The 121,896-nt window shown below is 43.0% G+C and overlaps 2 protein-coding genes and 2 long non-coding RNA genes across 8 annotated transcripts in view; 2 read left to right on the top strand and 2 right to left on the bottom strand.

Annotated features, from left to right (window-relative positions):
- Positions 1-446: 446 nt before the first annotated feature.
- On the bottom strand, positions 447-88,564 carry palmdb (palmdelphin b). 5 transcript variants are annotated; one of them, XM_063484531.1, is made up of 8 exons: positions 88,457-88,564; positions 55,177-55,224; positions 44,122-44,202; positions 42,440-42,570; positions 37,911-38,025; positions 7,699-10,081; positions 7,520-7,611; positions 447-1,835 (listed from the first exon to the last, which is right to left on the bottom strand). In XM_063484531.1, the coding sequence occupies exons 2-8, from the start codon at positions 55,219-55,221 to the stop codon at positions 1,752-1,754; spliced, it is 2,931 nt and encodes a 976-aa protein (XP_063340601.1). In that variant the 5' UTR covers positions 55,222-55,224; positions 88,457-88,564; the 3' UTR covers positions 447-1,751. The 5 variants fall into 5 exon arrangements, with proteins under 5 accessions (XP_063340601.1, XP_063340597.1, XP_063340599.1 ...); XM_063484527.1 differs by lacking the exon at positions 447-1,835 and adding an exon at positions 1,842-3,634; XM_063484529.1 differs by lacking the exon at positions 447-1,835 and adding an exon at positions 1,842-3,634 and having other exon boundaries at positions 7,699-10,078.
- On the top strand, positions 58,754-59,942 carry LOC134635025 (uncharacterized). Its single transcript, XR_010094927.1, has 3 exons — positions 58,754-58,776; positions 59,672-59,755; positions 59,879-59,942. It is a non-coding gene; the product is annotated as an uncharacterized LOC134635025 (long non-coding RNA).
- A 3,174-nt stretch (positions 88,565-91,738) lies between the features above and the next one.
- LOC134634854 (uncharacterized) lies at positions 91,739-94,234 on the top strand. The gene is made up of 3 exons (XR_010094898.1): positions 91,739-92,180; positions 92,998-93,170; positions 93,493-94,234. It is a non-coding gene; the product is annotated as an uncharacterized LOC134634854 (long non-coding RNA).
- A 26,680-nt stretch (positions 94,235-120,914) lies between these two features.
- The window catches only part of tgfbr1b (transforming growth factor, beta receptor 1 b), a 40,155-nt gene continuing 39,173 nt past the window's right edge, over positions 120,915-121,896 (bottom strand). The window contains exon 9 of the mRNA XM_063484539.1: positions 120,915-121,896. This exon is cut by the window's right edge and continues 7,116 nt beyond it. The gene's annotated coding sequence lies outside the window, so the exon portion shown is untranslated.

Raw genomic sequence — 121,896 nt, 5'->3', positions numbered from 1 at the left:
ACCCACTCTAACAATAAATAAATAAGTTGTTAATTATTAGAGTAACCTTTAATTACCCTGTGTAATTTAGAGCTAGGCCATGGCTTCATTGACCCCCCACAAGGAGGGTTGAAAAGGAATTATAAATTTATATGTAGTCTCATAAAAATCTTGACATTAATAATATGATTGTCTGAGTGATGTCTATGTTGTTTCAGTTGAATGCATGTTCATCCAGCTTAAAATATCAGTTGCAACTAACAGCATAATATGAAAATACAGTTAATATACACCGACCAATGTCACATTTTTATTATCAAGACATACAATAACATCAAAAATCTGATTGACATGTATAATGTCTCAAAGGTTAGCAAAAAGTGGACAGTATTATACATTTGTCAGGGGCGTCTCAGAAAGAACAAACGCTTCACTGTCAGCAAACCTGTTTATGAAGGATTGGTTCAGATTGTGTCATCGTTCTCAGAGAGCCCTTGTTGTGCTTCCAGGTTTTATGATTTAGTTTTTCGTTTCATCCTTTGACACTAACAGTTTTTTTGTGTCTAATTTCATAATTTTTTTAAAGGCAGACGAGTCTATTCATCATATAAAACTGAGGCAAAGCTGTCTGTGTATGTACACCTTCTGGTTTTTGCCACACAACATTGCTGTTCTGATGATTTCAGCAGCGAGAAAGAAAATGGCATTAAAGGGACTGCTGCTGGTTTTAACTAGTCTCTTGTTTTTCATGCATGTTCCTGTGTCTAACAACAGAAACAGAAACATATTGGAGCCTTTTTGGAGAATTCAGTTGTGTTAAAGCAGAAAAGCACATCAACTGCAACGACAGAACAATAGAAAAGCAAACAGATGGTAACTATAGCCATGTGAAGCATTCACCATACCGTGAGTTCCTCTTGTTGTTGGGACAGAGTAATCCACAGGGCCTTAAGATCCTGAGAGCCTGGGACTATATGAAGCCTGCTGTGTTCATTCTCACTACCAACAACAGAACAATTGATGCGCTTTTCTCCCAGCAGAGACATTTTAGGGTCACATTCTTTGAGTGGTTAATAAAGGTACAGAGCTCTATAAATGCAGTCCATTTACAGTTTTACACTCATATTATTGGAGGTTTAATACTGACTAACTCCAATCAGTCATCTGACATGGCACAAACAATGAAATGATCCTTTATCCAATCTATTCCCACAGAAGGAAATCTTCAGCAAAAGACCAGGATCCACGAAACACTGTAGTGCATTAACAGGACATGCACTCAATGCCATATCAAACTGCTGAGGTCTGTTCTTATTTTACTGCACTGTTTGTCAGTTTTAGGACCTTCTGTGCTTCTTCACAAGCCAAAAAATAAGAAGAAAAATAGTTGTTTAGGGTTTAAATACAAAGTATGTTGGCACTGCTTTTAGTTGTCTAAGAAACATCACTTTACTAAAACAATTACAGATTTTGTAGCTTATTAAGACTTTAAAACAGCAGCAAATGTGAGTATTTATTCACAAGTAATGAACAAATGTCAAATGCATATGGGCATTCACAAACATAATATGCACCTCTTGGCCAGAACTGAGCGTTATCAGATCAGCCATCAGCGCTCAATAAACTTTGTTCAGACTAACGTAAGAATAAACACTCTTTGCCCAAGCATCACATGAAGCAGAATTTATGTCACAACATGAAACAAACCATTTTAACAGTGCATCTGGCTTGAATGAGAATAACACTGCAGTGAACCTTTGACTTGTTCCATTTCATTCATTCTTTGTAAACTCTCCCGCCTCCCAGCGCAAAGCCATGGCACTCTTGCGTCTTCCTCCAGTGTGGATCTCTGGAAACTGGCAAAAGACACTTTATTGGTTTACTGCATTCACATCACTCCCTCCACCTCTTCCACCAGCTCTCTCAGGTTATTAAAATAAAGATGGGATAAGCAAGTTTTGCAATGACAGTCGAGCTTCTAAACCACTACCTTTTCTTTCTGTTATTCTATTGTGACTTAAACTATTGTCAGTTAAGACAGGATGTGACTGCTTTCTTTTCGAGGTACAACCCTGTCATGCCAGTTGCTGCTATATTTGACGCACATACTTTTTACAGACGTACAAATCATCATCGAAACTATAATGCAAGATAACTGCCTTCAGAGTGAGACTGATTTAACATGGCTTCCATTACTTAAATATAAATATTTGTCTTAAAGAGACATGTCTTTACTGTGCATGGCATACTAACTTTTACTAAATTCATGGTGAAAATTGGACATCAAATATGATACAGCCGGGTGCATGAAGTTGAGTTTATTTTGTAAAGCTTGTAGTTTTGGCTACTACAAATAACAAGCATACTGTTTAAATTGTTTGGAGGGCGAAATGTCATAGTAAAAGTATTTCACCACAAAGGAAAAGAAAAAGGATGTAAAAGGTTTCCTGAATAAGCAAGTCTGTTTTTTCTGCCTAAAATAAACACTATTGTAACAAACAAAGCCATAAAATATACACCTGTGATCAGGAGTTCCATACACTCACTGTGGATATGAATGTCACAGTAATATTTTCACAACAGAAACAACACACAAATAATGCACATAGAGATACAGAACAAAGAAAAATGTATTGGCAGGTACAAACATTCCCATTCGAGGTTTCCAGAATACTGACATGTAAGAGGAACAGAGCCTTCAGTTCTTTATCTAATAAAATTAGGACAGAGAAGAAAAAATACTAAAAATATAAGAGAGAATGAAAATATAAACCAGAACATCTGGTGTCAATTTTGTGGAAAAGAAAAGAAAAACAAACTCTAGTGTGGGACAAGGCTTCATAGGTGCTGTTGTCTCTGAGGAGTGTAGAACTCTTAGTGTAATAATCTGCTGAGTTTAGAATAACAGTGCACCTCCCCTTTTTGGCTACAAATATGGTGTTTTTATTATATTGTGAGGTTAGACGGAGGAATTCTTGCACCTTGGCTCATGTGATGAGGCACATGATGTCAAGGTCCGTGTGAACGGCCAGTGTTTTTCCATCTCCTCCTGTGTTTTCCCGGATTCACCCCTGGGCAGGACCTTGGACACTCTCACTCACCTGTTTCATTCCGTGACGATCAGCGTGGCTGCATTTAAGCCCAGTGAGGTCATCTCTTCTTTTCCAGTCCATCAGCGACTCATGGTGACAACATGGCTCTATTTCCTTGTGATTTTGCTGTTGATTGTTGCATACTTACCTTGTCTCCTTGTGCCTATAGCTTTCTTTGCAACCCTTCTCAAGAAGCGTCATGGAATTTGTGATCAATTTGCACACCACGCCAGCTGAGGCAGGCTGACCCGATCGCGCCCTTCAGGGTATTTTCCTTCAGGGCCTGAATGATCAGATGTGGGACAACTTAGCCTCCCAAGATGCCTGAGTCCTTCGAGGATCTGGTCTCTCTCTCTCTTAGGATTGAAAATGGCCTGCGGGAGAGAGGGCTGAAAGGAGTCTCAAGTCTCAGCCCACCTATTTTCATTAGTCTCCGATCCCGGTCCCTGCGCCGCCTCCTCTGGTCCCAGCTTCCATTCTGTTCTATATTCTGGATTCACTGGCAGCCGTCCCATCATCTGCTTGAACCCATCCACGGTGCCACCATCTTCACAAAACTGGACCTGAAAAACACCTACCATTTAGTCCACATCAGATATGGGAATGAATGGAAGAGAGCCTTTAATTCACCACTGGGTCACTTTGAATACCAAGTCATGCCTTTCAGTCTTACAAATGCATCAGCACTTTTTCAGGCACTAGTGAATAACATTCTCAGAGATTTCCTAAACCTTTTCCTGTTTGTCCACCTCAATGACATTCTGATTTTTTCCAAGGATCTCCCAGATAATTGAATCCACTTTCACATGGTGTTTCAGCGGCTGCTGTATGTAAAGCAGAGAAGTGCGAGTTGCATTCACCATCCGTCATTTTTCTGGACTATTTTCTGGCAGGGGGACAGGTGAAGACGGACCCTGCCAAAATCTGAGCAGTCGCTGAATGACCCACTCCTTCCACTCGCAGGCACCTTCAACAGTTCCTTGGGTTTGCGAACTTGTACAGACGTTTCCCATTTTATCCACAACTACAGTCAGGTAGCAGCACCTGTAACTTATCTCCAAAAGTTGATTCTGTTCATCTGGATGTGGCGTTTTGTGGGAGAAACGTTTCTCACTCATCCAAGTGAATTCTTCAGTCTCAGCTGACTGCAGGTTTCCCCAATCTGTCAGGGTCCTGGGTCGGAGCGACCCACGGTCCCTGAGCAGTTATGAATTATATTATTATATGTATAGGTGATACTGTGCTGCTGTTCTGTGTCCACATTTCTGTATAGGCAGGTATATGTGTGTGTATATATGTGTTTGGCTGTAAGATGGATGTCAAGCACCTGCAGGCCTGGTGGGTGTGGCCCTGCTAGGGGACTGGCCACACCCGAAACTCCTGCCACACACCTGCTGCTGATCAGGGCTCGTCGGGGGAGCTACATAGGAGAGTCTTGGAGCTCCCACCGGCGCGGGATCATTTCGTGAAACTTCCTGTCAGTTCTCCAGCTGGTCTGTTTGTGAGTGTGAGCTTACCAAGTGTACTGAGGGTGCTAACTACTGCCTCTATTTTCCCAGGAGGATTGCTGAGAGGGCAGCAGGCACAGTATACACGGGCACGAGGGAGCGGACACACGGAGCACAAACACTGGGAGAAGACACGGAGTGGAAGTCGGGGACACACGGGAATGTATTGTTGTGTATCAGTTTCGTCACTGTAAATAAACGCACTGTTTACATACAGAGCACCGCGACTGGGTCCTCCTTCATCACTTCCCCACGGTTTGCCCTACCAAACCGTGACAAATCTTATAAACAGTACTTTTGAATAATGACAGAAACCAGCCCACTGAAGGAACAATGGGCTGGGAGGTCAGTTCCTCCATCATAATTATGCAAATTCTCATGACTCAACAACCACTGGCACATCTGTCACCATCTTACAATGCTGTGATTGCAGCTAATCCCCAACTCTCTGTGAGTGGTACTCATGGCCATTGATCAGTGGGTCTTGATCAATGGCCATGATCAATGGTCATTGTTGATCAATGGTCATGAGAATTTGCATGATTATGATGAAGGAACTGACCTCCCAGCCCATTGTTCCTCAGTGGGCTGGTTTCAGTCATTATGCAAATGTACTGTTTATAAGATTGAAACCTGCAGTCAGCTGAGACTGAAGAAGTCACTTACTCACCTGGATGATTGAGCATGTATCAAGACACCTGTAACTTACCTCATGTTCGCAAAAGTTTCGTTCACTTGGTCACCTGAAGCTGAATCAGATCACAAGAACTTAACCTATTTGAGAACAGCCAAGAGACTGAACGCCCGTCAAGGCTCACTGGTCACTATTTTTTGCACGTTTTAACTTTAACTCCTATCGCTCAAGGTCCAGAAATGTCAGACGCTGTCTCCCGCCAGTTCGCCACCAACACTAGTACTGCTGAGCCTGGCTACATCCTCCCTGGTTCCTGCAGGGTGGGTGCAGTAACCTGGAGAATCAAGGACACGATCCAGCAGGCCCTTCAGGAGAAGCCTAACCCAGGTACTGGCCCGCCTGGTTGCCAGTTTGTACCCACCTCTACATGTGCCACAGTACTCCACTGGATCCATACCTTCCATTTTTCCTTTCATCCTGGGATGAGTAGGACCATATCTTTGCTTCGCTGTCACTTTTGGTGGGATTCGGTAGAAAAGGATGTGAGAGAGTAGCTTGCCTGCAATAAACACCATAACCAGTGCTTTTTCGGGTTGCTCCAACCACTAGCCATTCCACAGAGACTCTGTTCCACATAGCCCTGGATGTTGTTACTGGTCTCCCTGCTTCCTTGGGAAAAACTGTAATACTTACCAGTGTGGATAGGTTTTCTAATTCAGCCCACCTTTAGCATTGGACAAACTGCCATCAGCTGTTGAGACAGCTAAACTATTGACAGATCATGTTTTCCGACTCCACGGAATTCCAGTGGAGACCCTGTCTGATCGAGGTCCTCAGTTTACTTCACAGGTGTGGCAGTCCTTCTGTTCTGCATTCGGATGTGTTAGAGTTTAAAATGATTAATTAAAGCTGTTTTTATTATTTTTATATACACAACGCAATGTGCTCATAAACAAGTTGGCGCTCCGTGTTTTGAGGATCTAAAACATTGTTCAGCGGCATGACGGGACTGGACTGGGGTGGCTGTGGCTCGGGAGGTAGAGCAGGTCACTTACTGATCGGAAGGTTGGTGGTTTGATCCCAGGCTCCTCCAGTCTGCATGCCAAGTATCCTTGGGCACGATGCTAACCCCAAGTTTCTCTCCGATGCATCCATCGGAGTGTGATTGTGCAGTTAGACAGCACTAAGTACAGAGAAAGTGCTTGTCACTCCAAATATTGAGAACTGACGGGGAAGCAGAGGGTTTTGCTACATGCTTACACATCACATTAGATAATGGTTAGAAGGATTTTTGCTAGGCCAAAGAGAGTCCGAACAGAATGTACTGATCTAGATAAATAGAAACAGTAGTAGGATATTATTAAAATGATCAAGGCTAGGCAGGGAGGTGTTTTCTTTTCTGTCTTGTCATTCCAGGAAAAGAAGCAGATAACGAGGGTCGTGAGTGAAGAGGAGGCCAAGTGGAGACATCAGGATGGTTCGGGGAAGAAGACAGTTATAATAATAGTGTGTTATTGTTGGGTTATAAAAACGATACGGCCCGATCCAGGGCCGTCCTTTGTGTGAAGACAGATGGCTGTGTTCACATGGAGGTCCAGCGCTGTAACTTGTAATTCCAACTGCCGAAGCAAATTAAATCTTTTTAAATGACATATATTTCTCCTGTACTTCCTTCTGAAGAAATTGAACATGACAGAGCCCGGGTCAGTCTCAGTTCCAGGTATCATCCCCAGACCAACAGCCAAACAGAATGGTTGAATCAGGAGCTGGAGGCTACGCTTCACTGCCTCACTTCCAACAATCCATCAACTTGGTCATCATATCTCGTCTGGGTGGAGTATGTACACGTCTCACACCTCATCCGCACAGTTTTGTCTTCTGTTGAGATCTCCCTAGGATACCAACCCCCTTTATTCCCAGAGACAGAGATTGAACTTGCTGCTCTTTCTGTGCGACATCACTTACAGCGGTGTCAGCATGTCTGGACACAGGCCAGAGACATTACATTTATTTATAAATGTTTATAAGGCAAAAATAGTCCTCACGTTAGATGAGGTCACACAAATTACTAGTAAATGCCGGAATTAACCATGAATTACAATAAAACAATTGTATTTATAAAAACACACAAACAATCACCTCACATCTTATTTACACTATAAATGAGACAATGAGCACTTTATATTTGAGCTTATTTATCAAGTCTCAGGTTTCATAATGACAGTACAAATATGAAATGCAAAGCATGAAATTGCATGTTTTGGTTGATGAAAAAGAAATTCAAAGATGTTTTATCAAGAACTCACTCTGTGATCACACGATAGAGCAGCACGATCCATCCTGTGGGTGGTTTTCATTGGTGAAGACGGAGACGACTTGCATTTCACAGGAACATCAACTAATAAGAAACACCACAATTGATAATTAGCATTAACATACGCAAATGGAGGGAAAAACATGCATGGTGAATATCATGCTAGCATACCTGAGTTATTAAAGGTCAACGTTTCCATGCGATTTGACAATACTCTTTCTGCGCTGAACCTGTCTTTGGCATACAGATTTTCCCTCTCCTTTTTCAGCTCATCCTCCCTCTGCTTTACCATCTTGATCTCTTCATCCACCAAGGATATTGTGCTTCTTGAACGTAGTTTGAAAAATGGGTTGTTCAGGAACATTTTTTCCTGGGGCTGCTCACATGCTTTACTGAGAGAGAACTCAGAGGCACTGCGAATAATCAAATTGGACGTCTCCAGGATGATGACACTGGAGCTGGTCTCTTTGGAGTGCCACTCACTAGACTGAGCTTTCATGTTGTCTTTAACATGCCTGGGACTAGAGGTAAAATCATTGCTAGGGTCCAGAATAATTACATTGTTCGCTGACATTTCATGTTTCAATGGCTCCTTGGTAGGTGAGGAGGTGATGATGAATGATGGCGTCAGTGGAGTGCTTATTGATCTAGGGATACTTCTTGATGGTGCACAATCAGTTGATTTGCCCATCCTGGAAAGGCCCCTCTCCCTTTTGAAATTTTCTTCCCTCTCCAGTGATATGCGAATATCCCTTTCAACTGTTTCTGGATCATCATAAGGGGACCTGTAACTGGAATCATCCAAACCAGAATCCTCTGAGCAGGGGCTAAATTGGGTGTGAGGATACTCCCCAACCAGATCTAAGTTTTCCAGATCATGTGCTTTCTTGTGAGGTCTGTCAATGTTGCGTACTGGAGTGTACATGAAGCTGTGGCTGCCGTGGAAGCTCAGCTGCTTGGTTGTAGGTAAGACTACCTTGTTTTTGGTTTGTTCCTCCATTTCCCGCCACTGTTTACGAGCCAGCTGGAAGTCCACGTGCTCTGTACTAACATTCTCACTCTTGGTTTCCTGTATCACACAGAAGTCTTTAGGTAGCTTCTTGACTGCATCTACGCTGATGTGCGGTTGGTGAGTGATGTGGTTATAATTGGCATCTTTACCATTCTCACTCTCATCTTCAGATATTTTAGACAAGCCTTGAAGGCCTAACGGGTTATATTTAACCTCTTGTGAAGGGCTGGGGAAAGGAATGTTAACCTCGGGCTGTTCCAGAATGTCTTCCACTTGCGGGACCTCAAAACACACTTCATGAAAAGCGTTGCTGTCTTGCTCTTCAGCACCTGTCATCTCAGCTTTTTGTACAAAGAGCTCCTGGGCACTCAACTGAAGACTATCCAAATATGAATCATCATCTTCTTTATTAATAGAAGAGGAGAATATTGTTCTCCATTTTTCATCCATCTCACTATCTGAGGATGCTGCTGCAATCTCAACTCTCAGGCATTCTTCCATTTCATCAGGACCAGGTTCATGGCAGGATTCAGTGGAGACATCTGACATAGCTTCTTCTCTAATGCACTGTGCTAACATAGACTCCTCTGTGACGGATGGTTCAAATATGAGTTCTTGGGCCTCTGGGTCTTTATATATTTCCAGATTTAGATAGCCATCTTGTTCAGAATGCAGATAATTGTCAACAGCCCCAGGCTCTGGCTCAGGATACTGATCTAGCTCAGGGTCTAGCGCTGGTTCAGGGAATTGCGTTGATTCTGGGAATGGCTCTGGTTCAGGGTCTAGCACTGGTTCAGGGAATTGCGTTGATTCTGGGAATGGCTCTGGTTCAGGGTCTAGCACTGGTTCAGGGTATTGCGTTGATTCTGGGAACGGCTCTGGCTCAGGGTATTGCTCTGGTTCAGGACTGCGTTCTGGATCAGGGTATTCCTCCGGTTCAGGGTATTGCTCTAGTTCAAGACTTAGTTCCTCAGGATCTTCACCAGGCTCTGGGCTTTGTACTGGTACAGCATCTTGTTCTAGCTCAGGGGTCTGTTCTTGCTCAGGATCTAGTTCTGGTGTTTTCCTCCTCTTATGTTGGGGGTCATTCTCACACACACTGTCTACACTGGAGAGTGGGTCGGACACAGATGAGGTGACTGATTCATTCCTGCTGAGCTCTTCACAGCCCGGCTCCAAAATCAAAGCTTCTTTTTGATTCTGACAAGCCGTTTCAGTGCAGACATTGGGGTCAGAGCAGTCAAGCTTGTCATTTGCGTCTCTACTGCTTGGCATGTCAGTTAATAAAGTGTCGAGCGTTACCTTTTCCAACGGGGACTCTGGGACTAATGGCGGTGTCGCTGAACAAACAAGCTCATCATCTGCAATAAAATCCTGTTGCTTAGGTGAATCAGCCATACCAACATCCACTTCACAATCCATCTCCAACGCTGATTGTTCTGTTGTTTCCATGGTGATGGACATGGAGTTGTGATCCTCAGCTGTGCTGCAACCTTTATTCAGTTCCTTTCCATCTGCCTCTCTATCCACTGAGGTAGCCTTCTGAGTAAAAAGAGAATAAGAGAAGGAAAGATTTGTTTTTTAGAGCGGAGAATTGCTGTTTGTTTGTTTTAAACACACACACACACACACACACACACACATAGGTGTGTGTGTGTGTTGGAGTTCATTTCTCTGTTTCCTCTGTCATTCAGTGCAGAAAGACAGGCAGCATATAAAAAACAGCTAAATTAGAGAGTATTTTTTGTCTATTATGTCTACCTCTTATGTAAGACTACAGGACTGGGTCTGGGTACCACCACACAAGTAAGCTTTGTAGGGGCTGATTGCTGCTACATCAGCAAATGTGTCTTAAATCTTGTGTTGCAGCTTTATCTGTCAAAAAAATCAAGTCTTGTTTGCAGTGTTTTTGCTAAATAATGTCATAGGAAAATGTAGCATGTTCAGACCATAAGCCCTATATATGCTGTTTAGTTACACCAGTAACCAAATAATAAAGACAAAAGAAGTATAAACAGTGTGAGAGAAATGTACACAATACAAAAGACTTTAAACTCTCCCTGTGTGTTTGTGTGTCTGCGTGCACACGTCTGTCTGTAAATATGTTTGTTAAACAAATAGAAAAAGTGAGTACTGCCATTACAAATGCCAGGATGCTACTTCCTACATACATTAACATTCAAATTTTAATCTTTTGCACAAAAGCCTTTGTTGATAATGGCAGCTTCAAGCTGCCTCCTGTATGGAGAAACTAGTCGCATGCAGTGCTCTGATGTCATTTTGGCCCATTCTGCCACACAGATTTTAAAATCCTTCTCATGGAAAAGAAGGTGTTGAATAATCAGGCCTCATCCTATTTCAATGACCTTACAGTACCATATCATCCTGTGGGTGATACGGTACAATTGAGCCTTTGTATATATTAGTGCTATTTTTTAAATTTGTAAACTCTGTAACATGTTGTACTATTTAATTAGTTTAGTCTGTTACTGTCTGGGAGCAACTGTAACCCACATCATTTCCTTAGAGAATAATAAAGTATGTCTTTGGGAGGAAGCCGGAGTACCCAGGAGGAACCCACGCAAACACAGGGAGAACATGCAAACTCCACACAGAAAGACTCTGGCCTGATGGTGGAGTTGAACTCAGGACCTTCTTGCTGTGCAGCAACAGTGCTAACCACCATGCCACCGGGCTTCCTCCCACAGTCCAAAGACATGCAGTTAGTGGGGATAGGTTAATTGGTTAATCCAAATTGCCCATAGGTGTGAATGCGGGATTGAATGTGAGTGCGAATGGTTGTCTGTCCCTGTGTGTTAGCCCTGTGACAGACTGGCGACCTGTCCAGGTTGTACCCTGCCTCTCGCCCTATGACAGCTGGGATAGGCTCCAGCGCCCCCCGCGACCCTGAAAAGGATAAGCAGAAGCGAATGGATGGATGGAATAATAAACTATTCTGATTCTGATAACCAACAAAACTACTATGGCCACTGTTAGGGCCCTCACCTTGTTAACTCCCTATGTGTTTATACAGCACTCTGTATTTAGTCATTAGTTATCATTAATCTCTGGCTCTCTTCCACAGGGTGTCTTTCTCCTGTTGCAGCACATCCTAAGCCTGGTTTTGCCAGAGGCTTCTTCCTGTTGAAAAGGAGTTTTTTCTTCCCACTGTCACCGAAGTGCTTGCTCAAAGGGGCACAGTATAATTGTTGGGTTTTCTCTGTTTTCTTTGTATTATTGTAGGGTCTTTACCTTACAAAATAAAGCACCGTGAGGCAACTGCAGAAGTATCCACCCTCATTTCGTCTTCATCATCCTGGTAGATAGCAGCAGATTTTTAACAAGACTGTCTCGGTACATTTTTCTAGAGGTTGCAGATGGTTACTCCACTCCTGAATCTATATCCACTCTCAGTGGTGGGCTGGCTTAGAGCAGCAGTCCCCAACCTTTTTGCGCCACGAACCACTTTAATCTCAGACAATATTTTCATGGACCGGCCTTTAAGATGTCGCAGATAAATTCAACAAAATAAAATGATACGATCAAGACAAAAACTGTGGTATTTTGTAAATAAACACAAATTTACTGTGTAACTTTATTAGCAGCGTCCTCCTGAAACGCGCCAACAACATTGAGAGCAACATCCTCCTCTCTGCCCCTTAATGCTCTCTGGTCACTATGGTAACGTGTAAATATTTCTTTCAATATAAGATGCACAACTACAACACAGAAAAAGACCCAGGGAAACCGAGTTAACAATAAAAACCCTGAAAACCATCAATTTCACACCCGAGCCTCAACTCTCACGGCCCATGGCCCGGGTGTTGGGGACTGCTGGCTTAGTGGACTGAGAGTTCCTGATGTTATTACAGTTCTCACAGCAGGGATGTCATCTTCACTGCTCTTCATGCACTTCTTAACAAGTTATGGCATTTTCATAACACAGACTTGCTTGTGCAAAAGCCATGAAAACAATTAAACCTTATTTGACATTTGTCTAAACATGAATAGGAATTCAATCACTTTCAGCACAGTATGAAGACTTTGTTATCAAAATGTTTCGTTTTATTATCGAAGCCTTGCTGACATTGGAAATAGTTCTGTAAAAATGTAGACATAAGCTAGAGAAAAATTGTTCAGACAGAAAAATGAAACGTGAAGGATTTGTTGAAACAAAACTGATAGCACTGAGAGAAGCAAATGATACATGTGGAACTATATGCATGAGACAACAGACAAAGAAAATATATACAGTCTTAAAACAGCAGCAACTCAAAGTGTGTAGGCATGTAGCTACAGTTGAGACAGCTCGCTGAAGTTCAAACCAAGCCTCAACATAAAGAGGAAAGATGATTGTTGATGCAGATGAGCTGCTGTGAGTAATTCAGACACTATTGATGTACAACCATGGGAATGGTCTGAAATGAGAAAATATTCAGTGAGCAGCAGTTCCCCCTGTTGATGTCAGAAGTCAGAGGAGGATGTCCAGACTGCTTTGAGCTGATAAGAAGGCAAGAATAACTCAGTCAGCTACTTGTTTCAAACGAAGCAGGCAGCATGTGTATATAGATATAGAAAATAACGAATCAAACAGAAAAAACAAATTGAGTTTTCCTTTCCTTCTTGCAGGAGACAAAAATGGCTTTTCAAAGAGCAAAAAGTGCAAAAAATATCATCAGCTGCATCTTCCTGGAAGATACTGCCAACCCCGGCCGTAACTTTCCAGAGTGAGAAAATATTTTAACGGATGTTTCACATGCTGGCCAACACCTGTTTGCTCACTGAGGAATCCTACAGGTCCTTAGAAACTTCAACAATAAAACTCATGAACTTTATGGCCTCTCTTTTCCTTCTTTAACTGTGTAAATTTACCGTGTAGTCTTAGTGTGTTGTAAGGTTTAACCTTTCGAGGTGGGGTATGGTTTGGGACCACAGCCCTTTATAGGTTTTAGGTTCTGTTAGCGGTGCTTGTTTACATGTGGCTAAAATGCCTCCCGATCCTACTTTTAATTAGGACCAACAAGGACTAATATTTAATTGTACTTTGGTCACTTTGTAATATTTAGGTCCTCAAAGCTGAGTTCAGTGTTTGTGGAAGATCCTGTCTTTGTGTTTCAGTCTCATCCTACCTTCCTGGACCATGAAACAAATTGTTTTCTATCTGGTTTCATCTGCAGTTGGATAGTCACAGTGGCAAAGACTGCCAGTGGAAGATTTTACACACACACACACACACACACACACACACACACACACACACACACACACACACACTCTCCTGTAACGACACATGAATGCGACAGACTTGGTGCTATGGTAACCACTGAAAGGCCTGGCACTTATACTGCAATGCTCAGCTGTCACCTCCTCCACTTCCACCTCCCCCGCAACAACTCATCAGCAGCCTGTTAAATGTGATTGGAAGCAGTGCTGTACTTAAAGTGGACACGAAACACGACATGTATTAAGTCTAATTTACATCATGGAGCCCTACACTAAAACCTGTCATAGATTTAACACAAGCTGGATCTAAGACAATACACAATATCTGTGGATGGTTACTGCTAATGTTAGGTAACTAGAGACAGAACCTAGACTGTGGTGGAAAACAGGGAAGCTAAAACTAAAAAGCAGTTGAAGGGCGTCACTTTTATTTCATCCCTGGCTGTAGCAATGAGCTTTGTGTTTATAAAAAAAGGCAAGGATATACTGTCCAGTCTGACGGTCACTTTCATCATCTCTTTAAGGAGTAATTAGTTCTTCGTTGTTGGTTTGCTGCACTGGAACAAATCCACCTAGTAGCTGTAATGCTGGGGTTTGTAGAACACTCTACAAAAGTGTTGGAAGCACTCAGAGAATACAAGACAAATAACTATCTGATTATCTGACCACTGGATGCACAGCTTTGTGTATTTTTTTATATTCAGTTGATACAGATGGGTTTGTTTTCTGAAAGCATTCTTCATGTTAGTATAAACAATAAATTCAACAATAGTCACGGATAAGTGTTGGACAGATTTTGTGAAATCCCCAAATTTCCTTTTCCTTTTTTAAAAGGAAGGACTAAAATGTTTGGAATCCAGCTGTGTTGTTCTTTTTCATGTTCTCTCAGATGAATTTCATCAGCACCATATATGTGTTGCATCTATAGAAAGACTGTAATCATTGGGAAAAACCAACACAGCTACCATACACCGCCTTGGCGACAGTGGGAAAGAAAACCCCCCTTTTAACAGGAAGTATGATGTTAGGCCAGAACAGAGTTCACTGCCACTGGCATTCTATAAGTTTGATGGAATTACGGGGTTGTTGGATGATTCTGGAAAAGACATTCCTTCATTCATTGTTTTGCTGATTTAAATTTTATCAAACATTCAGCAAACTGTCCTCCTCTGTATACAGAACACTGTCTATATATGGGATCTCTATAAAGCAGTGGCTTTGTCCTCCTCTCATCCCCAGTCGGTCATGGCTCCGGAGGCTTCTTCCTGATAAAATGGGGGTTTTTCTTTCTCACTGTCGCCAAAGTGCTTGCTCATAGGAAGTCATTTAATTGTTGGGGTTTTCTGTTTTTTTGTGTATTATTTATAATATAAATTCAAATTCAAATTAATTCAATTCAATTTTATTTATACAGCACCAAAACACAACAACAGTCGCCTCAAGGCGCTTTACATTGTAAGGTAGACCCTACAATAATACATACAGAGAAAAACCCAACAATCATATGACCCCCTATGAACAAGCACTTTGGTGACAGTGGGAAGGAAAAACTCCCTTTTAACAGAAAGAAACCTCCAGCAGAACCAGGCTCAGGGAGGGGCGGGGCCATCTGCTGTGATTGGTTGGGGTGAGAGAAAGAAGACAAATGAATTCAGTTTAATTTATATAGCGCCAAATCAGTTACCTCAAGGTGCTTTAGCGTGGATTCAATTGCAGGATTAACTACTGGATTTAGATTCAATACAATGAAATGCTAAAATGTCTAAAATCAAACAAAGAAAAAAGAGCTTTTTGAATTATCATCTTAAATGATCGTCTACTTATCAGAAAACCATTTATTTCCACACTTCTTGAGCAACCTCTCAAACATTTTGTTCTTCTTTAAATGTCACATTTATAATTGTGGGGTTTGACACATGCAAAAACTTCTCCCAAGGATTTTTCCTCCACATTCCCACAAAGGGCTCACCTGTGATTGGTTTAAATCTGGAAGAAAAGAAAGACCTTGAAGTCTTTCAGCAGTGGTGTTCAGCTTATATAACAGCAACAGATTTCTTTCAGGCTTTTAATATTTGGTCATTTTATTTTTTTTTATAAATCACAATAGGATTCACATCAGATGAACCTTTGGAAAAAAACACTGGTGAGAAAAACAGCAGAATCAGGGAAGGCTGGCCAGCTGTGGACTGATGATCCACACTTTTACATGTGACAACAAGAAGCAGGCAGGTGTGCTGCTGAAGTTTAATGTTCATGTTCAATGTTTGGAGGCCGAGCTCAAAGGAATGAGGAATGTAACTGGTCACTTTGATGGACAGTTCGGGTTACTGCATTAAATCAAAGGACAGCTTGGCAACTCAGTTGCAAGAAAACAGATTCTTAGTTTCTTAGTTAACTAAGTAAACTGAACTTTTAAAAATGTGATCAGATATAGGCCGTGCTCATGTTGCCGGTGAGTGTGCTTCACAGTACTAAACATCTGGCTCCAGAGCTCAGCTGTCTGTGGGTTCAGGCTCCAGTGTTTCATCTGGAAACAGGAGAGGACGGTGTGACCGGCTCTCTTTGATGAGGAGCTCATTTGTTTAAACAGGTTTCTGCTGTCATCATGTGTAAATCTGAAGGATAATAGAACAAATTACATGCAATGCTTGTAGCCACTGCGTGCTACTTGTTTTTATGTGTTGTGGTTATCTGTGTGTGACTACACAGCAGATTAACTTCAGTGTGTCTGTGGATCCGTCACTCTGGTGTCCTGCCTTTGACCCACAGTCCACAGGGAAATGCCAACCATCTATCTGCTGTCTGTTGTCACTGCTCAAATATTTCTTATAGTTATTTTAAGTTTGTGTATATGTTTATTTAAAATCTTAATAGTGTTCATAAAGAGACTAACAGGACCATTATTAAAGAGCTGTTTGTGTTAGTGCTTTGATCTGTGGTTATTAGCAATTATTGTTTCCATAAAGAGCCAGAAAACACTTTGATCAAATACTGAAGATAAACTATCCCGAATCTTATATAAAAGTAGTAATAGTATATGTACATTCTGTAAAAAGACATTTTTAGTGAAGCAGAAGTACAAATGTTATTTGTTAAAATATACTTGTTGAGGCATTAAACTGTAAACCACAGCTGGAGCTATTTCACTGTGGGTAAATCACACCACAGTTTATTAGTTAGATAATGTTATATTAATACTACATAACATTATAGTTCTCTATGAAATATCTGCCTTTTATGAAAAAATCCAAAATCATTGTGAAAGATTGATCTGTGCTACTTATCAGTAACTTTGTGTCTTTTTGATGATTTGTTGATGTTTTGAAGGTAAAGTTTGACGACTTTGTTATTTGTGTTGTGCACATGTGGATGTACTGATCACTGGCTTCACTTTCATACTGAAAAACATCTTAAAAACCGTTGAACTCTGTGTTTGCTGCAGACTAAATGTCTGTATTTTGACCAGAGTTTACAATAGCTAGACGTACCTGATCCTCGTTTTGTTTTTTAACATCATGAAAGCTATGTAGTACTGTACAGATGAATGGGACAGCTGTGCAGTAAAAGTCAAACCTGACTCCTCTCTGAGTGCACAGAGCAGACACGCTGGCTTTCTGTGCATATGACTTGTATGCGTGGGTTTTTGAAGTTACAAGCAGTTGCACTCATGAAATGAAAATATTTGCTCCGATTATGTTTTTTTTCTCCACGTGTGACTTACGATAACAAATCACTCCACAGCCATCTGCCATGACAACATGGGGTAAGGGCAGGCAGAGATGAGACGAACACACATGATGTTAATAATAAGCATTCAGCACGTTGGTCTCAGCCAGAACAGACATGATTACATACAGTGCTGTGAAAACACATTTGCCCTTTTCATGACTTCTTAGTTATTTGCAAATTTCTCACACTTACATATTTCAGTTTTAAATCATGATTTCCTTCATCATGCCTGGCAGGATGATCAGAAAGTGCGTTAAGTGTGACAAATCAGCAAAATGCTTTTTCACAGCACTGTGTATCGTATTTATACATACGAAATTCATTCCTATGAGCTGCTGAATTTCTATTCAGAGTTCTTTCACCATTATAAAAATGAGGCAACACAACGTGTTCCCAATCACTGATGTTACTGTGTTACATCACTTTCTGCAGAATAAGAAAAAATCTTTGAATTTGAATTCATACAAATGAATTTAAAACAGCCACTCATCCAACCTCTCTCACACACACTGGGCTCCTTCCTATACCTAGACCAGAATACACTCCATAAGAACAACTGTGAGTACTGAGTGAGTGAGCATATCTCCAAGCACACTCACTTACAAGGCTAAATCAAATCTGTAATTCTGTAGAATTTTACACTTAATGTCAGCACTCAAGTCCAAACGGAGAATACGATTTCTATCAACAACATAAAGAACAAAAGCATCTCTCCACAAGGACAATTTAACCTCACTGCTTACTGACTGGTAAGCAACCCCCCCCCCCCCCCCCCCCCCCCCCCCGCAGCATCACTACATCCACATCAACAAACAGCGTCATTTCCATGTGAGAAGATGAAGTCCATACTGTGGTGTGACTCTGCACTCTAACAAAGGTAAACTTGTGTGTGTGTGTGTGTGTGTGTGTGTGTGTGTGTGTGTGTGTGTGTGTGTGTGTGTGTGTGTGTGTGTGTGTGTGTGTGTGTGTGTGTGAATGGACCTACCTGAGAGAGGGTAGCAGGCTAATGCAGAGGGCTCTGCTCTGTTTCTGAGTGCAGCTTTATACTGGCAGCTCTGCCTGGCTGCGTTTGCCTCTGATTGGACAGCTGGTGAAGGAGGGCTACACTGGAGGCAGCCAATACTTGAGCTTTCTCTGATGAACACAGTCAAGCTGAGAGGAGATCATCTTGTCCTTTTGGACACGTTCTATCCTACACTGGGACTGATTTGAAACACGTGCTTATTTTTTCTCTCTGGGAGGAACGGACATGTAGTGAGATGAATTTAAATTTCACTACTTATCTACTGAAATTAAACCTACATTAAATTCAGTTCAGGTCACTTCAGTTTGGTTTTATTTATATAGCACCGTATGACAACAACAGTTGGCTCAAGACACTTTATACAACAAGCTATAGACCCCACACTAATACAGAGAAAACCCCAACCATCAGACGACCTGCTGTGAGCAAGCACAGGACAGTGATCAACACATGCAAGGTGAAAAGACGAGTGTGAAAAGAAAGGAGTGTGAATGAAGTGTATCATGCTATCATCCTACTGTAGCATAACTAAGGGAGGATTCAGGGTCACCTGATCCAGCCCTAATTATGCTTTATCAAAAATGAAAGTTTGAAGCTTAATCTTAAAGGCAGAGGAAGGCTCTGAAAACTGAAGGCTCTGCCTCCCATTCTACTTTTAAATACTCTAGGAACAACAAGTAAGCCTGCAGTGTGAGAGCGAAGTGCTCTAATAGGGTGATATGGTACTACAAGGTCATTAAGATAAGATGGGGCCTGATTATTTAAGACCTTGTATGTGAGGAGCAGGATTTGATTCTGGGTTTAACAGGGAGCCAATGAAGAGAAGGCAGTATAGGAGAAACCTGCTCTCTTTCAGTACTCTCTGCGGCATTTTGGATCAGCTCTAAAGAGTTTTCAGGGATGTTTTAAGATAATGTGATTAGTAATAAATGCATGAACTAGGTTTTCAGCATAATTCTGAGACAGGACGTTTCTAATTTTAGAGATGATGCACAAATACAAGAAAGCAGTTCTGCATATTTGTTTAATATGTGCATTAAAGGACATATCCTGGCCACATCTCACTGAGGCCAAGGTAGGGACACATAGACTATCTGATAGGACACCATTTCTAAGATTTTCATGGCCAAATACAACAGTATCATACAGTGAACCGAGGTCTACCAGGACGAGCACACAGTCCACTGTCAGAGAAGATCATTTGTAACCTTCACTAAAGCTGTTTCTGTGCAGTGATCAATTTTGAATCTAGAATAAAACTAATAATAAATATTCCTCTACAGATGATCAGATACATATTTCAAGAATTTTTGAGATGAAAAAATTGGCTAAGTCAGCTGGGTCAGTAATGGCTGTTAAATTAACGGTTTAATTATTGCCACCTTAAAGGTCTATGGTGCCTAGTCCACTAATAGAGATTGATTGATCATATTTAAGATCGAAGCATTAATTAATGGTAGGATTTCTTCTTGTCAGAATGGGATCTAATAGATATGTTGATGGTTTAGATCAGCGGTCCCCAACCCCCGGGCCACGGACCGGTAAAGGTCCGTGAGTTGTTTGGTACCGGGCCGCAAGAGTTGAGGCTCAGGTGTGAAATTTATGGTTCTCTGGGTTTTTATCATTTTTTTATCTGTTACGTGCATGTGTTGTTTATGTGTGGTTTCTGGATTTGCATATGTCAATTCACTTGTGCAGGGCTCGGCTGTGATTGGTGGACAGAAGGATGGGCCTGCTGTTACTGGCTCCCTCTGCGGACATAACCAATAAAGGACGATGGAAGAGCCGTAGCGTTTGAGGTGTGGAAAGCGTTCCATGCAGTTTTCCCAGGTCCAGACTGAGCAACCGCAGCCATAGCCATTTAGTTATTCCGGCATGTGTGTGAAGTGCGGAGTGAGTAGGAGTGAGCTCCCAAATATTTTTGGGAAGCCTTGTTTTCTCCTGTGTTGTTAGACCAGGGAGGTCAGACTCTGTCATTTCTTTTGTTGTTTTTCTTGAGGAGGTCAGAGGTGACAGTGCCATTTATGTTAATAATTTATTGTTAAAAGCCAGATGCTGTGCTTGTGTCTGTTTGGGCGTGGGAAGTCGCGTTTATCGTTTTTATCAGTAACTCGGTTTCCCTGGGTCTTTTCCCGTGTGTTATGAATAAATCTTCTTTTTTTTGGTACTGGTTTTATTTTGTTGTATTTATCCACGACACCTTAAAGGCCGGTCCGTGATAATATTGTCAGACATAAACCGGTCCGTGGCACAAACAAGGACCGTGATTTAGATGAAGTAAATATAAACACTGACTGAGAAATCAGAATCAGAATCGTGTTTATTGGCCATGTATATGCACACATACAACCAGGAATTTGGTTCCGGTAGATGGTGACTCTCAAGCACAGCAATGTATATCTCAACAATGTAAGCAACACAATTCAACAACATGACTGAGAGCAGGAAGGCTGCACAGAGGGTCATTAACACCGCCCAAAAAAATCGTTGTCTGCCCTCTGACACCCCTGGAGGCCATCACCAGATCCTCCTGACTCAGGAAAAGCAAAGCCAGCACAGGTGAGCCCTCGCACCCTGCTCAACACCTGTTTGACCCGCTCCCCTCCAGTCAGCACCTCAGGTCAATCAGGTCCCACATCTCCAGACTTACTAACAGCTTCTTCCCCTGGATCATTCAGACTGCCCCCACACCCCACCCCTGCCCACTCACCTCACCAATCTGAGCCATGGTCTGAGTAAATGCCGTCACTGAGGCCACTCACATATGGACTCAATACTCGGACCAAGTCCTTTTGCTCTGCTTCCAAGCACTTTCTTCTCCAAAGTGTTCCTTTGCCTTGTTTTTTATTTATTCCTCATGTCTTACTGTTTATATTTTATTCCTGTACAGTTGGTGTGGAGCACCCATCATTTCTTTGTCCATGTGCAATGACAATGAAGGGCTATTCTTTTCTATTCTGGGTATTCCTAATAATAAGATGGTTATGTGAGTTGGTAATGATTTTTTTTTCTTTAGTGGTTAAAATGTTATTTCTGAAGAAATTCATGAAGTTCTTAAGTTTACACAAATCCTCTGCTCAACAGACTGACTCTTTGTCAACCTGGCCACAGTGCTGAAAAGAAATAAGAGTTTTTCTTATTTGTTCTTATTTATTATTCTTTACTAATTAAAGTTTGGGTTACCAGATCATTTTGCACGAGCTTAAGCCTGATTTTTGTGCTTCTGTACAGCATCTGAAGATTCATTGTCTTTCATATTAAAAACGGTAATTGTTACTTTATTGTTGTGTGGCTTAACATTAGAACTTTAATACTAGCTACTACTGTCTCTTATAATCACTATCATTTACAAATTGACTGCATATTGTTTTAATATGACTTGAAACTAGCACGTGAGACCATAATGTCTTTAGGAAAGTGTTAGCTCTTCCTAGATTTACCCACAGACTTTCAGAGAACTGGAAGTGTTTCCAAGGCCACTGGTTTATGTTAAACTGATTTAAGACACTTTCATGTTTCTGAGATCCCAGAAGCTTCAACATTTTCATTAAGAGATTCTTTTCATAACCAACACCGTTCCTGACATTCATACCCAATAACAGAACTGCAGTAAGCTTCCTGGTGCTTGTGTTTGTGTCTAACCAGATACTTACTCATCTCCTTGGTCTCCAGTAACATTGTGACAAACCAGGCTGTACAGTGGTGTGAAAAAGTGTTTGCCCCCTTCCTGAGTTCCTATATTTTTTGTATGTTTGCTCACACTTAAATGCTTCAGATCATCAAACAAATGTAAATATTAGACAAAGATACCACAAGTAAACACAAAATGCACCTTCTAAATGAAGGTGTTTATGATTAAGGGGAAAAAATCCAAACCCACATGGCCCTGTGGGGAAAAAGTGATTCCACATAAACCTAATAACTGGTTGGGCCAGGCTTAGCAGCAATCTGCTGCAAACTGCAATCAAGCATTTGCAAAACTGACAGTGAGTCTTTTACAGCACGGTGAAGGAATTTTGTCAAGAAATCTTTCAGTCTCTTAACCCAAGCAGCTGTTTTCTGATCTGCTGCTGTGTGAAGATGTTAGGATATGAAAAAGGTCTCTGTGGTATAGCTGTAGTTGGTCGGCAGCACCTGTAGGGGGAGCATTTTTAGCCTTCTTAGGAAAAGTGACCTTATCCAACAGAGCTGTGATGTTAGCTTTCCTTGATAGATCCTAGGAGGTCCCGTGGAATCTAAACCATGGTACACACTCCATCCTGTTACTGTTGATGAAGACTGGAGCATTACCTACACGAAAGTCAGTGGTAACAAGTTTTATGGAGTGATGAATCTAAATTTGACATCTTGATTCAGTTAATTATGGATGTGTATGGTGGAGGTCAGGAGACAGTTAAAAAGGCTGTGTCATGGTTTGGGGCTGCATTTGAGCCAGTGGTTATTGGGGAAGTATAAACATAGAAAAATACAGTAAGATTTGTTTTCCATCGTGCTACGGCTTAATTTTTCAGTTTGACAATGATGCCAGACTGCTAGTGCAGTAAAAACGCACCTAGCACTTTCTGTCAGCTCAGAGATTCAACCTCAACATTAGTGGAGCAGTCCATGATCATCTTAACAGAGGATGGAACATCTGAAGTTAATGAGTATTCACCAGTTGCCCTCACAGCACTTTTGATGAAGTGTGAAGTGTATTTCTTGACCCAGCTAAAACCACAGGTGAAAACACCTATAGAGTTTCTGCAGTTAGCACACACAGCAAATCTGGGACTGGATGCAGCAAAGAGGTTAGTCTTTGGGGGGGTTGCCTTCTTTGATTTTTTTAAACACCATTCAGCCACTGATACTGAGAGAGAAGAAGCTACAGGACATTTTACTAAATTCATCCACCATTTCATGGATCACTGAGTGCCTGACAGACAGGCCACAGTATCTGAGGATGAGCTGTGTCAGTGTAGTACCGTAAAACTGTGTGTGTGATTTGGTGATGTGAAATTCAGAGCTCCACAGGGTACTGTGTTGTCTCCATTCCATTTCACCTCAGACTGTTAGTACAACTCAGGGCCAAAAACTGTGCTGATTCTGCAGTGGCTGCATGTGCTATTGACAGGGAGGAGCAGTGCTTAGAGAAATCACCTGCATCTGAATGTGAACAAGAACAGAGGGCTAATGATCAACTTTAGAAGGAAGAGGCAACTGGTTTGTACTGGGACAGAATGGTAAATGGACTGATTGTTATATAGCACTTTTCTTCTCTCCCGGAGTACTCAAATACATACAACATGCCACATTTACCCAATCACACCCATTCTCACAAGCACTGTCTCTAAACTGAGTGCTTTTCTAACTACATTGACACACATGCATGGATTCATCGGAGAGCAACTTCGGGTTAGTATCGTGCCCAAGGGCACTTGACATGCAGACTGGAGGAGCCAAGGATTGAACCAGCAACCTTCTGATCAGTAGGTGACCTGCTCTACCTCCTGAGCTCTACAGCACAGAATGTTAATGTTGCAGAAAAGTACAGCTACCCAAGTCCCTAATTAGGGGTGGGTTTTTATAATCGATTCATTGATTAAAATTAACTCTGGCTTGGATAATGTGAAATCGATTCATTAAAATCCTGAATTGATTTTTTAATATAAATTTATTTTGCCCGAAAAGCCAGAATCTCAGGTGAAACCTCACAAAATCTCAACAACCACCAAACAGCTAAGACAGTAAATGAGAGCAGGTACACGGATTCTGCATGAAGACGTAAACACACAGCGCGGACCGCGGATCAGAATCAGTGTGATGTCGCCTTATTCACCTGACGACATGGACACGGTCGGGGCTGAAAGCCGACAGCTCGCTGATTCTGATCTGTCGGCAGGTCCGCGCTTTGTGTTTACTCCCTTTTTGCGCTGATTCTAAAGCTGTCAGTTTTATCTCTCTCCAAGCAATACTGACCGAACCAGCAGCAAAAGAAGATCCAAACTACGCTTCACATAAACATCGTCATGAATTCCCTCTGACTTTTACTGTTTTGCTTCCACCACGATAGAATGCACAGCTCTCTCTCTCTCTCTGTACTTCAAGAACAGTGTTTTCTGCATTATTTGCTTGCTTGTTACGCACAAGTCTACCGTTGTTTACAGCGCTGTCGGCCGCTGTTTTTCTTTTTCGTTTTACATACTTCCGAAAAGAAAACCTAATTTCTGCCGTTCAATACTGAACAAATTTAAACTTTTTAAAATTATGCAAAATGCAAAACGCTCAGCCGTGTCTCTAATAAAACCTCTGTAACATCAGAGGTAACGTTCATATGTTGATTAATGGTTTTCTTTCGTTTTTGATGTACTGCAGAATATTTTTATAAAATCCCAGGCCAGGAAAACCACCTTCATGTTTTTCTGTGTTTTATCTTCAGCTACTTTGACACAAAGGCATCTGCTGTGACGCTCACACCTTTGATAAAGTCTTGCGTGTGTCAGCTTCCTTTTTATAGATACAAAATATGTAAATGTACTGATCTGAATTATAATATTTCTGACTGTCAAAATTTCCCAGATTCAAATCGAATTGAATCGAATCGAATTGAATCGAATCGTGGATCGAATCGATTCAGGACCTTGTGAATCGGAAACGAATCGATTCTAGAAATCAGTGGCGATACCCAGCCCTACCCCTAATATATATATCATATTTTTGGACCACATCCACTGGATTATAAGGCGCATTAAGCGAAACAAAACAGGCAGATAAGTCAAACTTTACTCAACTCATTCTTCTTGCTTCCTCCACTTCCGTACCATTGATTCATTAATGTTGAATTCTCTGCAGCTGCTCTATTCCCATGTTGTTGCAGTATATTAATGACTAACCTCATATTGTGGATGGATTATCTCAGTTGTTCTCCTGACTGAAGTTTGGTCTGTTTACAGCATCCTGCCATGTGATTGCATTTGTCCCTAACCATCGGGAACCCTCATGTTAACTTTTATCGAGGGGAAAGAAGTTAGCGTTCATCCTCCAGCTTCACTGTGTTTATGCTATGCTAACATAGCTGTGTAGCTAGCGATCACGTAGCACATCATTATATACCAGCTAGTACAACTTCAGTAACCCTACAAACGTCACTGCTGTTTAGTTTTCTGTCTTCATTTATGTTGGAAGTGATAGCAGAGCTGTACGTTTGAATGTTTCAGAAATCTCTCAGTCAGAACATGCTATATCATGTTTAGGTAACTAGCGAAACTAGCGAGCCAACTTCCGTTAACTTCTAAAGCAGCAACGCTGATCATTTTATTAAAGATGAAAGAATTTAGACAGTTTGTAACTCTCATTGGCGCCACAGTGTTTGTTTGACTTTGGGACCTGAAGCGGACGGAGTTTTGGACCCAGATTACTCTGCGAGGCTCCTGACTACGGTAGTCGTAATGCTCCGACAATCCATCAAGCGGTGCGGCTTCGTAGCTTACCAAAGTCGTACTAAAACTTTTTTTTGATAGATTTTTGAGCGCCGTGTACCACATAAAATCAGTTCGAGGTCAGTAAGCACAACCAGAATTCATACATAAGGCACACCAGATTATAAGGTGCACTGTCGATTTTTGAGAAAATTAAAGGATTTTAAGTGCACCTTATAGTGCAGAAAACATGGTATATGAAGTCCAACACAAAGGCTATTTACAAAAAAGGAGTGAGCAGGTGCAGTCCCAAAGGAAGCTGATATTCCTGATATTCAGAAAAGATTTAAATGAAGTGTAAAATTAGAAATCATCTAATCAAAGTTCAAGCTGACTAAATTATGAGCACGGACATCATAATAAAATGATATATTTAATATTTTTACAACAAAGGTTTTAATATTTTGACATGTTTATGCCCCACCAATATCAGATTCTCCCATTCCAACTCCTAAAGTGCACTAGAGACAAGAAAATTCGGTAGATAACTGCCAACAGAAATTTAAGACATAGACTTGACCAAACAAATGAACTTAGATCAAAGGTAAAAGCACAGGTTGATTCACAGCACAGTACCATTTAATGTAACTCAGTTACAAAGCAACAAACTAACTGAATGATAAAATTTAAATTTAAATTCCAATGGAACAGTTACTAATAAACAAAAAGTCTATCAGGTGTTTCTATCACTCAGGAGAAGTTAAGGTTTCATAATGGCACGAATCACAATTTATTATTATTAAAGATTGGCAGGCTGAGACGTACTACATTGGCTTGGCAGCAGAAAATGCATGCATGAACACATTCACCAGAAAAAAAGACAAACAAAGAATCAAAGAAATGATGGGGAAGAAAAATCACCTAACAAATTCTATTCCCAATTCTTTTCCCAACAATTCAGTTTCTCATTTTCCTGTTTGATTGAGCTTCATCTTCTCCATTTTGATCGCTTCTGTAAATAAGGACTGTGCTTTCCATGCTTGCGGATGAATGTTGGCTTGTGGAGTCCTAAATCCTCCTGGTCTCTTTAGGTATCTTTAATAATGTCTCTGAGCTCTATGACCTTAGCTATATCCACCTTGGGTTGAAATACTTTGCTTCTGTACCCCTGTGGGTGGTATAAAAGATACTCTTCCCTGTTGATTTCATTTTCATCCTCATCATTGTCATTATTATCAGAACTGTTGTCAATAATCACCAACTCAGCTTGAATGTCTTCCTCCTCCTCCTCAGCATTCTCGTAGCCCATGAAGATCATTGATATGGGTTCTAACTTCAGCTCCCCTGGCAGAGTGCTGACAAGGTTCAGAGAGACATTATTTTCTGCACAAGAGGGTAAATCTTTGTTAGAGTCACCTGAGGTGCCTAGCAAGGGATCAGGATCATATTTATGGTGGATGAGTGAAGAACTAGATCTATCTAATGTTCTGTAGACTGGCTCTTTGGGTCCAGGCATTCCTTCAGGCCTGAATTTAACTGAAACAAGAGCTGCTGTGTTTGGACTGCTTGTATCTGTTGTGCTGTTGGCGAATGCTCTTGGACATTTGGTGCTAAAGTGTGACTGGGGTATTAGAAAGGTCTCACACTTGGCCTGCTCTCGAGAGTGCAGTTTGGCCCCTTCTCCAACTCTTTGTACTTTTAAAGTCGAGTCTTGACAGATCGATAGAGGAATTTTGTTTAGGGATTTTTGTTCCTGCAGGCCTTGGCTGCAGTGGTTTTTCTCATTTAGGATTAGAGATCCATTTTTGAATGAGTTTACACTCTGTAAGGGGCTGGGTTTTGAGGTTTTTGTTAGTGATTTAGTTGATTTCCTTGGTGTTGATGGCCTATTCGTCCCTATATAGGGTACAGAATAGACAGGTAGATGGTACTGCACCTCAGTAGGTACATTCTTATCAACGGCTTGATGCAGAAGCTCTTCTACCTCTGTAGGGGTCATCTCTCCAACTGTTTCACTATGGATTTTAGTTGTCCCTGGGTGCAGTGCATACACACACTTACGTCCATCATCATACACCTTTATCCCATTCTTTTGGATGGTTTCTGGGATGATTGTTGAAGCTGACACCACATGACTTTTGCCTGTTTTCTTATCATTTTCCACACTGATCTTCATCGCAAATGTAGCTGGAATGAAAGACATAGATTAACTCTTAGGACATGTACTGGACAATAAATATTTATCAAATAAAGTTCATATTGCTGAATTTTCTTCTAATTCTAGATTTGGAAGAGTTTTCTTTGTATTTAATGACAGAAAACCTCCCTCAGCACCTCATGAAAGCTCCTGCAGTCATCATAGTGACTAAGATGAACAGGCACATGGCTCAATACATGAGCCCAGAAAAGAACTAGCAGAAACCAGCAGGAGAAAAACACCAGCTGCTAGTAGACAGAGCAGGTACTCGAGATTGCAAGATCAGACTGAACAACCTGTGCAACATCTCCATCGACTACAAGAAAACCTGTGACTCAATGCCTGGGATGCTTAGAACTGTACAAGATCAACAAGTCCCTAAGAGCTATCATCAAGAACTCAGTGAGAATGTGGTGAACAACACTACAGGCCAATATGTCTGTGTAGGTTCTCAGTCATTCAGGCCACAGTAGGCTAAGGAGCTTGGAAACAAAGCCTGTGGACTTTTGTGAAATTTTGTGAAAACGTTTCACCTCTCATCTCATCCAAAAGACTTGTTTAGTTCTAAAACCAAATGGTGGAAAGTCCCAGGTATTCAAACACTAGTGGGGGTTGACCCTGAAGAGGGTCACTGACCCACTATCAATCATGTGCGTCATCACAAGAGCCAGGGTATGAAAAAAGGCATGAGTTATTAGCACCAGGGGTTTCACGGGAAACCACTGTGAGACATGTGACATACTAAGGTCAATTGATGGGTTGAGACACCTGGGAAGGGATCTGAGGACTGCATTGTAGGTGCCTGATAGCTAACGGCTATTCAATGACGGCCTCAGTGGACATAGATGGTCTTTATTACTTCTCTTTCAAATCATCTGTCTTCTTCATCCAAAGTGTAAACATTGTCATCCTCAAACGAGTGACCTGTATCCTTACAGTACAGCTATCTCTTGTCCTGTTGAGGTGGCTCTTCTATGTTGTGCAATTTGTTTATGGACTGGCTGTTTAGTTTCTCCAATGCAGAAGTTTTAAGCACTTCTCCCTGCACTGCACAGCATACACTATGCTGCTTAGCTTGTTTGTTTGTGAGTTTTGTCCTTGGGATGACCTGTCATGGTTCTGGTCTTTCTGGTCGGGCTCTTTCTGTGTTTAGAGTTGGGTTTTGAGAAATGGTTTATGTTCCTAAGTTCCATTGATATACTTTGGTTTCTTTTTGTATTTTATGCTTAGTCTTTTGTTTGTGGGTTATCAGCCTAATAAATGGTTTGCCTTTATTAAGATGATTCTGTCTCCGAGCGTTTGGATTTGGGTCCTACACATCACACTTGGTCTGTTAACTCCACAGACCTCGACAGAGCCAGTTTCCATCTAAGGGTGTGCCTGTGTCTGAAGTGCATTGGGATGTTGTGCTCGGAGTTTCTCTGACAGACCTGCTACATAAGGGATGACAGTGTTGTTCCGTTTGTCATTCTGTTTCTCCCCAGTTGATTTCTGACCTTCTTTCCTGTGCGTCTTGAAGACCCAGTTGGAATAACCACATGTTTTAACACCTTTCTTTATGTGTGTGTTCCCTAATGCTGTCCACAAACTTACACTGAATCAGATAAAATCATATTGTTCTTTGATTTGGTTTCATTCTTCAATTGTATCCCTACAACTAAGGCATCAGAACTGGTCAGGAAACGACTACAGTAACAAAAGGTTTTACATACAATATAGAATTTTTGCTGGGGGAATGCATTTGATACGTGCTGCTTCAGTCTGTCTTACTACAAACCATTGAAATGCAAACTGTGCATGCATGTATTAACTTGGTGATATCAAAAACGTATAAATACTGTAACTGATTCTAATCTGCTGCTGAGTCTATGTTACACTGATGAAACTGAAGCTACTAGAACACAGGACACACACCAAGAATACCTGTGGAATTACACATGTTAATTTCACTTTGATCTGTGACAAAGTCACAAACCTTCTTTATCAGGTTGTGGGACAATAAACAGTTTCAGTGCTCTAAAGTACAGCCATCACCTTAGAAATACAAAACAGCACTGATAATTTTCTGGAATTACAATATTTATTTTATGCTCTATTACTAAAATGCTAAATTAAGATTTGCTTCAGCATTAATTGCCTGTGCTTTTTACAACAGATTTATAGACTTTTAATCACCACTTCATAAAATAGGTAGCAGTCATAGGGATCATTTTCTGTGGAAAAATAATGATATAATCTGGGAAATTGAATAATGGAAGCGTCCCCCTGGTATGTTGCTTGAGCTTTGGGGTAGGTCCCAGGCCTCTGGAAGAAGCCCCAGGAAGTATCTTCAACAAACTCAATAACATATTCAACAACAGTTTAACCATAAAGTCTAAGTTGAGTAACACTATGAACAAGTCCAAGTAAGCAAGTCCAATCAACTCTGAGTATGCTCACGCTCAGTTAAGCATGTGTGTGACCAAAGAATGAAAACCATTATCTATGGAGCTCTGGCACCATGATTCACCATGGCAGAGGTAAAAAGTGAAAAAGTGGGAGTGAAGAAAAAGTAGTTTTAATTAGCTTTGGTCAGTCTGTCATAAAAAGTATAACAGTTTGATGTAAAATAAATATTTTTATACTGTCTGTGGTCATCAATTACCCAGCATTATACTGAAAAATACAGGACAGCATGTTTTATCAGGAAAGGCAAACAAAAAAGGACTGAGAGCAGACACGAGTCAGGGTAATCAAACTCAGTGTTGCAATATTGAGACTTTAGATGATTTTCAGTGGAAAATATGTTGAGGTTCTCACTCTGACTTTCAGACACTGTGCCTTTCAAAATGTTTTTTACATCATGTAATCCTGAACTAATTCTCAATTTTTAAACAAATGTAACATAAAATATTGAGAACTTGGATAGGATGCAGCTAAAAGTCCACTTTAAAACACATTTTTTGAGTCTTAAACTCATTTCAACCTCATCCTCTCTCAAATATTCACATCATTGTTACCCAACTGTAACAGACATTTTTTCATTAGTTTGGCTAATTACAAGATAACAAATGACTAAATTATTGATCAGTGTGTTATGTGTCTAAAGTTTTATATAGATAAGTTGTGTAATGTACCCAAAAGGTTGGTTCTGTTCATCTGGACACAGCGTTATCAGTGGGAGAAACGTTTCATCACTCATCCACGTGACTTCTTCAGTCTCAGCTGACTGCAGCAACAGGACCACTCTCAGCACTGACCAAGTGTGTTTGAACTGTGTCTTCTTTCCACATATTTCACATACAAGGGTCAGTTCTACAGGCAGAAACATGGGTGTGCCATGGGTTCCCCAGTTTCACCCATCGTGGCCAATTTGTACATGGAAGAAGTGGAAAAGAGGGCTTTGCTATCCTACCCTGGAACACCACCAAGCCATTGGTTCAGATATGTGGATGACACCTGGGTGAAAATCAAATCTCAGGACGTTCCACAATTCACGGATCACATTAACTCGGTGGACCAACACATCAAATTCACCAGGGAGGATATGAAAAGTGGCAAGTTAGCCTTCTTAGACTGTGAGATTTCCATCAGTAATGGGGGACATCTAAAAGCTGATGTTTACCGGAAACCTACGCATACGGATCAGTATCTAAGGTTTGACTCTCATCATCCACTGGAGCATAAACTGGGTGCCATCAGGACGCTACAACACAGAGCGAACACCATCCCCACTGACACAGCAGCCAGGGAAGCAGAAGAACATCAAGAAGGCCCTGAGTAAATGTGGTTATCCCAGCTGGACTTTTGTCAAAGCTGGAAAGACACCTAAAGAAAGCTCCAGCCAATCCAGGAGAGAAGGACAACCAATGACTAAGTGAAAACCTGTAGTGATCCCATACGTGTCAGGAGTATCGGAACAGTTGAGACTCATTTTTGGCTTTTAAACCCCAAAACACGCTGCGCCAAAAATTGGTCCACCCCAAGGATCGGGTCCCCCGACACAAACAGAGTAACATAGTGTACGCTGTTAAGTGCAGGAGGATTGCCAGGATTTATACATCGGGGAAACCAAACAACCAAAGAGGATGGCACAACACAGAAGAGCTACCTCGTCAGGCCAGGACTCTGCAGTCTATTTACACCTACAGGCCAGTGGACACTCTTTCAATGATGAGGATGTACACATCCTGGACAGGGAGGAACGCTGGTTTGAGCGCGGAGTCAAGGAGGCCATTTACGTGAAAAGGGAAAGACCATCTCTGAATGGAGGAGGGGGCCTAAGGGTACATCTGTCACCATCTTACAATGCTGTGATTGCAGCCATTCCCCAACTCTCTGTGAATGGGACTCATGGCCATTGGTCAGTGGTTGTTAATCAATGGTCATGAGAATTTGCATAATTAAGATTAAGGAACTGACCTCCCAGCCCATTGTTCCTTCAGTGGGCTGGTTTCAGTCATTATGCAAATGTACTGTTTATAAGATTGGGGAAACCTGCAGTCAGCTGAGACTGAAGAATCAACCTTTTAGATTTACTTACCTGGATGATTGAGCATGCATCAAGACTGATGTAAAGTACATTACATTTTTCCAGTGCAAGGAAACTGACAGCTGGCATGAGATGTATGATACGAACAGCATGTACCAGTCACATAACCACTGAAACATGGTAACATTGTTATAGACTAGCATCAATATTATAGGTTTTAATATTGTGGCTGATCAGTGTATTTTTTAGCATCATCCTGAAGGATGATGATCATTGTAATCCATCTGCACCAATGTAATATTTTACAGCCTGTCACAGAAGTATACCTTTCTTTGGTTCATGGCTACCGAGTTCACATACAGGATGGGTTTCTGCTGCTGCCAGTGGAATGAGTGATAGCATATCTGGTAGTGGTGAAGGGACATGATGGGTCACATCTAAGAAGAATATAAGACCAGTGAAATGAAAGCAAACACAACATAAGCCAAGACTAGCTATATTTGGACAAATATATACATATATCACCATTTTTAAGATTTCATTATATTAGTAATATGGCACATTATTCCAGTATGTGACAACAAAGAGACTTATACCAGAAATATCCTTACAGAGCAAAATGAAAACTGATATCCATCTCATGAATGAATTCTCTCAACTGATGCTCAGTTTTATCATGCCATAAGCATTTTATTATGTTTCTAGTAATCTGAGTGGACTCGTGATAACCAAGTATCCCATGATGCAAAAAGTTGCTATTATGCTTTAATGAAGCTCTAATAAGTTTTGTAACCATTTACCAGGAGAAATTACTCACAGCACATCAAAGAGCTAAAAAAGTGCACACCTGGCTGGGACTCTGCGTGTACCTCCTATATGTGGAGACAAAGTAGTTGAGGTTCAAAGTAGTGAAAGAAGCATGAAGTAAACATCACAGCAGTGCTACAGTTCAGCTTGTTTAGTAACGGCAGTTCACAGCTGTCACATTAGTAATTTCACTAGGTTAAATGAAGACAGAAAGCAAAGCAAATCAGGCATATTAGTCCTTGTACTGCATCCTCACAATGTGAGTAATCCATTTATCTGCCACCTGATTCACTCGAAGCAGTCGCTTGTGCAACAAAGCCCACCCACACAGTCTTCAGTGAGAACATCTTATTAGAAACAAGCAGAGCTTACAGATAGCATAACAGTTAGCAGGAAGTCAGGAGAAAACATTATTCCTTTAAAAAGGTGCTAGAATCTTTTCACAAACAATGAAAATTCAAATCACCATCGTCCTCGGTAAAACTGGCATGGATTGCATGAAACAACACCAGCGAAACACATTTAGCTACTCTGCACACTTATAAAATGCAGTAATTGAGTACTTAGTGTTTTTAAAGGTGACCCCAATGGACAATGAACAAGCCTTAGTCTAAGAACTTAACTGATCTAACTGCAGATTAACACTACAGTACACATCTATAGTACACTATGCACAGTGCTTTGTGTGTATATCAGTTTATCATTTTAAAGTCTAACATTATAATTCTCTTTTGTGTGATTATTTTCTTCTTGTAGGCATATATTTCTGCTGGTAGTGGTGTGGCAATGAAAACTATACACTCAAGGCTGATGCTGTTGTCTTCATCGTCAAAATATACTTTTCTCAACTGATTGTAATGAAACAGCTAACACGTAACATTAACTAAAATATTACTTTTAGTAATATTTTACTAATGCTGCTTAGTTACTATTACTAGGGTTAACTGATGGCATGACCATAGCTGGACTGGCCATCTGGGTCGATGGTGATTTTTCGTTTTTATGGGCCGATGATTTTTTTTGTAACGGCATAAACAATGAGAGGTGGTGGATTGGCCAGATGCTGGCAGATGTGTAAAAATAACTCAGTTGTTTGGTGGTGGCTGTGGCGGAGCTTCCACAGAGGCCAGCAGGTGGATGAGGGAAAGGGGAGGCAGGAGGAGGAGAGACCCGAGGCGGCCGCCGGTCCGAGTGTCAGGTGAACTGAACTTCAGGTAAGAAGTCATGACCTGCAGTCTATCTGGGTCAGATATAAACCAAGTTTAGGTGGAGTTTATTTTCGTTGTGCTGACTTTTTACAGTCAGTTACAATAATTTGTACTGCGTACTAGCTAGCATGACGGAGTTTCTATACAGCTGGGTGGGTGCTATGATGTTACTGATAGTGAACTTTATTCGCAGCATCAGCACCACGGAAATACACGGATAAATCCGTAGACTCGAGACAGAATTCACAATGTGTTTTCAGGACTTTCAGGTGTATGGACCAATGTTTTCTTTTCTGATCAAACCAGAAAGCTTTAATGAGCAGCTGGATTTGTCTCGCATTAACTGCCTGGACACAGAGGACATCGAAATGCAGCTGATTGAACTGAAAAGCTCGACTCTGTGGGGGTCAAAGTTTGCAGAACTACAGACGCAGCTGGAATCCACAGCTGTGCGTGTTCATGGAGCTGCATTTTCACCTGCTGGACATCACTACCTGACAAGTTTAACTGTCTTCAGAACATTGCAGAGGCCTTATTGACAGTATTTGGCTCTACATGTCTGTGTGAGCAGATGTTCTCTCACATGAGTGTCCTCAGGTAGCCGTCTGAATGCTGGACACTCGGAGACCTGTGTCCCTGAGTGGGAGACCAGAGATCACATTAACATGTGTATCTCTGTATTAACAGACATGCCATATTGGCCCAGTTTATTTTTCTTATCATTGTTGTGAGGAGACCATAAATAGCATTTGCATTTTCGGTTGTACAGTTCATTTGCTGTTACGGAGTTCTTGTTATGGATAAAAAGTGTCTTTTTTTGTTTCAAAATAGCTGACAACTATTCGCTGATAGCTGCCAACATCTGCAAACAAATATAATTCTATAAAGTTGTTCTATATAGTGTGTAACTGTTAATATAGAGCGTTATTAAATTTATTGCTAATGCAATTATATGGAACATTGACTTCTGATGAAATTTTAGATGCACTCATCATCAGAAAGGTTGCCGACCCCTGGCCTAGGCCATGTGCCCGAGGACTGCCACCAAAACTTCTTGGGGTACTGAATAGGGCCGGAGGATCAGCCAGTCATCTACACCAGGTGGCTGAACAGCTTAGTGGCCAGGTGGCTACAGCCTGGCCACACAAAGGTGGAGGCTCAGCTGCTGGATCTGATGATTCTCGAGCAGTTTGTCGAGGGACTCCTGGCAGGAACAGCGGAGTGGTCTGTGTCACAGGCCAAGAACCACCTGGCAGCGCAGTCAGCTAGTCTGCTAGCCTGCTAGCCTGCCCCAAGGAGGAGGCTTCCCCACTCCACCAAGCAGGAATGTTGGAAGTGTGGGTGGACACCAGCATCATGACTGTCTCCTGACAGAGGGGTATAGTGGTAAGGTGCCAAAGGGGTATACACCAGGCTATTGTAGACTCAGGGTGCACACAGACCTTGGTCCACCAAACTCTGGTTTGGCCCAGGGCATTGCTGAAGGTAGAATGGGTGAAGGTTAAGTGCATGCATGGGGACATACACAAATATCCTACTGTGCTGCCAGAAATTAAGTACAAGGGCAAAAAGCGTAGTGGGAAGGCTGTGGTTAGGTCATGCCTGACACATCCTTTAATTCTGGGGATGGATTGGCCATGGTTTAAAAACCTGTTGGGGCAGTGTGCGGGGATGCATTCATGACCTGTAACAGCATGTAGTGTCTGTGCTGTGTACAGCGGTGATCCGAGGCCATCCAACGCTGACTCTGGGGAGGAGATGGCAGTGATTCACTCCATGGGAGATTTCCCACTAGAGCAGTCTCATGACAAAACTCTATACTCAGCCTTTGACCAAGTGATAAAAATTACTGGTCACATGGTGCGCCCTGACACAGCACTGGCCTACCTGAATTTTGTATTAATCAGACATCGACTGTATTGGGTGAGTTGCAACAGTCGCACAGAAGAAGAACACACCCAGTTGTTGGTGCTTTAAAGCTTTTGGGAAATTCTCTGGTTAGCCTGGCAAAGGAGAGAGATGATTTGTGGTCCGGAGGTGCCAAACTCCACTATTCTCACCTCCCCCCATTGTGATGACCATCTCACACAAGCCCAGAGAATGGGCGTTGCTGCATTGCAACAGTGTTTTGTAGATGTGTTCTCCCCCCTGCCTGGCCATACCACACTCATAGATCACCATTTTGAAATGCGTCCTGGTGAGATGGTGCATTTACAGCCCTACAGGTTACCTCAACATAAAGAAAAAATGTTCAGAAAGAAGTGCTTGGTTTAGCCCCATAGTTCTTGTCTATATGGTTCTGTGGCGACTACCACAAGGTGAAGTGTCACATTTTGATGCATATGCCATGTCCCGGGTCGACAAGCTCCTGGATCGGATAGGCATTGCACTTTTTTCATGACACTGGAGTTAACCAGTGGCTACTGGCAGATCCCCTTATCTCCAGAGTCTAAAGAAAGTCATCCTTCTCCACTCTGTACAGTTTGTACCAATTTGTCACACTTTCGTTCAGCTTGTTCAGGGCCCCAGCGACTTTCCAGTGTCTCATGAGCCTGGTGTATGACATCATCATCCATAGTGACACCTGTGCAGAGCATGTGCAGCAGGTGGCCATAGTCCTAGAGTCTCTGAGGCAGATGGGGCACACAGCCAACCTGAAGAAGTGTGTGAGCAGACAAACGGAAGGTACAGTATCTGGGGAGGTGGGCAAGTGTGCCTGCAGGAGGTGAAAACAACAGCCATCGTATCCTGCCCATGTCCCAAGACTAAAAAGGAGGTGAGGCAGTTCTTGTGGCTGGCTGGTTATTGTCGCCGGTTCATGCCAAACTTCACAGAGCTGGCCAGCCTCTTGACTGCTGTAACCCAAAAGGGTGACCCAGATCTGATCCAGTGGACAGAGCAGTGCCAGACAGCGTTCATACAGGTGAAGAAGGCTCTCTATGGGAAGCCTTGCTCCACATGAAAATCTCCACTGAGTGATCTTGGAAAAAAGCTGCAAATAAAACATAACTAGAGCTCCAACAGTGTGTATGTATGGGCCCTTTGTGTCACACAGCCTTTAATGTGCATCATCTGTTATTGGGAGCTGTGTTGTTTGATCAACATATAAAGACACATCAAAATACAGGCGTGTGTCTTTGATTTGTTTTATTGTTTGCCTTTTTCATTGTCCATTATTCTTAATCGTACTAAGGTGAAAAGCAGATACTAGCATACTAGTAGCACTAATACGCCCAGATGTAATTAATAAGTGACATGCATTAGTGTCACAGCCAAAAAGGCAAGCTGAGTGTTAAAAGGCACTTGATTTTTGCTTACCTTGATAATGTCTTCAGCTGTTCTCTCCACCTCTTTTAACCGCTTCACCACAATTTCTTCATTGGCAGAGATATTGAGTTCTTGTGCTTCCAAGGCCTCTATCTCCTTCTCCATTCTGTACAATTGAATATAATGAACAGTATTAGCAAATAGAAAAAGAAATCACTTGTGCATCCAAAACACTTGGATGTTAGGGACTCTTTGAATAGCTTCAACAAGGTAAGTACAAGACTTTTAATACATGGCATTATGGGTTGTACTGGGTAGCTGTGTATTTTGCATTTTCAAAAGATTTTCAGTAAAATCATAATTCCCGTCGGCAGTAATGACACCCGGTTACGCCAATCGGAGGTCACTAAAATCAATATTGAATCGGTGTGTAACTTTGCCAAAACAATGTGGGACTCTGTAGTTTTCTCTGGTCCCCTCCCCAATCAGACCAGGAGTGACATGTTTAGCCGCATGTTCTCCTTAAATTGCTGGCTGTCTGAGTGGTGTCCCAGAAACGATGTGGGCTTCATAGATAATTGGCAAACCTTCTGGAGGAAACCTGGTCTTGTTAGGAGAGACGGCATCCATCCCACTTTGGATGGAGCAGCTCTCATTTCTAGAAATATGGACAAATTTATTAAACCCCCCAAAATATGACTATCCAGAGTTGGGACCAGGAAGCAGAGTTGCAGTCTTACACGCCTCTCTGCAGCTTCTCTCCTCCTGCTACCCCCCCAAAAAACCATCTCCATAGAGACTGTGTCAGCTCCCACAAAGACAAAAAACAAACCAAAAACCAGCAACAAACAACTTAAACATAAAAAATGACAAAGAAAGAACAATACAGAATCCACATCTGAACCAAAGAGTAAAACAGTGAAATGTGGATTATTAAATATTAGGTCTCTCTCCTCCAAGTTTCTGTTAGTACATGACTTAATAATTGATCAACAAATCGATTTATTCTGCCTTACAGAAACCTGGTTGCAGCAGGATGATTATGTTAGTTTAAATGAATCAACATCCCCGAGTCATTCTAACTACCAGAAACCTCGAAGCACAGGCCGAGGGGGCGGTGTGGCAGCAATTTTTCACACCAGTCTATTAATCAACCAAAGACCCAGACAGACTTTTAATTCATTTGAAAGCCTGATGCTTAGCCTTGTCCACCCCAGCTGTAAAACTCAGAAACCAGTCTTACTTGTTATTATCTATCGTCCACCTGGGCCTTACACAGAGTTTCTCTCTGATTTCTCAGACTTTTTATCTGATTTAGTGCTCAGCTCAGATAAAATAATTAATGTGGGTGATTTTAACATCCATGTAGATCGGGGTGGAAGAACTCCAGGCCTCGAGGGCAGGTGTCCTGCAGGTTTTAGATGTGTCCTTGATCCAACACAGTTGATTTAAATGGCTAATTTACCTCCTCAACATGTCTTGAAGTTCTCCAGAGGCCTGGTAATGAACTAATCATGTGATTCAGGTGTGTTGACCCAGGGTGAGATCTAAAACCTGCAGGACACTGGCCCTTGAGCCCTGGAGTTCCCCAGTGCCACCATAACATTTCCCTCAGGATGAATAAAGTATTATCAATCAATCAATCAATATACAGTGCAAACAAGGCTGGTCCCAAGATAGAGCCTTGAAGTACACCATAATTTAGAGCGAGTCTTTTTTTAGCACTAGGGGTGCTCACATAAAAAATGTTCACATAAAAAAATAAAGATAAGTAGAAACGAAACCACTGAAGAGCAGACCCTTTTAGGCCAGCATATGATTCCAGCCATGATAGGAGGATATAATGGCTGACTGTGTCAAAGGCTGCTGTCAAGTCCAACAACAAGAGGGCAGCAGGGCTGCCAGAATCCAGAGTTAATACCATTAAAAACCCTTAAAAGTGCTGTGCTCAGTGCTGTGTACTGATTTAAAACCAGATTGAAACTTTTCAGACATCTCATTAAGATCAAGGTGCGGCTGTAAATAGACCACTTTCCCAGAACTTTTGAAAGAAAGGGGAGCTTTGAGATTGGCCTGTAATTAGCCAGAATGGTTGGGTCCAGATTGTGTTTTTTAAGAAGAGGCTGAACTATAGCTTGATTAAAACATGATGGGACACAGCCTGTAGTAAGGGAAGTGTCAATTAATCTCTGGATAAAAGGCCCAACAGTATTAAGTATTTTTAAGCAGACTTGGGGGAAGACAATCTGATGGGCAGTGTGATGATTTTAGGTGATGAACTACCACAGACAATTCACTCAGAGAGACAGACTCACTGCTCTAAGACAAAACAAAGGAGGAACACTGGGGTCTGAGGCAGTGGGCGGTGAGACATAAGACCTAACAGATGAAACTTCAAACCCTGGGATAGCACCAAGTATGTGTCCTTTTTAATGAGTGGGGCCACTGTGTCAGGTTAAAAGAGTCAATAGCATTTTTAAACCAGAGGTTTAGACTTACAGCAGACATGAATATTAAAATCACAGAGGATTAAAAAACTGTCAAACTTAAGAACAATTCCGGCCATAAAATCTGAAAACTCTCAGATGAACTCCTTATTAAACGTAGGAGGATATATGAGGACACACAGCAAAGGCACAGTACTGTTCAGGTGTAGCTCAAACAGCTGGAGTTCAAAGCTAGAGAATGATTAATGCTGCAGTGTTTGATGGCAATGAAAACAGGTGTGAATGAGCAATCTGGAGGTAGCTAAGAAAAGGGTGAGTCCCATGAGAAGTGTGGACGTAAGCCCTGACTCTGACCAGCTCGCTTTCCCTGTTTCCTTGGGCACTTGTTCCAGAGTGTGGCATGAGGATGGCTGCACAGGTAACCCAGAACAGATGACTGAAAGGTGGTGGAGGAAGTCCATAACCTTATCCTGTCACAGTTTGTTTGAGAACTAGATCGTAAGATGCTTTGATTTCTAATAGCAACTGGTGATTATACACATGTAGTCCTAGGACATTTTGAGACATTATGAAAAGGAAGAGATCTAACATCAACCAAGACAAAATGGCCAAAGCTGACAGACGCGTCACCGTGCATACTCCATCGTCTGTGAATGTTGTGTGTAGTATATTTAACTATTTGTTTCATTAAGGTGTTTTTTTATTTGTTCATCGTCAGGATTCAGACGGTTCCTACAGTTTCCTGGTTTATTCCGTACATTCATGCTGAGGGCTCAGTGATGTTGATGAAACTTTGATTGCACAATCCCTGGAAAAAATATAGAAATGTATAAAAAATGTCAGCTGCTAATAATTTTCCAATAGCATAGTTGAAAAAAAAATGTACAGACCAGGTTGAACCCTAATAACTTAATTCTCTCCGACCTGTCAGCACATGGAGTTTTTCCATCTATAGCTAAATAAATAAATACTGCACATTGGACATTTACATGTGGAACACATCCCTTGTGTCCCTTTCACATAAAAATCACAAAGGTGATAGACTGAGATTAGCGGCAAACAACTGGAGTAAGCAGGCATGACTGTGATCATTACCACTATGACTGTTAAATTATGTGGAAAACGTAAATCTTAAGAATTACTAATAGTTTTAGGCACAGTGCCAGAGCTTTGTGGTTCACCTTATTAATCATCAGAAATATACAGTGCAAGTCCAAACACATATTTCTGGCAGAAATGCACACAGACTAAATTTGGAATATTAGCAGTTCAGTGAAATAATCGTTTAATGCTTTCATGTTCATCTTAGTAATAATCATAGAATGCAAGCATCACTTCCTGTTTGGCTTGTTCAGTGTGCACAACCTGTATTTTATTTGCTGAAAACCTGTATCAATATTTTATAGAAAGGCTTATTCTGTCATAATTATATATTCTCTGACCAAATTTAAAAGGTATAAGTATATAGAGTATCAAGGGCTTAAATCATTGGTTTCCAACTCCAGGCCTCGAGGGCAGGTGTCCTGCAGGTTTTAGATGTGTCCTTGATCCAACACAGCTGATTTAAATGGCTAAGTGACCTCCTCAACATGTCTTGTAGTTCTCCAGAGGCCTGGTAATGAACTAATCATGTGATTCAGGTGTGTTGACCCAGGGTGAGATCTACAACCTGCAGGACACCGGCCCTCGAGGCCTGGAGTTGGACACCCCTGATGTAAATGAATGCGCCTCCACACTGCCCCCCCTTGGTGAATACACAAGACATTTCCACTAGTTTTCCTAATTCTCACTTAGGGGTGTTATTACTCATGGTTGCATCATCCACATCACAGGTGAGGTGTACCATTATGTCCACCCATCAGCAGGCAATCATGATCTGTATCTGTATATGAGCTTGTTAATCAAGAATAAACATTAATATCTGTAATTATAAATTACATATGAAGGAGTAATGCTTTATAAATGATGAATTAAACACTTAATAATACCTTACTAATGCCTAATATTGTGGCATTATTAGGCAGACAGTGAATATAAAGTGTTACCTTCACCTACTTGATTTGCTCATACTGACCTGTGCCCCATGTGTCCACTTTGGGATGTAGTGTGAGCTTCAGTGCAGGTTTGGATTACCTGATGATGTTGCTCTGCAGGTGATCACTCTGCTGCTGTTCGTCTTGAGCTTGAAGCCTCATGGCCTCCTGCTCCTCCTCCGACTGCTGACTCAGACCGTCCATCAGCCACTGCTCCCTCAAAGCCTTCTTCTGTCAGTCAACCAACACACAGGCCTCTGCTTTAGCCTTAAACTGAGCTCAGTGTTCTTCTCATATTTAAAATATTCAAATCTACGGTGACACCTGCTCTGTTTTCCATTTGACACTCTCTGCTTTCAAAAACTCTTTTCCTATCCTCTTAAGCAAAGAAAAATGTGTAACTGATTTCTCTATCAGATATTTTGAGGAACATTACGTTTGCGCACACTCCTCAGTTTCACAAACAGCATACTAGATCCAACATTATGAAGCAGCAGCTGCAGTGGAGCCAGTCCCTCGCTTCCCATTCAGCTGTTAGTCTCAGTCTGACATATTTAGATTTGCCAGAATGGGAACCAAAGAGCTTCTCAGTGTAGTTGGCATGGACTGTGGGAGTCAAATCTTTAGTGAATTGTAAAACCTAATGTTGTCCAAATAATAATGAGATGGATCTTAGTTTTTAGCATGTACAGTTTGGAAACTCTGACACAAGTTGTAATCATGACTGGAAGAGTAGGGATTTTCTCAAAGCTCTGCTATAAATATGTAGATGTGTGTTAAACAAACTCGTGTCCAACAAAAACCTTTACTATGTTAAAGAGACTGAGATCCTCCAGGTTATCTCTGAGTGGAGTAAAACCTCTTTATGGTTAAAGTCTGTATTCAGAGTGCTATAACATTTTTTTTAAATGCATAATTCTAATCAAACGTAATCAGCTATAAAGCTCCGAAGTAAAATAAACGTAAATATAAAGTCAGAAATAAAAGCTGTACTGATGTTTGTGTGAGTGTGAGATGAAAAGAGGAAGTGCAGTACAGCACTGAATGTAACCAATAGCAGTGGACAGTTCTACGGTGTGGCAACAGGAAAGGAGTCGTGGGGAGTTGAAAACCTTTTCCACTCACGTGAAACAGATGGGGGGGGGGCATTAAAATGCAACAAAAACATTTAAACGTTTTGTTTATTGTTAGATTTATTCATTTTTCCAGCCTGTTCCCGTAGGGAATTTAGATATTTTTTTGTAGTCACTGATATAAGAAGGTGATATCATTACACACCACTACAACACCAGCAGTGACCAGTTTGCCAAAGATGCAGGAAACAGCTCAGTGGCGTGACACAGTTTTAGACAGCCCCCTTGTGGCTAACTGTAACTGGGGTTAACTTGTGCGTAACTGCTTCTTAAGAAAACTTCAGATGTGTGCCTGAAGCACCCAATTTTTCTTAACATGAAAAAAAATATAACTTGGAACGATGGAATGAAAAAAGAAGATTTGACTTTTACAATAATGTATGAAATACCTTCAGTTGTGTTGAAGAGGAATAGCTGTAGCTATAATATGAACAATCATCCTCACATAATGCTACTGCAGTGAGTATATATCTGTGAAATAAAGCTCTGAGACTGCATCAATGAAAATGTGGAGAAATATAACAGTAAATGAAATCATTAAACCTTAATGCGAGAGTTCCTCACATTCCCTGTATACACTGTTACACACACCCACTGACACATTTTCTCCTGGATAATTTTGCTTTTGGGCTGTAAAATAGAGACATACCTTTATGTACTGGAGTTTTAACTTCTCTTCTTCTATCTGTCTCCTCTTCTTGGCAATTTCTTCCTGGATTCTTCTTTTGTCCTGTGAGGGCAGGTCAAACATACATTTGCATCATATGCACAATTACAGCATGGAAACTATTCCACCTGTTGTCTCCTCATGCTGACACTTCAACCTTGAGCTGACAGACGGACAGCAACAGCTATAAATAGACAAAAAGCAGCACGGGCTTCATGACGTGACCTACCTGTTGCTTGAGTGTGTGTGTGTGTGTGTGTGTGTGTGTGTGTGTGTGTGTGTGTGTGTGTGTGTGTGTGTGTGTGTGTGTGTGTCTGTCTGTTCGCTATAATTTCAACAACGTTCTTTGCTAATTAGTACACTATGTAGCAAAGACATCTAGAAATTTGATCAGATACATTGGACAGAATAAATCGTGCAGTTTTTATCCTGGAAAATATCAGGCAAACACGCTGCTTAGTTGCGTTATTTTTAACTAAGCCTCACTGCTCACTAATATTAGCTCCTAGATCCAGGATCAGTGTGGAATTAAGCCTGAGTAAAAGGGGATCTCCCTGTTGATGTCTGCTAGTATTTATGACTCTGTCTCAGTCCAGACAGCATTCTAAGCAGAGAAGCCCAGAATTCTCTTCATACCGTTTCCAACTCATCTGGGAGGACACAGAGTCATTACCAATTCAGCTGAGAGATATAATCTCTCCACCAAGTACTGGGTCTGCCCCAGGGCCTCCTCCCAGTAGATCATTCCTGAAACACATCACCCAGGAGGTATCTAGGAGCTCAGGTGCCTGAAGAACTTCAGCTGCCTCCTCTCGATGTGGAAGAGCGTGGACTCTCCAAGTCCCTCTGGAAGGACCAGTGAAACCCATTTCTGCCACTTGTATCATGACTTCATTGTAACTACTCAGAGCTTATGACTAAAATTTCTTTTCAACTCACTTTAAATTATTCATTTTTATTTTTACAGTGCCAAATCACAACAACAGTTGCCTCAAAGTAACTTGTATTTTAAGTTAACGATGCTACAGTATGAAGTGCCTTGAGACTGTTGCTGACGAGCAGGTGAGGGTTCATTGTCTCCACGGACACCGCCCAGTCCATCTGTAAATCTCACGGGCCACTCTCTTCTCACTAATGAACAAGACTCTGAGATACTGAAACTGCTCAACTAATGGTCGGAACTCACAAGCATGGTTTGGACACTCTACCCTTTTTCCAACTGAGAGCCATATTAAAAGACTTGGAGGTGCTGATTCTCATTCCTGCCACTTCACACTGGGGCACAAGGTCACCACCTGATGAAACTAACAGAACCACACCAACTGCAAAAAGCCAAGATGAAATTCTGAGGGTACCAAAGTGGAGACCACTCCCTCAGGATGTCCCAAGGGATGCGGGAAGGGAATGCCTTCTCCATCTCCGCCTGTAGACTTGTTAGGCAAACTTCCACGCACCCTCAAATATTCTGGTCCAGTGTTCCACAACCAGGATGAAAACCACATTGTTCCCCCTGAACCCAAGGTCCACCTAATGGATGGACTCTCCTGTCTTGTACCCTGGCATAGATTTTCCCGGGGAGGCTGAGGAGCGTGATCCCCCTGTAACTGGTCCTTCTTCTTACAGAGGGGAACTGCCACACCAATCTGCCAGTCCAAAAGCATTAATCCAAGCCTCCATGCAACAATGAAGCCAGGACAGCCCCACAACATCCAGAGCTGTACGGAATGAGTGACTCTTCTTACATGGTTTTGCCATATCCCTCCACACTTAAGTTTTTGTATCAGCCACTGCTTGCCCCAGTAGGGGGTGGCTGTAGCTCAGGAGATATAGCAGGTCACCTACTAATCGAAAGGTTCATGGTTTAAGCCCCGTCTGCTCATCCAAGTGACTTCGTCAGTCACTTGGATGAGCAGACGGGGATCGCTGAAATGTTTCTCCTACTGAAAATACTATGTTCAAATGAATAGAATCAGCTTCTTAGGTGTGAAGAGTATTACTAAGCAGGAAGTTAGGGCAGCTATGAAGACAATAAAGAATGGAAAGGCAGTTGGTCCAGATGACATACTTGGACCAGTTCATCCTATTATGCACCAGTATCGATCTGTCTGACACAGAAAAGGAGCGCGAGTTTTAATGTCATGACTGAAAAAACTAGATTTAATTTTTGGTTCCAAAAGGAGAGAGCAACATATTTAGATAATAATGACCTACCAGGAATATCACCATGTCTTCTATGGGATTCAGGAAAAGTAGTAGTGCAGGGCAAAATATTATCTTACTGTAAAGAATGTGTGCATTAGAACTAGAACAAGAAATGTAATCATTATCTTCTGCCTATGCTACCTCACCACAAGACAATAGAGAAAACAAACAAAAAATAAATAAAATGAAATGAAATAATTAACGAGAAAACAAAATTTCTGATGCTAAGACTTCATTTGGAGAACTTTGAACATGGTAAAAAAATCTGGAAAATTCCTTGTTAACCTTCCTTGTTAAAGCTAAATAAAGAATAACAACAAATATTCTATAAAGGATTCAACTGAAAACAAACTCATGATCCACAACAAATAAATAAATCTTTTAAAGACTTTTATGAAGCTTTATACTCCTCACAGATTAATCCCTCCAGTGCGGACATTGCAGAATTTCTTAACAATCTACTGAAACTAAGTGATGAACAGATTGTGGCTCTGGATTCACCTCTTTCAGCGTCTGAATCCCATGAAGTCTACAGCATCTCCCAAACAATAAAGCCCCAGAGCCAGATGGTTTTCCAGCAGAGTTTTACAAAGAATTTTGGCCTATGCTAGCGCCTTCGTTTTTCAGATTGGTCACTCAAATTCAGAATGATGAGACTCTGTCTCCAATATGAACTCTGCCATCATTAGTCTGCTTCTTAAACCACGCAAGGATCCTCCACTCCCTCCAGCTACCACCCAGTTTCAAAAGACCTTAAAATTAAACGAATTCATAATTTGTTGTGACCAAACAGGTTTAATCAGGTACTAATAAATATAATAGATTATTATATCGATCAAATTAGAAACCACAGTTGTCTCCTTAGATGCAGAGAAAGCTTTTGAGCAGTTAAACTGGAAATGTTTTAATAGCAGTTCTACATAAATGTGTATGTGGTTCATTCTTCATAGACTGTAGGTTGAAGCTTTGTGAAGTAAGATCATTTGTTGTAACACAAGCCTTTGGAGAGCTGTACAGTGTTTTAATCCAGAGGGGCTCCACACAGGGCTGTCCATTTCCCCCTTATTTTTATTGAGCCATTAGCACCAACTGAGATGAGCCTATATTCTGATGACGATGTAGTACTTTTCCTCAGGAACTTAAAAGCTTCACTTTTAAAGACAATCACAGATAAGTTCTCATCCACTGGGAGTAAATCAACAGCTCTCTCTTACTTGTTTTAGATCACTAGATTTCAACATTTGAAATTCTTGTCCCTCAGAGATAAGTCTAAAAGCTCTATTTCTTATTCAGTCGCATGTTTCAAAATGGATTAAACCAAGCTTATTAGACAGGCCTTGGCTGGACCTAGAACATGTATCTATGGAAAAGTAAAAATATCTGCCTTTTATTAGCTCCAGTATTAAGCATCACAAAATATCATCATAGCTTTAAAAGCCTCAACATAAACACTTCTCTAACCGTGCGTTCACACCGAACGCGATAGAGGCGGCCAGAGCGTCAGGTGTACATGTAAAGTCTATGGAAAGAGCGCGATGACACGCGATTGCGCGTCCGGCGAACATGCGGAAGCAGATTTGCGTCGTGAAAACGCGAAAACGCGAAAACGCCTGAAACGCGCGTCAGTGTAGCGCGTGGGGCGCGTTTGACTCGCGAAGAAAACCACGCGTGTCAGATTCTGTGTTGCATTTTGTGCACACGCGCGTATCGCGCCAACTGCTCGAGTTGGAAAATCTGAACTCCGGCGTCAAATCGCGCCGCGACAACCAATCAGGAGCCTGGTGACGTGGCTGTAACTAGGTCAAAGGGGCAGATCCAGCCAAAGCCCTTCATTCGTCATTCAGTATGGAGGAGCAGCTCATCAGTGCCGTGGCTAATCATCCAGAGCTATATGATGCTAGCTGCTACTTCTACCGAGACAGGAATAAAAAGGACCTAGCTTGGAGGCACATAAGTGAGGAGATTGGGCAACCTGGTAAGTTCATTCATTCTTCTTTTTAATTTTCAGACTGACCCGATGAAGCCACGCAAAAGCTAGCAAGCCCGCCTACTGTCCCGTTATTTTCCCACTGATGTACAAATACCTTTCCGCTAACAAGATAATGTGTTTATTCAGAGGACATCTGCAGCAGAACACATCTGGCACAACTTCCTCCCACATTCCTCTCACATTTCCGGTTCACGCGCGTGAAAAGATGCAATTTTGCAGCGCGATGGATTTTTCTTGGACACGCGTTGAGGTGCGAATGTGCACGCGTCAAATTAGGGGCGTTTGGGGCGTTTTCGCTCGCGCCTATCGCGTTCGGTGTGAACGCACGGTAAGAGCCTGGTGGGAATTCTTTACAATTCTTAAAAAGTCTGCACTTATGCCATGTAAACTAAAAAGTTTTTAAAATAAAACTATAAAGAAAAATCATCACTGAATACTGACTACTAGAAAAATACTAACATTTTCATCGTGGCATGAGAATAATAAAAAAAAATCTAAAAAAAATCATACAAGACCCAAAGTTTATTTCATTTGAAGAAATTTGATCAAAATATAAAATCAGCAAAGGTGAATTTCTTGAATATCAGCAACTGAAATCCATCATACAGGAAAATCTGAATCCCTGTCAACTGAATCTAGAAATACCCACTTGGGAAGCATGTTTTTTAAAGAACTATACCCCCAAATGGTCATCAATAATTTATAATCTATTGTTTAAAATCGACTAATCAATTTCCCTCCCAAAGGCTAAGTGGCAGCAAGATCTTTCCACCAGTCCAGATAAAATCATCTGGACACAAATATGCTTAAGCGCCCTCAAAATGACTAAAAGCCCAACTTACAACTTAAACAATACAAAGTTCTGTACAGAACGTACTACACAGGACCTAACACACTCACCAAAATCAGAATCAATATCAGAATATTTTATTAATCCATAAGGAAATTAAGTGGTTATAGTAAGAACAGTAACAGACTGAACTAAATCAATAATACAATAATATATACAATTAACCCAATTACAAATATTCAGAATATTACAGAGATTAAATATATTTGATTGACATTTTAATCTAAAGTGTAAAACTTTATTTGTTATTTTCACTGTGGAGGATGTGCAAAGGGTGTAACTGTTGCAGTGTGTTCTGTGCATTAGATGGAGGAGTTATACAAAGAGATAACAGAGAGATAATACAGATACAGAGGGAATGATTTCCTGAGTCGCTTAATGATGCATTTGGGTAATCTCAGTCTCCCACTGAGCGTGCTCCTGTGATTGGCCAGCACGTCATGGGGTGGGTGGGAGGGAGGTATGGTTCAGTATTGTCCTTATCTTGGACAACATCCGCCTCTCAGACACCACCTTAAGGGAGTCCAGCTCCATCCCCACAACATTACTGGCCTTGTTGGTCAGTTTATTGAGTCTGTTGGCATCTGTGAGCCTCAACCTGCTGCCCCAGCCTGCAACAGCATAGAGGATAGTACTGACCACAACAGACTGATAGAAAATCCTGAGCATTGTCCTACAGACAATGTTTTCTCTTTATGACATCAGAGGGTGAAGAGGAAAGTGAAGAGGACAGTCCCCTGTGGTGCCCCTGTGTTGCCGATCACCTTGTCAGACACACAATGTTGAAGACACACATATTGTGGTCTTCCTGTCAGCTAATCAACAATCCAGGACACCAAAGAAGCATCTACCTGCATCGCTGTTAACTTATCTCCCAGGAGGGCCAGCCTGATGGTGTTGAATGCACTGGAAAAGTCAAAAAACATGACCCTCACAGTGCTCACTGGCTGGTGCAGATGGGTGAAGACTCGATTGAACAGGTAGATGATGGCCTCCTCTGCTCAAAGGCAGGGCTGGTAAAGAAACTGAAGGGGAGCCTGATGTCGCCTGATTATAGGTGGCAGATGGTCATGAAGACCATTCCAGGGTCTTCATGACGTGGAAAGTCAGTGCCACAGGCCTGTAATCCTGGGGGGAACTGGGATGTGGTGTCTTCATACAGGAACGAGGCATGGCGTCTTCACAGCACTGGGACCCTCTGCAGACTCAGACTCAGCATGAACAGTTTATGAAAGACTCCACAAAGCTAGGGGGCACAAGCCTTGAGGACGCGGGGACTCACCGAATGTCTGTCTCTTTAAAAAACAACAATGGATGAATTTGTCTCTCTCTGGTCCTCACTGATAAACTCCATTACTTAGTGGGGGTGGTCGACTCTAGTCTCGTTTCCCTGTATGCCTTTCAGGTGGATAAGGATGCTCTCTGGGACTCCTCGTGTCTGCCAGCCTCGTGGGGGCTGGAGAGCTGCGGTTGCTGTTGGGTGGGTTTTGGTATACGAGTGCTTGTGGTGGCAGGTGCTGGCCCCCAGTGTTCTGGGCAGGGGTAGATGTGGGACCTGGGGCCCAGGTGCCCCGGGTCACCTGGTCTCTGGCTCCCTCCTTGTGCAGGGGTGGTCTGAACCCCAAGTCTTGGGACTCCTCTAAACACTCCAGTCTACTTTTTCTGGTAGGGGTGGTGGCTGCTGCCCTGGACTCGGTGGTGCTCTGGGGCATTGTCATTGCGGGCCCTAGGCCAACTTGTTCCTGCTCTGTGGCGGGATGTTGGGGTGCCTACTGAGTCAGTCGTTTGCTGGCTCTCTCCTTCCAAGGATAGTCCTCTACCTCCCGTTCATACATTATCACCGCTCCCCCCCCTGGATGCTTCTGTCCCTCCCTGGGATGTGGGTGATTGTTGGTTCCGGGGTGCGTGGCTTGATGTTCTGGTGTGCTTGTTGGCCCAGTCCCTTGGTGGCTCAGGGTGGCTTGGATCTTTTCAATGTTGAGGAAGGCTCGGCCAGATCCCGGGTGGTTCTTTGGCGCCTGGTCTTGATTTGTACCAGGGTGGCAGTTTCTGGAGGGGTTGACTGCCTGTTGTCTCTGGTCTTCTGAGACTCTCACCCTTTGACCGTGGGCACCCCATCTGTGGCCTCCCTCCTCCTGCTTGGATGGACACGCGGATGTCACCAAGACGCGTGGCCTCAGGTCATCAGTACTCTTGGGAGCTGAGGATGGCTGTGATTGTTGTCCTAATTGATTGATTGATTGATTATACTTTATTCATCCCGAGTGAAATTGGGTTAAGGCTGCCAGCCGTGCCAGCGCCATCTTACCCTTCTGACCATACATACATTACACAAACATCACATGGGGAAGACAGGTCAGAGAGGTATAACAATGGAAAATACACAACATGAGGAAAGATAAGGAGAAAAAAATAACTCCCCCCAGACTGAGCTCCAACAGGGAGATCAGGTTGAGAACAGAAAAAAACAACTCAGCGCATACAAAAGCACATGACTATCAATACACCATAGAAACACTGACAAGCAACAGGGGTGGGTAAGGGTGAGAGAGAGCCGGTGTAGACAGCGCATCCGGTCCTGCAGCATGTCTGCGCTGGCCCAGTCGACCGCCATCTTCCCCGGGAGGGGACAAGCATCGAAGGTGTTTGGAAAGGGAGGTGGGATGAGTGTGTATCAGTGTATGTGTGTGTGTGTGTGTGTCTCCAGAGTTCAGCTGAGACAGCGTCCTTCGCCCTGCTAGGCTAAGTAAACAGTCTCCCAGCCAGCCCAGGTGGCCTTGCATAGGGGAGGAACAGTCTAAGCACAGTCCGTTATCAGGGTGTTTTTGTTCAGCTCCAGCCTTGAGATCACAGCTGGCGCTGAAGTGGTAGCCGCATGAAGTGATGTTTTTACTTTAGTGCGAACAACTCATGTGAATTTCAAAGCTGTTCTAACAGTCCGACACTGGTCTGTCAATCTCCTGTTGGAGAGCCGTGAGTTTCTCCATGATGTCATCAAACTTACGCTCCGTGATGTTGTCATTCTTGTGGTCAAAGAGCAGATTCTGAGAACTCACGACCGCAGTGAGCTTCTCCATGATGTCATCAATTTTCGCTCAGAGGTCTTATTCTGAGTATTCACGGCAGCCGTAAGCTTCTCCGAGATCTTGTCCGTGCTGCGCTCAATGAGCCCATTTTGAGAACTCACCACTCGTCCCATCGATTCAATCCCAGTGGGCAGCCTTGTGGGGTTTTGAACAGCCGATTCCGCTTTGTTTAATCTTCGATAAGCCAGGGCCAAGCCAGCTCCGATCAGCAAGAACCCTGTTATCATGGTTCCGAATAGGTAGATATCTTCAGCACTCAGGCTCACCCGAGCCCAGACTTCTTGTTGAGAAGGGGTGTCAATTGCATTCAGAGACCAGTTGATCAAATCCATAATTCTCTTTAGGTTTTAGAGAACAGACTGTGAGAGAGTGTTCCAGGGAAAAGCAATACAAAAAACACGAGACTAGACAAGGACACAAGAGGCTAAGCAGGGAAGCTAAGGGAGGAGAGGAGGAGAGGAGAAAAGTGCGATCGCCTTCGCCAAGAGCAAGAGCAGAAAAAAAAAAGAAAAGATTCCGTCTCCGTCTGCCTCTAAGACCTGGGAGGACATTATTGCACCTTCCCACCCTCACTATCAAGTGCATTTGTGACAAAGACGCACACACAGAGACACTCACTCTCTGTCTCTCACATTCATACTCACACTACAAGAAGACTGTTGATTTATGTATCTGTGTATTTTCTCATTTTTGTATGTTGATGCTTTAAAGGTGCAGAAGTTGGTGATACATTTTTCATTTCTATTCCAGCATTAATCCTGTTGGAATTAAAATAATGGAAAAATATCTTTATTATTAATCAATATTACCTTATTATTATGACTTTTGCACCTAAGTCAGAATATAAAAATCCTAATGCACAGATAATGTAAACATTGGTAACAATTTGTAACCTACTATCTGTGAAATTAACGACACTATTACTAATTGGCTTTGCCTCAAGGGCATAGGTTACATTATTGCGATCGGTTTCTGGGCTTAAATTTCAGTGTAACATTACTCAGTTAATTGTTTATTGTTAATTTAATTAATTGGTAATTGTTAATTAACAGTGTTAATATAAGATAATTACTTGGCATTAAATAACATAAAATTGGTTTCCACAGCATTCGCTTCTTGTTTCCAACTTATGGCCCAACTTTAAATATTGAGCTGTAAAAGGCTCCCAGAGATTCATTGATTAAAAAGAGAGTACTTCAGATGACTAGCTATAGTCACATTAAAGTTCATTAAAGTTCCATGAAACATGTTAAGCTGAAACTGATAACATAATAACAAATATAGTAAAACTCTAAGTTAGATATTGTGAAAAGTGGAAGCCCCTGTGGATGAACAATAAAGCCAACACAGAAGTGCCAGAACTACTTCAGTTATACTAGCTGCCAATTAAAGCTGGCTCCAGAAGTCCCCTCGATTGTTTCACTTCAGCCAAGAATTAACATGTTCACAGCCTGGCACTACAAAAGTTTTGGCCTGGACTCCATCTTCTCCTTCATAACAACTGTTTTTATAATTCACCTGAATGTTGGAAGAGCTACAAGTTACCAGGGACACCATCGCTTTGACTGACAGGTGTGCCAACAGAGGCAGCCTCTCACCTGTGCTTGTGCTATTGATGCCATATTTAATAGAATTAACTAAGAAACAATATGGGCTGCTTCGTACATGAAGTCTGTGCTCTAGTTTTAGTGAGTGCTGATAAGTATTCACTGAACCTTATGTCATCATCAGTTAGTGCTTTATGTTAATATCGTTCTGCCTCAGATGAAAGCGATGCAGCCTCTCTGCACATTGACAGGCCAGTTGACTTGCACAGCTACAACTCTTTTCTGGCTGGATTTTCTCTCTACGCCATCTTGCAAATACACACCCACATGTTTTATTTTCAGGCTGTGCTTTGGTAACAACTCTTGTTCCAGTTCTGCATCCTGACATCCTGCTGAAGCAAAATATCACAGCTCTGAATTACAAGAATGCAGAGATTTACACAATGAGAAACATCTACTGATATACAAGTATTTTGCTGACATATATAAGATGGCATCAAAGAGTGTGACTATGAGCTCTTTACCATGATGGCCTGGAGCCTCTACTTGAGGTCGGGGTCACCGGGATTCAACTGACATTTTTAAAACATGCACCTATGGAATGAATGTGAAGTGCCAGGCGACTTCCTTCTTGAGTCATCGCATTCACAAAATGTTCAGAAACCCTCGAACCTTGACCTTGGACATAGACGTGAAGGTAACCGGGATTCAAACTCATCTGAATCTTTTAGTAGATGCACCTATGGCATGAATTTCAAAATCCTACATCGCCTATTTCTCGAGTTGTTCATTTGTGTTTGGTAAGAACCAAAGACAAATTCCATTACAGTCAATCATTGTAAAATATAATTTTCACATTTCAGAAGCTAATATGAACTTTCAGCAGGACAAAAACAAGACAAAACAGTTACTCAGACTCTAAACCTTTTTACACTAAGTGTGATTATAAGCTGTCTATTTTATTACAGTTCCATAAGTGTCTGTTGTATTAAAACGTGAACTTCTGTTATGAAGATGGACCTACTGTTCACACTGTTTCTAGCCTAAAGCTACCAGTGGAATTACTTCCTTGTTTGTTTTACTAAATCATAAAGACACACTCACCTGACGTCACTAACTAACTCATGTGGACACAAATCAGATCATTCTGATGACGGACTTCCAGCTCCACCCCTCTAGATATGATGGTGAAAAACATTCATATTCAAATTTAGCACTATCTTTGCCATCTAAACAAATGGATTAGAACCCATCACCACCAAATTTTTTAAAATTAAGTTTACTTCAAGTCAGTATGTAACACAGACTATTTGGAAAGTGGCTTTCTACTAAAACTACAGAGACTGTAGGACTGCTGTTTACCATGATGGCCTGGAGCCTCTCCTTCAGCAGGTTGGCCTCCTCCATGTCCTACGTGAGAGACAAAGCATGTGACAGTTAATCAGCTGCGACCGTGGAGCCACACAGGAACACAGCAAATTAAAGAAGATAGAAGCCATCACGAATAACTCTGATTACCCACTCTACAACATCTTTATGGAACATCCTCTCTCTCCGTCACGCAACAGAGACATAGAAAATCATTCACACCCATAGACTTTTTAATTCTTATACAAACAGCAGATGAGCTATGTCATGAAGTTCCCTTTGGGATGTTCTTCTTATATGTAACTGCTTATTGTTGAAGGACTCATAATTCTGTGTTCTGTGTTCCCAGTTTTTACTCTTTGATGCTCATTTGTGTAAATAACTACAAGCATACATAATCTGTATGGCACTGTGGTCAGCAAAACCTGTGCTTTAAAAATACATTTTACTGACTTGTATTAGTAAATCTAAATCATTAATACGTCACACAGTATTGTCAAACAGAGTATTCTACCTCTTTATATTGATAATGATTTCTTTTTAGCTTTTATTTAATCATCAATCATCATCATAAACATCAACAATATATTTTGCTAACGTGGGTTTAGCTTTATGTTACTCAATGAGAGTAACGTATTCTGAATACTTTTGATTACTTAATATATTATCATGCTTTTTACAACTACATGAATGTACTATTGCTGTGTGATTTATTACTGTTACTGAAGGTTACTCTCCATACCAATACCAACTAGATTTTAAAATCTTAATATAAATGAGTAACAGTAGGTGGACATTAGGTAAGGCTGCACTTTTTGCAGCGATCTCGTATAGAAAACTATTCCGCGCATATATAAAACAGGTCCGCGGCTCCGAACCGTAGTAAAGGGACCTCTGGCTAATACGTCGGGTTCCGTGTCCATTCTCCCTGCAGCACGGACTACACTGCCCATCAGGCTACATTCTTTAGGGCTATGCCTGTAACACTCTGCCTGTTGCCTTCATATTAAATAATTTTTTGAATAATTTTTAAAAATATTTCGTCATGTCATTATGTGGGCTGCAAGTAGAGGTGACATGGGCCGCGAGATTGAGACACAGGCATTAGAGCCTCTTAACATCCTAGGACCTGGCGTCCACATATGTGGACATCATATTTTGGGTTGTCCAGACCACAATACTAAATTTTGCTCAATAAGTGCCTGATATCTGTTATGAGGACATTATACTGCCACTGTTCTTTCAAAATTTAAAACAAATGTCCTGATATGTGTATATCCAGGCCCTTGTAGAGCAAAATCAGGTAAAAAGATAATTCTTTGTTTTTGCATTCATCAGGTCCCAGTCAGCCCAAAGAGAAATTAAAAATGCATGCCATGAAAGAGTTCGGGTCTCAGGAGGTTAATGCGTGTTTTGTTTGGGTTTCCACCGGCGTGGAATTACCAAAAACAGAGAGGGGACAGCCTAACATATGAAACGGTAAAGACCGCTGTGTAATCCATTTATTTCAACAAAGTAACTGTATTCTGAATATCACCTTTTTAAACAGTAACTGTAACAGAATACAGATACTCATATTTTGTATTTTAAATACGTAATGCCGGTACATGTATTCCATTACTCCCCAACACTGCATTTCACTAGGTACATCTGAGCTTGTAGTTAAATACATGTAAACGTTTCATATTAAACATGACTGCATATTGTTATTCTTATTTGCACTGACAGCGTTACACTACGCTCTGCAATGCACTGGTATGGGACAAAAGAAAACAATGCTACAATTCACATTTAAAACTTTCATTCATTTCATTCATGTAGAAATATTCTGCACTGACCACACAACCCGAAACAGCAGCAAATGTAATCAACTCAGCCCAACTCAGCAGTACCTAATTAGTCGGAAGAAAAAGTTTTTTTTTTTCTCATGTTAGGAAATCTGTTGGAGAGGTAAGTGACGGAAGTGACAGACAAGGTAAGCGACTCATGTTGTAACCGACGTCAGACGCCGGAGATTTTGGCGGAAAATTAAAGCGAATGGTAGCTCAGAATTGAACAAAATTCTTTAAGCTTCAATTTTACCAAATACACTTATCAATTGTCTTATAACGAACAACATTTGTCGCAGCAGGGAATTAAAAGGAACGGACTTCAGCGTAAACGACCAGTTCCCAAAAGAGATCCTGGAACGACGCAGGGTCCTCTTCCCCATCCGACGCGGCTTCATCCAGAAGGGCTCCCGTGCTGTCATCGCTGTGGACCGGCTCTACGTGGATGGACAGCTTTACCGCAACCACGTCATCACCCCGTGGCTGTATTAACCTCACACCAGATAAGAATCCGCTACACCCTTTCCCTATCCACTCACACTAACTTGCATTAACGTCTGTTTAACTTACCAATATCAAATCGCAACTTAAGTGTGATATCATAGCAGAATTAACACCGTCACTCTCCGTCAGTGGTTTAATTGGAATGTTTCTGGGGGTTTTTTCTTCTCGTTTTTTTTCTCTTTTTCCCCTCTTGTTTTTATGCTGCTCACCCTTGTCCTTGGTTTCTTTCTTCTTATTTTCTTTCACTGCTTCGATCACCTGCTTCCAGACTCATCCACAAACAACATCCTTTATTTCGACATTATACGCACAGCACGATCACGCACAATCATGCGCTCAACGGCAGCACATTTACATCAGTCAGACAGCGCACATAGTCGTATAGGATACACACACTTAAGTCAAGCGTACTCATATCAGTAAATATGCACACACATAGTCAGACTCAGGGAGCATCTCGCCACACATATTTTTTTCTCTCCTTCTCTCTATTTACAAACAAGTGATGTATTATCTCCACCTGTCTAAGCGACACACACAGCGCACACCCCTAGTTATACACAGACATCTATGGGTGCACTAAGATTCGTTACATGGAATGTAAATGGAGCTGGCTCCAGAGAAAAGAGGTTAAAAATATTTAACCAACTCAAAAAACTACAGGCAGATGTTGTCCTTTTACAAGAGACCCACAGACCTCTTAGAGGTTCGAATGAACTTAAAACACCTGAGTTTCCTAATGTGTTCTCAGCTTGTTATAATTCTAGACATAGGGGAGTAGCATTTTTAATACATAAAAATATTAATTTCACAGTACTCGATACAGTTATAGATCCAGAGGGCAGATTCTTAAGCTGTGTCCGAATTCAGGGGAAGGATGCTTAAAATGCCATATTTGGATGCAATGACGTCACAGCGACGCGACAAAGGCTGTCCGAATTCAAAGAGCCCTCAAAATGTGGCGACAAATGCGTCCTACCTCTCTGCGAATTTGAGGGTTAGTTGTGTCCGAATTCAGGGGAAGGATGCGCCAATGCCATATTTGGAGGCAATGACATCACGGCGACACGACGAAGGCTTTCCGAATTCAAAGAGTACTCAAATATGGTGACAAATGCGCCCTACTTTGCACCGAATTTTAAGGATGGGTCCGATGTATCCTTCGTGTCCTACTATATCCCAGGATTCATTGCGGGTCATAGAGGAGATTTGTTCCTGATAACGATGGTGGTCGAAGGGGGAGAGGAAAACACTTTCAAATGTAAGTATATGAAAATCTGGTTGTACAAAAGTTAAATTGTTATAGCGGTCGTGTTGTTAAGCTTTGGGCATCTGCATAGACATGTTTCTTTTATTTAAATAACCGTAAACTAGCTTGTATGGCGGGTCCCGCGGTTTTTCATGTATTGCCGCTTACATACAGCTAATTTAGATTTTTTCGAATTGGTGATATGTTATGTGGAACAAAGACCAAACGGCTTAATTTATTAAAACGAGGACAAAACGATCACCTCTTCACTGGGGTGAAGAATTGGGCCGCTACGGCGTGGATGTACAAGAATAAATCAGTTTACACATCATATTCATATGAGTACGGTCCTATTAACCCTCATGCTGTACAGCAGCGGTCCCCAACCTTTTTGCGCTGCAGACCGGTTTATGTCAGACACGGAGCGGCCTTTAAGGTATCGCGGATAAATACAACCACATAAAATGATCCGACCAAGACAAAAACTGTGGTATTTTGTAAATATAATAATAAACGTGAATGTGCTGTGTAATTGTGTAACTTTATTAGCAGCGTCCTCCTGAAAATGCGCCAGCATCGAGAGTAACATCCTCCTCTGTGCCTCTTAATGCTCTCTGGTCGCTATGGTAACGTGTAAATATTTCTTTCAAAATAAGACACAAAACTACAACAAGGGAAGAGACCCAGGGAAACCGAGTTAACTATAAAACCCCTGAAAACCATAAATTTCACAGCGGAGCCTCAACTCTCGTGGCCCGGTACCAAACGACTCACGGACCGCTGCTGTACAGAACCTGTGATGTCCAGACGGTGTTCCTCTGGTGTTCTGCTGTGAAAAATTTTGGGTTTAGGGATTAACATAGTTGCCATGGTTTCCTTTCTTCTCTTATTTGTTGTGTGTGATCAGGACAATTCTGGAGAAGATGGGCCTGCAGGGGAAAGTCACCCCCTTGCAGGCCAGAAGACATGAGATAACTTTAAAGAATACAAAGTACGTATGTGTGTTATCAAGAAGATAATTCTTAGGAACACAAGTTAATAAATGTGCAATTACTAAGAGTTGTTGTGGTGTTTTTATTTGCCTGCTGTCATTTTTGATTTCCTCTGCCTTTAGGATTGCAAGTATCCAGGCTCAGGAGAGGGGGTCAGTGGGAAGCCCACTGCTGCTACTTGGCCCTCATGGATGAGGTAATAGGACAGATGCCTTCCATTAAGCCTCCTGTCCTAATGTCCTCTCTCCCTGAGGACACTCCAGGGCCTATATATAAGATCTCTAGATTCATATATGTCCAAATTCCTTTGGAAAGATAAACCCCCACGTATCAGCTTAAAAACACTACAAAAGACCAAGGATAAAGGAGAATTAGAACTACCTAACTTTCAGCACTACTTCTTAGCCAACAGGCTTCAGTTTATCTCAGGATGGCTAAAACATACCCTCTTAGATGAACCTTGGCTAGATGTAGAACAAGCACTTTGCAATAATCTAGAGATCTCAGACCTACCATTTGTCAGCTCAAACATCCAACGACATGAATGCTTCAAAAGCGTCAACATCAGCTCTTCTCTGACAGCATGGTGGGAGTTTCTAAAATTGACGGAGTCTTCATTAATCCCATGCAAACGTACACCTATCTGGAACAACCCTGACATGTTACAAAACAATAATATGATAAACTTTTCAGATTGGAGTGGTAAAGGAATCAAATACTTAGAACATGTATTAGAAGGAACAGAATTTATTCCATGTGACAGACTAGTTACACAATATGGGATCAACAAGAAAAGATCTTTAGAATATCAACAAATTAAATCCATAGTAAAAAAGAAATTTAAACCGGGTCAAGTTGAACTACAAACACCACCAAGTGTGGTACAATTTCTTACTCTTAAAACCCCAAAATTACTATCCAAAATATACAGAATGCTTTCTAAAATAGATGAATCAATATCACTTCCTATTGCAAAATGAGAAGCGGATTTATCAGTTAACTTAGACCAAAACTTCTGGTCTCAGATTTGCTTAAAAACCTTTCATTTAATTAGAAATCCCAGTATTCAATTAATTCAATACAAAATACTACATAGAGTACACTATACAGGTTATCGGATGTTCAAGATGGGCTTTACGTCTACCAACAACTGCTCACACTGCCAAACCAATTCACCGGACAATTATATCCACGCTCTTTGGTTCTGTCCACCAGTTCAGAAGTTTTGGCGTGAGATATGTGAAGACTTATCAAAGTGTCTGAAATGTAACATTCCAACTTCCCCTTTAGTATGTTTGTTGGGCAGCTTAGATAATGTCACTACGGAAAAGAATATAGCCCATATCGTTTTCACTGCCCTATGCATAGCCAAGAAAACAGTCCTCATGAACTGGAAAAATAAAAATAATCTTAATTCTAACCAATGTAGAAATTATCTATTAGATTACATTAGTCTTGATACAGCCTCTGCCACCACATCAGATCAATTGCTCTGGGCTCCTTTGATCAGCTCCATCACCTAGTGGGGGTGGGGGGTCATAGTTTGGTCCCATCTTTGCTGTTGTGATTGGTGTGGGGGTAGGGACAGGCTTGGGGCGTCGGGGGATTCCCCAGGAGCGTCTTCCTTGGAGGGCTCAACCCGGGGTTGCGGTCATGGCCAATTAAGGGCTCTGTTGGCTCTTAGGTGATGGTTTCCTCGTGGCTGCGTGCAGCGGGGCTAGGGGAAGGTCTGTGCTGACGGACGTGGGTTACTGACCTGGTAGCCTGGCTGCCCCTGGGTGGGTCCAGGGTGGGCGTGAGGTTTCTGGGGGTGCTCCGTCTCTGGGCTAGGGCCCTGGCTGGGCCTTGGGTCCTGGTTGGTGTGTCGCTGGGGTTGTGGACGGGTGGGTGTATGGGGGCTCAGCCCTGGCGCGGGGTGCATCAAGCCACCTGGGGGGCTCTTCAACTGGTGGGGGAGGCTGTTACATCTTGCAGGAAGTCTTCTCTCTCAAGGAACTCACTCTGCAGGTGGGGGAGATACAGGAGAGGTGGAGAAAGATCTCAACCTGGGCGTCTATTGTCTTGTGTAGTCTGGGAGATGAGTGGATGACGGGATGGGTGCAGTTTTCTCTGTGGTGGGGTCGGGCGGGCTGTCCCGGGCTCTGTGGGGCCGGGCGGCGCTGCTGAACTGGGCCCCGGTCCGGATGGGCCTGGGCCCCCTTTCCCTGGTGGGTTGCAGAGTATGGGGGTGCCTACTGGGGTCAGCGGGGGAGCTGGCCCCAGGGAGCGGTCACTTGCCCTTCCCTTCCTTCCCTCCCCATCTCCAGCTGCCTCCCTCTTCCCGCTCCACCACAATCACCCACACATGCAGGGCCTTGGGGTAAAGGTGTGTCACCACGGTGCAGAGGAGGTATCCCCCCCCTCTGTCCCCTTCTGGCTGCCTGTGCCTCAATTTTATCCCACAACTTAGACATTCACATTACTCACACTCTCATAACACATACATATAGGACCTTGGGGGTGGGCACGCTACACAGCATCCAGAAGACCATCAGGGTGTACAACCTCACCCCTGGCGCCGTTGCCCACCTCTCAATTTTAAATACATGTAGACATTGAGGGCTATCAGGAGGGGCTATGCGCTTACCTGCTGCTCTCTGGCAGGTAGCTCCATGCCCTCCTGGGTTTTAAATGCACCTTAGAACACACATACATCAACACTACATATGAGCGGGCTGTGGGAGGTTTGGAGTCTCCACACACCCCCGTTCTCTGCTGCCTGTTGGGGCGGGGGGACTGGGAGGAGGAGATGGCCGTCCGATTGGGGTCTGGAATGTGGGGCCTCCCTGCTGCTGCGGAGTTGAGGCGGTCTGCTTCTCTCCACCCCAGGGAAGAGGGTAACACTACCTGGGTCTGGGTGCAGTTTCCCCCTCCAGGGGCAAGGGTACCTAGACCTGGGGCTTAGAGTACGCTTGGGGAGTGTGATTGTGTGTACAGTGTCTCTTTATGTCTGTCTCCACGTTGGGTGAGTGTGGAGTAATTGCATTTGAGAGCATGAGGGTGGGAATGGATGTTTGTATCTGTGTGTGCCTGTTTGTCTGTGTCTATATGTCAGGTTGGGTATCAGACGCCACCTCTCTAGGGACATCTCAGGCCGTCCAAGGTATGGAGGCCTATCTCCCCCCACCACTCCCCCTGCCAGTGGCAGACGCCCTCAGACATCGGTGCATTGGTGGTTCTTGGTGTCCGGGGATGGGCGTCCAGGTACACACCGGCTCACTCCTGGTAGCTGCTTGTTGGGGCCTGGAGCCTGGGGCTCGCTCGGACCCCTTTGGGGGTGGGGTGCCCTTGGCCTCTCAGCCTGGGGCTCGGTCACTCTGGCACAGCTGGCTGCCGGCGGAGCTCACTGCAACCCCCCCCTGGCTTCTGCTCCGCGGCTGCTGAGCGACCCCTCATCTGGGGCTCTCCTCAGCTCTTTCCGGGACAGTGGCGCGGCTGCCCCTCTGTTGGTCTTCCTTGGACTCTTGTGCTCTGAGGGTTTCTGGATGTCTGGAGCCTGGATCTCCTCCATACCTGCTTCATGCCCTGGAGGACGGGGCTATGGCCCCCCACACCCTCTAGCAGATCATTACATGAAGGAACCTTTTAAATACAAGCGCGCTCATGCTCACAGGTGTACACACGGGTGCTCACAGACAAAGTACACCCTTTTTGGCTCCTACCTCAAAGCACACTGTGCGCTGTCGATCCTACGTCCATTGTTGCCCTGGCTTTATGTTTAGGGTCGTTGTCCTGCTGGAAGGTGAACCTCCGCCCCAGTCTCAAGTCTTTTGCAGACTCCAAGAGGTTTTCTTCCAAGATTGCCCTGTATTTGGCTCCATCCATCTTCCCATCAACTCTGACCAGCTTCCCTGTCCCTGCTGAAGAGAAGCACCCCCAGAGCATGATGCTGCCACCACCATATTTGACAGTGGGGATGGTGTGTTCAGAGTGATGTGCAGTGTTAGTTTTCTGCCACACATAGCGTTTTGCATTTTGGTCTCATCTGACCAGAGCACCTTCTTCCACATGTTTGCTGTGTCCCCCACATGGCTTGTGGCAAACTGCAAACGGGACTTCTTATGGTTTTCTGTTAACAATGGCTTTCTTCTTGCCACTCTTCCATAAAGGCCAACTTTGTGCAGTGCACGACTAATAGTTGTCCTATGGACAGATTCCCCCACCTGAGCTGTAGATCTCTGCAGCTCGTCCAGAGTCACCATGGGCCTCTTGACTGCATTTCTGATCAGCGCTCTCCTTGTTCGGCCTGTGAGTTTAGGTGGACGGCCTTGTCTTGGTAGATTTACAGTTGTGCCATACTCCTTCCATTTCTGAATGATGGCTTGAACAGTGCTCCGTGGGATGTTCAAGGCTTGGGAAATCTTTTTGTAGCCTAAGCCTGCTTTAAATTTCTCAGTAACTTTATCCCTGACCTGTCTGGTGTGTTCTTTGGACTTCATGGTGTTGTTGCTCCCAATATTCTCTCAGACAACCTCTGAGGCCGTCACAGAGCAGCTGTATTTGTACTGACATTAGATTACACACAGGTGCACTCTATTTAGTCATTAGCACTCATCAGGCAATGTCTATGGGCAACTGACTGCACTCAGACCAAAGGGGGCTGAATAATTACGCACACCCCACTTTTCAGTTATTTATTTGTAACAAATGTTTGGAATCATGTCTGATTTTCGTTCCACTTCTCACGTGTACACCACTTTGTGTTGGTCTTTCACGTGGAATTCCAATAACACTGATTCATGTTTGTGGCTGTAATGTGACAAAATGTGGGAAAGTTCAAGGGGGCCGAATACTTTTGCAAGCCACTGTATATATATTTTTTGTCTGTTTGATTTGTTGATTTTTGTTTTTTGCCCTTTATCACCGTTCCTCTACAGTCTCTATCCTAATGAGGACAGAAATACCATCTTTCCACAACAACACAGATGAAAACCAAACCAAAAAAGCTTTAAATTGATTTCCACAGTGGTTCTGCTTTAGAAATATGAGCAGGTAGAACGGATGCTCCAAGCCTGACTGCACTTGTTACCTGTTGAAGATCAGGCTTTGGTTCCTGGGCAGTGGTGGGCATGCACTGGGTGTGTTTGGTGATAACCTCTCATCTTTTATTTTAATTGATGAAGCTATAGTATATGAAAGTACCCTGTGGCTTCACTGTGTCGCTTTACCCCATAAACCCCTCCTATGAAATTAGATCTGGGGCTACACACTTTTTGATGAAAGTGATGATCTTCATCTTCACCTGCTTTCCATGTTCTGTATCACTTCATGCTTGTTTCCTGATGAGAGCAGCTAAGACGTTTTTGTTTTTCTTTGTTGGGCTTTTTTTTGCTACCTTTCCACTGCATTCTTAAACACACTGTAACATATAGATAGGCCTTAGTTTAGTTGAGCTCAAACAAAATACTTACAAACTAGGAGCCTCTTGAATTAATGATGAATTTCAAAACAAAATAAGTATTTGAAATCCAGATAACACACAAACTGTCTCATACCTTCACCATTATATGTACTGATGTGTGTAAAATTCTATATAAATGATTTTCTAATGATTAACATCAGACTTAAACTTGAAAGAATTTATTTATGTCTGTGGGGTAGATATGAGGACAGTCATACAACAGTTAATTTGATATGTCCCGTGATGATAAACTGTTAAACATTGTCCATCTGCAGGGCCAACGACCCCTACACAGGAAGTCTGATAAAAAAGGTCCTAATCTCCGATCCTATCAGTCTCACCCAGTGGGTAATGCAGAATTCATCTGGTGCTGATGTGGGTGAGGGGACTCAACCAGCTGGACTTGATGTCCTGGTGTCTTCCCTGCTTGAGCTGATACAGAGAAACCGGAGCAGCCTTACAGGTCAGATTGTATCAGTCCCAGCTGTTATGTCAGCTCCCCTCTCAGTCGTGGCACTTGTTAATCTGGGTTGGTTTTAGAAGCCTGGACCCAAGCTACTGTTACTTTAAAAGGCTGGAGAAACCTTACCCCTTTGTGAAACCTTTGTCCTCGATTTAGACTTTAATTGTGGGAGACTTTATTAAAGTAAATTTGCAGGAGCAAAGCAAAAGCAGAAATAAAAATAATATTTATCACAAAATAATAGCCATATCCCATCAGTCATCCTTATCTATTTAACCTACTGTGGAGTAGGGAGAAGTTGGAAGGGACACAGGCACATCCAGCAATGAAGATGTGGTCCGACTCATTGCTTTGAGCTACTGGAAACACTCCAACATGGCAGTAATGAGCAAAGATAGAGCCAAGTCCACTTTGCAAGTCTACAGTTTGGACCGTGGTCTGCTCCCTCTCAGCATCTCTGCTGGATTTTCCAAAGGTGGACTTCTGAGATCTGCACTGATCTCACAGGACCAACAGGAACAGGCCCAGAACACCTCCAGACATTCCAGTTTATACTTTGCTCACTTGTCCCACCTCCCTCTCTCTGGGCTCTAGTGTTTACATACAGATCCACCACTCTTTAGCCACAACTTTTCGTTCTCTATTTCTTTCTTTTAAAATGAAAAATTCTATTATATTTAAACATTTGGTTACGTAATAATAAGCTTCATTCAGTTTAGATTTCATTACCATGTTCACTTTAGCATAATCTGTCTTAATCCAAATACTTTTCACCTTAAACTCTGTGTTTGTCAGTCACAGTTTACTCAATACAATCTGCTTTTTTACTAGATCAAACACTTTAAAAGTCAGACATTCACAGATCTATGTCCTGTGTGTGCGCTCTCATTCATACACACACACACACACACACACACACACACACACACACTCATATCTCTCAAGGTCATTACTACACCAGTTTTCAGTGAGGTCTGTCTTTCAAATGATTATTTATTGTCTTACACTAAACTTAAACATATTTATATTTAACTGATCATGTTCTGACCGGTATTTAGTATAATTAACTATCAGGTCCTCAGAAGGGATGGGTACCGGTATCCAGTGCCATTATGGCATTATGCCATGATGGTTCTGACATAAACGGTAGTAACCAGACTGAAAAGCAGCGCACATTTTGGTGATTTATTTCGGTGCTTATATTTCCCTGAGATGTCATACACTTTGGATTCTAGCCAATCATTTTACCTTTGCAAGGATAGTAGGCGGGCCCAGGTACGTACGTTCTTTTAGAGCAGAGCTACAGATTAAAAATGCCCAAGACGAAGCGGTCAAAAGTCTGGTTGTACTTCACAGCAAAAGATGCAAACTCAGCAGCCTGCAACAAGTGCTTTAAGGTGATACTGTGCAAAGGAGGTAACACCTCGAATCTGATGAAACACCTGACGATGCATAGCGTTTTTTTTAAAAGCTGAGAAATGCACCGTATTTGATTGCTTGCTGCGAGACCTCACACCGAGCACATCTACTGCGGGTGTGGTGCCTGTTATCGGACCCGGAGTTAGCAACATCCCCCAAGAACCTGAAGAGGAGAGTCCTGGCCCCTAGCCCTGCCAGTGTAGCAGAAATGATGACGGATGATGATGATGGCAGCAGCAGCTGTTCTTCTCTGCGTGAGTAGCTTAACGTTGTTCGTGTGTAATTTACGTTGAGTAGGTTAACCACGTTATTACATTAATGCATGTAAGGTGAACTAGCAAACACCGTCGTAGTTACATGCGGCTGTCTTGTTGTTTGATGGCACATACTGCCTTCACCCTGGCCAAAAAGGCTAAAATGACCAAAGAAAAAGTGGAAAACAGCTAAACATGAGAGGTTTTTGGACAAAGTTTGTGTTTTTTCTATTGTTTAAGCACTGCTTCCAGCCAAGAGTGATACCATATATGCCCTATAGCTGCAGAAAAGGCTAACATTGTTATCTTTTTACAAAAAAACAGCTAAACATGAGAGGTTTTTGGACAAAGTTTGTGTTCTCCATTCTTTAAGCACCGGTTTGAGCACCGTTTAAGCACCGGCACCGTTTCAAAAGTACCGGTTTGGCACCGGTATCGGATAAAACCTAAACGATACCCATCCCTAGTCCTCAGGCCATCCTCATAAAACGTTTTTTTTACCTGGAACCCCAGCCAAGTTGGTCATAAAAAAGAACCTGGTTGGGGTACTACCACCTAATGACAAACCCTAAAACCCAAGATGAGCCAAGCCAAGTAGGTACTAGTGGAAAAGACAACAACTAAAACTTCTTACACCAGAGATGAGCTCCTGAACATCAGGGCTTCAAGTCCTGAGGACTTGAGGAGGTTTCTGTTTTTACATAAACAGTGGCTGGTGTAATGATGGTGTTATTTAAATAACTATTCAAACTATGCTCCTCATCTGGAATCTTTGGTCATTTACTGCAAACCTTTTTACTCCCTACGTGAGTTTACTTCATTCAGTCTGGTAGGGTGTGTATATTCCACCACAGGCCAACATACAGGAGGCCTGGAAGACAAAGCCAGACACCTTAGTCATTGTCCTTGGTGATTTTAACCAAAGAAACCTCAGTCAGAAGCTCCCCAAATGCATACAGTTTATTCAATGCCCAACCAGACAACTGTATTGTTACACCACAGTAAGCAATGCCTACCATGCAGTCCTTCATGCTGCATTAAGATTCTCATGGTTTACTTGGTAGAAACTAAAACTTTCTAAATGTGTATTGAAGACATGTAGGTAGTGCACTAATGATGCAGGCATGTCCGGCTTGCACTGACTGGGAGGTTTTCAGGACTGCTACCAACAGTTTGGAAGAGTATACAGGTGTTGTGACATCATACATCAGCTTCTGTGAGGACAGCTGCATATAATCACGCACCAGGATGAGCTATATTAATGACAATACCTGGTTCACACCTAAGCTATGGAGGCTTAGCTGTGAGGAGGCTGGAAAAGGAAGAAGTGTTTTGGCGTGGGCACAGAGATTGTTTCAAAGCATCAAAGTACAAGTTTAGCAAGGTGCTAAGAGAGGTTCAACAGCTGTACTCAAACAAACTACAGCAGTACTTTTCAGTTCATGACTCTGCTTCTGTCTGGATACGGCTCAGGCAGTTAACCAACTACAAGCCTAAAGCCCACCACTCCACCAACAATTCCCACCTAGCCAACAGCCTCAACAGCTTTAACTGTCACCTAACAATCAATGGAACAGTCCGGTTTCCTGCACAACCCCCACCCTTGACTTTGAAGACCTGCGGTTCCCAAATCCATCACCTCCACCACTCACAGTACACAGTGGACCACCTACTGCTCACCCCTTCAGAAGTTTCTTGATCTCTCAGGATACTTTTCTCCATACTTGAAAGAGATGGAAACAATGTCTTTAAGAGACAGAACACCTGCAAAGCACCAGGACAATGTCAGTCTCCATCCTAAAGTGCTGTGCTGATCAGTTGTTTCCAGTGTTCACCGACATCTTCAACACCTCACTGCAGACATGTCATGTGCCAGCCTGCTTCAAGGCCTCCGCCATCATTGCTGTTCCAAAAAAACAAAACAAGACAAGCGTTGATGACCACAGACCTGTCGCTCCAACCTCTGTAGTCATGAAGACATGTGAGTGTCTGTCTGGTAATACACCATCTAAATTCTCAGACCCCCTGCAATTTTCCTACAGAGCCAACAGGTCAGTAGGCGATGCTGTTAACATGGCACTGCAGAAGTAATAAATGCATGAACTAGTTTTTCAGCATCACTCAGGGGCAGGCTGTGTCTCATTTTAGAGATATTGAGGAAATGCAAGAAAGCAGTCCTACATTTTCTTTAATATGCACACTATGGCATATCCTGGTCAACAACAACTCCAAGATTCCTCACGGTGTTACTGGAGGCCAAGATAATGCAATCCAGAACAGATATCTAAGCACTTTGAGTGTGCCAGGAGAGTAGAAAAGCACTATATAAGAATCAGTCCATTTACCACTTATCTGGTTAGGGCCGAGCACAATAACCTTAGTTTTATCTGATTTAGAAGCAGTAAATTAGAGGTAATTAGAGGGGTGTTATCTGGCTTCATAGATAGAGTTGGGTGTAATCTGCACAGCAGTGAAAATGTATGCTATGCCTTTTGATGATACTGCCTAAGGGAAGCATGTATAATGTACACAGAATTGGTCCTAGCACTGAACCCTGTGGAACTCCATAATTGACCTCAGCGTGTGAAGAAGACTCTCCATTTACATCTCACGTGTCAAACTCAAGGCCCGCGGGCCACATCCGGCCCGGCGTACATTTATATCCGGCCCGCGAGATCATTTTATAGAGATTTATTATTATTGTTATGCATGGCCTGGCGATATGAGGTGCTAATAGCACACAAACTACAGATCCAATAATGAAGCGCTGCAGCCTCCTTGCCAAATGCTAGGCTACCTGGGAACATTCCCACATCAATCAAGTCAAACTTCTGTTTTTGCCAAGCTAACCCCTCACAATGGCGAAGAGAAAAGTTGATTCCTAAAACAGAGCCTTTCAGCACCCGGTGGGAGGATGAATATATGTTTACATCTATGCGACGTCTTGTCTCCAGACAAAACGCAGATTTTGGCAAATGTGAGCCTGAGCAGAAATACGACTGCTGATCAGGTTTGTGAGGTGGCCACTGATTTAAGAACACAGTTGTGTGAAAGAAGCAAAGACTTTATTGCATACTCTGTTGTTGTGGATGAAAGTACAGTTGAGGCCAAAATTATTAGCCCCCGTTATGAAATTAGAGAACACACTTGATTTAAGTGTGAAAATGACCATTAACAACAAGCCTTTGTTTTGTGTAGTGTATCTGTTTCCAAAATAACAATGTCCACTTAATTAGGATATTTTATTGATACACCAAGTTGAAACAAGAAAGGGCAAAAATGAGACATCCAAAATTATTAGCCCCATGGCCATTAATAGTCAATACTGTACACTTTCTGAGCCACAACTGACAACAATCTCTTAGAATAGCTCTTTACTAGGTTGGCACAGGTCTCCTGAGGGATTCTGGCCCATTCCTCCATTGCAAATTGTTCTAGCTGCTCCAAATTGAATGCTTTCCAAGGATGGACATTCACTTTGAGCACTCGCCACAGATTCTCAATAGGATTGAGGTCTGGGCTCTGTGTGGTCCACTCCGGGATCTTGGTTTTGGTATCCTTGAGGAACTGTTGGACTAATTTTGATGTATGCTTTGGGTCATTGTCTTGTTGGAAGACCCAGCGACGACCTAAGCCTAAACTATGAGCAGATTTCTGCATATTCTCCTTCAAAATGTCAACACAATTTCTTTTTTCATGATGTCATGCAAACCAAACAAGGCTTCCTGTGCCCGAGGCTCCAAAACAGTCTCACAGCATGATGTCCCCAACTGTGTTCCTGCGGTTGAAGGCCTGTGCCTTTCTTCACCAAACATAAGCAACAACTATGTGCTGAAACAGTTCCAGTTTATTCTCATCAGATCAAAGCACAGACTTCTTAAATTCATCTTTACCTTTCAAATGTTCATGGGCAAACCTCATTTGGGCTGTGATGTGCCGCTCTTTGAGTAGAGGGGTTCTTCTGGGACGATGCCCCTGAAGTCCACCACGATGAAGAGCAGTCATAACTGTGTTCCTTGAAACATCAACTCCAGATGTCCTCGGTTCCTTGCTGACATCTGTGACTATTTTCCTCTCCAGAGTTCTTGAAATCTTGTGCTTACGGCCGCGGCCAGGTTTGCTTCTTACAGAATTTTTCTCCTTGTACTTGGCAATGATGCAACATACAGCAGTTCTAGACACTGTGAATTGCTTGGAAATGGCAATGTAGCCTTGTCCCTTACCATGAGCCTCTACTATCTTTTTTCTGAACTCCAGAATTATTTCTTTTGTTTTTGGCAATGGTCAGTAACACTAGTTCCTCTCATGTGTTCATGTGCCCTGTTCCTTACACCCTTTTTATGCAATTGAATGTTGTTAGGAAGTCAATTGACTGCACAGATGTGGTTTCAAAGCTGATTGGTTAATTACTCTCCGTGTTTTGAAAGCAAACATTCACATAGGGCTAATATTTTTGACCACCCCATTTTTTATTATATTTGATATAAAGCAAGCCTAAAAATGTATTTTATATTACAAATGTACCAAAAGCTACTAATAGCACTGGTGAATGTTTGATTATATCAAGTTTCATCAATGCTGTAAACATTGGGCAGAAGTTTAGGAAAATGTTCCAAAATTCCTGGGGGTCTAATAATTTTGGCCTCAACTGTACAGACATGATGGACATTGCACACCTGGCCATCTTTATCCATGGAGTTGACTCCATTTTGCGCATTACAAAGGAAATATTGGACATTAAATTGATGCACAGGACAACGACAGGAAAAGACATTTTTGAAAACGTATGTCAAAGTGTAACTACCCTGGGACAAACTTGTTGGACTTACAACAGATGGAGCGCCGGCAATGTGCAGTGAAAAAGTGCACTAGTCGGCAGGATGTGATTAAAGATGCAGGAGGACTGTACCGGTGAGTTAACAGCATATCACTGCATCATACACCAGGAAACGCTGTGTGGTGAAGTCATAAAATGGAGTATGTAATGACTACCGTAACGCAAACTGTAAACTAAAGGTTTAAATCACCGTCAATTTCAGTCTTTTATGTGGGAAATAGAGTCAGAGTTTGCCGACATTCCTTATCATACAGAGGTCCGTTGGCTGAGTTGGGGAAAAGTTCTCAATAGCGTTTTTGAGCTCAGCAAGGAAATCTGTCAGTTCATGGACATGGCATGTATGATGCGGTGAAGGCATTTCAAGTGAAGCTGCTCTTATGGGAGTCACAAATGCACCAGTGCAACTTGTCTCACTTTCCCTGTTGCCAAGTAATGTTGAACCAAGTCGGCGCAACAGTGTTCCCAAATGCACACTTTGCTGATAAACTGAGCGCACTGCGCACCAAACTTAAACGAACTTGTTGCCAAAAAAAGATGCCAACGATCCAGCTCTGACAAACTGGCATAAGAGCAAAAAAAACTGAATGTTATGATTTGTTGTTATTTTAACTTTTGCTGAAAAGCAGAAATTTTATTTATATTTTTTGGGGGGGCTTTGCATCATGTTCATATTTTGAATTTTGTATCATTTTCACAGGAGATATTTTTATGAAGAGCAAAATATTTTAAGTTTATTTTATTTTTTATAAAATGGCATAATAGCAACAAAATCTCATTGTTTTGATTTGTTATTATTTTAGCGTTTACTTAAAAGCACAATTTTCATTTATTTTTTCTGGGGTTTTTGGCAGCATGTTCATATGTCTAACTTGCATAATTTTGACAGGATATATTTTTATGGAGAGCAAAATATTTAAAGTTAAAGTTTATTTTCTCTAAGTTTATTTATTCTGGAATAATGTTCCTGTCTGTTTTTATTCATATTTATGTTTAAAAAACATTGTTTTAGTGTGTTCATTAGATGTTTATCTTGTTTGGCCCGCGACCTAAAGTGTGTCTTAAGTTTTGGCCCCCTGTGCAATTGAGTTTGACACCACTGATTTACATGAACAAACTGGAGTCTATTAGATAGATATGATACAAACCACTGCAGTGCAGTACCTGTAATACCTACAGCATGTTCTAATCGCTCTAATAGGATATTATGGTCAACAGTATCGAACGCAGCACTGAGGTCTAGCAGGACAAGCACAGAGATGAGTCCACTGTCAGAGGCCATAAGAAGATCATTTGTAACCTTCACTAAAGCTGTTTCTGTGCTGTGATGAGCTCTGAAACCTGACTGAAACTCTTCAAATAAGCCATTCCTCTGCAGATGATCTGTTAGCTGTTTGACAACTACTCTTTCAAGGATGTTTGATATGAAAGGAAGGTTGGAGATTGGCCTATAATTAGCTAAGACAGCTGGGTCTAGAGATGCTTTTTAAGTAAGGGTTTAACTACGGCCAGCTTGAAGGCCTGTGGTACATAGCTGATTATTAGAGATAGATTGATCATATTTAAGGTTGAAGCATTAATTAATGGTAGGAATTAATTAAAGATCAAAAATAAAATATTGTACCTTGTAGAGGCTAAGCCTACACTTGAAGCCACTGAGGCGTTCGTTGACGGGGGTGACGCGATGTCACTGGTATGCATGAATTAAACAGTCCAATAACTCCAGTTGTACTTGTCCTTTAGATGTTTATCCCAACACAATTTTACACAACAGCGCAGCAGTCACAAACTGTTTGCCTTCTTCCGATTAACAACACACCTGATGCTGATTACGTACGTCTTCCTTAAATACCTTCACCATACCAAAAACTCAAAAAATGACATCTAGTGGCATACATAAGGTATCAACCAAAAAATGGCTCCTACACCCCGTATAATCAAAAATCTAGAATCCACTCACAGATTTTACAGTGTAGTCTCAGTGTAGTCAACCTTTTCCTCACCAAAAGCCTGTTCACAGGCTACTGTGTTTCCTGTCACAAGGATAGCATCATCCTAACGTTCACCACTGCTGGTGATAAAGCAGCCTACAGGATGGAGGTGAGGAGACAGGCACCAGGCACTGTTCATTCAGGAGACTGAAGAGCATCAGTGAGAACCTCACTTGGATATTTAACACCATACAGCTAGTTGGGAGGACTCAACAGCAGCTATACTTTCTGAGGAGGCTGAGGAAGTTTGGTATCTTGCCTATGATCCTCAGCAACTTTTTCAGCTGTGTGGTTGAGAGCATGTTGATCAGCTTCATAACAGTGTTGTATGGCAACACTAATGCTATGGACTCCAAAGACCTGCAGAAAGTGGTGAAGACTGCCGAAAAGATTATCAGGACTCCACTGCCCTCTCTGCTGAGCGTCTACCATCACAGAATCCACAGGATAGCTACTTCCCTCCTCAAAGACCCCATCAGCCTCTAAAACAGGGTGTTCATACTTCTACCCTCAGGTAGAGATACAGAAGTGTGAAATCTAGGACCTGTAGGCTAAATAAGTCTTTCTTCCCCGCTGCCATTAGACTCCTAAACACCTGACATGCTTTTAATACACTTTTACATACTCACTGCTTTCTGCACATACTTCTGATGTAGCATTCAATTTGTCCATCCATTCCCTTCCACTTATCCTTATCAGGGTCGCAGGGAGGTGGACCCTATCCCAGCTACCATAGGGCAAAGGGCAGCGTACCCCCTGGACAGGCTGCCAGCCTGATGCTGGGCTAGCACAGAGAGACAGATGACCATTTACACCTATGGGCAAGTTAGAATCAGCATATAACCTAACCCCACTAACTGCATGTCTCTGCACTGTAGGAAGACGGAGAACTCACACAACCTCAGGGATATATTTATAGTACATATATTTATATATTTATTTTATGCTTGTAAACATAAACACAATCCGATAAATGATCCCCTTTCTTTTATGAATTTTTTACATTTTTAATCCTTATCAAATCTTTGTCAAATATGTTTATTTTACATTTATTAAATTAAAATTAAAATCAAAAAAAATTTTTAACCAGTTACATTGTATTAAGTTTATATTCCAGTGCTTTGATCAGTGTCAGACTCCAGGCCCAGTGACATGATTCCAAAACCTCCCTCTCTGTCTGGCCACTCAGTCAAGATCTTCTTGATTTTTTAATCCCTGCTCCTCGTTCCTTAATCTGATCTCTGATGGATTAGCAGTACATAGGCCAACACCATGTGCCTTTACTATCTGTATAAGATAAAGGTCTAATCATCTCTTACTTTACTCAGATTGCACAGAGTGTATATTTGTTAATAATTTGAATTATTTTGGATAAGGATAAGTGTAAGATAATGGGTAATTTCAGTTTTTACTTTATAATTTTGTTTAGTGTAATATTTACAGTTAAATTGTATTTTCTTTCCTTATTTAATTTTTACGTACTGTTCCTTTAATACATGGCAACTGTGCACGGGAAGAGCGTTCGCGACTGGCAGTGTGGAGTAACGGGGCTTTAACTAGCTGTGGAGTCAAACAGTTTTCTTACCGTGTTTGCAGTGTAACTGAACATTCAAACGGATTACTGTGTTTCAAGACTGTGGAAATAAATGTTTGCCTGTTTGTTTTTCAACTACAGGCAGACTTTGTGGATTATGTTCAACTGCACAAGGACACGCATACGGCCCGACTACCAGCTAGTGCTTCCGCGGTAATATTCGTAAGAAAACTGACTCCTCGCGGCCGCAGTCTTTGGATTGGAAATTTAACTGCAACACATGGACATGAAATACGAGGAGAGGATTCACCAGTCAGCCCTTCAGCACAGAAAGTAAGTGCAGTTACTCGTGGATAAGGAGGAGATTGGGGAGTGAAACGTGACATATTGGCAACACAGTGTTATGCTAATTAGCAGCGAACGACCCGCTAACGACTAGCTAACTACATGTGAACAGCTACCCTTTGTGTGTTTCCTGAGGCTATTGGTGCAGTTAGCTGTATTGAGCTCCCAGCTAAGTGGAACAAGCTAATCGGAGAATCATAAGATAAGATAACCTTTATTAGTCCCACACGTGGGAAATTTGTTTTGTCACAGCAGGAAGTGGACAGTGCAAAAGTTATGAAGGACAATTAGAATAAAATAAAATAAGAATAAATACAGTACACAACTGTACAGAATAGAATAAAAATAGAATACTATATACAGTAGAATAAAATAGAATAAAATATACAATAGGATAAAAATAGAATACAAATGCTATATACAACAGAGTGAAAAATACAACGGTGCCAGAAAGATTATTGCACATTTGTGTTATTGCACATTTGTGGATGTGTGTGTATGATCAGTTAAAGTCTTTGTTGTGGAGTCTGACAGCAGTGGGGAGGAAAGACCTGCGAAATCTCTCCGTCCCACACCGTGGGTGCCGCAGTCTCCCACTGAAGGAGCTGCTCAGTGCTGTCACAGTCTCATGCATGGGGTGGGAGATGTTGTCCAGCAGGGATGACAGCTTAGCCACCATTCTCCTGTCACTCACCACCTCCACTGGGTCCAGAGGGCATCCTAGAACAGAGCTGGCCCTGCGGATCAGCCTGTTCAGTCTCTTCCTGTCCCCAGCAGAGATGCTGCCACCCCAGCAGACCACACCATAAAAGATGGCTGAGGCCACCACAGAGTCATAGAAGGTCTTCAGGAGTGGGCCCATGGAAGATGATAAAGATTCAGCAACAGTGGAAAAGCGGCAGGTGAAGCCTACAGCTAAGGCGATGGAGGATGCATTACAAAGGAAAATAGGCTCAAGAAAAGCTAAGTTGGGTCAGCTAACAGAGAAAAAGAATGAGATGCTGCAGTTAATGGAGGATGATGGCAATGTGGAAATAGTTAAAACCAAGTTGGCTACAGAATTTAATCACATCTTTGGAGAGTTTTGTGAACTGAATACAACTGTAAAGGGGCTATTTCAGCAAGCTGCGTCAGGAGAGGACATGGATAATGATCAGCAGCATTGGTTTGAGCCCAAAGCAGATGCAATGAGAAGCTTTGTTGACAATGTGGATGCTTGGATAAAGGAAGTCCATCAACGTACGAAGGAAGCTAAAATGGTTGATGAGAGTGTTCAGCCCACTGACAGCATATCAGTAGCAGCATCTAGGAAGTCTAGAATGTCCAAAAGCAGCACTGGTCAATCTTCAGCATCTTCAGCTCGCTTGAAGGCAGAATTGGAGAAGGCTGCACTCTTGGCACAGGCGGCAGCTTTAAAGGAACGGCGAGCTTTGGAGGAGCAAGAAGCTAAACTTAAGGCTGAGAAGGAAGAGCTTGAATTGCGAACTGCTTTAGCAGCAACTGATGCTAAACTTAAGATTTTGCAGAGGTTTGAGGGATCAGATGTGTCACATAGAGATGAAAAAGTATCTTCCATCCAGATGCAGCCAGCTGGGGTACAGACTGATCATCACAGAGCGACTACTGAGGATTGTGGTGGTGAGCAAAACAGGATGCCCATCATCCAGCCTCAATCAGCTAACACTGTACGGGTAAATCAGCCAGCTATCAGAAAGAACAGCCACTGTTCTTCAGGCAACAGTTCTTCTCACTCAGCGGGCGTAGAAGCTTCACAGACGTTGTTAGCTGTTATGCAACGACAGAACGACATTGCAGAAGTCCTTGCAACGCAACAAAGACTTTCTACTCTACCTCCTCAGAACATTTCCATCTTCAGTGGGGATCCATTGGAATATAGACTGTTTATCAGAGCCTTTGAGCATGGAGTAGAGTGTAAAACAGAAAGCAGAAAGGATCGTCTTTACTTCTTGGAGCAATACACTTCTGGACAGCCCAGGGAGCTAATACGCAATTGTCTGCATATGCATCCAGAAAAGGGCTACTGTGAAGCAAAACGGCTTCTGAAAGAGCACTTTGGCAACGAATACAGGATTTCTGTGGCATACATAAATAAGGCTCTAGGCTGGCCTCCAATAAAGACAGAAGATGGTGAAGCCCTCAGCGCATTGGCACTATTGCTCACCAGTTGTGGCAATGCAATGTCAGACATGGAGTACATGGAGGAGTTGGATAATGTTGCCAACATGCGTGCCATTGTGAATAAGCTACCGTACAAACTCAGGGGAAGGTGGAGGAGTGTTGCCTTTGAAATAGAGGAGACAGAAGCTCGGCGGCATAAGTTTATGGACCTTGTCAAGTTTATTAACACGCAGGCTAAGGTAGCATTACACCCAGTGTTTGGAGATATAAAAGACAGCAATAAGGGACCAACCAAGTCTCCACCAAATGTCACTTTAGGGAGGAAGAGTGGCAAGACCATTTTTACAACAACAGCCACACCTGTGAACCACTCGGGCAGCATCGATGCAGAGGCAAAGGGAGGCAAAAAGGGACTCACTAATCCTACCTCCGCATTCAACAAGCCATGTTTGTTTTGCCACAGTGAACATACCATGGCACAATGCAAGAGACTGAGAAAATCTCTACACAAAGAGAAACTAGAATTTCTTCGAGGGAAGGGACTTTGCTTCAGCTGCTTAAAACAGGGCCATATGAGTAGGTCGTGTGAGGAGAAATTGAACTGTGAGCTCTGTTCACTGACTCATCCAACTGTGTTGCACATCAAGAGCAAGGATAAACCTGCACCAAAGGAGGAGTCACCAGAACATGATGAGAAGCAGTCTGTCAGCAGTGGGTTTGTAGAGACAGCTAATACACTATGCTCTGGTACTGGGGCCGGAGACGCAGATAGCATCCTTGCTATTGTTCCAGTCCAAGTTAAGGCAAAGAAAGGCGACAAGGCGGCTATCACATATGCTTTCTTAGACCCAGGCAGCACTGCAACGTTTTGTACCGAAAGGCTAATGAATGAGCTCAATCTCAGTGGAAAGAAAATGGACATACTGTTGACAACCATGGGGCAACAGAAAACGGTCAGCAGCCATCTTGTTACAGGCCTAGAGGTTAGCAGCCTAGAAAATTGCAACTTCATTGAGCTGCAGGAAGTGTTTTCTCAGAAGGCAATCCCAGCTGATAAAAGGAACATTCCACTGCAGGCAGACGTGGACAAATGGCCTTATCTAAAGCGGGTGCGAATACCCTACATCAATGCAGAAATAGGTCTGCTAATCGGAACTAATGTACCAAAGGCTATGGAGCCAGAGGAAGTCATTCACAGCATAGACGACGGACCCTATGCAGTAAAAACAAGCCTTGGCTGGACAGTGAATGGACCGCTGCGGGATGGCAATCGCAGAGCTGCAAGGAGCAAAACAGTAACTATCAAATCAAATCGAATATCCATGGCCAAACTGGATGACCTGTGGAAACAGCAGCTCAGATATGACTTTCCTGAATGCAACCAGGAAGAGCAACTGGAGATGTCTAGGGAAGATCTCCAATTCATGGACAGTGTAACACTTTCTGCCAGACTGGTTAACGGACATTACTGCATCGGTCTACCTCTTAAGAACAAAGGGATTCAAATGCCCAACAACCGAGTGCTAGCAGAACAGCGTGCCTTAAATTTGAAGAAGAGGCTTCTGAAAAACCCCACATTTCGTGAGGACTATAGTGCCTTCATGAAGGATCTGATGTCCAAGGGCTATGCCGCGAAGGTTCCTGACAAAGACCTCGGGCGCAGTGATGGAAAGGTTTGGTACATCCCACACCATGGAGTGTACCATCCCAAAAAGCACAAAATGCGTGTTGTATTCGACTGTGGAGCTGCCTATCAGGGGTTCACGTTGAATGGGCAACTTCTTCAAGGGCCGAACCTTACCAGTACTCTGACTGGAGTTCTCACAAGATTTCGCCAAGAACCTGTAGCTGTCATGGCCGATGTGGAAGCCATGTTCCACCAGGTAAAGGTTCCACCAGAAGACACAGACCTCTTAAGGTTCTTATGGTGGCCAAATGGAGACCTTAATCAAGCTCTGGTGGCGTACAGAATGGTTGTGCACCTATTTGGCGCAACGTCATCACCAAGCTGTGCCAGCTATGCTCTGAGACGGTGTGCTGAGGACAACAGGGACCAGTTTGACAGTACAGCTATTGAAACTATACTGCAGAACTTTTACGTGGACGACTGCCTGAAGTCAGTTGGCTCTGAGGATGAAGCTGTGTTGCTTTTCCACAATCTGAAAGCAGCCTGTCAAATGGGAGGATTCAGGTTGACGAAATGGATAAGCAACAGCCGTGTGGTGCTGGCATCCATTCCTGATACTGAAAAGGCAAAGGAAGTTAAAGATCTGGACTTGGATCAGGATGTACTGCCCATAGAGAGAGCACTGGGAGTACAGTGGTGTGTCCAGTCTGATAGCTTCAAATTCCGAATTGCCATTCAAGAGAAACAACCCACAAGAAGGAACATTCTCTCTACTGCAAGTTCCATCTACGACCCACTAGGCATCTTGGCGCCAGTGATTCTGCCGGCTAAAAGGATTTTGCAAGAGTGCTGTAGGCTAAAGATTGGCTGGGATAGCGTCATTCCACAACATCTTGCTCAGCAGTGGAATAAATGGCTTAACAATTTGGAGTTACTCCAGGGGTTTGAAGTTACGCGATCTTTCAAGCCAGCACATTTTGGAGGCACTTCATTTGCTCAGCTTCATCATTTCTGTGATGCTAGTGAGGAGGCTTATGGTACTGTAACCTATCTAGTGCAGAAAAGCTGGAATGGTCAAGTCCATTGTTCCTTTGTTATGGGGAAGGCAAGAGTTGCACCACTCAAACACACCACCATTCCACGTCTGGAATTAACAGCAGCAACTATGGCAGGACGAATGGACAGGATGTTAAGGAAAGAGCTACAAATACAGCTTGCAGAGTCGGTGTTTTGGACTGATAGTACAGCGGTGCTAAAGTACATAAACAACGAGACAACAAGGTTCTGCACCTTTGTCGCCAACCGAGTCTCTCAAATCCTAAAGTGTCCGTGGCTTCTCAATGGCGACATATCAACTCACATCTCAATCCGGCTGATTGTGTCTCAAGAGGACAGAACGTAGGCCTTTTCCTACAGAACCATGTCTGGATTTCTGGACCAGACTTTCTCACGGCACCAAACAACTGTTGGCCAAAGAATCTTGATCATCTAGAAGCTCTTAACCCAGCAGACCCGGAGATCAAAAAAAATGTGTCCATCAGCACCTTCGCATTAAATACAGGAACGGATGTACTGCAGCAGTTGATAGAACACTACTCCTCATGGATACGCCTTAAGAAAGCTGTGGCATGGATCCTTAAGGTAAAGAACATCTTGCTGGTTCGAGCCCAAAGAACGACTAGAACAGACTGCTGACACTGCACAAGACATCAGTAAAGCACAGAGACAGCAAAGTCGAAACCTGACAAACCTCAGGTCAAGCCACCGCAAAGAAAACCTCACAGTGGATGACTTAAAAGAAGCTGAACTTGAGATTATAGGCCACTTCCAAAGACAAAAATTTCAAGAAGAAATCACTGCCCTACAAAAGGGTGAGCCTGTTAAAAGGAGCAGCCACATATACAAGCTCAATCCGCTTCTTCAGGATGGGATCTTGAGAGTTGGGGGAAGGCTCAGTCGCTCGGCCTTGCCAGAAGAGTTCAAACACCCTGTCATTCTGGACAAGAGCTTAAGGGTGTCTGAGCTCATTCTACAAGAAATACACAAGGAGGTGGGTCATAGCGGACGCAACCATGTCCTGTCCAAGCTACGGCAAAGGTTCTGGATTCCCGGAGCCAACAGCGCTATCAGGAAAGTTCTTTCCAAATGCACTGTGTGTCGACGATTGCGTGGCATCGTTGGGCAACAACAGATGGCTGACTTGCCACAAAACAGAATTACACCTGATGAACCGCCATTCACGAGGACAGGAGTAGACTATTTTGGGCCCTTTGAGGTCAAGCGTGGAAGAAGCACTGTGAAGAGATATGGTGTAATCTTCACCTGTTTGGCCATTCGAGCTGTACACTTAGAGGTAGCAGCATCTTTGGATACCGACTCTTTCATCAATGCTCTTCGCAGATTTATCGCAAGAAGAGGACAAGTGGTAGAGCTGCGCTCAGATAACGGGACCAATTTTGTCGGTGCAGAACGAGAGCTTACGAAGGCTATTCAAGAGTGGAACACCTGCAAAATAGAAAGCACATTGACGCAAAAGGGCATTAAGTGGATCTTTAACACTCCAGCTGCTTCTCACCATGGAGGGGTATGGGAACGTTTGATTAAATCGGTCAGAAAAATCCTTAGTGCCACCCTTAAAACTCAGAATCTGGATGAGGAGAGCCTTCAGACATTTCTCTGTGAAACCGAAGCAATCCTCAACAGTCGGCCTATTACTACACCCTCCAATGACCCTAATGACTTGGAAGCACTCACTCCAAATCATCTCCTACTGTTGAAAGCAAGGCCATCTCTTCCTCCAGGACTGTTCCAGCAGGAGGACATCTATGCCTGCCGAAGATGGAGGCAAGTTCAATATATGGCAGATCTTTTCTGGAAGCGCTGGGTGAGAGAGTATTTGCCTCAGCTTCAGACACGGCAGAAGTGGACACGGGTGTCTAGGAACTTTGTGCCTGGAGACATCGTTTTGCTCGTGGACGAAACTGCACCGAGAAACTCTTGGCTCATTGGTAGAGTCACTCAACCCATGCCGGATGAACATGGACTTGTTCGCAGGGTTCGTGTGAAGACCAAGACCAGTGAACTGGATAGACCGATCACTAAGGTCTGTCTGCTCCTAGAAGCAGTATGAGTCAGTGGTAAAGACTGCGCTCCTACGGTATGTCATGTACTGGTGACCTCTGACATCAGAAGAAAGAAGAAATTATGTTGTAAGGACTGAATGCCTATGCTGTTGATATTGATCATTGTGCCAAATTGTTAATAATTGTTTATAAGTTTATAGAACAATTAGGGGCCGGGAATGTATAAGATAAAGGTCTAATCATCTCTTACTTTACTCAGATTGCACAGAGTGTATATTTGTTAATAATTTGAATTATTTTGGATAAGGATAAGTGTAAGATAATGGGTAATTTCAGTTTTTACTTTATAATTTTGTTTAGTGTAATATTTACAGTTAAATTGTATTTTCTTTCCTTATTTAATTTTTACGTACTGTTCCTTTAATACATGGCAACTGTGCACGGGAAGAGCGTTCGCGACTGGCAGTGTGGAGTAACGGGGCTTTAACTAGCTGTGGAGTCAAACAGTTTTCTTACCGTGTTTGCAGTGTAACTGAACATTCAAACGGATTACTGTGTTTCAAGACTGTGGAAATAAATGTTTGCCTGTTTGTTTTTCAACAACAAGCAGACTTTGTAAATTATGTTCAACTGCACAAGGACAAGCGTACGGCCCGACTACCAGCTAGTGCTTCCGCGGTAATACTATCATCACCTTGATAAACAGCACTTTATCAAGGTGATATACATTGTTAACATCAATTAATATTTCTCTCCCTCCCTCTTCCATTAGTATCTGGATGGGTTGCAGAGGTCTCTCTGGGTCCACTGACCAATTCCACTCCAATTAGTTGCAGTGGTCGGCTGTACTCTCGTTTCCCTGTTTGACTTGCACATGGATGAAAGTGGTCTCTGGGACTCCAGGGGTCTGGCAGCTCCCAGTGGACTGGATAGCCGAGTTTGCTGTTTTGGAGTGTCTAGGGTACTACCTAGCGTTCTTGGGGTGTGGGACCTGGGGTGCTTGTGGTGGGGGCTCCTGGCCCCCAGCTGGGTGGCTGGCCTCTTCTGGGTGAGTCTGGGTGCAGGCCCTGGGGCCCTGGTGCTCAGGGTTACCTGGTCTCTGGCTGGGTCCCTCCTAGCACGGAGTTGGCTGCCTTGCCCTGTAGGGTGGGTTGACCCATGTTGGGATGGCTGGTCTGGGCCTTGGGGGCTCATGGGTGCCCGCAGGCCCATTGGGTGTGGTGGGGTGTCTGGGTGAGGGAGCAACAGTTGGGTGCAGCTTTTCCCAGACTCAGCCCAGTGTGTCTTGTCCCTTTGCTGTGTGTGTCTGTTGTAATTGAGTGGACAACTGGTTCTGCACAGTCCATGCTACTCTGTGGTGGGGGCGATGGGTGCTACACTTCACTCAACGGTGCTCTGGGACATTGTTGATGACTGTGTTGCTACTATTGATGCTATGGTCTGTGCTAAAGATCTTGCTGTCGCTGCCCTCCTGCTTTCCATGTATGCAGGTCCCAGAGCAGAATTACTATAAATGGAAATATCAATCCTACTTTTTGACACTGGTCTAGAAAACCATCCTATTGGTTTCCTACAGCCCCTGTGGCAGGGTGTAGGAAATGGGGGTGCATACTGTATTCCATATATAATGTAATAACTGAAATAACATGAATAGAAATGAAGAAATAAGCAGAAAAACCCTGAACAAGAGGAGCCTATAGAGAATAAGTAGAACTGATCTCGGAAAGGTTTTGGCACAACAGTGCATTCAGATCATAATTCTGTTTGCAAAAGCTGCCAGACAAGACAGAATTAAGAAAAAAGAAATTGTACAACTGAACAGTTTAAACATGCTAAAACAGTATTTCTCAAAACCAACGAGTGAAATGAAATTGTTTTCTATAAAAAAAGACAGCTGGTGGTGAAAATGTTTATTTCAAACAAATATCTGTACTTTCTACTCCTTATTTTTTCAAAACAGGCTTGTTTCTTTTTGTTTAACGCAGAGCTATTTTTTCACTGCATGTCTTCAGACATCAAACTCATTTAAGCCCAAACAGATGAAGGGCAGTTTGTGTAGTAATCACCAGGGTATGTCACATAAGAAGATATGAAATAGGTAAAACCATGTGCTATAGTCAGGGGTTAAAGTCAGTGGGTGGTTTTGTTTGTTTGTTTGTTTATTTGTTTTGGAGTATTTTCTTTCTCAACACCAGAACAAGTGTCTATAAGTTGCAGTTGCTGTACTTTAGCATCCAGCTAGTGCTACAAAAGAGGAGCGAGAGGAGCATAAAGGGAGTTATGTTTTTTAAGTAGCAAGTAATTACAAATGCAGCGTTATCAGTTCAGCAAACATCAACAAACACAAACTGTCTGTGTCCATCTGAGCACGCAAAGATTATATCAAGCGCTTTATCTGCTCAAATAGAGTAGAAAAGACGTACATAAGAACCAGTCCATTTACTGCTAGCTAAAGGTACAGCTGCTGTATTCCACAGGTAGAGAAAAAAAGAGCTAACTTCACTCTTACTTAGCACTTAGTTCCTCCTACGCCGGGCGGCGCATTGGGCAGCTAGTGATCTCCATCGATGTCAGTCAGCAGCGACTGCTTCAGCTTCGTCCCAGGCAATGTCGACAGTTCTCAGATCGTCCATGAATGTTCGACGCCATGTGGTCTTTGGTCGGCCTTGCTTTCGCTTGCCAGTGCGTGGACGCCATGTAATGGCAATCTTAGCTGGGCGATGAGGGGGTAGGCATAAAATATGGCCCGCAAAGCGGGCGGGTGCCTGCTCTTCATAGGACCTCCTCATTTGTTATTCAACCCCTGTAGGAAATTCTAAGGATTCGCCGCAGGCCACATTGTTGAAGCACGTTCAGGTGTTGAGTAATTGCACTTGTTGAGCGCCAGGTTTCACTAGCGTATAGTGCAGTAGGAATGACGATAGAGTTCAATAGTCTGACCCTAACATTCAGGGAGGTTGAGTTCCAAATAGGTTGGAGACGTTGCAGGACACCGACCGCCTTCCCTACTCTGGCGTCGACATCCCGATCAGAGACCCCGTCATTCGAGATGATGCTGCCAAGATATGTAAAATTCTCCACCTCTTCAGCACGTTGTTGGTTGATCATGACAGGAATGCGGGCACGTGCATAGCCAACTCGGAGTACCTTGGTTTTTTTGGCGCTAATTCTTAATCCAACTTTCGTCGCCTCCCTCTGCAGGGCCGCGGTCAACTTTTGGAGGTCTTCCTGAGTCGAGCCCAGCAAGGCGATGTCATCCGGAAAGTCCAAGTTGGTAAGATTACGCGCTTCGTGCCAGGGGACACCGATGCCAGCTTGGTCAACTGATCGTCGCATGATGAAGTCAATTACAAACAGGCAAGAGGAAAGGGGATAGCACGCATCCTTGTCGGACGCCAGTATTGATCTTGAAGAAATCTGTGCAGCCGTCATCCATCCGGACGCAGCAACAGGAGTTGGAGTAGAGACAACGAAAGGCATCTACAAACTGCTGAGGGACTCCATAGTGGCGTAGGATAGCCCATAGAGTCGGCCGGTGGACGCTGTCAAAAGCCTTCTCGAAGTCAATGAAATTAATAGAAATCTTCCTTTGGTATTCCAATGTTTGTTCAATGATCATGCGGAGGGTGAAGATTTGCTCGACGCATGACCGGCCACTCCGAAACCCAGCCTGCTCTTCTCGCAATCGTTCCTCCACTGCGCATCGTAGCCGATTCAAAAGAGCGAGGCAAAACACTTTCCCGGGTACCGACAGCAACGTGATGCCCCGCCAGTTGTTACAGTCACCCAAATCACCTTTCTTTGGAAGTTTGATGATGGTGCCTTTTGTCCAATCAACTCCGCCGTTGCCGGTCCCAAGCCCGGATGAGAAAGGAGGAGGGTTGGGCGTGGGGCTAGCAACCCCACCCTGTAAAAACTCCAACTGCTACGGAAACAGCAAGTGAATCTAACTTCACTCAGAGATGGAGAAAGATAAGAAAGACAGGACAGGAGAGAGAGCTTAAATTTAAGGGTAAGGACTGCTCAGTGGTGTTTGATAAACTGGAAATGTAAATGTGCTGCAAAACAAACTAGGGAAGACTAACTGTGCTATTTAAAGGTTGTATGAAAATACTCTGCAGCTTACTGCAGGATAAATCGGTTAGCTTGCAATAATGTGATGGATTTGAAATAAAACACTGTGTGTGACTGGTGCACAGTGGTTCTGGTGCTCATGGTCAGAGTTACATCAAGTATAGCAAAGATTTATTTGAAGTTAAGATGATGATGTCTGGATGCATGCTCAATCATCCAGGTAAGTCTTCACTGAAGAAGTCACCTGGATGAGTGACGAAATGTTTCTCCCATTTAAAAAATTCTACGTCCAGATGAAGAGAATCACCCTTTAAGGATTAGGGTGATGATGCTTAGATTCATTCACTGACAGACAGCATAAACAGTGTACTGTCAGTGTAGAGGATGGAACATGTCTGTACTCTTACCCTCTCTAATTATTTGGTAAATGGACTGGTGCTCATTTATGCTCTCACAGCACCCATTGAGACTCACTTTCATGCACTTTAGTGTGACTGTCACATACTCAGTTGCCTCAGGACAATTTAGCGTCAGTCACTTGGCCAAAGACATATTAACATGTGGACGAGAGGAGCAGGGGATCAAACCACTGACCTTCTGATCAGTGGATGACCCTGAGCCATGCTCCCGAGCCCCACTTTGAAAGCCACGGACAAGTCATGCAGATTGTACTGTGGAGTCCTGGCAATCATGTGCATCTTACTTAGGCACATACCACCCATCTAAATACTCACAGAGCAAGCGTATCCTGCCATAGCAACAACACTCCCAACAGCAGCCGGCCTCTTCACTGCAAAAACTGCGCAGAAAACTATCTGCCAAAACAACCAAGCATCCGTACCATTCACCAGAAGAAACTGAACCCTCATTTCAAATTGTGAGAAATTAGTAAAAATGAGCTCTGGTTCATTATTATTTCCTCTCTGCAGCCTTAAACCGGGCTGAATTATAGCTCAAACTGAAATGAGTGGGAAGGAAAAGACACTGGATGACTGCTGTACTGCAGGCAGCCCAAAACAACAGCATGTATGTGGGAGTGCATATATGTGTGTCTTTGTATATACATTCATCACACCCACACACACACTTTCAAATGTCTTCCTTTCTGTTTCTGACAGTGGAATAATGTTCAGAGATGTAATGTAGTGATTCTTCAGCTGCTCTATGTATGTGCCAGTCCATCAGCACACATACTGGTTATTTAAAACCAGACCCCCGCTGAGATGTTGCACACAGCTGACAGCTTAAAGGAATTAAAAGCTTACAGAATCAAGAGACCCTTTTGAGACATTTCAGTTCCACACATACTACATTACATCAAAGTAACTGATGGTACAAAGTAGTTTGTAACACACCGGGGAGCTCTATATGCAGCACTCTGTCTGACAGAAGAGTATCTACCTGTGAAAGCCACATTCCACACAAAGCTTGAAATACATCACATATATTAATGTAGAGACAAACACAAACAGTACAAGGATACAAAGATCTACTCACCAGATTTGTGCTTTGTGTATCCTTGAGCAGCAGAAAGGGTACGGATGGTACGGCTCACTATTGCAGTGTACCGAGCATTACTGAGCCTGAGGTTTTGTCGGGAGATTGTGTAAGCTGAGAGAGATTCAGATTTACTGAGAAGATTCCCTCCCCTTCCTCCCCCCTCCCTCCCTCTCTCTCTCTCTCTCTCTTTCCCTCTCTGCTCTCTATGAGTCTGTCACAAGGCCCAGCCATGCGCCACAAATACCACTTGCCAAATAATTGCTCCACACATGTGAACCCCCCCCCCCCCCCCCCCCCAGCCCCTTGATCCCACCCCAACACACCCACCCACCCACACACACACACACACACAGTGCAATGGAAACCTACTTCTTTTTGTTTTCAGCTCATGTCAGTGTTACGTTGTCTGAACTCCAGCACACTGTTGAACAATTTGCCATGCATTTTGTAGAGAATCCTCAATTAAAAAAAAAATTCTGGCGTTTATTTTTTGATATTGGAGACAATGATTAAACATTCAGGAATGAGTGAAGGTGAATGACATACAGCAAAAAATCGTCATAGGGCTTGTAGGCAAACCCTCGGCTACTGTGTACAAGGCAAAGTGGACCTTTTCTTCTTTAGCAGTCATCACTGTCACACTGAGTATAAAGATCAGTGTATACAAAGCAAATACTCTATTGATCTGTTCAGATGGCTTTTATGTGTTATTAATAGTTTTTGATTGACAACAGGCTGTTATGGATAGGCTAGTAAACTATAGTCATATGAAATAAATTTCATACACAGGGCATCAGAGGTTTTCAGTTTTACTTTGGTCCAGGTTACACTATCATATGAATGTGGAAAATTTTAGTGAATATGAGTTTAGATTTTATAGCCTAAATACAGTGGCTCTGTTACATATGGCTGAAAGGCCTGTTTCATATTTTAGATAAGTAAACCGATAACCAGGTAGAAACTACAGGTATGTAATCATACAATACATCATGTAATCCATGATTGTCACTGTTCAATGGGGGAATCTACCTTAAATGTGTGTCATCTACCATATATTGCAGAGTGAAAATGATTTCGATTTCTACTTTTTTGCCACTTTATACGGCCCCATTCATTCTCTGCAGTAACCAGTCAGTTTAGGTTTTTGCTGAATGCGACCATCCAACTGCTGTTTTTCAAAGGCTCTATCTTTAGATTGGAGCAGCTACAACACTCCACTTCAGATGTTGCTATAGGAACAGGAGTGCCAACCACCATTGCCAGCATTACAGTAGTAATTGTGTGTTGATGAGCTGGGATAATAACGTGATGAGAATGGGTCTGCTAAAAATGACTGAGTGAAACTGGACTACCTGGCTCTATGTGGTGACCATACTTACAAGGAATTCAAAGCTTTCAATTTGATGTAGCACCAAATCACAACAGTCACCCCAAGGTGCTTTATATTGTAAGGTAGACCCTACAATAATACAAAGAAAACAAAGAAAACTCTAACAATCATATCTTTGTGAGATGTGTGTTCCCTAGTATTCCTCGGATTCTGCATTTCTTTCCCTTTCCTTTATTATTTATCTTTTTCTCTTTTTTTTTACTTTTAAGTTATTATAATCAGAACGGAGAGGACTGGGAGATGGGAAAGAAAAAGATGAAGAAAAGAGAAGTTGGGAAGAGACAGAAGGAGAGGGAAAGAAGCAGCAGCAGGGAAGCCCAACAGCCCAAACCCCGACCAGACGGCCTCCTCCTCCTCCTCGCTGATGGCGAACAGAGAACGGGGGTGTGAAGACCCCATACTTCATTATGCTCTCTCATTGTGGTGTTGCTGTGTGACATTCTAAAGTGGATTTAAAAACAGGGGAGGGGCATACCAACAACTCTCTACCAGACAGCAGCTGGTGTCAACACCACCCCTACCGAGAACCTTCAGTGTCTACATGTATTTAAAATTGAGAGGTGGGCACCAGTGCCAGAGCTGAGGCTGAATAAACAGATCCTCCTCTGGGCATGCCCACCCCCAAGGCCCAATATGTATGTGTTATGAGAGTGTGAGTAATGTGAGTGTCTAAGTCGTAGAATAAAATTGAGGCACAGGTGGCCAGGAGGGGCCACCTCAGTGACGCACCTGTACCTCAAGGAGCTGCATGTGTGGTGGTGTGATGGAGTGGGAATTTGAGCCAATTGGGGATGGGGAGGAAAGGATTGGCAGGGTCGGGGGTGGGCAGCACCCCCCACTGACCCCAATAGGCACACCCGTTCCCAGGAATCCATCAAGGGCAGGAGACCCGGGCAGGAGACCCGGGCATGGTCCTGTCACTAATGACAAATGACAAGGCAAGAGCAAATTCAGAGTCTAATCTGGTGGGAGGGAAAAGGTGATTATTATGAACAGGGCTCAAATGGAGAAGATTTTTAAACCCAAAGTTCTTTCGAAATTGAGCCCATATTTTGAGGGTGTTAATAACTATAAGACTGGGGGTGTGCTGCCGTGAGGAAATTGGAAGGCTGGAGGTGACCAAGGCTCTAAGAGAGGTGAAAATGCAAGATGCCGCTTCAATTTAGCACCAATCTTCATCAGGGGTGTGGAACCAATAAATTATTTTTTGAAAATTTGAGGCCCAGTAGTATGGAGGACCACAAGAGCCACGCGCATCGAAATAAAAATTTCTGTGCTTAAATAATGAATTGTAGAATAAATTCTGCAATTGTAAATACATTTTTGAATTCCAATTTAATAAACTGCATTTCAAAATCCTTTTTCCATTTGCACTTTAATAAACTGCATTTCAAAATCCTTTTTCCACTTGCACTTTAATAAACTGCATTTCAAAATCCTTTTTCCACTTGCATTTCAAAAAACATTTTTGAATTCCAATTTAATAAACTGCATTTCAAAATCCTTTTTCCACTTGCATTTCAAAAAACATTTTTGAATTCCAATTTAATAAACTGCATTTCAAAATCCTTTTTCCAATTGCATTTCAAAAAACATTTTTGAATTCCAATTTAATAAACTGCATTTCAAAATCCTTTTTCCACTTGCATTTCAAAAAACATTTTTGAATTCCAATTTAATAAACTGCATTTCAAAATCCTTTTTCCAATTGCAATTTAATAAACTGCAGTTAAAAATCCTTTTTCCATTTGCACTTTAATAAACTGCATTTCAAAATCCTTTTTCCACTTGCACTTTAATAAACTGCAGTTCAAAATCCTTTTTCCACTTGCAATTTAATAAACTGCATTTCAAAATCCTTTTTCCACTTGCAATTTAATAAACTGCAGTTCAAAATCCTTTTTCCACTTGCAATTTAATAAACTGCAGTTCAAAATCCTTTTTCCACTTGCAATTTAATAAACTGCAGTTCAAAATCCATTTCCCTTTCCTGTTCGCTCCGGGATTAGGTGCTGGATTAGCTGCTGGATTAGCTGCTGGATTAGCTCTTCGATTAACAACTTGCTGGAGGCTATTCAAATTAGCCACACCGTGGGATGTAAGGAGCTCTCTGATTGGTTGGACAGACACAGGCTGTCTGCCAGCCTGGATTTTTCTAGCTCATAGCTTCGCCCTGCTAAGAAGCGTGTGTGCTTGTACAAAGGCCGTTCAGCCTCGGGATTTACACTCGGCTCGACACAGATATGTGAAGAATGAAGGGACCCTGCAGCGAAACGGAGAGCCCAACCTCTGACTGAGTGCCTGTTTTCGCAGTCTGACCACCTGTTGAAGGTAACGTGCTAACATGGCTAACGCTAGCATCACTGCACGTAGCCCCGTTATTTTAAGGACATCTTAGTTTATGAAAGTTTTACGTCGCAGCTGTACGAGCTAGCTACGTGTTTTGTAAGCTGCTGTGCTCTTCACAAATAAAGCTGGAAGCAGCTCAGACTGTTAGAACCAGCACTGAGACCTGTTACATTTATACAGTGTTAGAGCAATGGCTGCAACCTACAGCCTTTAAACTAGCGATTAAAATGCTGACAGTAAACTCGTCAGTCCAGATGTTACCACATTACTCTATGGTACTTAGAGTTAAAACAACTGAGACAGGCTGATTAAAATAACAGCTGTCAGTTCTCTCATTCCTTATATCAAGACTGGAGATCACACTACTGATTTCAGTTCATTTAATATGTGAGTGCACAGATTCATTCTCAACTGGACATAAATGATGATCAAAGGTTGTATATATGATGAATTCATCAAATCCCAGCCTCTAACACAGTGCGCTGAATCTTAGCTTTGAATGTCCAGTATATTCTAATCAGTGCAATGTAAGCATTCACTGAACCTACAGTATCTACACCTGTGTGGCAAATGTGTGGTAAAGATACAGATAATGAAATTTAATTATTAATACAATATACATCATGAGAAACTAAAGCTGAAATTGATTCAGTTTAGTACTTTTCTCTGTATGTTCTGTGATTATAAAGGCCTTAAATTCTGTGATATATACTGTAAATGATTTTCACAGAGGTCTTAAAGTAGTTAAATCACTGCTGATAGTCTGGTTGTTTATATTTTCACGTTTTTGTGTCTGTAGGGCTGTTTGATGACGATTTGGACTCCTCTGGGAGATGAGGACACACCCACATCTGTTCCATACTGCAGCTATGGATGGTGTTACGGCTCTGAGTCAGCTTTGGGCCATCAGACGCACACACTGGAAAACCAGCACCTGGACTTCATGCAGGAGAGACGGCCTCAGTGATTTAGGTTCATAAGCGAGTTCAAACATTTCTGGCCTCTTATCACTTAGATTCCTTAATCTTAAAAGTGGATGCATTTAAAGCAGGAACTGCACACCTAGCTGTCAAAAGTTTGGCAGCATGAGTACTGTAAAGTTTTGTAGGGCCCTTGTTAAAAATTCCACAAGCACATTTGTCATATATAGTTCATTTTGTACAGTACATTGTTGAAATTATAAACTATATATTCTAGTTGTCCACTTGTCAGTAATTTTTGAGTAAATGGATAGCACTGATAAATCAGTGGTGATTCACCTGCAAATGTTTTTAACAAACTTTGTTTTTTGTAGAATTCATCAGCAGCTGTGAAGAGATGTATTTGAATATCTTCTGGTTCCACTTTTCTTAACCTGGAAGCTGAGGATGGCTGATTTCTGACAAGGACACACACCTCAGCGCTTATCATGGGTGTTTCATTCTCTGTGCAGCAATTCCAGAGAAAACGAGAGAGCAACGACCACTCATTGAGACCAGACAGAAATCTGTCCCTTTCTGGCAGCTGTGGAAACTTCCAATAAGAAAGTTTGCATTCTTAGAACAATGCTGGGTCATGTGTGATGTGTCATCATATGAGGATATTACATTTTGACTTAATTCTGCTCAATTAAGTGTTTTGATCGTTGATCCAGTATACCAGCTTTGTGTTGTGCAGCAAGTTAAAACCCATTGTCCTCATGAGCACAGCATCTAACAACTCTCCTTAAAAAAACCGAATGACTTTAACTGGACACAATGGTTTCCAGTGGGAGATACATTCATCACTCATCTGTGACACTGGAGAAGTCACCTGAGTGAGTGATAAAACAATTTCCCATGGAAAATCCAGAGGAACTAAACTTTGTTGTTTTTTTTGGGCTCAATTTCAGCCTCAGGAGCATCTCTCAGAAGAAAACTGTTTTGCAAATAATCAGATAGAAAGATTGTTGAACCAGGTGGTATTCTCTGGAGTTTAAGACCAAAACTGAACTCAGTGAATTGACATTAGACTGGAATTCATAAGATGAATCGAAATACTGCTGAAGCTGATATATATATATATATAATATATGTGTGTGTGTGTGTGTTCTTTTTTTTCCTCCAATTCACCAGGTCTGTAAAGTTCAGTATGACTGTGGCACATGATACAAAAGAATAAATACAGAAGAATAAAGACTTTATGTGAATAACTTTACTCTTCTTAAAAATAACTCATAAAACAAGTAAAAGTACAAATGTGTACAAGTTAGAGACTTCCTCAGTACGTTTACACTCTTTTGGAGTGATTTTAATTGTGTGTTAAAGAAGAAAGAGATTAGGAGGTAAAGTAGAGGATGCAGAGTCCATCATCACTGAGGCCGTCTCTCCTGCATGAAGTCCAGGTGCTGGTTTTCCAGTGTGTGCGTCTGATGGCCCAAAGCTGACTCAGAGCTGTAACACCATCCATAGCTGCAGTATGGAACAGATGTGGGTGTGTCCTCATCTCCCAGAGGAGTCCAAATCGTCATCAAACAGCCCTACAGACACAAAAACGTGAAAATATAAACAACCAGACTATCAGCAGTGATTTAACTACTTTAAGACCTCTGTGAAAATCATTTACAGTATATATCACAGAATTTAAGGCCTTTATAATCACAGAGCATACAGAGAAAAGTACTAAACTGAATCAATTTCAGCTTTAGTTTCTCATGATGTATATTGTATTAATAATTAACTTTCATTATCTGTATCTTTACCACACATTTGCCACACAGGTGTAGATACTGTAGGTTCAGTGAATGCTTAAATTGCACTGATTAGAATATACTGGACATTCAAAGCTAAGATTCAGCGCACTGTGTTAGAGGCTGGGATTTGATGAATTCATCATATATACAACCTTTGATCATCATTTATGTCCAGTTGAGAATGAATCTGTGCACTCACATATTAAATGAACTGAAATCAGTAGTGTGATCTCCAGTCTTGATATAAGGAATGAGAGAACTGACAGCTGTTATTTTAATCAGCCTGTCTCAGTTGTTTTAACTCTAAGTACCATAGAGTAATGTGGTAACATCTGGACTGACGAGTTTACTGTCAGCATTTTAATCGCTAGTTTAAAGGCTGTAGGTTGCAGCCATTGCTCTAACACTATATAAATGTAACAGGGCTCAGTGCTGGTTCTAACAGTCTGAGCTGCTTCCAGCTTTATTTGTGAAGAGCACAGCAGTTTACAAAACACGTAGCGAGCTCGTACAGCTGCGACGTAAAACTTTCATTAGCTAAGATGATCTTAAAATAACGGGGCTACGTGCAGTGATGCTAGCGTTAGCCATGTTAGCACGTTACCTTCAACAGGTGGTCAGACTGTGTAGACAGGCACTCAGTCAGAGGTTGGGCTCTCCGTTTCGCTGCAGGCTCCCTTCATTCTTCACATATCCGTGTCGAGCCGAGTGTAAATCCCGAGGCTGAACGGCCTTTGTACAAGCACACACGCTTCTTAGCAGGGAGAAGCTATGAGCTAGAAAAATCCAAGCTGGCAGACAGCCTGTGTCTGTCCAACCAATCAGAGAGCTCCTTACATCCCACGGTGTGGCTAATTTGAATAGCCTCCAGCAAGTTGTTAATCGAAGAGCTAATCCAGGAGCTAATCCAGCAGCTAATCCCGGAGCGAACAGGAAAGGGAAATGGATTTTGAACTGCAGTTTATTAAATTGCAAGTGGAAAAAGGATTTTGAACTGCAGTTTATTAAATTGCAAGTGGAAAAAAGGATTTTGAACTGCAGTTTATTAAATTGCAAGTGGAAAAAGGATTTTGAACTGCAGTTTATTAAATTGCAAGTAGAAAAAGGATTTTGAACTGCAGTTTATTAAAGTGCAATTGGAAAAAGGATTTTGAAATGCAATTGGAAAAAGGATTTTGAACTGCAGTTTATTAAATTGGAATTCAAAAATGAATTTACAATTGCAGAATTTATTCTACAATTCATTATTAAAGCACAGAAATTTTTATTTCGATGCGCGTGGCTCTTGTGGTCCTCCATACAGTAGTAATGGCCGAAATTTGGAAGGGATAAGCCACCTAGGTTTTTAGGCCTCTGTAACAAATCCAGCCGTATTCTAGGATTTTTCCCATCCCATATAAATGAGACCAAAGCTTTATCAATAGATTTAAAAAATGATTTTGGAAGGTAAAGTGGGATACACTGAAATAGATAAAGAAACTTGGGGAGTATAATTATTAAGTGTGCCTATGCCAAGAGGCACACTTATTAGGGATGGGTATCGTTTAGGTTTTATCCGATACTGGTGCCAAACCGGTACTTTTGAAACGGTGCCGGTGCTTAAACGGTGCTCAAACCGGTGCTTAAAGAATGGAGAACACAAAATTGGTCCAGAAACCTCTCATGTTCAGCTGTTTTTTGTAAAAAGATAACAATGTTAGCCTTTTCTGCAGCTATAGGGCATATATGGTATCACTCTTGGCGGGAAGCGGTGCTTAAACAATGGAAAAAAGACAAACTTTGTCCAAAAATCTCGGCGGAGCTGTTTCCCACTTTTTCTTTGGTCATTTTAGTCTTTTTGGCCAGGGTGAAGGGAGTATCTACCATCAAACAAGAAGACAGCCGCATGTAACTACGACGGTGTTTGCTAGTTCACCTTTTAAGTGAAAGGATAAGACAGGTCCATTTCACTATAGATGCCCTCCAGATCAAGATCAGCCAGACTCTGCAGGAACTGGAAACCCTTCTACCCTCTCCAATCCTAGAAGAGGTTTACAAGTTTGTGGACAAGGCTCAGCGGGCCCAACACTCTAAAGGAAAAGAAAGACAACGCAGGAAATTTCACACCTTGCTTTCAAAAACCCACACTCCTCAGTCTGAACCCACACAACTCAGAGAAGAAAACACACCTGAAGACAGTCGGGAGAAATGGGTAAAGAACTTTTCAGACCGGAATCTCACTGAACCTGAAAAGAGGGTTTTAGCCAAAGGACTCAATTTCGCCATTTCTCCGCAACAGTTGCCCATAGTGGACCTCATCACAGTCACAGAAACCGCCATACGGATTAATAAATTATCACAGACAGAAGCGGAGCAAATCAGGATGAAAGTCTCAGCCACCCTCTCCAGTGCGAAAGTCCCTCCGTCTAACCTCACATTACAAGAAAAGAAGGCCGTCGCTTCCCTGAGCAAAGACCACAACATCACTATATTACCAGCGGATAAGGGAAGGTGCACCGTGGTCCTAAACACCACAGATTACCACACAAAGATCACTACTCTCCTCAGTGACAACAACACCTACGAAGCTTTAAAGCGAGACCCCACAAGCAGCTACAAAAAGAAAGTTATAGCTTGCCTTCAAGACCTTGAAAAGGACAAAATCATTGACCGCATTACATATCACCGCCTTTATCCAGGGGATGCCATACCCTGCATTTATGGACTTCCTAAAATCCACAAGGAAGGGGTCCCACTCAGACCCATAGTCAGTAGCATAAACTCAGCCACTTATAACATTGCGAAACACCTTGCTACCATCCTTGCACCTCTCGTGGGGAACACCCCACACCACATCAAGAACTCCACCGACTTCACCGACAAGGTCCAGAAACTTACCCTGGATCCAGATGAAACCATGGTGTCCTTTGATGTAGTCTCCCTCTTCACTTGCATACCCACCACGGAGGCAGTGGAGACGGTCAGAAAACAACTACAAGAAGACAGCTCCTTGGAAGACAGGACCAACTTCACCCCCGATCAGATCTGCACACTGTTAGACCTCTGCCTTACCACAACATACTTCAAATACAACGAAGGCTGCTACAGACAAAAACATGGCTGTGCCATGGGCTCCCCCGTGTCACCTATTGTAGCCAACCTTTACATGGAGGAAATAGAAAGGAAGGCTCTAGGCTCTTTCAAAGGAAGAGTACCCAGCCACTGGTACAGATATGTAGATGACACCCTGGTGAACATCAAGTTCACCAGGGAAGACACAAAGGATAACTGTTTGCCTTTCCTGGACTGCGCTGTGCACATTGAAGAGAATGGCAACCTCAACATCGAAGTTTACCGGAAGCCCACACACACGGACCAGTACCTCCTCTTTGACTCCCATCACCCTCTGGAACACAAACTTGGAGTAATCAGGACCCTACACCACCGGGCAGAACATGTTCCCTCTAAGCCTGAGGGAAAAAAGAAGGAACACACACACGTAAAGGAAGTACTCAAAACATGCGGTTATCCTAATTGGGCGTTCATAAAGTCAGCAAAGAGGCACAAAAAAGAAGATCAGACACCAGCGAGGGAGGATAAGAAAGACAGACGCAACAACGTTGTCATCCCCTATGTAGCCGGTGTATCAGAGAAACTCAGGAGAGTTTTCTCCAAGCACGACATCCCAGTGTACTTCAGACCCAGCAACACACTCAGACAGAAACTGGTTCACCCGAAAGACAAAACTCCTAAACACAAACTTAACAATGTGGTGTATGCTGTACAGTGCAGCGAGGAATGCCCAGACCTCTACACCGGAGAAACCAAACAGCCACTTCACAAGCGCATGGCACAACATAGAAGAGCCACCTCCACAGGACAAGACTCAGCAGTCCATCTGCATCTTAAGGATAAAGGACACTCTTTCGAGGATGCCAATGTTCACATTTTGGACAGAGAGGACAGATGGTTTGAAAGAGGAGTGAAAGAGGCCATCTATGTCCACTGTAAGCGACCATCTTTGAACAGAGGCGGTGGTTTACGACACCAACTGTCTGCCATCTATAATCCAGTTTTGAGTTCCCTCCCCAGACGCCTTAATGCCCACTCACATCCTGGGCCATCTGACCTCAGGAATTCACATGACAAGGTGGGGCCAGGTTTCACAATGAGCACACCCGAAACCCTGGCTGATTAGGTCCCACACCCGCTTTCACACCTTGGCTCATGTGATTAGAGGATCACCAGGGGGTCCTTTGTCCCTCTTTGGGGGGATACTCCCACTTGGTTTAAATCTGGGACTCTCGGCCATTTGACCTTAGAACTGAAGAAGCTTCTCGGATGAGAGGTGAAACGTCTTCAAGCAACTTAAAGAAGTCCAGACGCTTTTCTTTGCAAACTCCTTTGACTAGTTCACCTTACATGCATTAATGTAATAATGTGGTTAGCCTACTCAACGTGAATTACACACGAACAACATTAAGCTACTCACGCAGAGAAGAACGGCTGCTGCTGCCATCATCATCCTCCTCATTTCTGCTACACTGGCAGGGCTAGGGGCCAGGACTCTCCTCTTCGGGTTTTTGGGGGATGTTGCTAACTCCGGGTCCGATAACAGGCACCACACCCGCTGTAGATGTACACGGCGTGAGGTCTCGCAGCAAGCTATCAAACACGGCGCATTTCTCGGCTTAAAAAAAAACGCTATGTGTCGCCAGGTGTTTCATCAGATTCGAGGAGTTACCTCCTTTGACAGTATTACAGTATCAGCTTAAAGCACTTGTTGCAGGCTGCTGAGTTTGCATCTTTTGCTGCGAAGTACAGCCAGACTTTTGACCGCTTCGCCTTGGGCATTTTTAATCTGCAGCTCTGCTCTAAAAGAACGTACGTACCTGGGCCCGCCTACTATCCTCGGAAACGTAAAAATGATTGGCTAGAATTGGCTCAGGAAAAAAAAGCACCGAAATAAAGCACCGAAATGTGCGCTGCTTTTCGGTCTGGTTACTACCGTTTATGTCAGAACCGGTGCCATCATGGCACCAGACACCGGTACCCATCCCTAACACTTATTGTTATTCCTCGGATTTATTATTCTTATTATTCTTCAGTTTCCGCCTGAAAATTTTTGTGCGGCTGGATCTGGACTAGTATGCTATGACTTTTGGTGTTTATGACTTTTATAGTTTTTTTAATATTTAGTTTTTTGTGCAAATTTTGGCCAATTTCTAGGCCCATGGGAAAGATTCATCTTTTGGCCCCATAGAAACAGACTTCATTTGTGGTGTGTTGGCTCTCTCTAGTGGTATACCGGGAGTAGTACGGCCGAAAGGGTGTATGCTTGGTGGAAAACTCCATATCCCACAATTCATAGCACGCCTCTACAGAGTCAAACAATGACGGCCACCACTTCGTTTTATATGTCTTTTATTAGCGTTTCTAGGTCGCAAAATAAACTTTTAAGATATTAAGAATGTAGGTGTGTAAACTTCGAATATCTGCTCGTTTTATCAAGACATCCCATATTAGCAACAGTTCTCTTACGATGTTGCTGCTAGCCGGCTAGCTAGCTAGCGCGGCTAGCTAGCTAGCGTGGCTAGCGCCCCTTCGCTGAAAAGCACCCGGGCTTGGCTTACAGTGAGGCGGCTCACACTCATTCAACCCCCGATCGCTCGCAAACAGTCTGTGTCTCAGCTGGACTTATTTTTCGTTTATATGGGCCGATGATTCATTTATTCATTTTAGTAACGGTATAAACAGTGAAAGGTGGTTGTCCAGATGCTGGTCAATGTGGGAAAAATAACTGAGTTGTTTGGTGGTGGCTAACGCGGAGCTCCAACAAAGGGCAGCTAGCCACTGGTGTATGACAGAAAGGACATGCGGGGAAAGAGACATACGAGGCGGCGAGGCGGCCGCCGATCGACCGGTGGTGGCTAACGCGGTGCTCAAACAGAGGAGAAGCAGACCCAAGGCGGCTGCCGGTCGGAGCGTCAGGTTAACTGAACTTCAGGTAAGAACTTATGAACTGCACTCTATTTGGGTCAGATGTAAACCGAGTTTAGGTGTAGTTTATTTTCGTTGTGCTGATTTTTTACAATCAGTTACAATAACCTGTACTGCGTGCTAGCTAGCACGACGGAGTTTCTATACAGCTGTGTGCACGCTAAGTTACTGATGTTGAACTTTATTTTATTCATAAGGGTTAGTTTGTAGAGTTGCCAACCGTTCCGTACAAACGGAATCGTCCCGCATTCAGAGAAAATATTACGAGTTTCGTATTGAGCTGAAAAGGAACACAGTTTGTCCCGTACTTCAGGTAGAACGGAAGAAGACACAAAGCTGGATTTAGGGAGACAGGTCCCCACCTGTTCTTCACGCCACACTGTGCCATCTTTGCAATTTCGTTTGACCTTCCCATTGCTCACAATTTGAATTTGTTCACACTGCAGATGAGGAGACTGCTTCTCAACCTAAAAAGAGAGCTTGTTTGGGGACTGAGACAGCGAAAGATGGCACAGTGTGGCGTGAAGAACAGGTGGGGACCTGTCTCCCTTTCACCCCAATAGAAGCGTAAGCTGCAGATGGAGAGCCAACAGCTAAGGCCAGGAAAAGTATCTTGAGTCGCCTTCAGAGCTTCCTGTGTTTCATCACTCTTGACATGCTTCATAGCATTCAAGAATGGACTATTCAATATGCACAGCAAACGGAGGATGTTCATTGGTTCATGGACCTCCCTGAACTAATGGCATTTATTTCAATTGTCATCTTGCGGGGGGTTACTAGGGTTCCATCACTACGTGACTGCTGATCAGCAAACCTGGGAAACCCACAGATCATTGGAACTATGCCGCCTAACCGCTTCCAAGACATCATGCAACACCTACGCTTTGATGACAGGTCCACCCGCAGTGATCGAGCAAAGACTGATAAGTTCGCTGCAATTTCCAGTGTGTGGGGATCATTTGTCACCAACTGCACCACGTGCTACAACCCTGGTCTACATATCACCGTTGATGAACAGCTCTTCCCATCAAAGACTCGGTGCTGTTTCCTGCAGTATATTGCAAGTAAACCTGACAAGTTTGGGATCAAGTTTTGGGTGGCCTGCGACCTAAAATCCAAGTACATTTGCAATGTCCTCCCATATCTTGGCAAGGACCCCAATCGTCCCAGTGGGGAGAGACTGTCTGAAAATGTAGTGATGAGGCTGATGGAACCATTCCTAGACAAGGGCAGAAATGTTACCACGGACAATTTCTTCACATCGCTTTCACTTGCGCAAAAACTTCTTAGACGGAAAACCACCATCCTCGGCACAGTCAACAAGATTCGCCGGGAAATTCCTCAATCCGCTAGATACACAGATCGCAATGAATTCACCACTCAGGTAGGCTGCAGGTCTTTTGTGGTTCTATGTTTATGTGTTTCATTGTGTGTAAAAGTGCTATGGAAATAACAATTTATCTTATTTCTTAGGTGTTTTCAACCTCTGCTGCCACGCTGACGGTGTATGCGGCCAAACGGAAGAAGACAGTCTATATTCTTAGCAGCATGCACAGCGTGGTTCAGACTGATAACACCACCAAAAGCGCACAGCGCTGCTGTGCTGACCAGCTAGCAGGTGTGTTCACTTACATCTTCAACGAGTCCCTGGCGAAGTCTGTGGTCCCCACATGCTTCAAAAGATCCACCATCATCCCGGTGCCCAAGAACAGCAAACCCTCATCCCTGAATGATTACCGGCCAGTTGCGCTGACCTCGGTAGTAATGAAGGTGTTTGAGAGGCTGCTGAAGAACATCATCTCCTCCTCCATCCCAGACACCACAGATCCGCTCCAGTTCGCCTACCGACCCAACAGATCCACTGAGGACGCCATCGCCCACGTCCTGCACACCACCCTCAGCCACGTGGACAAGAAACAGGGTAACTATGTGAGAATGCTGTTTGTTGATTACAGTTCAGCGTTTAACACAATAGTGCCCAGCAGACTGTTCACAAAGCTGAGGGATCTGGGACTCAACAGCCGTCTGTGTGCATGGGTGTTGGACTTCCTCACTGGCAGAACTCAGGTGGTGAGGGTGGGTAGGTGTGTCTCCGACAGCATCACCATCAACACAGGAGCACCACAGGGGTGTGTCCTCTCGCCACTGCTCTACTCCCTCTACACTTCAGACTGTGTGGCCACCCACGGCTCCAACACCATTGTGAAGTTTGCTGACGACACAGTGGTGTTGGGTGCCATCTCCAACAGCGATGAGGCGGCCTACATGGACGAAGTGAAGAATCTGGCATCATGGTGCCAGGACAACCACCTCCAGCTGAACGTCAGCAAGACCAAGGAGCTGGTGGTGGACTTCAGAAGGAGTCAGCACAGAGACTACAAGCCCATTATCATCAATGGAGCTCCAGTAGAGAGGGTGCAGTCCTTTAAGTATCTTGGTGTCCACATCTCCTCAGACCTGACATGGGCTGCCCACATTCAGGCCCAGACCAAAAAGGCTAGGCAGCGCCTGTATCACCTACGACAACTGAGGAAGTTCAGGGTCTCTCCAAAGATCCTCAGGATCTTCTATACAGGCGCTGTGGAGAGCATCCTCACACAGAACATGACATCGTGGTTTGGAAACAGCTGTGTGAAGGACCAAAAAGCTCTCCAGAGAGTGATCCGTACAGCAGAACGCTGCTGCAGGATTGCTCTCCCCCCGCTTCAGGACACCTACACCAGGAGATGCCGGACTAGAGCAACGCAGATACTGAAGGACCCGTCCCATCCTGGCAACAAACTGTTCCAACTTCTACAATCTGGTAGAAGGTTCCGCATCATCCGGGCAAGGACAGAGAGACTCAAGAGGAGCTTCTATCCTCAAGCCATCCGGGCCCTAAACCAAACCCCCCCCACACACACACACACACCCGCCCTCTCACATCATCTATAATTGACTGAGACTCTCCTCCAGACACTCAATTCCTTTAACTTTAAATATGTTTATATTGTCCATTCTGTAAAATAGTCAGATGTCTATTCATATTAATGTACAGAATTCACCTGCTTGCTGCTTCTACTGCACATTCACCCAATGTATATACTATATATATATATATTTATAATGTTATTCCTCTACCCCCCCCCCCCCCCATGTTTTTTGCACATGTCGAGGAGTGTGTCAGGATACATTTCACTGTGTGTTATACTTGTATAACTATGCATGTGACAAATAAAGAACCTTGAACCTTGAAGGAAGCCAAACACTGTCGCCCTTTACAACACCACAAAGTGTGGCGTGGATGTGATGGACCAGATGGTGCGGGAGTACACGGTCCGCAGAGGAACACGGCACTGGCCAGTTGCCGTGTTCTATAACATGATTGACATGGCAGCACTGAATGCACATGTGCTGTATCAAGCATGCACCGGGACGCAGGAAAGACGGGTGGACTTCCTGGTGGAGTTTGCAAGAGAGTTGGCTAACTCTCATATGGCTGGGAAGAAGGCAAGAAAAGAACAGTTGCTTCGGACACAACCCTCCACACCTAGCCCTGGAAAAAGAGCCACGTGTCAGGTCAAACACAAATGCAAGAACAATCATGCCACTGTGCGATGTGTTCACTGCTACAGATACACATGTGGTAAATGCAGACTACAGATACCATGGCAGTGCCAGGATTGTGAGTGATTGAAATGTACTCACTCACTTTTTACTATTATCTGTAAATATGTGTACAAATGGTTGTTTTTGTAGAAATTTTTTTTGTTTTGTTTTTTTTGTACTGTTTTTATCAATAAATCTTTTGGAGATTTATTTTCCTGGATGATTGAGAATGCATCAAGACGAAAACAAAACGAAGTTCACAGCTTTTAGCAGTTCCCCCTCCCCACACACAAACAAAGACGCAGTTGGCAGTTAGAAATCAGCAATCATTCACACACCCTCACTCCCCTCCACAATTCTCAGGTAACGACCCAATTTACATATGAATTGATGCTAACAGACTAGCCAAGTTAGCTTCCACTTGGCTGACAGAGCGTTAGAAAAGCCTGGGACTTCTAGTGTTAATGATTATAGAGGCTTTGGGTGATGAATATAAAAGTCTTATCCATGAGATAAAATTAGGGCCATAGCCAAATTTCTTTAAACAAGCAAATAGATAACCCCATTCCACCCTATCAAGTGCTTTCTCTGCATCCAGCGCGATAACCACCTCAGGCACCACGCTGGATGCAGGAGAGTGGATGACATTTAGGAGCCGACGGACATTCGTAAACGAGTGATGTCCTGGAATAAAACCAGTTTGGTCAGCAGATATTACTTCGTGGATTGTAGTTTCTAGACGTAGGGCAAGAGCCTTAGCCAAGATTTTTTCATCACAGCTTAGGAGTGAGATGGGACAGTATGAACCAGGCTCTGTGCTGTCTTTACCTGATTTCAGCAAGAGGAAAACAGATGCTTCAGTCATTGTCTGTGGAAGTGACCCACAAGACAAAGAATCATTAAACACATTAAGTAAGATTGTTGTTAGTGTGTCAGAAAATTTTTTAAAGAACTCAATAGGATACCCATCAGGGCCCGATGCCTTGCCATTTTGCATCGCCTTTAGTGCAGTAGTCACTTCTGTATGATTGAGTGGAAGTTCAGCTTCATTCCTATGGGCCGCTGTTACAAGAGGAGCCTGAAGATTGTCAAAGAAATGTTCCATATCAGAGCAGTCATTTGTAATCTCAGATGTATAAAGATTTGAATAAAACGCAGTGAAGGTTTCTTTAATTTCTTCGGGGTCAATTGTTAACTCACCATCATCTTTTCGTATTTGTGGGATTTGTTGTGCGGCTCGCGATGCTCATATACATAACCTTGTGACTTTAACAGAAGACGTTCAGTTTTTTCGGTTGATAACAAATTATATTGTATTTGGAGGTCTAGCTTCCTTTTATAAAGCTCAGGAGAGGGAGAGACAGAGTACTGAGCATCTACCATAGAAATGGTTTTAATTAATTCCTCTTGCCAAATTCGATTCATTTTGTTTTTTCTAAACGAATATCAGATGATTTCTCACCTGATTACAGCCTTTAATGTCTCCCGCAAGAGAGAAGGTGAAACATTGTCTTTCTGGTTAAAAATTAGAAAGTCATCTATTTCTTTTGATATCATTTCACAGAAACCCTCCTCTGCCAGGAGAGTCCTGTCTGATTTCCAGGGCGGGCATTCTGATTGGTAGAGAGGAAAGGCAAGGTCTAAAAGTACAGGGGCATGATCTGACTCTACAATGGTTAAATATTCAGTTTTCCTGACTAAGGGGAGAAGATTCTGATCAATGAAGAAATAGTCTATTCTACTATATGAATGATGTACATTAGAGGAAAAAAGAAAATGACTTACTTTATGGAAATAAAAACCGCCAGGGGTCAACACATCCTATTTGTGCCATAAAAACAGATAATATCTTGGCTTTTTTGGAGAGATTTGTAGGTTTAGAGCTGGAACGGTCAAGTGTTACGTTCATCACACAGTTCAAGTCTCCACCAAAAATCAGCTGTTTTGAGTTCATATCTGGAATTAATGATATTATTTTGCCAATAAACTTATCATCATCCCAGTTCGGGGCATAAATATTTATCAGGACCACAGGCTTATGGTACAGGAGTCCTGAGACCATCACAAAATGCCCCTGCGGGTCTGAGATAACAGTAGAAGCATTAAATTGAGTTCTTTTATGGATTAATATGGCTGTTACACATGTTTTTGAGTTAAGGCTCGAGTGGAACATTTTTCCTACCCATTCTTTCTTAAGTCTGATGTGATCTTTTACCAACAGGTGGGTTTCCTGGAGAAATACAATGTCACATTTTAGATACTTAAGATGATTAAATATCCTAGCTCTTTTGACAGGCCCATTCAAACCTTTCACATTCCAGCTAATGAATCGCACAGCAGCCACCCCCACATCAATATTCGCCATGCTTAACTAAGGTGATTACGACATAAGTGTCATGTTCCTGGGTCTGTTGACCCAGGGTTTTGAGTTTTAGTTTATTTGGATGTTATATTTAAGTTCTTTAGGGTAGCTAAGTTCATTTGTTTATTAGTTTCTTTGTGTTTTCTACCCCTGTATTTAAGTTTCCCTTTCTCTGTTTCATGCTGCGTGTCTTATGTTGTCAAGTTTATATTGTCGTGTCTGCGTCTCATGTTTCCTGTTTTATTTTGAAGGTCTGTGTCCTATGTCAGTGTAGTCAGCTTTGCTTCCTTTGTCTCGTTATGTCAGACTAGTGTCAGCTGTTTCCCCATGTGCTTCCACTTCCCCTAATCACCCTTGTGTGTATTTAGTCTGTGTGTTTCTGTTCATTCTTTGTGAGGTTGTCTGTTGTTCATGCCATGTTTTATGTTGTTTGTTATGGTCTCCCCGTTTAGGTTAATGTTAGTTTCATTTCAGTTTGCCTTGCCCTTTGTTTGTACCTTTTTTTACTAGCCTCATTAAATGGCTTGCTTTTTGTTAATTCAAGTTTTGTTCCACGTTCCATTTTGTCTGCATTTTGGGTCCTCTACGTCAAATTCCTACAGTCTACTTCCGCAGACTGTGACAATAAGAGTAAATAGTAAGACAGGTAAGCAATGAGCATATTTAAGTGCACGAATTGGAAATTTTCAACTCTGGTGTAAATGAAGGTGAACTAACATTGCGAAAATCTGGTGGCGTCCCTTCCCTTACTCTTAACCATAAACAAAAATGAAAACGAAAACAAAACTAGAACTAAGCCTATACTTGTCGCTCTTGCTGAGGCAAGCTGCAGGCTAAACACTATTACTAAAGACTCGCAGGAACACATTTTTTAACACATCTGTACAAGAAGGCTCCCGGTTCGTGTTGCCAAGCACAAGAGTGTTCTCATCGTTGGGTCACAGAGTTCAAACTGTGGCTCACGCAAGGGAAGATCTTTGAGGCGCTTGTATTTTGTCATAAGAGATGCAGGAGAGGATTGGTCAGTCACTCCAGGTCATTTAGAAGTGAAAGCTGCAGTAATCTGGAAGGTCTTGTGATCCTGGGCTGCAGGTGATATCATGAATGAAACAGAGGAGCCATTGATGGTTTGGACACCTTGCAGATCATTCTTAGAGCTAAACTCTCATCTGCACCTTGAATACAGTGTCATAGCAGCGGTGGAGAGTAGGATGGTGCGCTCTGAACATCATTGAGTACTGCATGAGTGTTGAGAGTCTTTGGTTGGTGGTTAAGCAAGACATTTCTGTTGTTGAGTTTAGCAGGCAGGAATCCTCCCGAACACTCTTTGTGTTCACCTTATGTAAGATCTGGAGGTGACAACCCTTGCAGATGTTACATGGCTTCTTTAGCGTATACTAATGTCCGCAGCGCCAACAGCTATGATTAACCCACTCAGGTATCAGATCCAACACTTTGAAGTTGGTGCATTGATTAAGGTAGTGATCATCTTTGATGCAATAGGGACAGAAGGCCTTAGGTGAAATTTTCCTGTTACTGGTTCAGGTTAGAGGAGGCAGGCGGTACATTGTTCCAAGTTGGCAGCTCATCGGTCAGCAAAACTCTGATCCGATCTCACCTGGCAACTTACTCAGAAGTTGCTCCACATGTGACCCACATCTCAACTCAGCTTTACCTTCTGGGCTAAGGTGTGCTAGCCATGCAATATTCACAAAACAAACCTCTTAAATGCTCCACTGTGTGAGCGTATCATTACAAAGGAGCTCCACAGTAAGGCCTCCGAGAGTGAGGATGAGGATAGTGGTTCACTAGTACATGCAACAGATGGAGGCTGAGCAGAAGACTGGCAGTGAAGTTATCAGGATTGTGTGACCTTCCCTACTCTGGAGGAAGGATTGGGAAGCCATTACTGAGTCAAAACTGGATACAGCAGGATAAGGATGGGATTTCTGTGTGCTCTTGGGATTCGCATTTAACCCGTACTGGCTAACTGGCTCCTGAGGTGACTTTGAGGGCTCTCTCTTCCACGGCTGATGGTACGGAGATGACTAGAGTGGGACACCAGGCTGTAGAAGTGGATTGACAGGGGAGAAAATATGAAGTCATGTGTCTCCTTCACCAAGGGCAAGCTTTCTTGAGGGGATGCATTAGATGCATGAAGTGAGTCCAACATTTCCTATCAACTTTGACTCATAGGGCTGGAGCCTCTAGAGAACGATGGAGTTGCCATCTGTGCTCCTTCCTCCAATCTGGGCTGTTCCTTGTCCATGGCTACTGCTACTCGATCTGCTGAGTGAAGGGGTAGAGACTGCTTAGGATTTCTGTAGCCTACTTTCAGATCATAGTCCTGAAGATAGGCAGGTGGGTGTATTTGGCGACATAGCCTGACTGCTTGGGGCTGGGAGGAAAATGGTTGCATGTTAAAAGGTTACTTCTCATTCCATGAAATGATACCACCTCCGGCTTGAAGGACCAGTATTGAATAGAGATAGCAGGTTGGACTGTATATAGGGGTCCAGTTGCTGCAGCCGCACAGAGGACGGTTACACAGATTTCTTCACCATTGAGACCGGTGTGAGGCAAGGGTGTATCCTCTCTCCCTTCCTCTTCCTTCTTGCCATCGACTTTGTTATGTGGATTGCCATGGACCAAGATGGCTTTGGGATACCTTGGTGTCCAACAACACACCTGAAGGACCTCGACTTTGCAGATGACATTGCTTTGTTGGCTGACGTCCAGAAAAACATGAATACCATGACATCAAGCTTGGAGCAAGAGGCAGGCAAAGTGGTCTTGTGGATCAGTGGAAACAAGACCAAGGTCATGAGGATAGGTTACGTGACGACACAGGACCCCACTACGGTAGGACTGCAACCCCTGGAAGAGGTGAATCAATTCACCTACCTGGGCAGCATCCTTGCAAGTGACGGAGATGCTGACTATGATCTCGTGCGTCAGATTGTAAAAGCAGGTGCGGTCTTTCAGCGGCTCCGGCCGATCTGGTCGACCCCAAAGATCGATCTGGCGACGAAGATTTGTCTGCTCAACTCCATCGTTATACCTCCCGTGATCTACACTTGTGAGACATGGAAAACATCAGCCAAAATTGCCAAAAGACTCAATGTTTCCCAGCAGTGATGGCTAAGACAGATCCTGGGGGTCTCCTACCAGGACCATGTTACCAACGAAGAAGTACACTGTCGGACTGCCACATGTCCCCTCCAGGACATTGTGACCGAGCGGCGTGTGCGCTTTGGAGGTCACGTTCTACGCCAACCCCCACACCGACTGCCCAAGATCGTAATCATGTGGAACCCACCCCATGGAAGACGCAAATCAGGCCGCCCCCATACAACAAGGTGGAGGACCTTCATCAATGATTTATGCGCCATAGACATTGCGTGGGATGAGGCCGAAGCAGCTGGAGCTGATCGAGTATGCTGGCGGACATTTGCTGCCCAATGCACCGAACGGTGCAGGAGGACCTAATGCTAAGTAAGTGTAAGTCTGTATATAGGGTAGATCTCTTAAAGAGTGTCTTCCAAGTGTGTTGGTTAGAACACACAGCAGCCTGTCAAAATGCAGTCTAAGAATTTATTCATGCTTCAGAATTGTAGAGCGCCATAACAGCAGTAGGAATGAGAGAGAGGTCTGAAAGTAAACAAACCATGAAATAACATTTACATTAACAAAGTTCAATATACCAATAAATATGAATATAACATCCTAAGTTACTTAAACAACTATCAAAAGTTCTTAAAACAGTATTATTCTAGAGCTTTGTCTCTAAGTTGCCCAGCTCTATAGGAATTATGGTATTCATACTCAAATATAATCTAACAGTGCCATCTAGTGGCTACAGCGGCCAATAGCAAGATCGACATCCCTCTATATCCCCATCCACAAATGAGTTGTCGAGGTAGCCACTAGTTTTACAGCTAATATAAACATAATGAAACTATAATAAAGTTAAAGAAACTTTATAACATCTAACTAGGATAACACTTACAACTACACAAAATCTACATTAAGAGAAATAAGTCTTCACAGGGATAAAGTGTCAGTATTATTTAACAGAACCACGAACCATTCAAGATTCAAAGTGTTTATTATCATGTGTAAAGAAGAAATAGCATTTCTCTGTTCAATGAAATTCTTCCTTACAAAGGAAGAATGCCAAGTTAGGTAGGGTTGAAGAAACGAGATAAATAAGGATAAAAATAAGACAAGATATTAAGATAAGGTAAAAATAAGGATAAAAAATAGTGAATGACAAATAAGTACAAAGTCAGTAAATGAAGACAAGTGAGGAATGGGGTTGTCAATGTAAAAGGATGTAGAAATGAGTTTAATGTACAAAAGAACTTAGTGTACAAATTGTCCTGATGTGCAAATTGCAGTTGAGGTAGGTCAGCTGTTCAGGAGTCTGATGGCAGTCGGGAAGGAGTTGTTGAGTCTAGATGTTCTGGATTTCACACTTCTAAACCTTCATCCCGAGGGCAGAAGTGTGAACAGTCCGTGTTGGGGGTGTGTGGAGTCTTTGAGGATGGAGGCAGCTCTCCTCTGGACTCTGCAATGGTAGATGCTCTGCAGAAAGGGCAGCGGAGTCCTGATGATCTTCTCCGCAGTTGTTAGCACTCTCTGCAGGCGTTTTGCAGTCCATGGCAGTAGTGCTGCCATACCATGCAGTGATGCAGCTGGTCAGTGTGCTCTCCACAATGCAGCTGTAGAACCTGCTGAGGATCTTGGCTGACATCCCAAATTTCCTCAGCCTCCTCAGGAAATACAGTCGCTGCTGAGCCTTCTTGACCAGCTGTGTGGTGTTCAGTATCCAGGTGAGGTCCTCACTGATGTGAACGCCCAGGTACCTAAAGCTGCTCACCCTTTCCACTTCACTCTCCCGGATAAACAGCGGCTGGTGAGGCCTCTTCTTCCTCCTCCTCATGTCCACTATCATCTCCTTTGTCTTGTCAGTGTTGAGGGTGAGGTTGTTGTCCTCACACCATGACACCAGACCGGCCACCTCTCTCCTGTAAGCCGCCTCGTCTCCTCCAGTGATGCGACAGATTACTGCAGTGTCATCTTCAAACTTCAAAATGATATCTTTGTTGGAGGCAACACAGTCATGGGTGTACAGGGTGTAGAGGATGGGACTGAGGACGCAACCTTGTGGAACTCTAGTGTTTCAGTGTGCTCCAGTGAGACCGCTGGCGGGGGAGAGGGTTGGATAATTTGGAGGTTCTGGAAGGTCTTGGAGGTCTGGAGGGTCTGGGAGGTCTGAAAGCGGGTGTAAAACAGGTTGAGATCATCCGACAGACCGCCAGCGGAGCTGATGGTGTTGGTGGTGGCCCCATAGTCTGTGATGTGTTGCAGGCCTTGCCATATCCGCCTGGGGTCAGCAGAAGAATAGAAGCCATCCAGCTTCTTTCTGTACTGCCTCTTAGCCGCTGTAATGGCTTTTCTCAGTCCGTACTTCACAGCGTTGTACTCCATCTCATTGCCTAATCTAAATGCAAGAGAGCGACTACGCAGCATGTGTCCTACCTGACTGTTTTTTTATTTTTTTGTTTTTTTTTTTTAAACCTGTCCCGTTTGGTTCTTTTGCCATCAGAATTATTGTCTAAAGGCGAAGAAAGATGCCCAACGGATTTACTTTACCAAATGGACCATCCCAGCCTTGCCGTAATGGTCCATTTGATTTACCTTTTATTGTTTATTTTATTTTATTTATTTATTTATTTTTTTACTTGCTAGATACGGGACAGGGGAAAAGAAAAGGGAGAAAGAAAGAGGGGGAAAAAAAAAAAAAAAAAAAAAAAAAAAACAGCGGAGAAGAGGGACGGGGATAAAGGGCAAAAAACAAAAACCAACAAAATAAGCAGACAAAAAATACATATATCGATCACCTGGATCACCTGTTGAGAAAGAAAAAAGAAAACAAGCAGAAGAAAACGAGAGTAATAGAATAAACAACATCACAATGATATATGGGAATATAACACTAAATACTTAATGTTAAACATTATTGTGCAGCACGTAAGATCGACAGCGCACAGTGTGCTTTGAGGTAGGAGCCAAAAAGGGTGTAGTTTGTGTGTGTGATCACCTGTGTGTACACCTGTGAGCATGAGCGCGCTTGTATTTAAAAGGTTCCTTAATGTAATGATCTGCTAGAGGGTGTGGGGGGCCACAGTCCCATCCTCCAGGGCATGAAGCAGGTATGGAGGAGATCAAAACCCCAGACATCCAGAGGCCCCCAGAACACAAGAGACCAAGGAAGACCAACAGAGGGGCAGCCGCGCCACTGTCCCAGAAAGAGCTGAGGAGAGTCCCAGATGAGGGATCACTCAGCAGCCGCGGAGCAGAAGCCAGGGGGGGTTGCAGTGACGTGCCCGTGAGCTCCGCCGGCAGCCAGCTGTGCCTGAGTGACCGAGCCCCAGGCCGAGAGGCCGAGGGCACCCCACCCCCGAAGTGGCCCGAGCGAGCCCCAGGTTCCAGGCCCCGATAAGCAGCCATCAAGGAGTGAGCCGGTGTGTACCCGGACGCCCACCCCCGGACACAAAGAACCACCAACGCATCGATGTCTGAGGGCGTCTGCCACCGGCAGGGGAAGTAGTGGTGGGGGGAGATAGGCCTCCAAACCTTGGAGGGCCTGAGATGTCCCCAGAGAGGTGGCGTCTGATACCCAACCTGACATATAGACACAGACATACAGGCACACTCAAATACAAACATCCATTCCCACCCTCATGCTCTCATAGGCAATTACTCCACACTCAACCAACGTGAAGACAGACATAAAGAGACGCTGTACACACAATCACACTCCCCAAGCGTACTCTAAGAACCGGGTCTAGGTACCCTTGCCCCTGGAGGGGGAAACTGCACCCAGACCCAGGTGGTGTTACCCTTTTCCCTGCAGTGGGGAGAAGCAGACCGCCCCGACTCCGCAGCAGCAGGGAGGCCCCACACCCCAGACCCCAGTCGGACGGCCAACTCCTCCTCCTAGCCCCCCCGCTCCAGCAGGCCGCAGAGACCGGGGGTGTGAGAAGACTCCAAACCTCCCTCTACCCGCTCATATGTAGTGTTGATGTATATGTGTTCTAAGGTGCAATTAAAACCCAGGAGGGCATGGAGCTACCTGCCAGAGAGCAGCAGGTAAGCGCATAGCCCCTCCTGATAGCCCTCAATGTCTACGTGTATTTAAAATTGAGAGGTGGGCAACGACGCCAGGGGTGAGGTGTACACCCTGATGGTAATTTGGAGTCCGTGTTGTGAGCCCACCCCCAAGATCCTATATGTATGTGTTATGAGAGTGTGAGTAATGTGAATGTCTAAGTTGTGAGATAAAATTGAGGCAGAGGCAGCCAGAAGGGGACAGAGGGGGGGGATGCCTCCTCTGCACCCTGGTGACACACCCCTACCCCAAGGCCCTGCATGTGTGGGTGATTGTGGTGGAGCGGGAAGAGGGAGGCAGCTGGAGATGGGGAGGGAAGAAAGGGAGGGGCAAGTGTCCCCTCCCTGGGGCCAGCTCCCCCGCTGACCCCAGTAGGCACCCCCATGCTCTGCAACCCGCCAGGGAAAGGGGGCCCAGGCCCATCCGGACCAGGGCCCAGTGCAGCAGCGCCGCCCGGCCCCACAGAGCCCGGGACAGCCCACCCGACCCCACTACAGAGAAAACTGCACCCACCCCATCATCCACTCATCTTCCAGACTACACAAGACAATAGACGCCCAGGCTGAGATCTTCCTCCACCTCTCCTATATCTCCCCCTCCTGCAGAGAGAATTCCTGAGGAGAGGAAAGCTCCTGCAAGATGTGACAACCTCCCCCACCAGTTGAAGAGTCCCCCAGGTGGCTCGATGCACCGGCGGCGCCCTGCGCCAGGACTGGGCCCCCATATACCCACCCGCCCACAACCCCAGCAACACACCAACCAGGACCCGAGCCCCCGAGGCCCGGCCAGGGCCCCAGCCCAGAGACGGAGCGCCCCCAGAACCTCACGTCTGTCCCGGACCCACCCAGGGGCAGCCAGGCTACCAGGTCAGTAACCCACGTCCGTCAGCACAGACCCTCCCCTAGCCCCGCTGCACGCAGCCACGAGGAAACCGTCACCTAAGAGCCAACAGAGCCCTTAATTGGCCATGACCGCTACCCCGGGTTGAGCCCCCCAAGGAAGATGCTCCTGGGGAACCCCCCGACGCCCTAAGCCTGTCCCTACCCCCACACCAATCACAACAGTGAAGGTGGGACCAAACTATGACCCCCCACCCCCACTAGGTGATGGAGCTGATCAAAGGAGCCCAGAGCAATTGATCTGATGTGGTGGCAGAGGCTGTATCAAGACTAATGTAATCTAATAGATAATTTCTATACTGGTTAGAATTAAGATTATTTTTATTTTTCCAGTTCATGAGGACTGTTTTCTTGGCTATGCATAGGGCAGTGAAAACCATGTGGGCTATATTCTTTTCTGAAGTGACATTATCTAAGCTGCCCAACAAACACACTAAAGGGGAAGTTGGAATGTTACATTTCAGACACTTTGATAAGTCTTCACATATCTCACGCCAAAACTTCTGAACTGGTGGACAGAACCAAAGAGCGTGGATATAATTGTCCGGTGAATTGGTTTGGCAGTGTGAGCAGTTGTTGGTAGACGTAAAGCCCATCTTGAACATCCGATGACCTGTATAGTGCACTCTATGTAGTATTTTGTATTGAATTAATTGAAGACTTGGATTTCTAATTAAATGAAAGGTTTTTAAGCAAATCTGAGACCAAAAGTTTTGGTCTAAGTTAACTGATAAATCCGCTTCTCATTTTGCAATAGGAAGTGATATTGATTCATCTGTTTTAGAAAGCATTCTGTATATTTTGGATAGTAATTTGGGGGTTTTAAGAGTAAGAAATTGAACCACACTTGTTGGTGTTTGTAGTTCAACTTGACCCGGTTTAAATTTCTTTTTTACTATGGATTTAATTTGTTGATATTCTAAAAATCTTTTCTTGTTGATCCCATATTGTGTAACTAGTCTGTCAAATGAAATAAATTCTGTTCCTTCTAGTATATGTTCTAAATATTTGATTCCTTTACCACTCCAATCTGAAAAGTTTATCATATTATTGTTTTGTAATATGTCAGGGTTGTTCCAGATAGGTGTACGTTTGCATGGGATTAATGAAGACTCTGTTTCATCTGATTTTCACCATTCAAATTTTAAACTGTTCTGCTCATTCTACTAATGCCAGCTATATCTTTTGGTGCTCATAACTTTTGTACTTTTTGAAATATTAAGCTTTTTATGCTTTTTTTTTTTTTTTTTTTTTTTTGGCCCATTTTCATGAATGGGACCACATTATTAGTGTGATCACCAGTTTAGCTTGCTAGGCTGAGCCATGTTTTAGCTCAGTGAGATGAGCAGCCGTTCTCAGAGCAGGTGGCCCGGGTTCAAATCCCGCTCATTGCAACATTTTTTTTCAGTAGAGAGCTCAACTTTTTTTTTTAAACTCTTTTCACCAAAAATGTCAGCTTCACCCCTTTTTAGCTAAATTCTGTTTCTTCATCTCTTTTTAGGAGAAGGTTTAGTGTCTTCTCTCCTTTTCAGCACAATGTTCAGCTTCTTCACGTGTTTTGAGCACAAATTTAAGCTTCTTTACTGCAGAAAGTTCAACTTTTTCAGCTCTTGTCAGCATATTGCTCAGCATCCTCTGCACGTTTTTTTTTATCTCATCATATCTTTTACTCAGCTGAGAACTAGTTTGGCTCAGTGAGATGAGCAGCTGCCTTGGAGATCCAGTGGCACAGGTTTGAATCCTACCTATGGCTCTTGTAGCATATCTTCCTGCCTCGCACTTATTCTGCTTTCTTGACACTGTTCAGTGTACCCTTTCAAGTAAAGCTGTCTTCAGCAAACACTTCAGCTTCTACACCTCTTTACAGCAGACATTTCTTCTTCTTCACCTGTTTTCAGTAGACTGTTCATGTGCTGTCCTCGTCCTGAGTTTCTTAGTTTCACCAGCTAGACAGCAAGATAACGATGCTCCAATAACCAGACTTATTTTCCTTTTTGCGCTGATTTATTGAAGAATGGCCTCTGACCATTGCCTTCTCTTTGACGATCGTAAAACTGAAAGTACAAAATATTGTATTAGCTAACTAACATCGTAACATCATAAACTAGCTTGTTACACTCTTACTGCAAGCTAACAAGATAAAACTTTCAAATGTACAAATTATCGTACCATTTTTACACAAAACAAAAGATAATAATTATTTTATCGTCACTCATACTTATAGACCTATCTTGTCCAAGGCAACAACATTTCGGCATCACTTTCCGCCATCTTTGATTTCTTCTTCACATTCTCATTTTTTCCCTTTCCCAAAGTAATCAAACCCATATTACAAACCAGCCACTAGAGGAAGCTCTAGGGCAGTTTACAACTGTAATATTCAGTTTAACTTGTAAAAGGCAGAACAGTTCAGCTTCTTTACCTCTTTTCAGCAGAAATTTCTGCTTCTTCTGCTGTTTTCAGCAGATACGACTACACGGCATTCACACTGCATTTTTGCAGGAAATGCAACTTTTTCTAGTTCTTCTACCTTATTCTAGTTGCTCCGTTTCTTTGCCGCTTAACTCCTCTCTCAATTTTCATCCGATTTTCACCATTCAAATTTTAAACTGTTCTGCTGATTCTGCTAATGCCATATCTTTTGGTGCTCATAACTTTTTTACTTTTTGAAACATTAAGCTTTATATGCCTTTTTTTTTTTTGGCCCATTGAGATGAATGGGACCACATTACAGCTGTCTTCGCTGATTAAGCTCTATGCAGCTAATCCCATTCAAAGACAGACTGGGATCATACCATTATGTGAACGAAGTAAGGGGGGAAGCCGTTCGAAGACAGTAAGTAGGAGGTGCTTTCTGTGCATGATCTGTGAAGACACCATGGATATCCCTAGCTCCTCTAACGAGCGATTCTGACACTCGTTCTCAGTAGGGATGGGTATCGTTTAGGTTTTATCCGATACCGGTGCCAAATCGGTACTTTTGAAACGGTGCCAGTGCTTAAACGGTGCTCGAACCGGTGCTTAAAGAATGGAGAACACAAACTTCGTCCAAAAACCTCTCATGTTTTTATTTTTAGCAGTGTCTTTTTTTCTGCAAAATGCTAAGAACCGTAACAACATATAAACATCATCTGTGCAAAGATTTATGTTTTTAAAGTGAAACAGTGAAAAATTACAGCGCTGTCAATACATGAATATCCAGACGTTGTACAAAAATGTCCAATTCTGGCACACAATTGGACACCATGCCAGTTGATTTTTTTAGGTATTTAAGAGCAGACATTAATTAATTGTATTAACATGCCTAAAAATGCTTTTGTTAAAAATATGTTTTTGAAGAATTAACCATACATTTACATGGTAATGGGCCTTTTCTGCCATGGAGCGCTTAATTGGCCTCTGGCCCTTTAAACTCTGAGGGGCTGTAACTTTGGTTTCTTTTGGTCAATTTGCATGATTGACACCTCTTTTTAATTGTTTGAGCCAATAGAATCACAGTAACGATGCCACGTTCACGTTACTTCAACCAATCAGACGTTCCAAGGCCAAAACCCACGTGGGCCCAAATTTACTGCATGTGACGTCTGTCCAGTCACGTGTCTATAGGTGGGTCTAAAATGGAGGTTGTTGACGGAAAACGACTCTGATGCGGCTAGGTAGGCATGGTAACTGCTGATAATCACATGGCTACCGGCGAAAATAACGGAGGAAATCTGGACGGTAAGCCAATTTCTGTCTTAGCGCATTAGCGCCGCTGTGTGTTTTTGTGGTCTTCTTTTGCGGCTCATTCAGTGAATTGTGGTCAGAGTGTGGTGAAACTTGGTGTTTGGAATTGGTGATAGCTCTGGAAGATAACCAGCTTTTCTTTAGCCGGTTACATGAAGTCTGGAGAATTTCTGGTTCGCCTTGTTTGTTTAGCGGACTTTTGCGCATTTACATAACTGCTCGTTTAATCATGGCTTGTTTTCGTTGAGTTTGGTGGTTGTAGAAATGGTTTATATGACATTTTAGCTGAGATTCAGAGGTTTCTGTGGATACCTCACATGTCTGGACTTATATTTCTTACCCCGTGTTATAACCGATTAAACGTGATCTCATCCTTTTTGCTCGCAGTACCGGGGGCGTGGGGCCTAAAGCACTTGTTGCAGGCTGCTGAGTTTGCATCTTTTGCTGTGAAGTACAGCCAGACTTTTGACCGCTTCGCCTTGGGCATTTTTAATCTGTAGCTCTGCTCTAAAAGAATGTACGTACCTGGGCCCGCCTACTATCCTTGTAAAGGTAAAATGATTGGCTAGAATCCAAAGTGTATGACATCTCAGGAAAAAAAAAAGCACCGAAATAAAGAACCGAAATGTGCGCTGCTTTTCGGTCTGGTTACTACCGTTTATGTCAGAACCGGTGCCATTACCGGTACCCATCCCTAGTTCTCAGTGTTTCAGTTTGTCAGTCACCTTAAGAATAATTATATTGCCCAATTCCTAATTTACAATGCTGTTAATTCCCAATTAAATAACATGTATCCAGTATTTATTAAGTAGTTCTTTGGTGTCATTCTTTATTTAGTAACAAGGAAGGAAGGATGCATTTGTGGGAGTCCCCAAACGTATGGACGACATGGACCAGAAAACTCACTGAGCTCCTGTAGACTACTCACTCTACCTCATGAGCCATAGTCACCCCAAGCTGATTGAAGGATGCAGGCCCTGAATTTAGTGAAGTGACCTGAAAGTATCTCATGTGCTAACTATAATGAGCATTCCCATGATTACTTCCTTTAGCATAGGATGAACTCGGACCATCAAGAGCATTCATGAAAATAATCAGTAAAACTGATAAAGTGGTGCACAAACAAATGTTCTGTATAATTCCATTTGAATTGATGTCAGTAGGTCTCTTACAGCCTTAAGACTCCCATACATCCGCTGGGATAAATGATAGATGGTCACTGGAGTCAGCGTTTAAAATGATGTAACAACTGATTCATCTTTTCACTGTTTAGGATAAACAACGGATAACTACAGCTCAGAATAACAAGAAGAGACTGTAATAATTGCTACATATACTAATACATGATTAGTGAATTGAATATTTTCCACTGTTACAGTTTTTACATCCAAGTATTCGTGACCCATGATACTGAAATAGTGCTCTTTTGACTAGATGGCAACAGTTCGCAGCTTCCAGGTGTTTCGATGTCAAAGCCACAGTGTTTGATAGTGTGGGGGAATTACTAGTTAGGCTGCTCATAAAGACAAATCCATACATTTCAGTCTGTTACAGCTTCACAAATTTCCATGACACTGTTTTCATTATGGAGTTGTCTCTGAAAGACAAAGGTTTTAGGGGCTCAGCCTTACTGTGTTGTTCAGTTTCATCCACTGTGTCTACTAACAGCTCTTTGAGAATCACCTAAAGATAACTTAAAGAGTTAGGTGCTTGAATTAGCAATGGGTCAGATTTCTCTGAAAATGATTACACTAAAATCACAAAGAAGAAAAACTTTAAAAAGTCTAAAAAACTACTGACTGAGATTACTAATCGTAAAAAGTGTAAGAGTATGTATGGCTTTGTGGCTCTGGCTCAATACTTTTGCACGGTGCTGTGTGTGCTGCACTGTATTACACTAACAGTATGTGAAAAACTGTGGGGGGAGCAGTCATTATGTACTGCAAAGGTTGATTGTGTTCATCTGGACGTAGTGTGACTTCTTCAGGCTCAGCTGACTGCAAACTGACCTCCCAGCCCATTGTTCATCAGTGCTGCTGGTTCCAGTCATTGTGCAGAGGTGCTGTTTATACGGTTGGGGAAACCTGCAGTCAGCTGAGACTGAAGAAGTCACGCTATGTCCACATGAACAGGATCAACCTTTGGGGATGTCCTCGCCTGGATGGTCGAGCATGCATTTAGACATAATCATGATCGTGCTCTTTAAATGATGTGTTCCACGTGCTGTTAGAGGCCTGAGTGTGCAGCATTCAAATAAAGCTGAAAAACACAAACATGATAGTGAAACAGGGTTCCTTTATTCACACCACTTTCTACTCCAGCTATGTTAGAAGTTAACATGTGTCTATCCTCTAGCTCTATGCTGACCTCTCATTCGTCTCTCCACACTATATAAACATTTCAAGATTATAATATACGTCTAGAAATCCAGAGAGTTTTGAGGTGACCTCCACAGTTCAGGGGTTTCTGCTCAACAGTCTCACCCCGCTCTTCCAGCGTCCCACTTCCACTTTGTCTTTTTTTTTTTTCCTCCTTTGTTCAACAAAAAAACAAAACCATACTGAACAAGGCATTTGTAACCAGAGAAGAGGGCGTGGACATTTGTAAAGCGCATCGACTATACAGTTCACGCAGAACACAAGCGACAGGTCACACACAGAGCACGGTAACAGAGGAAGGAGAGTATACTGCTCGCTCACAACACTAACACATTACAGCGCCATGTGACAGAAAAGTACCATGAAAAAGAAGAAACCAATCATCTTTAAGCATTTCATAGAAACAAAAACAGATCAATTGCAAAGTCGGAGTAAACAAATCAGGAATATATACAGTGAGGTAAAAATACATTGGTCTTTCAAAGAGGTATTTTCTTTTTGATTAAGTGTCCTTTGTAACACTTTAATTACTGGATGCTTTTTACAGATCACTTTCAGCTTTTGGATGACATCTATGAAGCGGGTTATGCAGACACATGCAGTCTCGTCGTTGGAGGTCAAAAGCAAAAGTCAAACTTAGGCACCAAATAAAACATGTTAAAGCTTTCTACTACCTTTGCTGCCAAAGAGGCCACGCTGCAGCATTAAACCAGGTTGGAAAAGGTTTGTTCCAAGCAGAGGCAGAGCCCTTTAGTGACCCACACCGCCTTCCTCTGGTCTGTGAGATGATGGAGGGCACTCAGGAGAGGAGCACGTCACCCTAATGCGGTCACAGTGTATAGATGCTGCTAGCATAGGTAGGTCTCTGAACATGTGTGA

Source organism: Pelmatolapia mariae, linkage group LG9 (genome assembly GCF_036321145.2).
Source record: "Pelmatolapia mariae isolate MD_Pm_ZW linkage group LG9, Pm_UMD_F_2, whole genome shotgun sequence".
NCBI classification, from domain to species: Eukaryota; Metazoa; Chordata; class Actinopteri; order Cichliformes; family Cichlidae; genus Pelmatolapia; species Pelmatolapia mariae.
This window is presented reverse-complemented; position numbering and strand designations above follow the sequence as displayed.

Coding starts and splice junctions, on each gene's coding strand:
- palmdb (XM_063484527.1), bottom strand. CDS start 55,221: ATGGAGGAGGCCAACCTGCTGAAGGAGAGGCTCCAGGCCATCATG. Junction 38,026..42,439: donor CTGCAGAGCAACATCATCAG/GTAATCCAAACC, acceptor TCAATTGTACAG/AATGGAGAAGGAGATAGAGG. Junction 10,082..37,910: donor CAGCTGAAGACATTATCAAG/GTAAGCAAAAAT, acceptor CTTTTTACTCAG/AAGGCTACCTCAGTGGATAG.